This window comes from Echeneis naucrates, chromosome 13, assembly GCF_900963305.1.
Source record: "Echeneis naucrates chromosome 13, fEcheNa1.1, whole genome shotgun sequence".
NCBI lineage: Eukaryota > Metazoa > Chordata > Actinopteri > Carangiformes > Echeneidae > Echeneis > Echeneis naucrates.
In genome coordinates this window covers 22998920-23142017 of record NC_042523.1, presented here as the reverse complement: position 1 = coordinate 23142017, position 143098 = coordinate 22998920, and the positions used below count along the sequence as shown (strand labels likewise).

The following is a 143098-nucleotide window of genomic DNA, read 5'->3' as shown; positions in this document are numbered from 1 at the left end:
CTTTGACACTTTTATGCATTTACACTTAAATTGACGACACACTGAACCTGTTTTTTATCTAATGACCATCAGGGGGCAACCCCGCTGGTTGAGAGAAACCTCAAGCTGTATTGAAGTCTATGGGAAAATGACCCTACTTAGGACTGAGATTGTTTTAAATGTAAAGTGAGCTAATCAAACACCCATTATTATTATTATTATTATTATTACTGCTAAAATAGACCATGAATGAGGGGGTGGCTAACGTGTGATTAATAGACTTTTTAAAATTACTGGAGCTGATCACGAAGTGTCATGTTGAAAATGAAACAGGCCGAAGGTTTTAGCATCTTCCAGTTCATTGTTTGCAGAATATAAAGAGAAGCATTCAGCCTGGTTGAGCTAAATATATTCCTCAGTGGTTGGTGGAGACCAAAACAGAGTTTCGATCAAAGTAAATATCAGATTTATATCCTTTAGACTCTGATTTGTGTCTGTTGACTAAACAACAATTCAGCAGCAACAACAGCAGCTTCAGCTCGTTCTTTAAGGAAAAATAATGATGACTGTAGGAATATGAATAAAACTACACAGACATGTGATGACACTGGTTACACAGTTACACAGCGACACCCATCCTCCATTTTGTTAGTTTGTGACCAACTGCAAAGTTGTGTGACTTTATTTTGCAGCTGTGATTCAATGACAGACCCAAAATCTGTCCACAGACACAAACACCTGCCAATGTTTTATGAAAAACACATCTGTGGCTGTTCGCACAACAGGACCATATTTTGCTGTGATGATGTGCACACACACACACACACACACACACACACACACACAGAAACAAACACAAGCTGTTGCAGTTGGTAACAGAGAATTAGTTTTTTCTTTTGGTATTTTTCATGGCTCTACAAACAATCTGCTCAATAGCTTGTCATCCTCTTCATTAGCTCTCACTTAGCCACAGCAGAGAAACCAGATCTTTTTCTGTTTTTGGGAAAGTTTACTCATTATCATAAAACAAACTGCTTCAGTTCAAGAGGATGACTGATAACAGTCGAGGCAACAACCGGATTATTGACATGATATAATTCTCAACTAATGACTTAAAGAGAAACTAAACAATTGTTTTGTTTTGTTTTTTTGTAGGAAGCTCCGGCCTTGCTAGAACATTTATCTTCATTATACATGATTTTCACACCTGAGACTCAAAATTTACTAAAAAAAAAAACCAAACAACAAAAACAAACACCTGTTTGTGTCCGTTACAGCTGATGCATCCGGGTCACACATTAAGCAACACACACAAACACAGAAATGAGGGAGTAGAGGTCGTGTTGTGGGACTTCAGGTATCAGAATGTCCCACAGACTTGTCTGTATAATCATCGTTCAGTCGCAGTTCAAATAGCTCTGCATGGGAGGCAGGACACAGCAATCGGGGAAATATTCACTGTTTTTCTCTCTTTCAGAGCAGATACAAGCCTGTCAGCGCCGCACTAAGGGATGATGGAGTGAGCCGCAGCCAGAAATACGTTTTTTAAGCTTAGAGGTTTCCAAATATCACGTTGCTTAATGCTCCGCCATGTTTGAGCTGCCAGACAAGCTCAGGTTCAGTGGATAACGTTAGATTAGTTGGATTTGCATCAGTCTGACTCCTTCTGTGTGTTTATCCGTCCATTCTCTTCCTCCATCTTTGATGGTCTAGAGTCACATCTACATCGGACGCTCCTATTGGCCACAGTTGGTTTACTGTGGAAAAAGAAAAGTTTTTCTTGTTTTCTGTGAATGTAGTTTTTATAGTGCGACGTATATAATTAGCTGGGGTTTGAAAGGATTCCAAATATGTGGAGGACCTTTGAGAAAAGCCTTTATGAAAATCCAAGAGTTAAAACACACATCGCCAATCAAAGAGTCTCTCACAAATGGCTCTGATACTTACAGGAGCAACAACAAGAGAATGAGATGAGATGGATCCAGCTGGTGTCTCATTTTTTCCAACTGTGTGTGCATGTGATGACATTAACTTCCTGCCATTGTGTGCATCCTCTCAAATTCAACTGGGAATGTAAACTGAGTAATTGGCATTGAGGAATGTTTATATGGGTTTACCAATGTAAAAAAAAAAAAGCCTGCTTATCCGCGCTTAATTACTTACCTCAGAGCATAACTGATTTGGATTCGAAGGATGTTACTGAACAAAAATCGCTGCCCGTGTCTCCTATTTTGTCGAGGAAGTAAATAAAAATGGAGCAGAGGAAAATAAGCAACAGTGGGGAAGATCAGGATGGAAACTTTGCATTATTGTATCTCGGTTTGAGGATTTTTTCTCCTGGCATGGAGTATTCATGAGGGGGACACAGACACAATAACACAAAGCAGAGGAGAGAAAAACGCAGGAGAGAATGTGAGCGGGGAAACAATTTGGGGGGGGATGCGGTGTGAAAGTGAATCATCGCTCCCTCCTTTGACTGCGTGGATGGGTAAGAGGTGCTGGAGAGTGTAAATGGTTTATACCTGCATGCAGCCTCCAGTAACTGACTCCAGTCTGAAGAGAGAGAGGGACGAGGGGGGGGGCGGGCTTCAGCGTCCAAATCTCATTTGGTTTTAGGACCTGAGGCCTGACTGCCTGACGAGGAAAAAAAGTGAGTAACAGCAGATGAGACGCAGGAGGCAAAAACGAAACCGAAAACAAGGGTAAGAGAGTGTCAGGGATGTGCTGGAACTCAGCGAAACAAGGAGAGAGAGCGAGTGGCAGGAAATTGCGGGGAAAAAAAAAAAAAAAAGTAAAAAGAAGGATGAAGGTAGAAAGAGACAGAGCAGAGGGAGGAGGGAGAGGGCGATAACAAGAGGGGGCCTCAGCAGTGGGATATCTGCAGGTCAGGACGGATTCAAAGAGTAAATACAGGCTAAGGAGAGATAAAAAGGGAAGATGGCAGCACGAAGGAAAGAGACTGTCAGGTCCCAGGGAAGGAGGAGGGGAAGAGAATGATGTGGAAAAGATTGGTGTGAAGAAAGAGATGGGAACTGGAGAATGGGGGAAAAATGTTTGAGAAAAGAGAGGAAGACTGAGGAAAATCTGTGCGTGTGAAGCAGAGAGCGAGCGAAGCGACTGTGACTGATTCGGCCGAGGCAGCGGTAAAAGGGTCCCCTAATGCAGCGGGTGGTGAGTAGATCGGAGTGAAGAAGCCTGACACACTCTGTTAGAGGAAAGGAAGAAAGGATGAGAGGAAGGGAGGAGGGTGACAGAGAGAGGTGAAGAAGAGAATCAGCCTTCCCCGGGTTCTTCTTTGCATCTCCTCCTCCTCCTCTCTTGTTTGAAAGATGACAAACATTCCCCTTCTTTATTCCTCCTTTTGCATCCCCCCCTTCCTGCCCTCAGATCACCCTCCTCCTTGTCCTCCTCTCCCTCTTTTACCTTAATTTTGACGCTTTGGTTATTTTTTTTTATCCTGCTGCAGTCTGCGCAGTCATTGAAATGGGAAAAAAAGATGTGTCATTTCAATAAAACAGGGTGATCAAAGAAAAGGGACTCGGGTCCAGACGTTTTAACTGTACACCATGCTGCATCAATTCATAACCACAGGGACTGTGTGCCAATAGTGCACTTAAAGCTGCCTCCATTCCTCCTCGCACCACTTATCATATCACATCACTCCTTCCTCTGACTAGCAGCAGCTCCGACAGATATCATTTGCTAAGATAAGAGCGGTGGCTCCGTGCTACCTGTTGCAGCAACAAAACCTCCAGGTACAGCAGGATGGAGGCCCCACCGACTCGCCCCTCGCCAACTCCTCCGTCCCTCCATCTTCCCTCCCCCATCCTGTCCAGACTGGCCTTGGCCCGGTGCCCGGGAACAAGTGTTGGCCGGCTTCACAGGGCCAGACGGGAGTTGGAAGACAAACTACCCAATATAGTCTGGCAACAGATAGAGACGAAGAGGAGGAGGAGGGACATGGCAGGAGGGGAAGGGGTTTAAGGAGGAAAAAAAGATGGAGAGGTTTCAGAGATGGAGGGATAGTTCCAAAGGGAGTTGAGGTAAAGTGTGCCGGGGCATTGATTTGCAATTCCAATGAAGCCTGCTTACAGTGAATTACACACCGACACACTCAGGCTTAAGTGTGCATAAATAATCACAGCAGCTCTGTCCTGTAATGGATGGCCCCGCCATAACAAAGTTAGGGAGGCAGTCTGCAGAGGAACAACATAAACATTAAAACCATTATGAGAAGTGCCAGGGTGGATTAAGATCTCACCGGGGTCTCCTGACACACCAACACTCTGCGATCATGGCCACAAAAAGACGGCCAGACTTCAACCCCTCCTTCAATGTTTGTTTGTTTTGTTTTGGAGCAAAGTGCATGAGTTCATTAACTCCCATCAGTGACAAAATTTCTACATTTCACATAATCCAAGCAGATAAATCAGACAGAGTTCGGTAAAGATCCTTCTGAAGACCGATGGTGTTGCTGCAGCATGACCTGGGCAATGAGAGATGCATGGTCACGGTTTGCGGACGATCCCGAGATTCCTTCTTTTGCATGACCTTTGATCTCATTTCTCATACTTTGGTATCAGACCGGACAACAGCTCCCCTCTGTGTGGGATGATCTCGGCTACACATAACGGATGCACTGACCGATCTGTCACGTTTCAGAAAACATTCGTGATGGTCAAATTTCACAAACATCTTTGTGTACTCAAATAATGAAGAAACACGAACCAAAGACGGACATGTCAGACAGAAATAAAAAATACATATTTGAAAGCGGCAAAAATCCCAGCTGATGTAGACCTGCACCAGTCACTTCTGTCTGAGCTGATGTCGAAAGTAATTTTGGGAATGTATTGATTTTCACGAAAAAAGAAAAGATATGGGAGGAGCAAATCGTTTTTCATTTTCATGAAAAATTGCGTTTCCTGCAGCCAGAGGACACTGAACGCCTCATTACATTACAAGAGGTTCTCAAACTTTGTTTTTACAAAAAGAAACTGAAGGGAAAATGTAAATGAGACAGTTTTAAAAAGTGCTTATACAGGCAAAAAGACGAGAAAATGTTCTCAAATATGTTTAAAAAAAATCTTGCACTTTATTAGCAAAAGCAACAATATGTCAGTTATTATTTTTGTAATTATTATACATAATTTAAAGCAAATCTGTTTATTTTTAAGCTATATGGGTATTAACAGACCCCAGGAGAAGTGGCAGTCTTAGTTTTTTTACTTTTTCTTTGAAAAGGAAGAATATTCAACCCCCTCAGCTTGTGCATTAATGCATACAAGGCAGCGTTCAGCATTTTAAAAACTTGTCACTTCACATTCTCTCACCTTCAGTAAGCACTTTTTTGAGACAAAGCATTTATGAATACTGGAGGGACAGAAACTGGCTGTGTTTCCAAAGTGCTGAAAGCCAGCCAGCCATCCAGCCAGCGTCTTAGCTCGCCGTGTTAATGTGAGTGTAATCTCCTTCTATTCACAGCAGTGTTGCATGTGAGCAGGCATGTGTTGTTAACGGGCCCCTATGGAGCGCCAGCCAAAGATTAGTGTAGTGGAGGCTTGTCGTACACAAAGACGGCGGCTCAGCCAGACACCACAGCGGCTTCCTGCCCCTTCTACAATCTGCCCGGCCAACAGCAGGGACGAGCAAAAAGAAGGAAAGAGAGCAAATGATCTATTGTGGAAGCTGTGGAGGATAAAGAAATACTTGAGAATGAAGAGGGGAATAATAGTGGCAAAGGGAACGGAGGAGGCAGCAGGTGGGAGAAGGCAAGAACCAAAAAAAAAAAAAAAAAAAAAACCCCAAAACATTGGCTTTCGACACTGATGTGCCGGTGATGCTGCCTCTGCCCTGGAATGAACAGAGGGGAGGAGAGGATGGACAGATGGAGGGAGCGCTGACGGATGGCTGGCCGACGACGGACAGTGCTAAATGACGCCATCAGTCAACGAATTAACGGCCCATGATGGGCCATCGTGCGAGCCAGCGTGTTAACACCAGACTTTGTTCGCCACCGTTGCAGCAATCAACTCGGCCATGTCTGTTTGCGTCAGGGAGATGGACCGCAGGATGGTCAGCGGTTTCGTTGGGTGTGGTCAGTGATGGAGCGAGGAGCAAGGTTTTAACTGGATGATACTGTTACCATGCAACGCACAAAAAAGCATCACAACACATCAACAAACAGTGGTGACAACTGCTAGCTAGTTAAGAAGGGCGTAAATGACACAACTTATTTTCTCTACTTATTATGAAGTTAAAGTTGGTTTTGCAAATGCTTTAAAAGGAAGAAAATACATTCAACACACAACAGTGTGAGGGTGGAGACCAAAACAGAGTGTTGAACAATAAATAAATAGAAATGTATGTTGCCTTGGAGGTGTCACATTTGTTTTTCTTATTTGTGTCTACCCGCCAAACTCTGAATACAAACCATCAACAATCCCTCTGACATTAATCCTCAATAAAATGTAAAGAAGACGGCTGTATAAGAATCCACCCTCGTTGGCCATTGTGACGGAGGAAATAAGTTATCAAGCCCATAACTGTTCTTTGTACTGGGCTATAAACGTGGCAGATTATTATCGGGTGATTTGAAGAAATTTATTTAGTAATGGTATCATGTTATTGTGATTTACGCAGTTTTATTGTGTGTCAATTGATAACTTGATCCATTAATTGATCCAATTGTTTTGAACTCATGCTGATATTACTTCTTCACCGTGTTTCCAGCTTGTTTCACAGCCACATGAATCATCAAATTTAATGCTGGGAAGAGGAAATTTTTTTGTCAGAGGAATATTGCTATTCAAGACCAAACCATCGAGATCACCATATGTTGTCACTAAACTTGTTTTTGGATGTTTTGATTTAATTTTTCAGTTTCTTGGATGCCTACATCACTGAGATTGTTCCTGCAGCCTCAATATAATATCAAAACTGAACAAAATAAACTTAATGTGAAAGATTTATAAGAGAAAGAGGAAGAGAATCTATTTTTTTCAGTTTGGGTGGATGCTTTCTTTGAATAAATATTAATGCCAGCGCTGCCGTGGTGACACATCCTTACTGTCTCCGGCTCTCATTTCAGGCTGTAGTTGCTGATATGTGCGAGCCTCACAGGCTGCAGGTTACTTAAGGATAGTATTTTTTCATTGTGACCCTTCGTGAGTTGCTGTGATTCTCTCTCCTTCCTCTGCCTCACATTCAGCCATTAAGCCGGCCGAGCCAGCTGATTAATATACTGCGTATGTCAGGTTAAATTGATTCATTGAAGTAAATGATTTGATGAGAGGTCAGTCCACAAATCTCCCAGGAATAATGCGGAGCTAATGGCAAATGACAACAGGATTGAGCCGGAGACAGTCGAAGTCCTCAAGGTCACAGCAGTGAGTCAGGGAGCAGTTTGGTGGTGGTGGGGGGGTAAAGTCAAGGGGTTTGGAAAGAAAAAAAAAAGTGGGCACTGTCAAAAATGGACAACTGTTTGTAAAGATGTAAAAGAGTTTGTCGTGCTGAATGTAATGAAACTTGCGAGACTAAACGTTTCTCGTTCTGGATAATCCGTAAAAGGTCACGTCGGCAGTATTCATCTGCCAATTAGTTTGATGATTGACCGTCATGATGAAAACTGGAGGGAAAATGGCCGACACACGTTCAAAGAGCCCGCATTGATGTTGTTAAAATATCCACGTTTTTCTAAACAACGAGCCAACCGATAAATAACATGAAACAAACAACTGGTTCATTTTTGGTGCTTCAGTGATTATTAACTGATAACCAAAATTGTTGTGGTTAAATTGTTCTGAGTTGCGAGTTTTTGCCTCACATTGAACTTTGCATAAACACAAATATGTGTTAGTAAACTTGTTTAATTGTTTTTGGGAACTTCTTCAAAGTAGTTTGGAGAGTTTTCCTTCATGATTTACTAATCATAGATTAATATATGTCCAACTAAATTAGAGTTCCTCAATCAAAAAAAAAAAAAGGTCTTTTATTAAACTTCATGTTAAGGCTTTACTTTTAGGACACCAGGATTAGAAAGCTTTTAGTCAAAACTGGTCTCTGGCTAATGTGGGATTTTCAGATTTCCAATTCATAACAAATGTATGCTTGTATTCCAGCAACATGAACGCAGGGAGCCAGAAAATGAAGGAGACAAAAAATGAAAAATGCATGAAGAAGAGAAAATGTGACAACCTCTAAATTGGAGCGATTTGGGGACTAGTGTATAAAGACACATCTAAACCGGCTAAAGCCTCCAATTTTTCCAGCCTGCAGCCTCGTGCTGCTCGTTCTCTCTCCCACCGAGCTGCAACTTTCACGTTTTCAAGTGCGGCTCGGCCCCTCGGCCTGTGCGCTCCCAGCGTACGGCCTGAACCTTCATAGGGGGAAACAGCATCAACCAAATGACGGAATAATTGAATGGCCAAATGAAATAAATAGACTCCAACGCTGCCCATTAAGTATTCACTGCCACCCTCTCCCTCCAACTCTGTTTCCCTCGTTTCCCCCCCACACTCTGTTCTTCCTCTGTCTCCCTCCCATTTGATTATCCCTCCTCTCCCTCACTCCCACTCTTCTACCTCTCTCTTTATTCCATTTCAGTTTAATCTCTCCATGAATCCGTGGAAACTCCTGCACTCCTGGTCCTGTTTTCCTTTGCTCTCTCGCTCATATCTCTCGTTTTCATCATTACAGACGTGGAGGGGCAGTTTTCTGTCGTTTAGTCCATCAGGCGCGCAACTAACCAATACATCAAGTCAATATTAGACGCTTATTTTGTTTTAAATGTTGTCAACTCAGTTGTTTATGTCACGGTTGAGGAAACATCAGATAAATGGTGTGATATGTGGTGTATAAGTGTACAAATATATCGATATCAGCCTTCCTGGAACGAGCTTGTCCTAAAACTACCTCCAATATTTACTCACTGTCTGACTTTCCCCGCTCTCTCTCTCCCTTCCTTCCTTCCTTCCTTCCTTCCTTCCTTCCCGTCACAGTCCAGACCCGTAAATATGAGTCAGGCCCGCATCAGAGATCCCATCTCAGGAGACGGTGGCGTGACCGGCGAGGCGGAAAGACACTGTTGGATTTCACAAAATAGGTTAACAGGTGAGCACGGAGTAGGGAAGAGAAGAGGGAAATGGATGAGCGGCAGTGTTTTTCTGCGCCGCCACTCCTGGCGTGCAACCTCAGTCAAGCCTCATCAACACCTTCATGTATCTACTGGATCAGATGAATAGCAGTCAGCGAAGCAGAGTATCACTCTGCGTTTTACAGCCACGGTCTGTACGTGGAGAATACAGCAGCAGAACACAACTGGAACTTTGAAAGTGTAGACATTTTCTATGATTTTGTTCAACGCACACGTTGAGTTACAGCTTGTGATCAAGAATTACATGACACCTTCCACGTTGGAGAAAGAATCAAAGGTTTTCAAGTTATTGAAAATCAAATCCAAATTTCTCAACAAGTCGAAATCTGTTGCTGTTCATGCTTTGTGTGGGGAAAAAATAATAAATCCTTCACACAAGATGACGTGCATTTTGAATAAATAATAAAATAATAAAAGTCTAATTGTCACATTAGTGGCTCCGTGGAGCCATATTCACATGGGCCCCAACCATCATTAAGTCTTCAACTCAATGTGCAAGGATCTGAAACCAGATATATATCAAAACAGAAATAAAGACAGTTGCTTGGTGAAATCTCTCTGCACAACTACCAGCTACCAGATTTACTGCAAGAACACAGTATGAGTCCCTGAAACTGCAATTCAGCACGAGTTTAGCGAACCTCCGTCTCAACATAGACCTTGGGCTGACATCTGGGCAGATCTAAACTGCCATTTGGAGAGAGTCTGGTTTGAGCTGGATTTATTTTGCTGTCTGAGCAGCTCCAGTTCTGTTGCCACATCACACTGCAATTTGAATGTTTAGTGACTTTGAGCCAAATGATGACATCAAACTGCTGACACACCGCAAGTCTAACATGGAGGAGTTAGTAAGTTCACCGTCTCATGGTGCGTTCACGAGGGCAATATCTCAACTTTCCAATTTATTTTCTGACATTTGGCATAAAATCAAAAAAAAATTTACCCACCGGCAGTTTAACACTGTTGAGAAATTTAATGGAAAATATTTGAGATCTGCACAAAATTACCATTTAATCTTTTTTCCAGACATCTCACTCTGGACTTCCCGAGTGGCATATTGTTAACGTGGCTATGAAGTTGAAACTATGCAGCTCTAAGTGGATTCAAGTTTTGGATTAATGATATTAAGTCTTGTGTTTTGTAAATCAAGTGCAAAGTAAGACTGGTTACCTGTTTTGCTCCCAACAACTTAAAAATGCAATGTCATATCTGCCAATCTTCTCAGTGGTGGTTGTGTTTGTTTATGGTAATTATACAGTTGTTGAAAAATTAATGTAGTAATGGTTTATTACCTCTGCCAGCTAACGTTAGAGTGGGGTTACATTTTTATTCGACTGCCTCTGGTTTGCTTAGCAGGGCATCCCAACACTGATGAATTTGCATGAAGTGGTGTGCGATGGCCGGTCAGGGGAAATGAGAAACTGACTAACTTCAGTCTTTTAACAAAACGATATGTTCTATGAGTGCGTCTGAAGTTGGTTTTGCTATAAACTTTGGAAACATCCTCATTATCCTGAGTGATTTTTTTTTTTTTTTAAATGAGTTAGGAGGTGCTTAAACATTTGTCAGGTGATGATAATCTGATGGCTCATCCCGTTCACAGTACAGTTTTTATCCAGAAGTGTTGAGGAATACTGTCCTCATGCATGTCTGACCGTAGACACTTGGCTGGAAAGCATTACATCGTGGAGGAAAAATATGTGGCCCTAGCTGGACTCAATAGACCAGGTTCTGGTCTTGCTGTGATTTAACATGTGGACTGAACGTATTGTGTGTTGGGAGTTGTCATCCTGCTCTGCCCTGATGGACTCACAACATTAAAATGGATAATGTTCCTGCTGCACAGCGAGCCCAGTCCGGTCCTGGTCTCTATCTTCGGAGGTTCCCTCCGAGCTGTTTCCTGTGGCCTGATTTTATTTGTGCTCCAGTTTACAAACAACACAAGCTGTCTTATATGTGGGGAGATCGGACTCCGACGGTGAAATCCCTCCACTTTATGTTTGTGACTGAAATCCCCAGGATGTGAACGAAGATTTCACCTTTTTCTTGATGTGAAGATTGCAGTGAAGCGTGTGAGCACCTTTGGGAGGCATCTGAGTGTCTTCTGCCTCGGTTCAGTTCATTCAGCTTTTGTGAGTTTGTCAGTTTCAGATACATTAGTGTTCGCTTAAATAGTGAATAAATAGTGAAGCATTCTTAGCTAATATTTTAATAAAACACAAATTTTAAATTCTCCTTTTTAACTTTAACTAGTAATTTTCACTTGATTGATATGATTCCACCCAGCAGCTCTGGACCCTGCCTGTTTAATTAGTCTGATTATTTTATTCAAACATAACATTTTCATTCATTGTGAAAACTTTTTCTGTTGTCTGGCATCACATTTTTTTTTTTCTTTTTATTCTATTTTTATTGAAATATGACAGATCCATCCATGCATTCTGAAGCCAGGCCTTCTGTAAAATATAGCTAAAAACAAGACATTGTGAGTCGGAATTTAGAAACGCCAATACAGAAGAAATCACAGCTAATATGGTCCTGGAAAAAGAACAGCACCATTTTTGTGTGGGGAAATGTGTGGGGGGGAAAAAAAAACAACAACAAAACAACGACAACACACTCGATCACATGAGAAATGTGGAAAAATAAAAATAAAAAAAAGAAGAAGAAGAAATCCCTTTACACAAATGATGGGTGTTCAGGAGTAATATACACTAACTATCGTTTCCATCTTTACAACAAACGAAAAAGTGATTCTCTCCATTTTAAAGATTTTCATAAATAATTATCGGAGGTAAAATCAGAGGTAGAGACGTTTTGTGTGTTCACTTTTGCGAGCATGTTTTGGCTCTTAGGTTGCTTCTCACTCTCAGTGCTCTCACAATACGCCTCTCACAATAAGTGCACATGGTTAGGAAAGGAAATGGAAGGAGGAAGCTCTGACTGGTTGACTGCATATTCGGCCCAAAAGCGTTTTGAAGATCACTGAAAAGCCGAAGGGGAGCCCGAACCTCAGATCAGAACCTGCTGTCTGATCTGGACCTTTAGACCAGAGTCCAGCACCCTTAGTAGACCTGACGGTCAATCAAGGAGAATATTCAGCAGCTGACGGCATTGACGGTTCATTGATGTGACTGATAGGGTTGCTATGGAAACTGCAGGGGTTTTAGTTTGGTCTTTTTTTTTTTTGGCCCCCTTCTGCCCAAAACCAGGGAATTTAGAGAGTTGAGAACGAAGAAAGTGAAACCTAATTAGGAGAAGATGCAGCTCAGTGTGCAGCTGTCATTCAGAATGAGCGAACATTCACCAACAGGGTTTCTGTATGCGTCTCATCTGCCGTCTAACACACACACACACACACACACACTTCGTCACACACTTCGTCACTCTGTGTGCATGTTTGGTGACGAGGACGAAACCTGCCTGTTAAGTCTCATCAGGTTTGCCAGTGAACAGAAACTCCAACAACACAACATGAGCTTCGAAATATTCCCTCAACAAAAAACATCTATTTGGATTGTCATTTCCAAACTGTAGGTTTTTCTTTTTGGTATTTGTCGGCTTGGTGTGGGCCAGCAGTTAGCGATTGGAATGTTACAGAAAGTACTTCATGTCGTTCAGGCTCAGACTTCTTTCCTCACTCCATTACCTGGAAGGAGCTAAGGACGAAGGTGGATTAATCTGTCAAACATGACAGTAACGGTTCAAAAAAGTTTGAAGAGGCAAACCCCTCAGCACGAAAACTGCTGAAACTAAATAAATAAAAGCCAAAAAAAAAAAAAAAAAAAGCAGAGATCTTGACGAAAACTGCCATTTTTGATGTTTTGACTATTAGTTACGGTAACAAACAATTACTTTCATGCTTTTCTCTGTAGCATTTAAGATTCATCAAACAAAGAAAAAAGAAAATCAGCACCGTTGAATCAAATCTAATTTATTTCTAAAGGGCCAAGTTACATCAAGGCTTTTACACATACAGCAGGTCCAGACCAGACTGGAGTCGTTAAAGAGACCCAACTTGTCCTTCCAAGAGCAAAGACTTGGGAACAGTGGCAAGCAAAAAACCTCCTTTAAGAACCAGGTTCGGGGGGGGGGGCAGCTATCTGCCTCTGCTGGTTGGGTTGGGAGAGGGAGAGACGGTGGAGGGGGGGGCAGAGGGAGAAGAAGAGGCAGTTAGAGAGGACGGGGGGGTCTGTAGAGAGAGAGAGAGAGATGATGCTGTGAAAATACAAACAGAGAAAACAGAGAAAACTGACTGATGAAACCTGGTCGTTCTAAATGTGCTCCAGTGAATATTAGCAGGGGGAGAAGAAGAGCGTGATGATAACTAAAGGTAACTAAAAGGCAGCAGCAGCTCAGTGACTGATACTGGGAGTGGGCTCCATGGAAGAGGAGTCTGATAGCTGAAACCCAAAGTGCAAAGTGACTTCCTGGGACCATAAAGATGATGAGATCTCTGAGTCTTCTGATCTTTGCAATATTGTGTAGGTGATAGAAGTCTCTGGTATGAGGGACAAAGGACATGTCCTGGTCAGAAATGACTCTGAGGAACTGGAGGCCAAACTAATGCCATCCAGAGTGTAAACTGCAGCAACACCGCCCTGTTCACTAATGTTTCAGACTGTATTCAGTCTCTGGCTCTTTTCTCTGCATGTCCACGCCTTGGCTAAATCTGAGCCCGACTGCAGCTTCAGCAGACAGAGAAACAAGCAACCAGCCAGCCAGCCAGCCGGTCAGCAGGGGGAGCACCGCTTCTCTCAGACACTGATTTATTGGACAATTTCACAGCAGTGTCCGCAGTAATGGGACAGGATAAATGGCTGACCCCTCAGTGACTGAGCAGACTCCTGGAGAACTGGCTCACAGTGTGTGTGTGTGTTTGTTGTGTGTGGGTGCAGGATGTGTCAATGCTCCATCTTCAGTGTGGGTCTGTGCTTTATTTCTATTTCCTCTCTCTCTCTCTCTCTCTCAGTTTGGGTTTTTAGTGTGTTGTTTCCAGGTTGTGTGTACATTTTATATTCTATATGTCCCTTTTCCCTCAACATTTCTTCCTGCCCCACCTGCCAACACATTGATTGTGTATCTCTTATTCTTCTCCCCTCCACCATCCTGTTGTGACTAAATTACTCCCTTCCTGTGTCCTCTTGCCCTCCTGAGTTTTACTGGATGTGAGCTTGTTTCCTTCTTGTGCCTCATCCCTCTCCAGGCGTCATTACTTAATTCTTGCTCTCTTCTGGCTCTTCCTTATCGCTCCATCCCTTTTTCTTGTTTTCCTGTAGCTCTGTTTGAAGGGTACCTTCCCCGCATGTGTGTGTGTTTGTTTGTGTGTGACGTGTGTGTGTACATTTTTATCTACACAAAGTTCCCCCATATGGATGTGAGTGCACCACATTCATAACTGAGGCAATTAGAACTTTGGAAAGGCTGAAATTATTGTAATTATCATGATTATGATTTTTATTATTATTATTAGGAAGCTGTAGAAATAAGAGAGACTCGTTCTTCATATCAGCTCCAGCTCAAGTAGACAGTCAACTCTGAAACGCTGAAGCTTTATTTATAAATGATTTTCGAGGCTGCAGTCCATGTTTTTGGGTTAGACACTGACAGACAATATTTGCAACAGCAACACAAAAGCAACAACAACAACAACTACAACAAACAAAAAACAGGCATCACCAGGGGTTCAGACTACATTTAGACACAGCATAAATCTACTGCAGACACTGTGGGTTGGTGCTTTAGGCTAAGCAGCGCTCTCTCCATCGAGGGAGAGGAGGGAAAGAGAAGAGCACAATGCATGTGCCTCATAAGACCAACAACACAACCACTAACTACTCATAATAAGAGAAAGAAGAAGAGGAAGAGGAAGAGGAGGACGGTAATAACAGTAGCAGGCAGGAAGAAGAGAGGGCAAAGAGAATTAAAGGATAAATGAGGAAAAAAAAAAAAAAAAACACAATTCACTGCATGGTGTTCAGCCTGGAGGATGTTCCCACTGGAATAAATAAACTTAATCAACGTAGAAAACTCTTCTTGTCTGAATGCATATTTTATCCGTTAATTGAAAACTCCAGCGTGTGTCTCATTCATTGTCAACTCAGCTTCCACAGATTGCACAGAATGTCTATCACTGTTTTATCCGACTCTCCTCTGGTGTTCACTTTTCTGAACTGTTTAATAATTCTAACTTCTGATTTAGTTCCCCAGTTTTTCTTTTTTTTTTTTTTTTAGAATCCACATTTCGCTTTAACTCTAAATCTGTTTTACACTTTGTATGACCTCTAACTTGTGTTTGTCCCTTTTCCCTCTCTATCTCTGCTGGACTGGACCAACTCTGCTTTACTGAGGAGATAATAGAGCAAACACTTTTCAAACCCACACTGAGGCAGGTAAAAGTACACACACACACACACACACACACACACACACACACACACACACACACACTTGCAAAAATCATCACCCCTTCAGCTTTTGTCCTAGCAGCTAATCATTATAAAATCCCATTCCTGTGGCTAAGGACCAGCACTGTGTGTGTGTGCGTGCAGGTGTTGGTATGCTCGTAGTGTGTGTGTGTGTGTGTGTGTGTGTGTGTGTGTGTGTGTGTGTGTGTGTGTGTGTGTGTGTGTGTGCGTGCGAGCATCTTTGCATTTCAGCTCGCTGAATGCAGGGAACAGGCCTATTTCCTTTGGCACTGTGGGACCCCTTAGCAACAGACAAACTGTCACCACATCTCCCCAGCAACACATCTTGTTTGACCCCCAGGGAGTGACTGAGAAGCATCAGGACCTGAGGTTTTCGTCAACAATACTGGGTTACAAAAAAAAAAGGAAAAATAGGTCCCCGGTATGCAGTTGAGGGATGAAATGGCGAGTTCTGTTTCGTTAAAACAAACGCTGTACATTTACAAACGTCTGGGAGGGATTATCAGACGATATTTCTCCTGGTTTCCTTCCATGCAGCTGTTGTGTATTTTGTTTTCTTCTCAGTTGGTCTCATTGTGTCAGATGTGAGAAATCTTTTCATTTAAAATAAATAAACAAATAAAAATTATTTCATTTGGAGGAGCTTTCAGGTTTTGTTGAGCCTGACGTCTGGAGAAAAGCAGATTTGCGTCTGTGACGGAGCTCGGATCCTTCAAGACAAAGCAGATCAAACCAAATAAAGGCTACTCAGTGAAAAAGGCAGTTGTCATATTTTGAAGTATTTACTACCAACGAGCAGAGATGCAGCACTCTTGGACAAAGCACACAATTGATTTGTTTTGTCCCAAGAACACTCCTGATAGATTTGTGCAGGGCTATTCAAATTATTGATCACAACATTGTGTTATACTGTGTTTGATTGATAGTAAAGGTTCTGTTCTAATGATATCTTTCTGATACAGATAGACTGTTGTTGCCAATAGTTTCAAATGACATACCTCAGTGGTGTCCCACAGGGAGCAATGTTTGGACCCTCGTCATTACTCAATAGGCTACTGACACCATTTTTTGTATAACATTGGCGATATGTTCAAGTTACTAATGCTCCTTGGGAGACTTCTGGGTCCACGCCATCTACTTGAACTCAATCATTCAGCTCCACACTCCCTTTCTGACACTGGGTCCCTCTAAGGAATGAAGTTTGGCAACAACATCCCCACAAACAAGGCGATCTCAGCCCACACTGTTCTGGTCCTCGATTCCCAGATGGTGGAACAAGCTGATGGATGAACAGAACAGAGAGGTCCCTCATCTTTCTCAAGTTCACCTCCTCAACTCAATGACACGAAAGCACTTTTGTTGAACTTTCTTATCTGAAGGATGCTGACTTAATACCGACGGGCCCTTTTGCAAGGAAGCGTCTGAAGAATGACTAAATGTTACTGTGCATTCTCTCTGAACTGCCAGAGTGGGCCGAAGACTCTTCTTCAATACTTCTGGATGTTTTAGTCGGTCTGTCTTATCCATCTAATGGCTGCTTTTATACATATATAGTCTCTAGTCATAGTCTCTGCTGCCCAAGTTAGGTACATTTACATCAGTTAACCTAGGCAAGTTCAGGTGCCCACACTGGGAAGTGAACCATGCATACTCAAGTCACCATGTTCATTCATTCATGTATTTATTTATTTATTCATGGGTAGGGGGGTGTGCATTATTAGTGACCCCCCTTTTATTTTTGTTACTTAAGCAATATGTGATATTGCTTTTATGCCAAAATTCCATCTAAACATGGATAAATGTTTAAAACTTCATAAATCTCTGGAGTAGATCATGAGGATCCTCTGCACACCTACAGATTGGAGCAGAAATCATGATGAATCAAATCATTTTGAATCGAAAATCACCTTTGAATTGAATCGTAACCCCATAAATCTGAATCAAATCAAATCGTGAGATAGTAAAAGATCCTACGCTGAATGCATACACACAAATTCACGCACACAGACAGCTGATCTGTTGCCCCCCCCCCCAACAGTGAGCAGGAAGGATAAACACAGCACTGGATAAACCTCCCACTCATGGACTGTGTCTATTACTACACACACAGACACACACATCTCTGTCTCACTCTTCCCTCTATCAGACACAGTCAGTCTCAGTTGCACCCCCCCGGCCGCCTCCTGTTCCCCCCCTTCACATACACTCCTCGGCTTTTAACCCCATTTATTTCATTTATGTATCTCCATCCCTCCTTCATCCCCATAACTCTTCACCAGCTCCCCCTTCCCCTCCTTCCCTAATCCCTCCCATCCTCCTCTCCTCTCTCCTTGTTGCCTTCTTACTTATTCTCCCTCCTTCAGTGTGCGCCCCCCCCCCCCCCAAGTCATTCTCTCTCTGGCTCCCTAAATACTCTCCTTCCTCGCTTCACTTCCTCTTCCCTCTCCTCGTCCATCCTGATTTTTCCTCAGACTCAGACACCCTTAGGTGACGTCGGGGTCTCAGTTCCTCTTTTAGAAGGAGAATCCACATTTAGTTTGGAGGAGCTGCAGACTTAAAGCTGAGGAACACTTTGGTTTGTATATTCTCACTAAACCTGATGAAGTTCACGCTTCCAAAGATCACTTCCACATTTTCCTCAAAACATGAAAAAGAAAAACAAACTAAACAAGACGGCCAACTGGTGACGTCGCAGGATCGTGTTGTACGTACACACCAGAACATTTTGGTATTTTATTAATGTATCTTTATACACTTTGACCCTTTTTTTAATAAATCCGGTTGATTGCCATCAGTCATTTTTGAAGGCTTATTCACCCGTCGCAGTAACAGCCAGGTGTGCTTTCCTTCATTCCTCTTTGGGCTCCATTTATATTCAGACTTTTGCTCACCATTCACAGCTGCAGTGACCCAATTTCCTGTTTTATCTTTCACTTCATTTCAGCGTGAGTCAAAGAGTAACAGTAAACACGATGATCCTTCACACCAGCTGCCCCAGGGGGAGAAAAAAAAAAAAAAAATCAGCTCCTGTGGACAATTTTTGCCAGATTTCTGGAAAGGACTGATAAATAAAAGCTTGGTGTCTGATTCAAAGAAAAAGTTCAGTGTGGATTTAAGGCATCTAACCTGATCGGCCACGAACATCCCTGGGCTTCTCGGGCCGAGACATGCTGGTACCCCCAAAGGACCTCGGCACTAAATCACCGACTACAACTACAACTGCTCACATGAAGGAGCAGACAAACAGGAAGTATCTGCACAAAAACAGTCTTCTTCAAACAACTGCTTTGAATAAAGATGAATAAGGACACCCTCATGTTTTTATGGACTTTACCTTTGGTCCATATAGACCAGGAGTGTATGTGCGTGTGATGCCTTTTCCAGATGTTGTGTGGTTTCCTTTAGAATGAGCCTCAACAGGAGGCAGCAAGATACCTCAGATGTTAAACACACAATCTGCCTGCTCCTGATATTCACATTACACCGGTCATACATATTCACACCCACACACTTGAGTGCAATAACACATGTGACCTGTTTCACATGCTGCACGCACACAACAAACACACACCAAGTCTCTCCCTGAGGGAAGACAATTCAGACTGATGGACCCTCCTTTCACGTATAGCTACATACAGATCTGATTTCCCTCACAACAGACACACAACAAACACACACGCACGCATTCGTGGCTTTGCCGTTTGAGCTAAGCTTCACTGATGGGTCCAGAGGAGAGAGGGGGCTAGACCATAATACTCCCCATATGTCTCCTGGAAACCACAGAGAGCAAAACAAAGTCATCAGCAGGCGGCCAGCAGCGAGCCTGCCTGACGCTTTCCCTCCAACATGATCACAAATTCAGCCTCTCTGCCGCCGAGCTTCTTACGACGTTTTCAGCTCGGGACTGAAATGAGAGTTTTTATCCTGCGATGAGGTCCAAGCTCACAGAGACACATTATTTGAGGTCTTTAGGATGTATCGCTGGTATCACAGTTTCATTATCGAGGAGTCCGTTTGGACAGTGCGGTCTCAGGTCTGATGAATATGATGTCGCTCGCAGAATAAATATTCATCTAAGAATCGATCTGCACTTCACTGTGTCCCCTATTGATTTAAAACATCAATATTCTTATTCTGCATGTCAGTCAAGCTCAGATCCAGTGAGATTACACAACTGCACACAACCACATGCAGACAAATGTCCTGCTGTTTCTTGTAAAAAAACGGTCACTTTTATCAGCCAATCTGCAGTTTAACTCCTTGAAATGACAACTTTATAGGGAAAAACACCAACGTCTGCTAATTATACGCCTCTCAAAGACTCTTTTCACTGTAATGTGGGGGAAAAAAACCAAAAACAAAAACAGAACTTAAATTCTTCCTTATTTTCAAGATAAAAGCACTGGAAACCAGAATAACCAAAGAAAAGTCGTTCTACAGCTGATCTGAAGTTTCTATCTTTTTCTGATCAGGAGGTCTGCTCATTCTTTGGAGCAGTGATGATGAAGAATCAGCTCCAAAGCCTCTAATGCTCTAAATATCTGATTGTCTCAGATATTCAGACCAACTTCTCCTCACTGAGATCAGATAAATACAGAACTGATTCCAGAGATATTGGAGCTTCAAGCAGCTGCAGGCTGAAGTGTCATCACAGCATTTTTGGACATTAAACCTGTTTTGTGATTGGTGCTGCGCAGTCACTTTTTTTTATGTTGCTAATAATATAACTCTGAAATGTCCCAAATGTATAAAACAACAACGTTCACCCCATTTCAGAATTAAAACCTGCAAAAAATAAATAATTAAATCCTCCGTTCATGTTGTTGTAATATTAGTAGAGGCCCATTGTGGCATACAAGAAAATGTGGTCTGATATTCAGATCAAATCAACTCTGTTATTCCAGCTTTTCAGTACTTAGAGTCATTATGATTCATTTTTTATATAGACTGCTATTACCAATTTATAATATCATGAATCAAAAGGTCTTTGGCAGAAATGAGCCACAAACGAAAGGAGCTTTACAGTTTCAGGCCTTTGATTAGCTAACAAAGCAAACAATATTATCAATAAGCAGAAAGTTGCTCCTAGAAATTCGAAATAAAACAAACAAAAAAAACAAACAAAAAAAAAACAACATTATTTGTGACCAGCTGGCGAACAAAGAGCTACGTATGTTAGTCAGGAGGTGGTGAGACCAAAAACAGAGCTAGAACAGAGTGAGTATCGAATGTTGATTCATCAAGAGTCATACTTCACTCATTATACACAGTTTGTCGGGATCTGCTGAAGTGTTTATTCCTTTCTGTCTCAGAGCACTTGATGCGGGTGGGAATTGTTGGGCGCTTGTAAATCATTTTTATTGAGAAGGTCCAGACCTGCTCTGTTTGAAAAGTGCCTTTCTATTATGAACAGGTGCCATAAAAATATAATCTGACTTGAATACAGTATTTCTGTGGTGAAATAGTGGAGGTTTACTGTGTTGTTGGAGCAAATTAGTGTAAGAAAAGGCTGAAATAATGACCATATTAAAACTTTGTAGCACATGGATACTCTTTTCAGGTAATAGAACAAGGTCCTACTAAACGCTCAAACTTTATTATTTATATTCCCATAAATGACACATTCATAAAATTATATTGGTAGACAAAGTTCTGCTTTAGACTAAATTAAATCAAATCTTTTAATATAACTGCAAACCATTTGCCAGCAAAGAAATTACAGAGTCATGATAGATACTTCACAAATTATACGTCTCACAGTTCACACTCACTGAGTCAGAGGAGAAAACGTGAGACGACGTTGGAGGACTCAGTCCTGAATCTGAGATCAGATGGACCCGTTTACATCCAGAACCACTGTAACCCAAATGTTTCCCTACCAGGAGCCGACGCCTGAGTTAGCTGCTTCTGCCTGCAGTAACCCCCCCCCCCCCGATCTGCTGGATCCCCTGAGAACCAGCAACAAATGAGGCTGCATGACCTGATGTGTTCAAAAGAGGGCCATGAATTCAGCAGTGCAGTGAGCCAACAGGAAGCTCCAGGCACAACTGATCTCAGCTCCCCCCCAGAGTAGACTGCCACCTGACCAGGTTTTCACATGCCTTAGGGGCTGAACGCCAAAGGAGTGAAACTCTTAGATAAGGTATCGGTCTGTTAGTCTCATTAGGTGGTACATTTAAAACGGCTGGGAATCTGAATCGTTTTGTTGTTTTGACAAGGTCTCCGGCAGTCAGATCCATAGATAGCTTTTCTTTCATTATAAACTTGTGGAAGTGTAAAAGCTTTCAAAAATCTTCTTGATATTTCAGAGCGTTTTTTTTTTTATCCGAAATAGTTCGAGTTGAACAGCAGCTGCTTTTTTTTTCCTCATTAAATTAAAATAAAATAAAAACTTGAATGTTTTGTTTGTTTTATGAGCCACTAAATCCTGTTAGAGCAAACAGAGCTTTTATTGAGTGGCATTTACAATTAGCTGAGGTTGTGCTGATTCTGAATATGTAATGACTTTTTTAAAAATCCCAACTTTGTGAGAAAAACAGGGGTGCAAACTGTTAAAGGGGATTTCATGGACTGTCTGACAGAGTAAACTGGAAAGGTCCAGGACGTTGGGCCTACGTCTGGAAAGACAAAGTTAAATTGTACTTGTACAATTCAAAATGTCCTGGAAGCATATAAAAATGTTTTGCCCGACATGACAGGGGCTGGTCTGTAACAAGCCCGGCTCACTGACAGATTCAGACGAGCTTATTTAAGCGCCTGCGTTGCCTGGGAGGTTGAGTCTGGGGCATGAATCTGCCTTCAGTCTTGTGTTCTGTGGAGCGTTAGCTGGTGTTGGACGGTGAATCACAGTAGCATCCCTCCGAGGGAACGAGCTCTTTTGTATGTCTTTACCTCATGGTACCCGATTTATTTATGAGATTAATCATTTCAGTGAAAAACACCTGACGTATGTGTGTGAGCATGAAAAGATTAAATGGGGGGAAAAAAGGAAAATTACTTGTACTTGTTCAGCCATATAATTCATTTTTAGGCCCGACTTCAATTTTATTCTTGATTATGGATAATGACAGACAGCTGAAGATGGCCAGCATTACTGTTACACAACACTGGCTAACTTCTACACGTGATTTAGAGTTCATTTGATGCTTAGTGTCTTGTCCACCTCATCTGTCTCTCTGGTCTCCGCCAACTCTTAAGAAGAGATGTGTCTTTATCAGGTCGGTGTTGTGTGTTTGGAAACAGCATCTGGAGAACTCCCAGTTGAAAGTTGGCAGGCTCTAATGTCTAAAATCAGGGCACACATCCACTGGTTGTTAAAAAAAAAAAAAAAGTCTGATTATCTTAAAGTCTATGGGAAATGGCCCACACGCTACTTCTATTCAGGAATTGCAGAGAAGTTTGCGCAGTTAGTTAGAGTCATCCCGGATGTAGAAAGTAAATCTTTCAGGAAAAACTGAGAAAGTTAAAATGATCTTGTTCTATTGAGGCAAACGGCTAACAATTCATATCAGCACCGAAGTCAATTATCCCTTCACGGCTCAAATGATTGAAGTGCATTTGTTTCTTTTGTTAGGCCCTTAAACTGCTACAACTGCAAATATGTCACCTGCATGACGATGAGATAAATCAAACGCTCCTCAAGTATTCAAAATATATTCAACTGTTCTTCGGGCTCGATCTGCCAAAACCATTAAATCCTCGCTGAGTCACTCCGCTGCATCTTAATTAATGAGGCCACTTTGAAGATTTATTCTGGGGACCAATTACAGCATCTATGACTCTACGGCAAAATCAATCAGTGCTGCTAATATGACATCATAAGTGACTAAGCAACTCTCTTCAATGGCATAATGGCATCAGTCAGTGGAGATGGCTGACGGAGCCTCAGAGAGTGAAGCCAGGAGCCAGATGACGAGGCTCAGTAATTATCTTTAAGCCTGTAATGTGATCATACTTCTCATATTCTACAAAAATATTGTTCTAAATTAGTGAAATCTATATAACTGTATAATAAAATGGCTGAAAGTGTTACAATAAAGCATTATTCAAGTGATTTCAGCCTCAGATTAAGGGACTGCCATAGTGGTGTTGTGTATACGTTGTGTATAGTGCGCTTCTCAAACTTCTTCCACATCGATAACATCCAGCGACTCCAATCTGATACGACTTCTGCTTTTACGTTACGTGTTTTGAATCCAGCACCAAAATACTCACACCCTTGGTCATTGTGTTATGTATGGAAGCACAAAAATATGTCGATAGATTGTTGTGTCTCAGATATCAACTGAAACTCAGCTGTAGTCGAAGAGGATTAATTACACCAGCGTACCACCACTGAAGCAGCTGATCTCCACAAACTGAACACAATGCGACTGTGACATGATGAGCTGCAGGCTGATGAATGTAATTTCTGATTCAGATATAAATTCATCCTGCAGAGACATAATGAGAAAATGACAACCATGTAAAAACTCCAGCTTCTCCATGTGGATCAAATCTCTTATCACTTCAGCCACTTCGCTCCGCTGATATATTTCCGCTCCGCTCTCAAAGTTTAACAGTATTCAGTTAATGAGTCAATTTAAATTGAGCTTATATCAATTCACAAAGTCGGTGTGGATGCAGTTAAGAAGTAAATGTTTACTTCGTGCTCTTGCAGACTAAAATGAGGTAAAATGATTACCGACCTGCATTATGAGGGAGACAGTTCCCGTTTGAGACTGATGACTTTCCTGGCTGTCCTCTCCTCTGGGCTGTTTTCTCGGTGACTAAACTCAGATAAATTTTACACATTTTGGAGGTTTTAGAATAAATTTAGATTGGGGTGAAACTGGAAGTGTTGGAGCTCCAGGACAATTGACTGTGGCACCATTTAAGACACAAAGGCCACATACTGTGACGGCACTGAAGGCCAAACTGACTCATCAACATGCGTGCATTAACTTTGCGAGTGCTGCTTCAGTTCTGCTTCAAGCCTGATGACGCTGCATTTTTACAACATTCAACAACATTTTCAAAGAGCCCAAGGAAGCCAAAAAGCGGAGGAACATTCACAGACAGCTCAGTTTCAAGGCGGCAGTTCACAAAATATATTTAAACCAATCTGTTTTAAGATTATGACCACCTGGAGTCCTCCAGACCTCTGACGCTAAGCTGTGGTATCTGGACCAAACGGACCCTTGAGGTCTTGGAGGTCCTGATGTGGAGCCTCCGTGGATCAGCCTTTTTGGTCCAGCTCATCCCACAGATGCTGGACTGGATTGAGATCTGGGGGATTTCCATAAAGACCTGGACTTGGTCTGAACCAAACGGCCTAACAGAAAAAGGGACAAACAAAAAACCCCTTGCTGTGAGGTTTCAGTGCTAATCACTGCTGAACCGTGCCGCCCTCAGATGTGTTAGTAAATCAGTCATAGTTTTGTGTTACTGCTGTTGCTTCACAACAAAAACAGAACAGCTCCTTACAGTTTTCTTTTTTTTTTTTTGAGATATTACCTCTTGTTGCTTTTCCCTCATCTTTTATCCCCCTCTTCCTCTTAAATCACTGGCACTCAGCTCAGCCAAAACCAATCGCTTTTTATTCATGCTTTTAGCAGCCCCAAGTATTGGTTTCCTTTAAGACGGAGCAGGAGGCACCGTTTAAAAACAGCATTATCCTTCCAACAACCTTCAATCAATTAGATTCCCTGTTAAAAAAAAAAAAAAAAAAACACAACTAATGGGCTCTCTCTCTCTCTCACACAGACACACACAAAATTTGTCTCTTAATTTGTGTGTCCTCTCCAATGTTTTTTTTTTTGGTGATGGTTTGATAAGCTCCACTTGAACACACAAATGCTTGGGAATGAGGGAAGATGCAGGCATGTGAAGGGTAGGCTGCACTGCATTCTGGGAAACAGCCCATGTGCTACCCTTGATCTCTGATGCACAAATGCACACACACACACACACACCACAATAGAGCGGCAAACAGAAAATGGGAAGAGACGCTCTCTGAGAACGAGTCAAACTCTCCCACTGGTCGATCAACCAAAACGAACTTCCAATTAGAGCCGATATTTGGAGGCTGTGCAGAATAAACAGCTGCTGCCGTTATGGACAGTTAGCAAAATGTCGCCAACAGAGAGACTCGTATTGGTGAAACGCAGCAGCACAAAAGCTGCTGAGACACTTTGAGAGGTGGAAACAAGGAACTTGTGGCCGGTGACATCTAATCTTCAGCAGGAAAACATCAATTTCTTCAGTTTTTGACTCTCTGATTCCAAAGGGGATTAAACAAAAAGCTATTTTTATGTTTTATGGTGAAGTGTCAAGACAAAATGTCTCGGCTCGATGTGGAGGGACCACGTTCTGTTCATCTTCTGGGAAAAAACTGCTCTTCTTCTTCTTCCTCCCACTCCCTCACTCCTTTTTCCCCACAGATTAAATCTCCCTCTCTTTTGCCGTTCAGATGGATTGTGAAGTTTCCCGAGCTTTAAATCTATTAATATTCACTTCAGAGAGCGAAGACAATAAATCGAATCCATAAAACACCACACACATGAACAGAGCACCTGCTCTAACACACACACACACACACACACACACACACACACACACACACACACACACACACACACACACACACACACACACACACACACACACACACACACACACACACAAACCAGGCAGTTCATTAATTGCCTGTGAGCTTGGGTGACTGCATGATATGCAATATGCATTTATGTGTGTGTGTGTGTGTGTGTGTGTGTGTGTGTGGATGGTTTATACGATCTGTCTGTCATTAAAGCGATCAGGGTCACTAATGTAAATAACACTGATGAGCCTCTTCTTCCAACCAAAGATGCATTTTCACTGATTTGCCATTGATTTTTCTTGCATTAGTGATATTATACTACATTGTGCGCTTTCAGTTTTGTTTTTTCCAAATCCAATTTCGCTCTAGTGGAGCTGGACCATCAGCGTCACTGTTCTTGATCTTGATTCTTTTTTTCCCCCCTCCTCACTAATAGAAATCTCTCTTCTTCACTGAATAGGACAAGTCATTTTGCGCCTTTCATTTCTGATAAGAGTGTAGTGAATATGTCCTTCACATCACTGCGGCTGGTTATTAATGTGAAGAAGACCAGACCAACGCTTTCTTTCTTCATGCAGTGTTTGTTTCCTCGAAATAAAGTTGCTGCAAAGTAAAACAAAAAGGATTCACAACGTCATCTTTGATCAGGCATAAGTTGGCTCCTACAGACATTGCAGCGTGAAGGTACCACCACGCAGGAAAGACTCGGGAAACGAACTGGCTTCAGCCGCCACACAGTAAGCGGCCCTCACCACTACTGGGTCGCACCTGTTGTGGTGTAGCAGCAGGTCTGGGCGTCAGAAAAAGCAGCATCAAATCACCACGTAGAAGTTCAAATCTCCTGTCTGAGCCTTCATCAAGTACTAATGAGCAAGAGAGCTTTCTTCTTAACACAGAAAACAGAAACTTCATCATATTTGTATCTTGGACCAATCAAAGATTTGGGGGGGGGGGGTTCGATGACGATGATGGATTTGACAGATACTTTTTCTCCAACGCAGCTTTAAATAAGGTCGTGAGACTACTTTGGAAGAGAAGGCCACTGCTGTAAAGTTTCCCTCTCAGGGTCTCACTCTGGTCTGCTGATGCTGCTGTGAATGGATGAATTTCTTAACAAGCCCTATTTTATCGTAAACGTTGCACCTGAGCTTTCTGTGTTGTAAATTCTGACCCCAGATCCGACTTGATGTATTTGTTTAATTTCTCTGTGCCGTCTGGGATTTATTGTTTAACGTCTCGGGGGTTATCACAGTGGCCCCTACCCTACCCCACCCCACCCCATCAGGATCGTCACACATGACCTCCCGCTTGACACCACATCCACTGTCTGAGAACTGTACCTGTTGTCGAGGAGGTGGATAGTTTGCAGCGTTGTTGAAACAAATCAATAGTGCAATCAGAGCGGCTGTCGACGCAGCGTAAACATTTCTTTACGAGGCCGCAGCGAGAGAAAGGCCATTTAGTTCGAGGAGGAATACTAAAAAAAAAAAAAAAAAAACAACAACAACAAAAACAACCAAACAAACCAGAAAAAAAGCCACATTTCCACAACCACAAGCCAGAACACACCAACACAGTCTAATCTGATACAAATGCAGCACCTGTACCTGCACTACGACTGCTTCACTCCAGGGCTGTTTGAATTGCTCTTTACCATGTATCTGTGTCTGTGTGTGTTTGTGTGCCTTTGTGTGTGCCAGAGAGTGAGCGATTTGGGATGTTGTGTTCCTGAGAACTGTGTGCGCTTATCAGAAACACCACATGGCCTTTCCCTCCCCTTACTCACTGTCAAAGCTGCCATGGCTGGTGGGGGGGAGGGGGTGTTAGAAAGAGAGAGAGTGATGAACGCACACAAACAGAGACACACACACACACACACACACAGGTAGATACAGATACAAACAAAAGTCCATTCTTCTTCTGGTGTTTGGTGATGGTGGAGATCACTGTCAAACATGTTGGTCAGCTAACTGCAGACCAATCCTGCTCCAACACATGCTCAGAAACTTGCAGGATATTTTCTCTCAGGAGATGGAGGAGATCAAAATGGAGCCAAAAGGAGTGAATACTACAACCACATTCTTCATAAAACTATCAACACACCTCCAAACTTTAGCAACGTTCATCTGTACAAGCTGACTGAAAAATCTGTTGGCGATCCAAACCTTCAAGCAGCATCAACACGGAAGCACTGAAATTTTCATTATTGACTGAGAGGGATGTTAATCACATGCTGGCTGGGAAATGAAAAGGTCAAGAGTAAAAAAAATAAATAAACAAACAAACAAAAAGAAAACAAGAATGCAGCAGGTAGCCAATGAAATCCCAGAGGAGGAAGTAAATGTATGTGTTTCCTGCTTTAATGACACGATGGATCATTGGACTGAAGATGACCGATACCTACTTATTAAAGAAAGAGGGCGGACGGGGGGCGGGGGGGCAGAGAAACAGGAGGACAAAATACAGTTGGGGGGATAAGTGAAGGAAAAACAACGAAGGATGGTGAAGAAAGACAAAATGAAGTGTCACTGATTTTCACGCTTCTTTAATTTCAACTCTTCTGCTGAGCAAACAGCATCAAGTGTCTCAAAAAAAAAAAAAAAAAAAAAATTCAAATGTCCAGGCTGTCCAGGACACGAATGAAGGAAACATCCTGTCGTCATCTGACAAAAATCAACGGTGTAACTTCATCACTCAGTCAGACACAAACATTTAAGGCTGTAGATCTGACGTCCTTACTGAAAATCGTACAAAAGAAAAAGAAGAGTTAACTTCATCTAAAAAACAGCTGCTTCGGTGGTCAGAGCCTGATGAAGACATTCAGGACTTCAGCACCTTCATCCGTTTTTTTCACGCTATATTTGAATTCAACCGTGTGTGTGTTAAAGACCACAAATCCCTCAACAAATGTGTTTCCAACCAACAATTCAATTTTCCATTTGGTCATTGGGAAGTTTCCTTTTTTAAGCTGAATTCAAACACTGAATTGTTTCTTGTCTAATATAGTATGAAAAAAACAAAAAACAAACAAAACCTAAATGATGTGTGAAATATTGGCCACGAAGTGAGCAGCCGCCTTTGGATGCATTTTAGTGTATAATTTAGCAGAGCAGGAAGATGAAGATGGAAGACAGCAAGGGGGGAGGAGCTGCCTGGGATAAGAAGCAGGGTGGGGGGGTCAGCTATAAACTAAAGATCACTTTCATCAAAAAAACTGGATTTACAACCTCATAAAGACGAGCCACGTTAAATCAAGCCCATTCGTCTCTTCACCGCTCTGTCAAACAACTTCTCCATTCGATTTTTATTCCCTTTATCCTTCTTTGTTTTTTGCTTTAACATTTCCCCCAAAGTCCATCCGGTCTTTCATGAAAAATATTTTCAGCAACGGCTCATTTTTCCTATTGTTTCTTTCAACTCTCCAACCACCCCCCGCCTCCTCTCTTTTTCTCTCATCATTCAGCTCTGTGGTTTCCATCTCCCACATCCCGACTCTCTTACCCTCCTCTCTCCAGCGTTTTTTATGAGAGGAGAAGATACGAGTCGGTGGTGATTCCTTGATTGCTCCAGCACATGTGAGTGGTCCATAAATCTATCATCATGTGTCTCTCTATGTGTGCACATAAACCCCCCCACCACCCCCGAACACAGGGAGAGACCAAGATGGAGGTCGGTGGTCCAACAACAGGAGACAGACTGGCCTCGCTGGTCCTGAAGAGCTTTGATTTTCACAACAAAAGGTGAGGAGGATCACACCTGTCGATCACAGCACGCACACACACACACACACACACACACACACACCAGGCATTTAGAGGGTGGTAATTTCAACAAGAAGATGAGGTTCATACTCTCCAATGCTTTGCTATGATTTATCCGTTAGCCAGGCAGTCAGCAAGATGCACAGCTGTTCCCTCAGAAAATAAACTTGTTCCAAAATGACAAAGCAGCCACATTAGCGCACAGTATTTTTTAGAAAGTCACAAAAATGCTTAAATTTGTTTCAAATCCGTGAAGATGTTTAGTAATTGTTTTCACTGTGACTGATGTTGGTGTCAAAGAATCCAGCATAAAATGAAACATTTGGAGGAAGTACTTTGTAGGAAAATTGCTTGATTAAAGTTCTGCAGTAAACAAGACAGAGGATCGTTTTTTAAAAGCTTAACATGTTCACAACGTGTCGCCTACAACATTGCCCAGATTTAAATGTTGTGTACAAATACACAAATACAGTGACGTCATTCCCAAACTGGTTTCTGCTCAGGACAACCGTATCCAGCTTTCCGTAAGAAGGCTGTCTGTGATGCGTTTAGGGAAGTCTATGGTAAACTCACTTAACGCCTTCCTAATGAGTTTATGGTCTCAGTATGTAGTTTCAAGTCTTCTTCAATACAACCTGTTAATTTTTCAAATGATGGTCCCACTAAATAGAAACCAGACCATATAGCAACAGATGGATTAGGACTGGACCGAGCTCGAGAGAGAAAAGAAATAAACTACACCCAGATGATTTTTTTGTTCATAAATCCACGAATATTTCTTCGTATGGAAATCAACACATCAGATAAAACACTGGCAGAGTTAAAATATGGGAACTTTAAAGAGGCGTTTCTTTGTGAATCATATCAGGTCTAACACTCTCTTCAGTAATCAGTCAGCTTATAATGGCACAAATGGACTCTGTTCAAGCAGATATGAAAAGCTGCAGCTGTCTGATGAAGCTTTCCTCTCTACCTGTGTGTGCTGTTGTGATTGCCAGAGTCCAGAGACGCAGTCTAGTGTAAAAGCCAACGCTTCAAACTGCACTTAATCACACACTGCAGCTCCGAGTAAATATCTAATCACACGCACTGGGTTGCATGAATGCTGATGCACACACTAATGTGTTTATCATGCACGCACACGCTCACACAAAAGCACACGTTTTTCAGATATGGAGGAGAAATTCCATCTTTTTCCACTTTATGTAATGGTCAGACCAGGCACACACACACACACTGCTGTTTGTGATCTATCTCAATGCCACGCCTCAACAGATTCAATCATAAGGGAGCTTTTGTTTTTTGTTTTTTTTCCTATCTGTCGTTTTATTTTCCTTTCCCCTCTCGCTCTCTCACACACACACACACAGACACACACACACACACACACAGACACACACACACTCGGTTGGAGCCAAATAACTTGAGTCTGAACGTTCCCACCGTTCTCACTGTGGAGCTAAACGCAGACATAAACAGGGCCACACACACTGAAGGTGAAAGAGAGAAGAGTGAGTTACACATTCGGAGTTATTGTCAATATTGTGTGCATGTGTGTGTGAGTACATTACACAGCGTTTGCGTGTGGTGGGGTGGATGACAGCAGGGAGTGAGTTACAGCTGCTGTTCGATGTCGGACCGGCCCTCAAGATTTATTACACACTCGAGCTGCATATTAAAAACACACACGCTCAATTTATAAAACTGTGTTTGTGTGCAGCTTTCTTTGACTTACACTTGTTTTCTAAAACAATTCCCGACTCTCACTACAACTTCAGATGTGCTCCCACTGTGAGCCGAACCTCGTCCTCCGTTTACCTGTCAAGTAAAGCCTAAAATTGTTTGCTGGATCCTTTTTGTCATCACACCAATTTTCCCTCCGTTTATTCCACACAAACCAGCAGTGTTAGATGTGGTCGGGTACTGTGTGTTGAAAGATTATCCAAATTAAAGCCAGTGGGTGTGTGAAGACGAGTACAAGCTCTGCGTTTGTTTTTCTGAACCTGAAAAGTGCTCGGCCTCATCGGCACACACTCTCACAGCTGTCACAAAGCAAAACAAGACGAAAGAGAAGCCGAATGCAGTTATTGGATGTGTTGTTGTTTCCTTTATGTGGTGATGAGAGTGGATTTCTGAGAAAATGCCAAAGGAGCACTCATCATTTAATTAATTATGCTGTATAATGGTGAAAAAAAACTTCACACTGCAGAAATTGAACTTGAAAGTGACAAACCAAATTATCTTTTGGTTGTTTATGAGCAAGTTGCAAACATGTAAGCAAGAGTGGATGTACAAATCTTCTGAACAGTAGTTCACAACCGCTGACATTTAATTGCTACACTTTCATCATAGACTGAAACATTCATTAAAAGTCTTGTTTCTCCCCACCTAGTTAATTTAAGTTAAACATTTGCCTTGTTTTGGCCTCCTCCTCCTGACCAAATACACAGAAACAATCTGATGGTGCCATTCAATTTTACATTAAAAAAAAAACAAAAACAAACAAACACTTTATTTACACCACATTAATCTCAACATCCAAAACCCAACTTCTTCCAAATGCCTCATGTCCACAACATATTCACAAATAAAATATCATATTGGTCAAAAATGTATGCTGATTTCCAACCAAAATGCAGCACTGTGTCTTTTTGATGTTCACAGAACACACAGAAACTCCACTGTTAACAGAAATGTATGGATTAGTTTGGCTTTACGTGATTCTCATAAACATCTGTTTTCTGCAGGTTTCCTCTTCAGTTGATTAAATCCTGATTAAAAAGCCACCTGAATGGAGCAGGACTGGAATATGGGTCTCATCGTCTCGGGATTCTAATTGGAAAAGAAACGCTCCTCCAAAGTGTTACGGAATTACACACTAATCCGTTGGGCAACTTGACTGAAGTGTGTGCGGCAGCTGACTGGAGCCGAGTCAGCAGCCTGTTCTTCTGCACACATTAAATTGGTTTGTCATGAATTTCTATTCAGCTCTGTGGACATTCAGGAGAGAATCGTCGATATACGTATGGATAAAATTACTTTTAATGCATTAAAGGTCCCATATATTCAGGTTCTGGATTAGGACCGCGTTTTCATTTCTCGGAGGATTCAGTTACACAGGACTAACACAGAACCTCCAGTCTGTGCGAAACCGTCAACTCATCCATGAGATGTTCCTACATTCTCCTCACTGCAGCACAAGTATGAAACAACTCTTTATTATAACATCTTAGCCACATATGAACCTGCACAGCAGGAGACTTTAATCTTTCTGCATACCTTTAACTTTCTGTGGTCAGAATAGGCAAAAATGACCCTCTAGGCTTTTCGACGCAATTATGGATTTTTATCCTCTCGGAGTAACACAACCAAATCTCTGCTTCATTCAAACTTCCTACTAAATATGACCAAATCTGATGCGGTGAGTGGGTTTAAGCAGCCTGGCAGTATTTGTTGCTTCGGCTGCTGCTGTCACATTCCTCCCTCCCTGCTTTCCTTCTCCGCCTTTCCACTTCTTTTTCATGACAGTTAATTGAGGAATATACACAATTCACAGCCTCCAGGCACAAACCATACAGGTGGGGCAGTATATATAGCGGTGGACTGACTAATTAAAAAAGAAAATCCCATTTACGCATTGACTTTTCATATCCCAAGACCAGTTTGATACGCTTGACTCAATACCACATTCTAAAATCTCACCTGAGGCAGCGGATATTGCCAAACGTCTGAGACTAAGAGTCTAAATCCATCTGTTCGTGTGAGGAGCTGAGCTTGCTGCTGTCTGCTTGAGCAGAGCAGGTTTCACTGCAGAGTTAAGCAGATGTTAAAACTAAATGAAGATGTCCTATCTCATTTCCTCCTGCTCCTCAGCTCCTCTGCTCTCCTCCTCCGTTACATCCAATTCTTTTTCTTCCTCGTACTCAGTATAAACTCTGCTGTGCACGACTGACTTTTATAAGACAGCACCATTTTCAGCCGGGGCTAAAGAACATGCTAAGCAGTTAGTAAGTGTCACGGGACATCAGTCTACGCATACGGTGGCTCCTGCAAACATTCTGAGTTTGCATTCGTCATTCATGACACCAAACGCCATGCCATTTCCAGCAGATGTTTGATATACAGCTGGTGGGGGATTATTTCACTGTGACTACATTTTTGTGTTTATTTTTTTAGGGAGGAAAAAATAACCATGGAGACCTGACTGAATTACAGGCTCAAATATTTAAACATCACGCCCAAGTTTCTCCTGCGAAGTGAATCACGACTTCCTGTTTCTGGTTAAAAGGTGAGATTTAAGACTTGCTACACGTTGAGCATCTTTAAACCACCACACCTAAACATGAGTCAAATCCCAGCCTCAAGCCCTCAGACAGGATCTTATTGGCTGTTCCAGGGTCTAGATTAAAAACAATATTTTCTGTCGGCTCCTTCCAGAAATCAAGAGGTTTTTATGGGCTGTCTTGGTGAAAAACAGCAAGGCTAAGTGAAATAAAAAACAAGTCTAGATGAAAGAAAACAAGTAATCAGCATGTTGTCTACCATCGGGTCTCCTGGATCTTTTGCCAAATGTCGCTCAGTTTTGTTTATGTTCTGTTTTTGTCATCATACATGTGATTAAAACTAAAATAATGGCCTTCAGTGTGACTAAGCTGGAGTCCTCATCAGTTCACACTATGAACACCTATGCACACTTCTATTTTTACTAATTGTTTGTGTGTGTATGACAAGGTCAGTGTATCAGAGTCTGGACATCAATGGATGTTTTAATAAACCAAAACATTGATGAAATAGGTTTACTTTTTCATTAAAACTCAGCACTTTCAAGCTGACAGTCTTCACAGCTGCACCGGCGGCTGTAGAACTGAGCCGTGTGTTTTTATTTACCTTGAACAGAAAGCAATAGGCCACCAATTTCACCCAATACGGAGGCGACGCCAGCAACTTCAGAAGTCTCAAAGCAAAATTTAAATTTCAAAAAAGGTGAAATGAAGGTTATTGAGGCCTTTTGGACCAGCCACTCTAAAGAGCCATTAGTGCATCCATTTGCGGCTCGAGCAGTCTCATCGGGAGTCGGTTGCCTGCCCTCGTAGCGTCAGAGGAACCTTGTTGAACTTTTAACAGCGTCTGCACTAATTCCTCATGACTTTGAGCTTTCTTTCAACTTCGATATCTGATTAATCTCACACACCAATGACCATTTCAGTAAAACACTTGCAATTAGCCTGCGTGACATTTCGTTTCTGTGTTTGGCGGATGCCACCACAACCAACGCATGAGTGTATGTGAGCGTGCGTTTGTGTGTGTTGGGTGTTAAATGAACCCCGTGGGTGTGCTTTGGCGTAGGTAACACTCCATTACTTGTCCATTTCCTCTGCATGGCTAGTCTGAGCATTTTACTCACAGCATAATGCACTAATTACGGCTGTAAACACACACAAAGACAAACACACAGAAGCATTTACTTTGCTAATTTCACTGAGCTGCCGTCCTCCCGCCCTGCTCCTTGTGCTCCCCGTTTGATTACATTCAAGAGATCGCTCCTGTCTTGACCGTGTTAGGAGACATAATTTGTTTGTTCCCTCAACGATAAAAGGATGACCAGATTCAAACCGGGCTCACATGGGAGGAGGAGGACGATTTCATCTTCATCACTGAATAGATGTGATTACATCTGTGGGTGGAGCGGCGAGGCGAAGGAGGGGAGAAGGCAGGAGGTGAAATAAAAGGTGGACAGATAATGACAAACAGCACGATGGAGGTAGGCCAGAGCAGATGAGGTCTCTTGCCTCTTTTTGTTCTTCATTTGGGTCACTGCTCTGATTACTAAGGATGAAATGAGCCTGCTGCTTTTCCTCGATGTTATTTAGGCAGGCCAGCGAGGAACATTAGACACAATGGCACAGTTTTGGGGTCCGGTCTTGTTGAGCTCGATATGATTAAATTCTGTGTTCGGGTTCTTTGGATGAAAACATTTAGACTTGGTGTTCCAGGGAGAAAATTGGATGTTTCTGGGGCTCGTCGAGTTGCTGTGTCCTCATTCGGGGGGCGGGCATCCATGAAGGCAACCGTGAAGGTTGAGGCGGTCTGGTCTCGGGAGGGTTTTAGTTTTTTTTTGTCACCCAACGCGCCCAACATTAATGTTGTGTCACAACACCCTGCTCCTGTCACTTAGCAACCCTGATAACATGTGACTTCCTCTTTAGCATCCAGAGGTTTTAAAGGCCCTTGGTTTCTTTAAGCAGCCACTGTTAGCTGCTGAAACCAACACTTCCAAGGACTCTTGTCATTACCACTCAGCAATGAATCTTGGGAAAGGTTGGGCCATAAAGGATCCACAGATTTTGTTTATGGTTTTTTGTTGTATACATCCATAAACATAGACTGCATCTTAAGGAGGCTTCCAAACGCAGTTGTGCTGCTGGAATGTAAAATCATCCCTGGAGGATCAAACCCTGAACTGGCACACAGCTGTAGACTGGAGAGTCTGCTCTGCTGGCACTTTATCACAGACTGGCTACGTTTACCCCTGTAGGCCAGTTCACAGATTGTTTTTGAAGACTAGCTGTTGGAGCAGATGTGTCTAAATCAAGTGTCAATCCTCTGGGAGGTGCCGGTTCGATAACGATTTTTTTAGTTGTTCGTCACCATCTTGGTTTTTTTAACCCACATTTGGAGGAGAAGGGGAATCTGACCTGCTCTGTAGTCCATCCTGACTGTCACGCCCCCAGTACATCCCCTGATTTATGGTCGATTTTCATCTAAATGGGAACAGAGCTGATGGGGTCAGATTTTGAGCACGGTGGTCTCATTTGTTTAGTTATTTACTTAACGTCCCATAATCAATACGGCACTGATTCATTAATGTCGAAATGCTACATGGGACCTTTTATTAAAAAAATGACTGAAAGAATAAATTGTTTGAAAAGAAAGGGCAACAAGAGATAAGAGGAAATGTGGAGATTAATTTTGCTGAGTATCGACAGGTAGTAAATGAGGAAAAAGTAGCAGGCACCTCGTTGGATAAATGGAAAGTGGATGAGAGGTGGGGGAGCAAAAAAGAAATGGTGAAAACAGATGTGAGAATGAGAGCGGCAGAGAGGAGGACTCACACATACAGTATGTTTACTCAGCCTGTTTCACTTACATGGGATTAATGCTGAATCTGCCAAGGCAATAACCAATTCATTTCCACCTCTCAGGGACACACAGGACCTGAACACAATCAACAAAGACACACACAGACACACACCTCAGGAACTTTCTAAGACTTCAACCTTAGACAGCCTTCCCACTGCTGTCACTAAACCTGAACCAGGACTGAGACCAGTCTGTGTTATTACACCCAAACCAGTGCAGACACACACTTCCTAAAACTATCCTGGCCTCGCTTCTTGATGTTATTTGTTGTTCTCACACACACACACACACACACACACACACACACACACACATACACACAAAGCAAATGCTACTGAGACATATGTCAGCACGGCAAATCGAAAAATGTAATGACATTCAGCCAGCGGGCCGCCATCCTTGCACACCTTATCCTGCCCGACCTGTGTGTGGAAATATCACACTGCAGGTCAAACAGTGGAATAAGCAGGAAGGAATGCTCCTCCCCCCGCAGCGCTGTAAGCACAGTCACCATACATATTCAAAAGCTGGATGGAGAGACTCGATGTTGGCCACAGCGTGACTCAGCACACACACTGCTGAACCTTTAAACCTGCACTGATTTCAGCATGTCCACACACATGCAAGATTCATCGTGGTGCTTCATGGGGTTTGTCATTTGCAGAGTCGGGGTGGGTGCTCTGTGTCTCTGCTGTGTGTTGAAAATGAGGAGGGCTTCTATCACAAAGCTAAACAAGCTCAGATCTGGACTTCTGGTGTGAGCCAAACTAATTTCCTCTGGATTTTAAGAGGTCAGCGGTACCAGAGGAGCTACACACATCTGGAGAGGGTTAACACCTTCTTCATTAAAGTTCACACAAACTCTGAGATGTCTAACTCACATTTGTGACACCATGCTGAGGCTAACCAAACAATTCACTTAATTTAACCTGCTGAAATGAAGCGTCATAATTACAACCAAGAAAAAAATTAAGGCAGAAAGAAACACGAGAAGAGAAGCCGAAGACCCAACCCACAAAGGATTCCAGCTGACCACAGGACAGGAAGCCATTTTCCTAAAAGATAATACTCTGGTGATGAACTTCACCTCGTTCAGCTGATGAAGCATGAACAAAGCTTAACAATGACCAGCTGGACCAACAGGCCGCAGCCTGCACCACCAGAGCATCAAAAACTAAAGCTAGAAGAATTATGAAGGACCCAAACGGCTCCATTCAGGAAAACACCAGAGAGAAACTCAGATCTTGATGCTGGGGAACTTATAATGAGTCCAGCTTTGGATAAGTCCACTGAATTTCTCAGAATCCTGTTCAAGGTCACACTCATCCAGGAGATAGGTGGCTGATGATGCTCCTACAGGAAGTAATGTCTGGGTCTATTTATTTCACCTTAGCTTCACTTGGTGTGACCTCAACAGAACGATATGGAAACTGAGGTACAGATAATACAGGTGAATCTGCCCTTTTCTGTCTTTTCCAACTTTCTGAAGGGCAGTTAAACAGAGCGGCTTTGCTTTCTTTAAGCTCCACCCCAATTCAATTCTCTTATATAAACAAGTGCACAATCCACCTGGTGGGATGTTGGAGTTTCAACAGCTTATTAAGTTTCCTGCTTAGACACAACACAGCATGACAGAAGGGGGCCGGCAAGTGAAGAGGAGTGTGTTAGATTCACAAGTAGGTTTGTACCGCACCCACTTTGTAAAATAAAAAAAGATTTTCTATTTTAAAAAATGGGTTAGTTAGTTAGTTAGTCTGTTTCTCAGCTTAGCACTGCTGTGACACAAGTGTACTCTCATGCCATGTAGCGGGCACGTCGTTGCAGAAGATGAGGATGTTACCATGGAGACAGTAAACTACTCCTATCCCTCACCAACAGGATGCAAACCAACACATCATCCAGCAAAGCTTTCAGCCCAACAATTAACTCAAACACAAAGGTCACAGTGTGTCAGTGAGCTGAGAAATAAAAAGCCACACTTAAACAACATCAACACAGCTGTGATTCCAAGAAAAGAAACTCACCTGTTGACACAAGTAGCTGACTAACACCACGCCACCAACAGGCAGAGGAGAGGGAATCTGAAAAAATGATCAGAAGTCAGCATTTCAGCTTCAGAATGAGAATTATCTTATTTCCTTTCATTTGCTGGCCGAGCTGTCCTCCCTCCATCCATCATTACCTGGCTTTTCTCAGTGTTGTGTTTCAGGTCATGTCCTCTGCTACACATTCCGTGTCCAGTTTTCCTCTCTCTCTCTTGGCCATCATCATTTATCTTATCTAGAAGTTACTTTCAGAAAACGCTGTAAGATAGTTAGCAACAGTTAGCTGCTGTCGTGAAGGATAGCAGGAATACCTCCACTGCAGAGGGTTAGATTTTTTTTGTCTAAAGAGCACCAAACGATGACGGAAATGAATGTCAGCTTAAACAACAGCACAAACTCACAGAATTTAACTTTAACATCTGAAACACCTGAGCTAACGCGGCTAACGTTAGCATCCGGCGGCTAATCCAACGCTGCTGACGGCGGATAAACTCTGACCCGTAAAAAGTAAATAAAAACGGCTCTGTGAATATTCGTCAATTTTCTGAATGTTCTCAGCTCAACATTTTAACTTCGTGTTGTTTTATTTCACTGTCAAAAAATAAAAACGCTTCCTGTTGAAAAAAAGAACAACCGTTGACCTTTATTACGTAACCGGCCGCAGGAGGCATCTGATTGGTCAGATGAATATTTCCCGTCAGGCTTTATTTTGTTTTGTTTTTTTTTTTTTTTTTTTACTTTTTAAAATCTTTATTTAATCGGCTGTTTAGCAGCTGTTAGAACAATAAGAAAATAAACTCAAGGTCCAAATCGCACGACCACTTTAATACAACACTTGCGGTAAGCGTGTTACGTCATTTCCGGTCACTGGTGGTTGTGCTCTCTGTCATCTCGTGTGTTGTTTCCACTGTTCTTCTGCTATTATTTCCTAATTCACTCGATTAATCCGACAGCAAATTATTTTCACACCAACACCAGGTCTAAAAGTTAATGTCTCTCCTTTCTCCAAAGGTTATAACCGTTTCTGCTCCTCCGCTAATCAAGCTACCCGATTAGCAATGTCCTCTAGCTCTCTGTCTCCACTCTCTGTTCCTCCTTCTCTCCTGTTCTCTGTTCCTCCTCTCCTGTTCTCTGTTCCTCCTCTTCTGTTCTCTGTTCTTCCTTCTCCTCCTCCTGTTCTCTGTTCCTCCTCCTCTCCTGTTCTCTGTTCCTCCTTCTCCTCCTCCTGTTCTCTGTTCCTCCTTCTCTCCTGTTCTCTGTTCCTCCTCTCCTGTTCTCTGTTCCTCCTCCTCTCCTGTTCTCTGTTCCTCCTTCTCCTCCTCCTGTTCTCTGTTCCTCCTTCTCCTTCTCCTCCTCCTCTCCTCTCCTGTTCTCTGTGCCTTATGTGTAGTTATTCTTCTGCCTCCTTTTATGATAGCACCTCTTGTCATAGATGTAGGATGATGGTAGAAATGGAGGCGAAGATTAATGAGTTAGAATCACGGCTCCGCACTTTAGCTAGCCCAACTTATGCTAGTGTAGTTAGCCCCCCGTATCCGGTGCGGGCCGACCGAGACGAGCTCATACGGCAGCCGAGATAGTTTCCTCCCCCCCAGTGGCTCCCGAGCAGCCGGGATCTAGTCAGGGCGGCTGGGTGATACCGAGACAAGAGGCATAGTCGTAGGCAGCAGCCCCCGGCTCACCTCCAACAGGTTCTCCCCTCTCAGCGACACACCCGCTGAAGAGCCGACTCTAGTGAAGGTGATTCTATTCTGAGGGACGTGAAGTTAGTGACACCGGCGGCCATAGTGAAGTGTATCCGGGGGGCCATAGTGAAGTGTATCCGGGGGGCCATAGTGAAGTGTATCCGGGGGGCCATAGTGAAGTGTATCCCGGCGGCCATAGTGAAGTGTATCCCGGCGGCCATAGTGAAGTGTGTCCGGGGGGCCATAGTGAAGTGTATCCCGGCGGCCATAGTGAAGTGTGTCCGGGGGCCATAGTGAAGTGTGTCCGGGGCCCAGAGTGAAGTGTGTCCCGGGGGCCAGAGTGAAGTGTATCCGGGGGGCCAGAGCAGGCGACATCCAGTCTTATCTGAAACTGCTGGCTAAGGGTAAACAGAAATATGCTAATATTGTTATTCACGTCGGCAGTAATGACACCCGACTTCGCCAGTCTGAAGTCACAAAAATTAATGTGGAATCGGTGTGTACTTTTGCTAAAACGATGTCGGACACTGTATTTTTCTCCGGCCCCCCAGTCGGACCAGTGATGACGTGTACAGCCGCATGACGTCATTTAACCGCTGGCTGTCGAGGTGGTGTCCCGAAAACAACGTGGGCTACACTGTAAAATTTAATTGTATATCTTACTTATAATAAAAAGTGACCTTAACTCATTTCAGCTTACTCTGTTGACTCTCCTCACTTAAATTTAGTAAAGACAACTTTCTACTGAGGCAAGTAAACAAACTTGTCAGCTGCAAGTTACCTATACTTAGAAGTATGAGTGAGCAAGAAGCGTCTGCAAAACCCGGAGAAACTCGGCATCTCTCGGCAGCATTCGGCATCTCTCGTTGCGCAGGTGCTCACTGACGACAAGTTGAGGCAGTCAAACCTCATTAAGCGGGAAGAGACATGAGAGACGGTTGCTGCGTAGTGTTACGGTAAGTTTAACTGGTTTTATACGTAGCAAACATGTAGTCGGTATTTTTGTCATGTAATTTATTCGTTAGTCCAAATTTGGAGGTGAACTTTATGTTTAGCTGACGTGTAAAGATTAAAATTAGCATGTGAAAGCTAAAGTTAACGTTAGCATGTGAAAGCTAAAGTTAACGTTAGCATGTGAAAGCTAACGTTAACGTTAGCATGTGAAAGCTAACGTTAACGTTAGCATGTGAAAGCTAAAGTTAACGTTAGCATGTGAAAGCTAAAGTTAACGTTAGCATGTGAAAGCTAAAGTTAACGTTAGCATGTGAAAGCTAACGTTAACTTTAGCATGTGAAAGCTAAAGTTAACGTTAGCATGTGAAAGCTAAAGTTAACCAGCCCTTCACGTAACGATACGCGTGCAAAACTCTGTAAGGAAACTGTACATTTAGAGATAACTGGACTTTCAGTAAACACAGCGCGCTCATTAACGGTTGAAAAAGCAACTCTGCTGATTTTTCAGGGCCACTCTTCAACTCGACAGCATGTAGGCCTAATTCATTTCTCATCTTACTTAAACAAAAAATGACTTTGTCGTTGTCCATGGCTCCTTCTATATATTCTTTTTAAACACGGCGGAGATGCTTTTAGTTTAACTACAGTTGTTCCTTTCTATACCTACTGGTCACATATGTAGCACATATGTTAGTTACCAGTTTTCCTCTTTCCCTTCATAATAAAGAACACGAAAGTAAAATAATGGTAACTGAGAAGTTTGTACAATCCTAAGATTTTAAAAATCCCCTCCAAACATGTTTTAAGATGTATATAAAATATTAATATATGACGACGACATCTTGAATACTAATTTGTCATACTTTTCCCATAGATTTGGGCAGAGTTCTGTCGCTTGTCAAGCAAAAACTTGAGCACAGAATTCTTCAAAGAACTTGACAAATACACTCCTCGCTTCTTGGAGATTTTCAAGACCAAGGGGGGAAGTGTTGGCCAGAAACTTCAGAAGTATCTGCACCAAGTCACAACAGAGGTAAGTTTCTCAGATACAAAGTAATTCATTTTTTTTATCATGTGGGGAACAAAAAATACAACCCCATTGTGTATGCAGAGCTATTAATTGATTGTCCTTTACCACAGGAGTTATATGTGTTTGTGATTTTTCAGAGTACAGATGTTACTGCGAAGAGAACAGCAGTCCTCCGTGGCCTTCCAGTCATCCTTGGAGATGAAAACACAGACTTTTTCAAGACATGCTTTGTAAGTCGTCTTTATTACTGAGTTTTTATTCCACACCGCAGGATGTCCACTCTGGTACCCTCTCAAAAAAGTTAAAAATTTAAGGACATAAATGTCCCCTCAAAACAACTTCTCTAAAAATGTATCAGATTAATATTTTTTTCAGATTTTTTTTCACGGATCTTTCAGTCAACCACTGTTCTTTCCAAAAGTACTAAATATTTATCGGCAATTAAATAAAGTGTGCTCCAGATTTTTGGGAAAAAAAGACAGAAAAAGGCTAATTTTCCATATAAGAAGTGATCGGAGGCTAGAGATTTTTTACGTGGTATCAGACCCTTGGATATGTCAAAGATTAGTAACAAAACTGATTTTGATGCATTATTACTTTTTTTGTAGTTTAAAAAAAAAAACAAAAAAAAAAACCTCACACTTATACCCATAGCAGACATTTTTGTCCCTTAGACCCCCATTACAACTTTTGATTGCAGCGCTATAACAGAAAAAAACATGCATTCTGCACTAACAGTGCCTTGTCCTCTTCAGAAGGGGCCACTTTGGCAGTTCTTACTGTTCGTCACCAGTTTGCAAAATCTAGATTCTATCCGGGCCTGCTTTTCCTCAACTCATCCTGCATCTTCCTTCTTGATGCACTGATGACCTATCATCATGAATGAATGAAACAATCTGTTAATTATTTATGCATGTGCCATATTTACTTGAATATCTAATATCAGAATATAGCTTACTTTTAGTGGCTGTTTTGTGTTTTCTGCCATAGAAAATTAAGGTGAAATCTGATATGTAATTGGGGCTGTATTGCTGCTATTGGTTTTAGGACAGAGAGGACCCAGGCATGTCTCACATCCCCATTGGAATCATGACCATCGTTCCTGAGGACAAACCGATGTCCCTCGACTCACTGCACCTTCAGTCTTCAGGTACCGCAATCATTTTGGAAGGAAGAATTGTGATGGATGGCCTTGAAAATCTACCACATGCAATGTGCTTGCTCTTTGGACTTACTTACGCCCTGAATTTGGAGTACCCTCAACAACTGAAGAACACCTTTGACTTCATCCAAAGGGTGCTTCTCTCACTTGGACATAAAGCCCTAAAACCAAAAATACAATCACTCAAAAATCTTCTGATGCACTGAGTGAATGTAATCACAATGTGAATGTGATTCAGTTAAAATGGGATTTTATTTTTCAGAGTTGAGCTATATCTGCTGTTCATTATTGATGTTAAGATAAATGTAAAGCTTTTTTGACTTGTGGGGCTACAAGCCAAAAAAGGTTGTTTTAACTGTTAGTTAAAAACTGTATTGGAATTGTATTTCATGTCACCTTTACTCAGTGGGTCGCCAGAAACGTCTCTGAGGGCCACCATTGACCCACAGACTGTACTTTTAGGAACCACCTGGACCCTATTTTTCCATGTGTTCGGAACAAAAAAGGTTAAAGTATTAAACTTTGTTTTCCATTTAAACTAATGTCTGTCTTTGTTTCAATAGCTTATCACTTTAAGTTCAGCTTACTTGAACATATCAAGACAATCGGTTTCCTGATATTTTTCTAGTAATGTGAATGCTTAAACTTGTAAGGAAAACTTATTTTTACGAGTACAGCTTAATTAGCATAACTCACAAGTTTAAGTAGTCAAAACTGACATTTTATAGTCAACCTAACTAATAATTTTGAGTAATCGATACTCAAGTTTACTGCCATTATCTGAGTTGTCTGAATTTATATTTCATAGTAAACCTTATTAACGATTTTGAGTTAACTTCACTTATGTTTACTCCCATTATCTAAGTTGTCTAAACAGTTATTTTCAGCTTTAACAACTTAAAATGAGTTATCTACTTAACTTGGGAATTTTGAGGCAATCGGTTTCCTGACTTTTCTTAAGTAAAGTGAACTTATTACAATTTACAGTGTACATAGATAACTGGAAGTCTTTCTGGGGGAGACCTGGTCTAATTAGGAGAGATGGTGTCCATCCCACCGTGGACGGGGCCGCTCTCATTTCTAGAAATATGGCCGATTTTATTAGAAATCTAAAACCCTGACAATCCCGGGTGGAGACCAGGAGGCAGAGCCGCAGTTTAACACGCTCCTCTGCGCCTCAGTCAGAGCGGTCACCTGCCGAGAATAGAATAGAGTCTCTGTCTATGTTTAGGTCTATAGAAACTGTGTCTGTCCCCCGACGACCTAAATTTAGAAAAGTTAATAAACTCAAATTAAACAGAACAGGAGCTAAAAACAAAAACCTAACTGAAATGAAAACAGCCACAAACTTAGTCTAAAATAACACTGCGATCAAATGTGGACTGTTGAACATTCGATCATTATCATCAAAATCTCTACTAGTTAACGATCTCATAGCTGATCACCATATTGATTTATTTTGTATAACTGAAACGTGGCTGCAGCAGGATGAGTATGTTAGCATTAATGAAAGCTACACCCCCCCCATGTTAACTTTCATATCCCTGTACCACAGGTCGAGGAGGGGGGGTGGCTGCAATATTTCAGTTAAGCCTATTAATCAACCCCAGACCAAAATCTGGCTGCAGGTCTTTTGAAAGCCTCACTCTTAGTCTCTCCCACTCGGACTGGAAAGGTGAAAAACCAGTTCTGTTAGTTACAGTATACCGTCCACCTGGTCCGTACTCAGAATTCCTATCAGAGTTTTCTGAGTTTATATCAGAGTTAGTACTCAGTACAGATAAAATCATTATTCTGGGAGATTTCAATATACATGTTGATGTAGAAAGCGACAGCCTTAGTTCTGGGTTTCTTTCCCTACTAGACTCAATGAACCCACTCACTTTTACAATCATATCCTTGATCTTGTTCTAACTTATGGCATTGAAATTGACAAGCTAACAATTCTTCCCCAAAACTCTCTCCTGACTGACCATTACCTTATTACATTTGAGTTTACTTTAATGGGCTCCACAGCATTGAGGAATAAATTCAGCTATAGAAGATGTTTATCTGAAGCTGCTGTGGCTAAATTTAAAGAGAACATTTGGTCATCATTCCCAACAATGCCATATCTAAATTCAAATGAGGATTTCTCCCATACGCAGGTTGATGACCTTGTGATTAGCACTGTGGCCACACTGCGTTTGAATTATCCAGAGAGTCCTCTGGCCTGTTTCCTTGTGATAATTAGTGTGTAGTGTAGCCGTCTTTTTGTTTCTGTGTGACATCTTATTGTGACACCTGATTGTTTTGTAAATTGTTTGTAGATTGTTTGTTCGACTCCTTTTCTGTGTGGCGTCTCCAAAGACATCCTGTTTGGGTTCATTGGTGACTCTAAACTGTCCGTCCGTCTGTCTGTCTCTGTGATGGACCGCACACCTGTCCAGGGTGACCCCGCCCCTCGCTCAGAGCGAGCTGTGATTGGCTCCAGCACCCCCCACGACCTGGAAGGAAATGGTACACGCTGTGCACAGTGTTTTAAATTGATTTGCACGAGCCTTCGCTTCAGGCTCACGTGACTCCACGTTCTTGTGGGATTGATGTCGTTTAAGGACACAAACAGATGTGCGATCGCAGAGCAATCTCTGTGTCGAGCTCCTAAAAACACACAGAAGACCAACAATCAGAGCACAGAGAGGGCTCGAGACGCTCCTGCAATCAGCGTTTAATCTGTGGGTCAAACTCTTTAAGTCCCTCTGTGGTGTCATCTGAATGTGCACACACACATCGAAATGCAAACACAATCCGCAGGAAAGGCCGGAGGTGTGTTTGGCCTCTGAAAACCTGAACTGGTAATCGAATCTGAGCGTCAGTGTGACCAAATTCTACTTGACAACCCCCCCCCCCCCTCCCTCCTCCTCCCTCCTCCTCCCTCCGCCCCCCTCCTCCCCCCTCCTCCCCTCCTCCCCCCTCCTCCCCCCTTCTCCCCCTTCCTCCCCCCTCCTCCTCCCTCCTTCTCCCCCCTTCTCCCCCCTCCTCCCTCCTCCCTCCTCCTCCTCCCTCCTCCCCCCTTCTCCCCTCCTCCTCCCTCCTCCCTCCTCCCCCCTTCTCCCCCTTCCTCCCCCCTCCTCCTCCCTCCTCCCTCCGATCCAGCTGATGACTCAGGCAATCTGGGTGTCGTGTAAAATTAAGTGGATGTGAAGGCGCAGAGTGTGCGTTTGACATCATAAGTGTTGAAGCTGTGTGTGCCGGTGGCGTTGCCTGGTGGCTGCAGCTGCGACACACTGTAGAAATGACAAGGTGCGTCTGATCAGGACACGGCAGAACTGAGTGTTAGACCTGGAGGCGAACGACACACACTCCACCTGATGGTCTCCATCTTTGATTGTGTCACCAACGCACACACACTCCTCTGGGCTGAGCCGTTCCTCTGCTCCTTCATGTCACCATCTTATTTTCTGCAGTCTGCAGCTTTAAAAAATAAAAATATATTTTATGTTAATCAGCCAAACAGCGTGAATGAAGACAGAAGAATATGGAAGGAGATCGGTGTCAGATATTGATGGTTGTAGAACAGTTGGAGTTTTGATTTTTGAAGAACACAACAGTTAGTGGCAGTTAACATCCAACAAAAACAACATTAAGCATAAAACATGAATAAACAGACGATGATGACAGTGTGGACGTATGATGTTTACGCTTTTATTGTTCATTTGTGCAGCATCCTCTCTGTGTTATTGTTTGTATTTCATAAGAACAAACACAAAATGTCAAAACATTGTGTGAATGTCTTTCCTATTTTCTCTGACTGTGCTTCGCTTTGAACGGGTTTATTGATCTATTTTAATGATAAAATTCAAAACACAAAGTGCTGAAAAACCAAATGAGACAATAAAACTACAGAGTGTCAGTTCATGAGGCGAGTTTAACAGGAAGTAACTCACGCTGTCTGTCGATGAGGGAAAGGGATTTTCCAGAATGTATTCAGGTCTTGTTCTTTATTTGTGGTGAACTGATGCAGCTCCATTTGATTTCTGATGAAAGGACCTTTGAAATGTCGTCACCCTTCAGAATGCTGCTGGTTTAGAACAGCCTGTTTTCTAATTTGGGCTTTTGGAAAGTTCTGTGGCTCTGTGGCGCAACGGACAGCGCGTTGGACTTCTAGCTAATCAATCTCAGAGGAAGTGATTCAAAGGTTGTGGGTTCGAGTCCCACCAGAGTCGGGCTTTAATTCTGTCAGGCTGTCTTGTCATCACACCTGTTGGATGATGAGCTTCAACATCATTTAAATTTTACCTTTTTTTTTTTTTTTACCATATTTGAGTTTGGCTCTTCACGCTCACCTGATGAGGTTCAAGTCTGTCAATCACAGTCTGGCCCCACCTCTACATGAAGGCTCTGTGGCGCAATGGACAGCGCGTTGGACTTCTAGCTAAATGCTCTCAGAGGAAGTGATTCAAAGGTTGTGGGTTCGAGTCCCACCAGAGTCGAGCTTTAATAATGTCACTTTGTCAGGCTGTCTCATCATCATGGTGCTTCATCACCTGAACAGGTCACCTGTTGGATGATGAGCTTCAGCGTCTTCATTTAAATGTTACCTCTTTTTTTTTTTTTACCATATTTTGGTTTGGCCCTTCATGCTGACCTGATGAGGTTCATGTCTGTCAATCACAGTCTGGCTCCACCTCTACATGAAGGCTCTGTGGCGCAATGGACAGCGCGTTGGACTTCTAGCTAAATGCTCTCAGAGGAAGTGATTCAAAGGTTGTGGGTTCGAGTCCCACCAGAGTCGAGCTTTAGTAACTCCGGTTAGTAATTTAAAAGTCTCCATTTGTGTTTTAGACTCCATATCCAGCGAGGAGGAAGGAAACGACCTGTTCTGTCCTCAGTCTGTCAATCAGTCTAACTCCGCCTCTAGGGGAGAGCGTACTGAAGGCTCTGTGGCGCAACGGACAGCGCGTTGGCCTTCTAGCTCTTGGAAGAAGTGATTCAAAGGTTCAAGTCCCACCAGAGTTGAGCATTAATGCTGTCTCGTCATTGTGGTGCTTCATGACACCTGATGTATCAGACAGATGATGTCACCTGTCGGATGATGAGCTTCAGCGTCATCATTTAAATTTTACCTCTTTTTTTTTTTAACCATATTTGGGTTTGGCCCGTCACGCTGACCTGATGAGGTTCATGTCTGTCAATCACAGTCTGGCTCCACCTCTACATGAAGGCTCTGTGGCGCAATGGACAGCGCGTTGGACTTCTAGATAAGTGCTCTCAGAGGAAGTGATTCAAAGGTTGTGGGTTCGAGTCCCACCAGAGTCGAGCTTTAATAATGTCACTTTGTCAGGCTGTCTCATCATCATGGTGCTTCATCACCTGAACAGGTCACCTGTTGGATGATGAGCTTCAGCGTCTTCATTTAAATGTTACCTCTTTTTTTTTTTTTAACCATATTTTGGTTTGGCCCTTCATGCTGACCTGATGAGGTTCATGTCTGTCAATCACAGTCTGGCTCCACCTCTACATGAAGGCTCTGTGGCGCAATGGACAGCGCGTTGGACTTCTAGATAAGTGATCTCTGAGAAAGTGATTCAAAGGTTGTGGGTTCGAGTCCCACCAGAGTCGAGCTTTAGTAAAACCGGTAACTTCTGTCTCGTCATCACACTTGTTGGATGATGAGCTTCAGGGTCATCATTTAAATTTGATCTCTTTTCTGATCTGACCTTCAAGTCCATCAATCACACAGAAGACACGCCCCCAAATTCAATCTCAAACTTTATGGTCTTTCTTGCTGAGTTCACAAATCAAAGGAGGGGGGACATTTTCCCATAGACTTCAATGACTCTTTTTATAATTCTCATCGCTGCCTGGTGGCCATCAGACAGAATGCAAGTTTAAGACACTGAACTCAGGTCAACCTGAGTAGGCCGTAACTAAATTATTGTCATTATTAATTCGTCGATTGTTTGCTCGGCGCCTTCGATGACAGACAGAAGTGGCGGATACGGACTGGCTGCAGCTGACAGAGATATCCATTTAACCGTGAAATAAAACTGAAAAGAGCAGGAAATCTGAGACGTGAGAGAAACAAACTGAGGCCATTAACCGGCTGATCAATTAACGCAATAATCGCTGCAGCTCAAATTGATTCCACTCCCTCCATCTAGTAATTTCCAGAAAACACACATCAGGAAAACAAGTCTTGAGCACATTTCCTGGCACACACACACACACACACACACAGAGCTGGGGTCTTTCCCTCAGTGATAAATGTCAGCCTCCCTCCTCCCGAACATCGATGGTTATTTGGGCTTATTTCTCCGATCTGTTGTTCAGCTCGGAGTCGAGATGGAATCCATTTCTGCCTGGTTGGCAGTGAGGGCGACTGTAGGACAAGGTAATTTGGCCGGCTGGTACCCTCCAGTATCTCTCTGAGCTGCAGAGCTGCTGAGCTATCGCAGCCTCTATTTCCAAAGTTTACCTCAAACAAACAAGCAGGAACCCACATACATGTATATGTAAATACACACACACTCTCAGAGATGCACAAACTGGTGAAGCTGAAATGAAACAAAGCTCGGACGCACTGAGCGGTTGCTAACTTTGATCTGGCTCCTCCAAACAATCTCCCCAGGAAGTAAAAAAGAAGAAGAAGTGTAAGGAAACATAATAGAAACATTTTATTTTTTCAGTTTCCACCTGGTCCAGTGTACATTTCACATACACACACACACACAGTGGGGTTCAAACTGCTGATATATATATTCCAACACTGAATATTTCATTTCTTCCTTCATAGGTACCTTTTTCTGTGATAAAAAAAAAAAAAACAACCCCAAACTGAAATCCAGGACTTTAGATTTGAAGAAATGTAGTGTCAAAGGTCTGTTGAAGAGAGCGGTGTCCAAACAAGGATCGGTCTGCGGAGACGGCATGGATCCAATCGACCCACGAGTAAACAAGTATCTCATCCAACAGCAGGGTCCGAGACCCGGCCCCTCGGTCCTCAAACGTGCATGTGAGGAGGATTGTCAGGACAAATCTTCCAAACTAAAAGAATTTAATTACATCAAACTTCGGCCTTTAAATTATTACATTTTTTAAAAATTGGATAAATTTAGTTAGTGACTTTTTTTTTTTTTTTTTTTTTTTTTTTTTTTTACAAGAACCATCACCTTTGTTCAAATGGACTCAATCAGTCTGATCTGCCCTGCATCTTCGTCAGGCTAATGTTAGCATGCTACGTTTTTAGCCTCTCCCCATAAAGAGGATTTGTGTTTCTGGAGTTCAGGTGAAAGTCGAAGCTGCAGAGCTGAGCTTTTCTTAAAGTTCAGTTTGGCACTTCAGGATTCAAGCTGGTAAAGAAATGTTGTGACAACTGAGTAAAAGTTAGGGAGCACCTGAAACACAGTCACCGGTGCTGTAAACACATTTAAGGCCATTTTGGTAAAGGTGCATGACCTGCAGTTTGGCAGAGGAAGGAGAAAAGTGCATTTGGAAAAAAATAAAGGGGAATGTTTTCCTGAGTTTGCACATGAACTTGATCAGGTTTTTTCTTTTTTGGAATAAAACTTGTAAGACCTCCGTAACAGCACCGCCGGTTTTTGTTCTGAGTGCTACACTAAAGTGGAAAAGCAGATTTCCTGTAAATGGACGTTCCAAGGAATAAAATCGTCCAACTTCCTGTCTGTGGAGCAGTCCAAATGTTAGGCTCCCTACTTCACAAGGCACTTTTTCATCTGCAGACATATGGAATGATCACTTTTAGGAATGAGAGCAGCAGCAGAAGAGAATGAGGGCAGTCAGTGGATTTGAGCACGTCTCTATTCTAACATGGGTCTGATTGGTCACTTCCATCGATTCTACATTCGCTTCAAAAGTCAAAAAGGTTAAATTAAATTTAACATTATGATGCTTTCATGTGCTTGATGAGAAGATCAGAATTATGAGCTAAGAGGACAAATAAAATTAAAAGGTTAAAATTATTAGGACAGGATTTTCCTGTGACGCTGTACCGTATTATCTCTGGTCTTCATTCTGTCTGTAGATGGGGGGGGGGGGGGGCAGTACCAACGCTGAGCTAAACTCTGTGGGGGTATAGAGAGGGGAGGGAGATCCTCAGAGGTCAGTGGTGATGACAGGCGTGACGCCGTGGATGAGCAGCGTGGGCCCCAGGTCTCGAGTCAGCAGCTCCAGCTGATGCAAATAGGAGGTGTAACGCCGGGTGTCAGCTGGGGGGCGAGGCAAGTACAGGAAACGAACAGCGGGCGGCGGCCGGGCCTGGTCCAGGATCAGCTTGTTGACGGCGGACAGGTAGTCGTCAGACAGGTGCATGGTGTTGCTTGGGAAGCTGTTGACGTAATCGTCGTCGCTCTCTTCCTCCTCCACCGCTCTGGGCTTGGTCTCTTCTTTGATGGTGTCGTAGGGCTGCGACTGCTGCTTCTTGCCCCACTTGCCTTGACGCTGCCAGTGCAGCGCCACCTGCTGGTCCCAGGGCACAGGATAGATCCGAGCCTTGATCCTCAGCTCTTTCAGCAGCTGACCCAGTTTCTCCTCCGAGCCTCTGACGCTTCGTCCTTCCTCCACGCACAGGAAGAGACGGAGCGTCGCTTTCTTCCAGCCTCTCACCATGTTGAGGATGCAGGCGAGCTGCAGCAGGAACAGAGAGCAGGTATCGACGTAGCTGCAGCTGTCAGGACGCAGCAGGTTGACCGGCCAGACGTCGACGTACACGGCTCCCTTCCATGGCGAGGAGGAGGGAGGGGAGAGGACCTGGGTCCGGTCAAAGTTGTTGAAGTAACGAGCCAGCACCACATTCTTCAGCATCTTCATGGCGTCGGCGATGATGGCGACGTACTCCTGGGCCCCCAGAACCTTCCCGTCCCCAAGTTCACCAGAATCCTGTCTGACGCTGCCGTTCCGCAGGTACGCAAAGTGAAAGAGAGGTTGTTGCTCGAGCTCCTGAGAAGGCTCTGAGGGATCCGTGGACTGACTGAACGGCAGCGAGGGATCAACCAGTCTGTCCTTTGGCAGGCAGTCGTCATAGAAACCAAGGATGAGGGTGTTTGGACGCATCCCACCTGGAGAGAGAGCGAAGAAGAGAAAAGACAGACAAGTGAAAGAATGAGTCGAGCTTTTGGTGCAATCAAATGCAAATGATTTCTTTATAATGATCATTGATCTCTTGAGTCGGAAAGTAGCAGGCTGCCGAGGTTCAGTTACTGAAAATCAAATGTAGACGAGACAAGTTGTGGAGTGAGAAGTGGGTGAGGAGCCAACAGCAGATATGTTTATGAAGACAAGAGCAGACACATTGTTTTCTCTGAAAACCAGAACTTTGTGAGCAACTGAGGCCAGAGTGAAAAAACTGTCAGCGAAATCAAGAAGCTACTAGATGATGTAATAAACAAGAACTGCTGAATGAGCAGAAAAGATCGTAGTGAAATGATTGAAAAGCTGTTCTGATAAAGCACAATTATAATAACAAAAGATTTCCCAAATCTTTCATTTCTGGTATAAATGTTGGACTTTAAATATTCTCACTGATCAACGAGGATGTTGAATAAATAACAATGGCACTGACCCAGTCCGGAGATGAAGAGCAGGTGTTGGACTCCGTGACGAACAGAATCTGCCAGCGTTAGGTTGACGAAGGCTTTGATGTTCAAATGGTCCACCAGGGACAACCAGGAGTCATACTGGGACTGCAGGGGATCCGACGGCAGCGTGTCTGCCAGGGCAGGAGCAAAGAAAATGGTTTTAGGTGACAGCTCATCGGAGACAGGTTGGGATTCAGAGAGGATGAAAGCTGCTGAAGGCCAAAAACAAAAGGCACAAGAGTGACAGACAGAGAGAGTAGAGAAGTCAGGATGACAGACACTGAATTAGAGGCAGAGCGTGAGGGAGATACTGGAGGAGATGCTGAGATGGGGGGGGGTGAAAAAGGTGCAAGGACAAATCACATTATAAAGAGATTGTGAGACAGAGAAAGATATATGGAAGCAAAAACAGACGAGGAGGTGATGAATCATTTAAAAAGAAAACATCAATAAAGGATGTAATGCAGAAGAAAGATCCATCGTCGTGTTCAGCTTTAAGGCAAACAGCTGTGGCACAGCAAACACACTTAAAACACACAGGGAGGACGATGTGGAAGTCGCTGGGAGGCCTCGAAGTAAAAATCCTCTTCACTGTACTTATGTGTGAGAACGACTCCATGTTTCTGAAGACCGAGTGGCTCCTCGAACGAGAGGAGGACTCTTCAGTGGCCAATGAACATTTCAGTCCTTCCACTGTGAGGGCTGATTCCCACCTTTAAAGTGTGAGTGTGTGCAGAGATTCACAGCCACGCTGAGCTCATCCAGATCGACGTCACCCATCATGATTGAGTTGATCATTATTGATCATGTAGTATTGAAGACTTGTGACTGAGACCGTAAACTCATTAGGACTCCAGTCTGGCTCGTCAGCATTGGCTTCACTTTACTGGAACAAAGTTTATGTTCATTTCTATAAACTACTTTTTCATTCATCATGTTATAAATTCCTGTTAAAATTCAGCAACAATGTTGACGCTTTTAGTTTTGTCACTTTTGCCTCTAAATAGTAATGTTAAATTATCCGGTAACTATTTTCCATCACCACCCCTGGTTTGTTTTTCTTATAATTAATAGCCGCTCTCTCACACTGAGCTGGTTTGGATGAGACGTGGTGTAGAAGTAAGCTTGCCAACACCGGTGATGAGCTGATGTTGTCAGGCAACACACAACTCTGGGAGGCAGAGACCTTTCCATCATGGCCGCCGGGTGTGAGGTTAATGTAACGTGACAAAGAGCACAGCCGAATGCAATCAGAGACAGAACAGCGTGTTGGCGTCGGCGTCCTTACTCAGGTCTCCCAGCTGGACGTGGCCGAGCACGTACAGGCCGCTCTTCTTGATGTCGTTGATGAAGGTGATGAGGCCCACGCTGCTGCGAGGGTTGGACACCATCAGCAGGATCTGAGGCCGCCAGAACTTGACGTGGTCCTTCCTCACGTCGAGCATCAGTAGGTACTTTCGCACCTGTGGGTGAAACCAGTTTCATCAGTAGATCTGAACTGTCACACCTGCCTCTCACGCACGCACGCCATCTTCACCCGTGTTCAAGCTTCTCATCTAACTGACATCAAGCTGTGTGTGTGTGTGTGTGTGTGTGTGTGTGTGTGTGTGTGTGTACACCTCTATCTAATATACATGCATGTCCTGTAATCTTTTAATTGCAGGAACTTCTCTTAATGTAGAACCTAATTACATCTCTAATCAGAGTCCCATTAGGATATAAGTCTTTGGCATGTGTGCGTTTGTGCATGTGTCATTTTAGTGTGCGATAAGCAAACACTCACCCTGTAACAGCCTGTGTGTGTCAGTTTGTGGTACAATGAGCACTACAACACAGCCGTCATTAGGATTCTAACACAGTGCTGATGAGGCGGCATCAAGGTACCATTAAGGAAATGTAACCAAGTGGAACCAAACATTAGACTTGAACCTAAAGTCTGCTAAGAAATGATTACCACTCATTCGAGACTCTCATTGGAATTAACGACCATTAACTGTGACGACACGTCCGCAATGTCACAGCAGAGTGAGTAAAGGCGTCGTCACCTCCGGCTTCACTGGAGTCTGCGGCAGCAGAAGGATCTCCAATCAGCTAAATAAGTCATTATTTTGGTGGGAATTTAGATCCTTTAAATAGAAGAGAGTCGCTTGAGAACTGACTGAATATACTTGAAAACGCTGACAGGGTGAGTTTAATGGACTTCAGGCAATGATATGAAATTGTCAGACAAATGAAAGACGGAGTCTTCTTGTGTCCCGGCCCGGATTTAGCCGGAGAAGGCGGAGACAAATGGAGCTGATTGTGATCATTTCCGTGATATGACGTTTATCAAAGCACAACCAAAAATAAAGATGCATCCATTTCCAATATTATTATCATCAAAACGGTCAAAACTGTTTTCTATCCGGTTTAACAACAACAACAACAAAAAAAAAAACAATGTCCAACTGGCTGCACTCATCTAATCATCTGTCTCTCTTTATCTCTTCATTTCCCCGTTTCTCATCCATCAGGATATCATTATTTCTCTGTCTCCCCGCTCTCATCCATCACTTGGTTTCTGGATCACTCATTCCTTCTTGCTGCTCGTATTCTGTCTCTGTCTTCTACCTCCTGTGATATCGTCAAGTCTTGCCTCAGTTTGTCTTTTTCTTCGTTCTTCTTTCTCTCCTTAACACTGTTGACAAACGCCTGTTAATCTCCAGTTGTGTCTGTGTGTTTTTGTAAATTGTTGTTGTGTCTCCAGTTGCTGTTTCAATGTCACCCAGTTGGCGTCCGGCCACAGATGCGTACATGGACACATGTGGCCTCCGCTGAGTTTTAATCGAGCAAAAATGTGTGAACTCACATTTAAAGCTCTGGTTCTTTGAAATAATAAAAACTAATAATATACATTATTAATACCAACATTATTCATTTAGAGTATTTTAATATTAAATAACATCAATTAATAACTCCGTTCCAAACAGCCGGCAGTGACGGGCAGATTATGGGCCTCACACACACACACACAAGACATAAAAAACTACAAATGATGCAACACAACTGCATCTGCCTGGAGTTGCGAAGTGTCATGTTGGGGTCATTTTGCATTTCTTTTGGACACTGTACACATCTCTGTCTACTCATTTTGTGGCTCTTTGCCATTTTTTTTATTTCTTTGAAGTCTCTTTATGGTCATATTGTCTCTTTGTCTGTGTCTCTGAGTGGATATTTTGCATGTCTATGTGGGCTTGTTGTGTCTTTACAGCTGTTTTATGTCTCTTAGTAGTTGTTTTGTGTCTTTGCAGAACTGCTGCTATTCTCTGTGGTGTTTCTGCGTCCCTTTGTAGCCATTTAGTGTCTTCTGTGGCCATTTTGTGTCTCTAAGTGGATGTTTTGCACCTCTTCGTTTCTTCATCTCTTCTTTGTAGCTGTTTTACGACTTTCTGCAGCTTTCTCGTTTGGTGCCTCTTTGTGGTCATTTTGTGTCTTTATGCAGTGTTTTTGCATCTTTGTGCTTGTGTGCCATTATTAAGGAAACGGATGGGAAGGAAAAGTGTAATAAGTTAAGTGGTTGTAGTAACGCTCCGTCTCCTGACAAGCTGCTGGCAGACTGAGCCCTTGTTGTCGTTTCCCTCCCGCCCATAACCCCCGGTCCACAGCCTTGGCAACGGTTCCCCTCGGCAACAGGCCCTGCTGGCAACATCCCTCCCTCTCCTTGAGAGCAACAGGCTCGCAGGATAGAGGACGCAGAAAACGATGATGTAAAGCTGTGTGTGTGTGTCTCCTAAACAGAGAAGATGAGGATGTGTGTCTGATAGACCTGATATAAAAGTGACAGATCACTGCTGTAGAAATGACAAGGCGACGTTGTGTGTAGTCGTAGGAAAAGAGAGAAGGAAAATGTTTTTGTGTTTGTCTGCTAAATGCAAAGCGCTTGGATATGAGAGAGGCATCAGCGAACAGTCTGTGTGGGTGTTTGTGTGTGTTTATGTCTGCATGTCTCTATAAACCTGATAGAACGATTGCTTGGCAGCAGTACAGGCTCTTGTAAAGCTGAGGGGATGAGATTTTAGTTGCTGTAGTAATGACAAGCCTGTGTTATATATGTGTGTGTGTGTCAGACCTGGTGGAAAATGAGAGCCTGGCTGATGTATCCCCAGCTGGAGGTGGGACTGAGGTAGTGAATCAGCAGAAGCAGCAGCAGCATGAAGGCGATGCTGGCCGAGGCGTAGATGGCGTTGATCAGGAACATCATGATAGCACAACCCACAATGCCCAGCACACAGGTGTGCCAGGTGAAATAACGGAAGGTCGGCCTGAGGAAGGAAACAGGAAGTTAAAAAAAAAAAAAGATTGCTGTGGAGGCCAGTTAACGAAGACAGTTAAAACCGTTTCCTTAGTTATAGAAAGTCATTACAGCTTTTATAGCAGTAAAATTTAAGACCGTTTCCATGGCGACCGTTTTTTGGCATTGGCACTTGTGATACTGGTTGAGTGTGACCTGGACACCTTCATGGCAAATTTCTGAATTGTGTACTATCCTGCACGGTTGGAGGAAGCTGGTTATCTCATTATCCTCGTAATAGTCCAAAGTGATCAGCTGATACTCACTGAGTGACTTAGTGAGTTATTATGAGCTTTGAACTTTTATCTTTGTCAGTAAAATAACGATTAGAGAGCAGTTTTAGGTGACTGAATCAGCCTGTAAAGTTATTCAGACGTTTGTTGGTTTCTTTTCTTTGGCAGAAACATTGGTTAGATTTCAGGAAGAGCCTGGCAGTAAATACGAGGAATAAAACTACAATTCAAAGAATGTTCATTTTTGAAACTTTCTCATTAATATATATCTTACCAACATTAAAAAAAAGTCAGACTTTAAAAACAAAGTGTGAAGCTTAGCATCAGAAAAACCAAACACACACACGCACACACACACACACCAACTGAGTAATTTTCTAGTGTGTGAATGCACAACAGCATCAAAACAAATGTGGAGTTAATGTTGGGATGAAAATAATTAATACAAACCCCAGACACAGATAATAAGATGTTTCCACAGACTGTGGTGAAACTCTGCATGCTTGTGTGCTCAGGCTTCAATTCATATATAAATGAGTTTGTTATTTGTGTCAGATGCACATAGGAACCTGTCCGAAAATGGTGTAAAAAGGTGGAATGACGCAGCAGGCGCACACCATTTTAGAGGATCATGTAATGGACCGCAATTTTCCTGCAATAAGTGTGGCCTGTCTGTAAACAGCCATTAAAATAGTTCCAGCTGAAATACACAATACGGCTCAAATGACCGACCGACTTCTTCCTTGGATCAAACTCAGTGAGGAGAGGAGGTGGGGGGTGACCACTCAACATTACCCAGCAGGAAAGTGCTAATGTGTTGAGAGGACGACAGGGGGCGAGACCAGCAGGAAGGGAAATTAGAGAAGAAGAAAAACAGAAAGGGGTGGACAGAAACACGCAGGTTTTCTTTCCTGATGCGAGCGGGGCATAGCAGAGTGACCGTTCAGAAGGCGAAATTCAAAAGCTGCTAAAATCCAGAATTCAAGACTGACTGCGGATTTTACCAACATCTGAGTAACAACTGGACAGAGTGCTGTAAACGGTGATACATTCACATCCAACTGACTTTGGTGATCAGTTATTGTCCTGTGGCATCTTTCACACCCTTGTTAGACGGGACAGTGCAGACAGAGAGGGGGCTGTAGCTACAGAGCCCCGTTAACATCTGGCTTCTGTCAGCTCAGGAGAACTTGAAGTAGACACTGATTATTTATTAACTCCTGCTCCTGTTCCCACTGGTGCCGGTGAATGTGTTCAGTTTTGCCCCTTTCCCATTTTTCAGGGACACAAAGCAGTGGAAGCACAGAGTGATGCTGTTAGACTACAAACACAGCAGCTCCGCTGAGCTCAGGTATGGTATCTCACACAGATGAGAGTCTAAATGGCAACTGACAGCTAACTGTGTGGGCGCTCTGTAGCTGCATGTGATGACATCCCTTCAGTTCTGCCTGTGTGTGCGTCTTCAGTCCAAAGAGAGAGACACAAAATTCATCTGGCAGCATATAAAACGGTGCTAATCTTCCATGGCGGTAACCTGCTAATTTTGCTGTTCTTATTAAGTTAAAATTGATTTTTCCAGCCCATAATTTCTGTGTTGCGTTTGTTTATCGGCTGCGAACATTTAAGATTTTGAAAACACCTGCTAATATTGATTGAGTATCTGGGCATCCATTTGTGTTGGACTAACTCTGCTTTGACTGAATATTTTTGCAGACCTGCTGTGTTGAAGTGGAGACATTTGTGTTTTTACTTCGCACCGATAAGCGTGCTCAGAGCAGAAAGGTGTCCTTTCTGAGTGTGTAAAATCATACGGGCTGCTTGCTGAACACGCGCCTGCTAAAACTGCTTTAACTTTAAACTTTCCCTTGTTGGGGGGAGAAAGCTCAAACTGTGTTTTGACCACATGGGACACAACTAACTACTGCATGTCAAGGTTGGAGGCTGCAGCTTTGCTTCTCTGCCTTCCATCTTAAAACTTTTCTTTTATTTCTTTTTGACTGGATCACCAGTCCTCCCATCTTAACCCTCTCTGGCCCATTGGAGAGTGGGTGTAATTACGATAAAAGGCCGCCCTCCCTCCCCAGCTTTTGTCTCTGTCGTCCCGCCAACAGCAGCGGTGCCGCGCTCTCACCCCCTCTCCAGCGACTGATGTCATTTAGCTGACACAGCAAAAGAGCCCTGAAATAAACGCTGCCAATCAAGCCCTTCAAGACATTAAGAAAAAGAAACGGAGAGCGATGAAGATGGAGGGACGGGACCTGGCCTTTCGCCAAAACACACGTCATTACTGAGGGAAAGCGGGGACAGAAAGTTTATCCTCCCGCTGCCAGCAGCTGCTGGGCTCTGTGAGTGTGTGAGACGTTACGTCAGGGATAACTGCTCATCAGCCTGGTTAACCGGCACACGACGGCTCAACCTGATCCAGCCGGTCAGGCCTTGGTGGGTCCAGATCTCTGAAACCTCTGGCATTAAGAGCCATTGAAACTTAGCCATTGAGGACGCCGTGACATCACAAGTGGGCGTGGCCAGTGATTAAACTTAAAACCACTGCCTGGAGTGTTCACTGGATCTTATGTTGCCTCTTTGGGGCATTTTATCCCTCTATCAGACGGGACAGTGTAGAGAAAAGGGAAATGAGGTGACAGCATACAGGAAACAAACCGCTGATGCCGCCGCCATCTACGTTTGACCACCTGCGTCTTTCTGACTCCTCCGCACAGTTTTCGAAGCTCTGATGAACAATTTGAAGTCTAAAGCCCAAACTGGGTGATGACATGATCATTTTTCCTGGATTCACAGTCAGACTACAATTTTTGACAGTTTTCACTAAGTCTTTCCTCCCTTCACTACAACACAGGAAATCAAAGCTGGCTTGACAAAATAAAAGAAATAAAGGAAAAGCATGTGGGATAGATAATGATGGATCTTTATCCTTAATAGACTTGGGCTAATATTTGCGCTATAAAAATATCTTTTTTGAAATAATGGAATCTGTCTGTACTATTATATATGAAGTATAGTAATAAAAGTAATCTTTCCATGAACAACTGATAATAGCCAGCAAAAATGTCTGTAATCTCTAATATTTCTAAATTATTACATTTTGAATATCACTCTGCCTTCAGCCATCATCGTTAACAGATAATGATTCTCCAGCAACAAGCTGTCACTGATTCATCAGGACTTTTTTTTTTTTTCTTTTTGTACAAAAGACAAAGCTTTCTTGGTTTTTGGAGCTGGATGGTCTGGCTGCCGGATTTGAAAGATTATTACTAAGACAATCAAGGTGGGTGCAGAGAATCCTGCTGCTGTTTGGACGTTTGATAACAAAGAGTGAAAATGTGTGTTTCTTCTGAGCAGCCAGTTGTTGTTGGTATTGTTGCTCTCAGCCGCACTGAAGGTCATCGTCTGGATGCGCCTGAGTTTCACACTTTCCACAAACATCCTTTGGCATCACTGTGGAGCTCTGAGTCGTGTCCTGAATCCTGGCCAGTGACCCTGCGATACTGGGTGTGTGTGTGTGTGTGTGTGTTCATGCGTATTTAAGCCACAAGTTCAAGTGGCCAGGGCCCATGCAGAAACAGCAGCAGGATACACAGTACCCCCTGAGGAATGCTGCAGAGAGCCGGAGCTACAACTGATAAAGCTGCAGCCAACACAAGCCTCCTCACACAACACAAACACACACACACAAGATAAAAATACAAACAAGGAAAACTCCAAAGTACACACACAGTCTGAGAGGCAGATGAACTCACACATCAATAATCAAGAAAATAAAACATAATAAAAAAAGAATCACCCAGCACGACTTAGATCTCCGACACACACACACACACACACACACACACACACACACACACACTCACTCACTTTGTAAATTGCATTGCTTCTGTTGTATATACTCTTTGCAAACACACAGACACTCTTAACAAGCAGACATCTTTTCCGCTACATCATAATTTCAGTCCCTCCCCTCCCCTACACAACGGCAAATTTAAGGGAAAGGGAAATATTTCTGCTAAATTAGTTATGCTAATTACAGAGCAGTTCTCAGGGGGAGAGACGGCGCTAAATGGCTTTTAATTCTTTTCGCCTGGAAAGAGACGTGGGAGAGAGCCAGGCAGAGAGCGAAGGGAAAGAAGCAAAGAGCACAGGAAACAAAAAAATAACATCATAAATAAACCAATAAAATGACACAAACAACCGGCATTAAAATTTCGCCCAGTGACACAGCAACAATGAAATAAGAGAATTAACAACTCAGGGGAGAGGAGGCCCAAAACAGGCAGCTGGCCAGACAACAAGCCCGCCTTATCAGCTCTGGGGGGCCCCACGGTCCCCCAGCCAATGGGGGGGGGGGGGGTTGACGGAGGGAAACAAAAGTTTCAGCAGCTAACTTTGTGTCCTGCAGCCTTCGCCAGCGGTCACGAAGCGATAACGAGGCGTGAGCAGATAGCACGTATGGAGGACGCCAGAGGAAAGGAAATGCCGGCCACTCAAACTTATTTACTCTCCCGCTCTGTGAAGACGCTACACACTGCTGTTGACAGTGCACTCTGGTGGCAATTTTTGACTTGACAAACAGCTTCCCTATCACCATTTTTCCATGAAGGTCTTTGGTTTTAGGGACGTTTGGTTGCCAAAAGTCACTGAACGCACAATCCTGGAATAATTCAGTTAATTCATGCGGCTTAAGAATTTCCCCTAAGAGGAAACCTTCTGTGAGCTACAGTAACACCAGCGTTTGTATTATACATCTTTTTAAATGTGTGTAAGTGTACTAGGGCAATATGTTTTTCCACTTATTCAAAATATTTTACTATTTATATTGATTTTTTTTTTTTCAACTGCTAACTATGTTTCCTTGAAAAACCTACGAGGCAATAGACCACATTCTGATTGATATTAAATATGTGGCTCCAGCGCTCATAACAGAAAATACTTTCAGCTGCACTGCAGTCCTATGGGCACTAAAAGGGGCCTGGGTTGAGAGTCTCAGATGGAAAAACATCTTGAGACCACTTAGACTTTTTCCTTTTCATATATTTATTGCTGCATTAGTGACCTTCCCACGAAATGAGACAGCAGGAGTGGACTCAGTGTCCTGATGTCGCTTTAGTGTAGAAGCCCAGCTTCAATATGAAAAGAAGGAAGCTGCTCTTGCTGAAAAGCATCATCTTACAGGTGAGTCAGTTCCTGGCCTCCGCCTCTGCACCCAAACTGAAGCATTCAATTCCCATATTGCTTTGGCAGAGGTATACAACACTACAAGCGGAGTGTGCAATATTAAACTATCAGTTTAATCCACTCACATCACCCGAGCAAGTATTCAAAAGGTGAAATAAATAAACCGTTATGTGCCCGGAATCAGTACTACAATTAAAAAAAACGGAAAAAAAGAAGACAAAACTTCTCGATCTCTTTGATTTCCAGACAAACAGAGCGTTTACACTGTTAGTGGCCGACTTGACCGATGTGTCCTTGATGTGGGTCCTCTCATGCCTTACGAGTCATTTTCAGCTATCAGTGCAGAGGGATGCGTAACACACCCAAAGATGCTGTAGCTGGAGGCGATCTGTCACAACAATAAAGTGATGCAGGGTGTTTAAACTGTTTCTCCCCCCCCAGCAAATAAAAAGAGAAAGCAGTTATCATGTTTGAAATGTTTTTCACAGCCAGTGAGGAATTCAATCAATGGAGGGATGTCTTAAAAAAACCCACCAACAACAGTACAGGATTGGATTTGGAGATATAGTTTTATAAATTAAAGATTTGGATGACAAGATATTTTCTGTGTGACACCATCAACGTTTCACATGAAAAGCTCATAAAAACATTGCAGAGTGAATTGAACGTGCTACAGTTGTGAAAGATCAGCTTTGGGGAGCTTTTATAAATCAGGGTCATTGCAAGTGTCCTCAGAGAACAAACCGCACACTGACACAAACACACAAATGCTGTAAATTTAAATCTGTGAACCTGAAAATCCAGTTCACTCACTCACACATACACACACACACTTGTGGTTTTATTGTCAGTCCCAGTTCAATATGGGGCTATAAGGACTGGCCAGTTTTATGCCTTAATTAGTACACTGTCGCTGTAGCAGCATCCAGCTGGCAAACAACCACTTCCTCACAAGCACACATAAACAACAGCAGAGGAGGAAGATAAACAAGGGAGGGAGTCTGCTTGGTGAGAGTGTGTGTGTACCTGAAATTAGGTGCAGAGGCCCATTCCAGAGCGAGGCAGGCCAAGTCCACAGCGGCGTAAACCAGCAGGAAGAAAATGGTCACAATGCTGGCGATGGTGTTGAGCTTCCCCGAAAACAGCACCAGCTGGAGGGAAAAAGCAAAAACAAAGGAAAGGGGGGAAAAAGAAAAACAAACAAATTAGCTTTCCCAGCAAGACATCATCCTAAAGTGTGACGGAGTGGTGCATTTCAATGCTTTTTTATGACCTTTACAACAGGCAAAAAAAAGGGTGAACCCAACCAAATTATTTTAAGAGAGCCAACAAATCCCACTTTGAGCAATCACCTGGTAAGAGTGGCAGGACTTACGGTTCAATAAGGTGATCAAAAGCCTGATGTAAAAGCAGCTGCACCTTATCTGGTTTTCAACTTTTTTTTAGCTATGATTATCTGTCTGTGCTGCAGCACGCTAACCCTGGGAAACACCTTCAGAGGGAGGCGCTTTTAAAATGAAACTGTTCAGCACTTTACTGGGACCCTTTAAGGCCCACACGTTGGCCGAGTCGAACATTCAGTTTTAATTAAGGCTGCTGCTGCGAGCTACAGCACCCTTGTGACATCACAGCCCCGCCGAGCACCATTTTGAATTTCTGGCGCCTGATTAGGAGAGTCGTCCATCTTAAAATCCTGACAGCACTCTAACGTTCACACGTTAGAGCTCACACTTCCTACCTGACTGAGTAGGTGACTGACAATGGAGGAAAATGATGACCCTGTTATCACCACTGCTCTACAACACCTTCTCTGATGACAGAAAGAACGCAAACATGACTCACTGTGAGTGTGACAGACACACACACACCCAAGAAAGCTTTGGGCCCTTTAACTTTATCACATCCTGGTAAAATAATCGTGATCACATTTATAATGTAGGAAGCCACAAACATATGTGCCAACACAACAGAATTTTTAAAGCTTCATGCTTTTTTTTTGGGCCACTTGTGTGTAGTGCAATAAGATGTAATAACACACATGAACACATAGAATACAGAATTATCACTTCAAAGAGATGTTTTTGGCAAATTTTGCTACGGTTAGTTTTTTTTATAAGCTCCTGAGGAAAATATCTATATGAGCTGTTTAGAAGACAAATGCTCAACCAGCTAGCTTCGAAAGCTGATTATCAGACAGTTGTGTGGTAGCAGGCTGCATATAGCGGTTTATCAAGTCATTTTTCCTTTTACTCTAACTGGAAGAGCCCTGAGAATGAACAGAAACTGTAAAGTTGCAGACTGGAAAAATAAAAAAATGGGTTGAGCGCAGCTTTAGTTTTATTTATTTATGCTTGTTCAAAACTTAAAGTACAAAGAAAATAGTCAGAAAACAAATAACCAGTGAAGGGAGAAGCAAAGCCCCAGTGAGCTTGTTAAACATCTCCAACTATGTAATGTTGAAATATGACAAAATTAAAATAACTCGAGAGAAACAAATAGACGTAAAATATTTTTCATTAAGTTCACAGCAACAATAAGAAAATGCAATAAAATTGGGGGCACCTTTCCCATCACATTGCTTATTTCATCCACTGCAAAAAAAAATAGATGTATATTGGTTGGTGCAGCTTCAAAGCTTCAGCCAGCTACAGTAATTTCAAGCAAGTTATCACAAAATGCAACCAATAATAAGATGCTTATACAGATTTTCATCAAATTTAATAGAAGGTTCCAAAAATTTAAGTTACCTTATTTATCATTTTCTTACAAGTACAATTCATAGCTAAATTTAAGCTGTGATCTATGTGGCATTGAAGGATCTGAAAGGTGAACAAACAACAGTTCTAAGTAACTACACTGAAATATGTGCACTATTTTGTGTTGGTTGTGTTAAGGAGAAAGTGCTGTTTGACTATTCAGTCGGTGTATAAATTATGCCCTTCACTAACCACAGTCTTGAATTATGGAAAGATGTGAGGGCTTTGAATGGAAATCATCTCCTATCCACATGTAACACACCCTGCCTAATTCAGTGGAGGAACAAAAAGTGAGCATAAACACTCTTTCAAGCACGAGCCGTCATTACCGCCTCTTTTCTGGCTAAAACCTTTTTTTGTAGATTTTTCATCATCATCATCAGATTGTGCTCTTTATCTGGACGTGAGCCGTTGAGGCTGATTGTGCAGAACAAAGTGGTAACTGCAGTATTGTACCAAGGAATAAACAAAGCGGGACCAAATTCCTCTCCCATTATTATGTGTTGCATGATTGGCTGCTGAGAAACTCCATGTGAGTTGGAGCAACTTCAATTCCAGTCATTGACATATATGTTACTGAAAAAGCAGCGACTCGGTGATCTCTAAATTTGAAGTGAACCAAAGGGTAAAGGGAGAGAGGAGCGAAGGTAATGATGGGGAATTAGAAGGAATGATGCCACATTACTGAAATGGGTTTAGAACGAGAGAGAAAATGACATGAGGATGGAGAACAAGAGTGGAAAAGTGGAAACGGGGGAAGTGGGTGAGAGAGCATCTCTAACCTTTGGCAGACAAAGTCAGTGGGTGTCTCTCCAACGCTCCCCTGGGAGCCTCCTCTACCGGAGCATTAATTAGCTATTAACTTAGAAACAGGCCAGCATGGACGACTGCTGTCACCGCACAGTGTGTGTGTGTGTGCGCGTCCTCCATATGCTTTCGTGTTGTGCGTTGAAAGACTTTTTACTGAAAAGCAACGTGCATAAATTCCTCAGGAATAAGTGGAAGCTCACTGTGGCTTGCACAGAACTGAGCAGAAGCAGCTGGGTGACGCTTCGGACAACACAGTCAGTGCTTTTTCAGAAGTGTCTTAACCGTCTTAGTGCTTACTCCATAATTTATAACACATGGCTACTGAACTGGTTTTTTTGGATTACCCTGACCAAAGAGGACGCAGTTTGTGACTGAAGGGAATTTGATGTGGGGGAGCCAACGGGGGGCGATTCCTCCTGACAACACAAACTTGGATAAGGATTCCCTCTCTGGAGGCTTTCAAGTCCTGGCTAACAGGGAGTAGATCTGAAGGCAGACCTAGAACTCGCTGTCGGGATTACATCTGGAGAGAAGGATGTCCAGAATTCCCTGATGAGCCCCATGCCACCATGGCCTGACTCCGGATAAACAGAACGGGTGTCTGGATAAAAGTTGTTTTGTTTATTAACTCGGGACAAACTGCAGTACAGTTGAAATTTTTAAAGTCGGCTGTAAAAGTTAAGAGTGTTCAAAGGACCTTCTGCTAATTACAGCGAGTGATGAGTTCTGACAGCCTGTGAAGTTAGCTGGTTAGAAAGCCCGGCATGTTTGTGAGAACAGAAATGGTGCACAGGCACTTTCTCAACACAGCTTGTAAATCAACAAGCAACTATTTTGTAAAAAGCGAACCTTTGTGTCTTTGGGGCAAAAATACATAGTACGACAACAACACACTCCAGGGATACACACTTCCACTTTGTAAAGACTAAATTTCCTGGCTCAGTGTGACATCACAATGACAGAGCTTCATGTTGTTCTGATGAATTCATCAGACAGTTTCCAGTGGAGTGTGACAGAATGGAGAAAATCTGAAGGCCTGGCACACTGCCAAGGAAACTGATCCTGAGTGTGAGATCAATAGGCAGATTCTCGCTGCATCAGCAGTGATATGGATGATGTACCGGATTGTGATGAGCTCTACATTTGCCAGTGAATGTAAATTCCAGCTGCCACCTACGGTCATGACCTTCAGTTGTGGTCCAAAGCTTGAAAACACGGTCACAAACAACCAAACTACGATAAAGAATAACCAGACTGGACTGGGACTACCTCGGACTCTCCCAGTAGGAGCTGGAGGTGAATGGGTGGATGGACAGGTGAAAAAGCTTGGAGAGGTAATTCACTTTTCACTTGACGAACAGATAGCTTGTGGTTCAGAATTGGAATGTGACTGCAGCGATTACAACAGTCAGACCAATTTTTATAGAAAGTTTCCAGGGACATGAAAATATTTGCAAAGACGACAGGTATTGGCTGACTTTATTCTTGGAGTCACAGGATTGTAAATCCATGGATGGACTGAAGAAAACAAACTCTACGTAAAGCGCCTTGATGTAACTACTATAATCTGGTGCTTTATAAATTAATTTGATTTGATTCTAAAAGTGTCATGTTCATCTTTTCGATCACAATCATTTGTGGCGGGCTGCGGTTTACTCTCACCACACCTGCTGTATATCAAGATTTATCCACTTCAAGCATCTTTTTAATTTATTCTGTATTTCTTCTCTCATTGTTCATGGAGTCCTCTACCCAAAAGTCCAACAAAAGGAAGCCTTGGCTTGTTCCTTCCCCCTCCTCCACCCTCTTCCTTTTCATCCTGCAGTGTGAGCGTTCGAAGCGAGATTACAATCAGACTTTTGTCATCACTGAGTCATTTCAAATTGCAGAGGAAGAGACAGAGAGAAAGAGGATGAAAGTCAATAATCTCTGATGGCGGTGGCGGTGCAGCTAACGATTTCCATCTAATTGCTCCTCCTCCAGTCCTGAGAGTGGTGAGGGATGAGCAGAAGACGACGAGAGAGGGACAAAGAGTGAGAGAAAGGGAGAACGACTGCAAATAATGACAAGTCATTCAGCCTTTAACACTCACCTCTGATAATGACTGGACAGTCAGACCTATTTGCTCCTCAGATCCTATTCCACCTCTCCTCTGCCATTTTTTCTCCACAGAAAATATTGACTCCTTCTATCCCCCACTTAGTAGATACAATAGAAGTGAAAAGAACACCACTCAAGGCAGATTTTTTCCTTCTTCAAAGAATGGAAAACTAGAAATGCCACCTCAAGGTTGAATTCCTCCGACAAGCAGTCGAGTTGCAAGAATCGGGTGAAAATCTGGTCAGAAAAGCGGTGAAGCTGGCCTTTGACTGATCGGACCTAAAATTTCATCACTGCATCTTGTTGGCATTGAATTGTCTCATAATCAGACTATGACTTCTTGGCCAGTTTCCTGAGGTCACAGTGACCTTTGACCTTTACCCATAATTCTCGAGTCCAAGTGAATGTATATTATGTATATGTGTACATTTATATTTCCTCTGGGAGTTCCTGATGTATTGCCTTAACAGGAATGTGAGGTCCCCATGACTTTGATCTTTCGTCAATAAATTCAAAGTAGTTTCTTAAAGTCACAATCAAGTGTTTCATGAACTCACTGACCTTTGACCAACCAAATCTAATCTACCCTTGAAGAGTTGAATTGAAATTTGTTCATCCTTTAGTGCAAGAAAATGTCCCTCTCAAATTTAAAGAATTGCCCTGAAGGTGTGACTGAGGTCTTGGATTTGTGAGAATGGGATGTTTGTATGAACTGATAAAGTGAGGACACTCCGGGGCTTTGTTTTCCTCCACTGTCCCTCCACTGTCCCTCCACTGTCCCTCCACTGTCCCTCCACTGTCCCTCCACTGTCCCCAGAGACTATGGCCCAAACAGAGTGTATTTCTGAGTCATAATGACTTCGACCCGTCGGCTCTATCATGACCCCACTAACATCATTTTTTACCCTTTCCAGGTAATATTTTCACCATTTTAACAAATCCAAAGCATTTTTACTATCTAATTCATTACTGACTAATTTATCTTCAAGAGTACTGACTTTTAGGTGGAATTATGTGATTGGAACACATTATCTACAGTTTAACAACTTTTTACTGACCTCCCATTACATTCGGATTACTGTCCTTACGTGTAACTGTCCTTTATCTGACTAATTTTAAATCCTCCTAAAATACACAATATGTATTTTAAATTTGCTCCAAGCCATTTTTTAAAGTTAGTTTGAGTTTCTGACCCCAGTAAGGGGATTTTTGGCTACAATAAATGACAGTAGAGGATTATTGTAATGATTATTTTTCTGTACTACAGGCTGTGCATCCACCTGTACCTCTGGGTTAATAAAGACCAATTTGGACTTTGAACCATCTTTGTCGTGAAAAAAATGTTATACTAAATGAGAGAAGACAGCACCCATAAGTTCTCTAGGCCCTAAACTGTTCGATAAATGATTTCAAACTGGTAATCTCATTAAACAGAAGATTTTGAATCACTGTTTTTGGTACGTATTTATCAACAAAACTAATTACTTCAGGCATTGTTTGTCTGATGAAAATGGACAAAGCTAAAGAACAACGTGGAAGTTAAGGAAGTGGACACATTGAACTGGCCAGAATGGATTAGTTTCTCTGAATCACTTGGTTCTTTTTGGACAAAAAAGTCTCTCAGTTAAACAACAGGCCTTTTTTTTTCTGGCTGTGGGAAGTTTCTGTGACAAGACTTAACAATAGAAACAGGAGCTCGGCAGATTTTGACCCACTATCTTCCAAACCTTGCATTTATCATCCTGGAATAATAGCAGCTTGGCTGAGGGTTTTCTTCTTTGCTTTTACAAAAAAAGCTTCATTGCCTATTAGATCAGCAGGAATTTATACCTGAATTCTGTTTTACTCAAATATTTAAAATAAGTCTGAGGCCAGTGTCACAGCTGTACTCTTGAACCTTGATGCTTTACACTTTTAGAGCCACTGATTGCACAACAAATTTGTTGCCTTGTTTCAAAGGGAAAAAAGTATGAAATTTGGAAAATTTGAGGAAGCACGGTAAATCCCAGAAGGAAGGAAGCAGCGTTTAGTCATTTTAGTTCTATGTTTCTTCTACACATCAGATCAAAAAATCGGATCTGATGTGGTGTAAAAGAAAAGGGTGAACTTTTATGGAGTATCCCACAATTATTTTTCTGTTACATCCAAGCGACACTTTACTTCTTTAATTTCTGCATTTTGATTGCCTGCCTGAGTTTTTGAGCACCTAAAAACTTCATTTGAAAACTTGAGGTTGGAGTTTGGACGAGCAAAAAGACGCCTACGGTCGACCCCTGCCTGGGTCAAGTTGGCCTCACCAACAACCAGTAAAGAATGCAGCATGGATTAGGAATTCGGAGTGTTTCTGGCCTTGTTGTGTTTTCTAGGACCTTTTTAGCAGCAACATTTTGCCTTTGGATAAAAGTCACTTTTGTTTCTGATGAAGAGCTAAAGCCGTTGTCTGCAAGGAGAAAACCTTAACTGGGTGAGTCAAATGTTTTTCGTGGACATTATCACGCCTCTCCAGCTCTGCCATGGCCTTCAGGATTTTCTTGCAGTGCATCTTGCTGCTTCTTTTTCATTCAAGCCCTCATAGTAGGAGCGGGCATTAATGCAACAGGGTGCACCGTGCAGGTCCTTTGAGAGGGCACTACAGAGGTCTCCTAAACAACCTGGTTTCTTTTGTTTGGTTTCGTCGATTCTCAACAACATGAGTTTTTCATGCATCCACTATTTGGAGCTGGGACGTGACACCAACTTCGCCACCATTCTGTATTTTTCTGTCTCCACTAACCTGCACAAGGAACCAGGAGATAAGCACCGAGACCCAGGGGTTACCACTTTGGGACGTCCTCTTGGCCGGAGACAGTGCTTTACCTGCAGTGAAGAAAAATAGAGATGTTGGCGAAAACAACAAATTTTCCACTTTTTAGGGAACTATTCTTGAGTATTAGCATTTTAGGAAATGTACAGGTGAGGAGGAAGTAAACCCCTGAGCAGCAGCTTCTGCATGAAAACATCAGCAGTGACCGTCCAAAACCCACATGAGTGAGATTCTAGACGCAGAAGTGGAAAGAAAAGTTTAATCAAAGAAAGAAGGCGACAAATGACTAACCTCTGGTTAACTGGAATATTTCTAGATTAAATATCATCAAGCACTGATCACCCGCACTAACAAATACCACACTGTTTTGGACACAATGTAGGTGTGGAGTAAATGATATAGCAGTTGGAAATTCCTTGTTGAGCATCACTGAAAGAGATGCCTGTTATCAATAATTACGCAAGTTCTCACCTCCTCCTCACTGCTATTCCTGATGGTTTTTGACACTCTGCTTCCCACAAGCCTCCACAAAACATTAATGTGTTCACTTATCAAATGAAAAGCAGTTTTTCCTTTGCAAAGTTTGCTGCCAGAGGAGTTTTACTGATTGATTTCATGATGGTCTCAGCACGTGCTGGGAAAAGAAAAGGAAAAAAAAAACAAAAAAAAAAAAACAGCAAGAACCGTCTGTTATTTCAAGCTGGACAAACACTTTTTTACTCAGTGACATTTGATAATGTGTGTCTGTGCCTTGTGAAACAGCCTGTACTCCATATTTTTAATGGTAAGTGAGGACTGGGTTGTAGTTTTGAGTCGGTTTTCAGACCAGATTTATTTTACTTGGGGCTTCTGTGTCTAAAAGAGCCGGAGCAGGTGACAAAATGTCTTTGCAGCTTGATCATGAGTTTTAGATCAACTAGGTTTTCAACGGGGAATAGACCCTTAATAATTCAGGGGCGAGTCCCCAATGGGACGAGAGGAAGGAAATAATCACTGACAATAATCATTTGGTTTACTCCAATTTGGCTCTTTTGCATATGTTTAAAATCACAGGTATCCCGTTCCAATAAATAACTAGATAACTCTGGTATCTCTGTCTCTGCATCTGAAATGAGACTGAAGTCACTCCCACCAGAGCAGGCCTTTGTGTTTTGTCTCTTTTGTTGGTTTGAACACTAACTCACACAAAACTGTCAAAGTGCATCACTCCTGAAGTGCTGAACCAGCTTAAAGCTGTACAGACAATTTATCACATAGAAACTAAATGTAGATTGAATTTAACACACTCTCAAAGTGACCGGAGCTGTTCTACCAGCTGGACTCTCACATTTCCCATCTCTCTACACTTTTCCCATCAAATAATAAAGGCACAACAAAAACACAATATCACTCAGCCAACTCAAATGAAAAGCATTTCTACCACCTGCGTCTCCATGAAATTGTACAAAAATCAGCAACTACGGCAGGAAGAAAAAGTTGCGTGACAATCCTGTGTATGTAAAAAATGTTGGATGGATTCAAATAAACTTCAACTGCCAAGGTGCACTTTGGCAAGAAACTTCCAATAACCAAGGTGAACTAATATTGAGATCTGAAGCTTGGATTTATGTTTAATTCTGGATACATTTGGGATGAATTCAACAACTATGATGCTGTGATTTGCTTGCAAAATCAAGTCAATAGATGGTTAAGAATTTGCTCTTCACAGCATGGACAACAGAGTCTCGTGGGTTTTGTAGTACTTCAAGCTGTCTCAGTCCAAGATGACAAAATATACAAAAATCAAAAAATATTCAGGACTGTTATTCCTCCATTATTTGGGGAGCATTGTTACCTGTATGTTTTGTGTTTCTGGGTCTCTCTTAATTCCCATTGCTCCTTACGCCAGCAGATATAAACCAGATTCTGACAACAGACCTCAGAGCAACACTGATGTTGCCTTTTACATACCAGCGCAGATTTGGGTGAACAATGGCAACTTCTAATGTAACTGACATTTACACAAAATGTATGTAATTAACTGAGTGGCTAGTCTGAAAAGAAGGAGAGCTGGAGAAAAAGGCTGTGGATGTGTGGGTGACACACAACGCACAACAAATGGAGGTAACCCTTCATTTTATTTGATACCTTATAGCACTGCCTTTGTATCAAAAGAGAGTGCATTGACGTACTGCCTCTCATTTCTTACATGCATGGCATTTCATCTGATGAAGAAGATAATGTGATTGCAAGAGTGAAAATCAGAACCTTTTACAGAGACATAAAAAGACTAGAAGCTGAAAAGAGAAACTGACAAGTAGAGAGAGCAGAGGTGAAGAGGAGGAGTAGGAGGAAGATAAGGAGGAGTGAGCGGTGGTGGAGGCAGAATCAACACTTACGACTACATTTCAGATAAGGATTGGAATTAAATCTGGAAGACTTACCTTAAATCAATGCGGCTGAGAGGAGAAGACGGAGTGATGGAGAGGATGGAGGAGGGGGAGAAGGTAGGACAGAGGTGAAGGAGTTGGAGAAACAAAAGAAGTGAAAGACATGCGAGATGGCCAATAAATAAACAAAATCTGTGTGTGCTGCAAAAAACTGTGCAGCCATCACTCAGTTTGTCTAGGACAGTGGGAAGGTTGAGCAGAATGACAACAAGAACACATACAGACACACACACACACACCAAGTGGTCATATGTCACGTTTCCGCCCCTCTACAGGAGCATTACACATTTATGGTTCTGCAGTCACTGACTCTTAATTAAACAGATTAATCTAATTGAAGTTAACACCTTGGCTGCTGGTGGTGGCAGCTGAACTAGTGTCATCTGCTCCGTCTGATCACTCCGCAGAGGAACTCGCACTAATACGGCCATTTATCTCCCCTGACACACGCACGCACACAGCTATACGCACAGACAGAAACGGGCCAGATCAATTTGCAATAGACTTAACAAAGAGAGCAGAGCATGGGATAAGGAAGTTGCTCACAGTCATTAATAATGATGGAGCACTGGGGAGCAATGATCTGCACTGCGAGATGGAAATCACACGAACGCAGCATTCGGTTGGTGCTGGAAACTCCGTTTCTGTGTTTCAACTTTCAGGAAAAAGTGGCAGCGATCACCATTTCCGTTACTAAGTAGAGGAGTTCTCAAGAGCTCAGTGTATATTACATATTATTATATATATTATATATTATTTTATTATTACTTCATAATATATCATCAGGTAAGTGATGATATAATATAATATAAAATAAATAAAAATAAAAAACCACACCGTCACTTTTTGCAATTTTACTTTACTGGTTGTGGTGGTTTTTGCATTTCCTCTGAATGCACGACAAGTTTGCATTCAACAAAAATATTTTAACTCTTATTTTATATTTTATATTTTACCAAGTCACAGCCCTATTCTTATTTTCAGAAACTTCTGAATGCCAAATGCAGAAGTTGTAGATGTTATCCCCTCCAATGCCAGGTCAGCCCAGCCCTTTTCAGCTTCATCATTATTCTGCGTCTTCTGGTGAGATTCAGAAAGTGAGAAACATCTGGGTCACTCATCAAGCTTTCACTTCAACATGGAACTTTCTGTGAGCTTAAAGTTAAATACAATCTCAGACGATATGATTTCTTTCATAGCTGAAGTCTGTTAGTCTTTTTAGATCTAAAGCATTTCGAGGCTTTTTATTTCCCACGTAACTGCTATTTAATGGAAACTTCTGCTTTACTTCAACCTAGTTTCCCATGATTGCATTCACTGTGACTGTACATGCCAGCAGAGAGCCATAATGGCTATTCCATGCGTGGACTTGTAGGAACATGATATATGTTGTTTTTGTGTCGGTCCATGTCTTTTTAGACCTCAAAGAATGCTGTGAAACATCAGCACACCCTGAAAAAAAAACAAGAAAACAAAACCAGGCCCTTTCAGGTCATTTCCATGAGGCCCCTGAGTCAGCATTCGCCCAAACTGAGTTGACATCTATTACTGTTCAGAAGACAAACTGCATGTTGGATTAATGTTGCCTCCGAGTTTCTGCCTCTTTCTTCAGAGGCCACTTCTGTTGCATTACGTACCAAACAAGTCATCTCGGGCCAGGGCGTAGAGGATGCGCGAGGCTCCAATGAGGTTGCTCATGGCAGCGGAGAGCGTGGAGGAATAAACCCCGATGGTCACAAACGGGTGCCAGATGTTAATGTCCGTCAGAAAACTGTAGTCCTTCTGAAGCAGGACACTGTGAGAGAAAACAACACCACAAAATAAGTTAATAAACATGAACAGGTGTTTTGCTTTTGCCTTTAAAAGAGAGTAAGTAAAGAGAAAGCTTTTTTATCCCGTCCCCTCCTGCAGAAGGCACAGGGCTGTGGTTCCACATGATTTACCTGATATTTTCAATTGATTGTTATATTACATTATATTTTAGGTTTTCCAAACCTATAACACCTCATCAATATTTGTGTTTTTCAAATAAACAGCGTCAAAATCATCAAGACTGTGGAAATGGATTTCTGCGGTTAAAAGCCCACTCAGCCTTTAAGCAGCCACCTTCTTTCAACAGACAGCCGTAGCTTCAGGCACATAAGAATGAAACCTGCACCAGTCGATGATTTTTTCCACCATCCATGTCTGATAGTTAACAGGCTGCTTATAACTGCTGAGATGGAGCACAATCCCAGAGCAGCTAACTGTAAGCTTCATCCACAGTGTTGACGAATATCGCAAAATATGACTGCAGATTCATGAAGAGTGTAGAAGTGACGAGTTACACTGAAATCTGACAACACTATAGACCAGACAAATTGTCCCTCTTGAATTTACATAAGAGCTGAAATAGCTGAAAAATACTGAAAAAAGGTTATGTTTTTGTTAGCAGGCTCCTCGGTCATACTCAGGGTAAGGAAAACATTTCAAACACCATGTTTTGGCAAATTTCCTGCATTTAAACATATTGGATTGTTTTGGTGGCCAAGTGTTTAAAGCCCATTTTTCCTGCTGTGCTCATTCACGGCAGCACGTGTGCTTGTTTTGCTTCCTCTCTTTCTAAATCTACTGCAGGTAACACACTGACTGTGCATGACTACCTCACAGAAGTCCACATCATTTTCATGTAAAAAAAAAAAAAAAAAAAAAAAACGACTCATAATTTAATATCAAACTTGCAGATACTCAGAATTATGGAGTGTTAACATCAGTTTTAGCCCTGAGAAAGGAAAACAGGTTATTAAAACAACATGACAAAGACTGGACCACTCCTCTGCTGCATCAATGTTTATCACTTTAACATTCACAGCAGATGATGAAAATCCAGAGGTTCATATGGTTCCATGTGCCATCTCAAACTCATTTGTTCGGTGGGACCAGAAAATGTCTGTGTTCACTGGAATAGGAAGTGATGATCACTAAGCTGGTTCCTAATCAGAAGACCTGGAATGAGAGGCTCACACCACTGAGAGTGTGTGTGCGTGTGTTGCAGTGTGAGATCAGAGAGCACAAATACCCCAGCAGGGTGTGCCTGATTACGATCTGCCTCCTACCCGCTCCTTCTCAATACAACACAGCCAGAGAGAGGAAAATTAGAGTGTACGGTATTTCTATCTTTCCCTCACCTGATCCAACTCAATCTATTTGTTTCAATGCACGCAAACACACAAGGCACACATGCATCCAATCCACCTATTCCCTTCCCACAGCACCTTCAAACTGTCATCATGATATTTTTAAAACCAATTTGGTTTTTTACTTCCTCCCAGTTTGTGCCTCAGTCCTCACACTCTTCATTTTATTTCTACTTTTACAGACAACCTCTCTCTCTCTCTCTCTCTCTCTCCATCTACCTCCCTCCTTCTTTTGTAATTAAGAGTCTCATCACGTTTTCTTTCAGGTCCAGTGATTTTAATACTTATTATCATGGCCCTATTAAGTATTGTTCACTCCATCCAAAGATCTAAGCACACTATTATTTCACAGGGAGCTCGAGCACACACACACACACACATGCTCTCTCTCTCTCACACACAACCACACAAGCCTTCGCACTGCCACAAATCAACTAAACAAAGGCTCTGTGGGGAAGTTAACATCACCCTAGAAATTAGGAAATGCCAACTACTTTGTTTATTTGACGTGTGTGTGTGTGTGTGTGAGATATGGGCGCTGCAGTGAAGTTTATTAACAGCACTTTTAATCAGCATCTCAAACATTCAAGACAATGGTCTGATACACAACATGCATGAAGCAGCGTCAAAAAAAAAAAAAAGCAGAATCACACAAAAATGTGTGAAGCAGGCGTTGAAATGTGTGTGTGTGTGTGTGTGTGTGTGATTGTGAGTAATGATGTGGGTCAGAACTTATAGGCTGATTATTAATTTTTCTGACGTGAAGCAGGAACAAAATAAATCTGGAAAAGCTTGACATTTCAAAACTGGCTCTCAAAAACAAAGCCAATGCAAACTGGGTGACAGCTTTGACAAATGGTGTGTGTGTGTGTGTGTGTGTGTGTGTGTGTGTGTGTGTGTGTGTGTGTGTGTGTGTGTGTGTGTGTAAAAGAGAGCGAGATTGTCCACGTGTCGGTTCTAACAGAAAGAACAATATGTATTCTGTGCTTCATAATTCTGCGTAGTCATTACCAAGGGAGTGTTGCTTATAAGTGACTCGGAGTGTGTGTTTGTGTGTGTGTGTGTGTGGCCTAGAAAGTAATTATTGATCAGATCATCCAGCTGAAATGAGCTCTGCCATCCAAATAAAGAGGAGAACAAAGTGTGGGGGAGCGAGTGACAGATTAAAAGAGCTCGTTTAGAGAAGAGGAGGAAACAAAGCTAAACGACTAAAAGGAGCCCACAGAGATTGTTTAGCTGATTGTTCTCGCTCCGCCCGGCCCCGCTCCATCCTCCGGCTCATTTGTTTACCATTTTTATTCATGCCCTCATTTGTGTATTCATGCGTATTCATCTTTTAATCCATCATTTCATGTGATTGTGCTTCTCATAATTCACTCGCACTTTGGTCGAACATTATAGATTAATTATCTGCGATATTCCAAATGAGATGAAAAATAAAGTGCTGACACCAGGAGTGTGTGTGTGTGTGTGTGTGTAAATGTACTTGTGTGGTCAGGTGGATTACATCATCAATGGAAACACCACCATCATAGACAGAGTTTATGCCGCTAATCATTGGTCATCTTGCAGAGGATGAGGGCACCCACCGTCGGGACAAACATAACGATCCAGGATCATCTGCTTTTATGATCCTGAAGAAAAAAAGGCTTAAATACTCAGGAGGGATCAGAGCCAGTCACTGAGGTTGTTCTGGTTTATGGCTTACATCAATGTTTCCCTCATCGTGACCATTTGTGTCTCTGCTGTATGGACATCCTGGATGTCAATACTCTGACTCGCAGTAGGATAGTGAGGATAACTGCTCCTATGAATCTCTGCATCGATATTACAAGGACAGCATTTATAGTTAGTGCTCTTGTTTTTGGTGGCTCTCCTCTATGTGTTTGCTCAACAGGGATGTAGCGGATACAGCTACGATGTGCGCAAATACTTCCCCAGTAAAGCTGCACTCTCTCGGTGAAATAGTTTGTTGTGACAACCAGAATGAGAGGCAGGAGGAGGGGGTAAAGAGAGGACTTCATGAGAGGAAGGCTCGTGGTTCAGATCTGGACCACGGGACACCGCAGCCTTTACTGTGGGCCCTCTACCAGCCGAGCTAATGGGGTGCACCAATATTTAGTTTATGAACAGCGACATGTAAGAGTAACGTGAGAGACTTCTGAAGGTGAGCTGACTATATCAGCAGAAGCTTGTTGGTCCAGCTCATCCCACAGATGCTGGACTGGACTGAGATCTGGGTAATGTGGAGCCAATTGAACACCTTGTTAGTCCTCAAACCATCCCACATTGTTGCAGTTTCTCCGGATTGATGGTTTTGCCTCCTCAGACCACTTTGGGTCGGTCCTGACCGCTCCACGGTGCTCTGGCCCTTTTAACAGTGGCTCACATCCTAAGAGTCAAGCATTTTTCCTGCCTCAACAAATGTTCGGTTGCCACCTCATCCATCCCCACCCACTGACTGCTGGCATGGTAATAACATAATTATTCACCTCACCTGTCAGTGGTCATAATGTTATGGCTGATTGCTGTATTGGACCTTGTTGTAATACATGAAATTACAACAAATCAGCCCAATCTGCTGAAATGTGACAATTTTCTGGCCCAATGTTGCACCGTTCAGGAGGACAAAAACAAAGGCACCCTGAATATGTGACCCTAATTCAACCAAGGACCTGGATTGCCCTGATATCTAGTCCAATATGCTCTCAATGAGCTGTGGTCTGTTAGAGGCGGCGCTATCGACTATAGCAACAAATACATCAGAGCACAACTATGCAGTTAGCGTTGGCCTTTGGCCTCACACCACTTTGACCTTGTAGGTACTTCAGCCACAGTCCACAGTGTGAGAAGGAGAAACAGACACAGGAAGGAGGAGGAGACGAAGCGGGCCGAGGAGTCAGAGAGACAGAGGGAGAAGGATAGTTAAGTGCTCTCATGGGAGGAGACTGTGGTTAAGGATTATTAAATGGGATCAATAGTTAACAAGGCTTCAGTGGCGCACATTCCAACCTTCTCTATCCTCCCTCTCTCCGTCTGTAACCCTCCCAAACACTTCACTTGTTTATGAAAATTTTACTGATACTCATCTCATTAACCGCTGCTCTCCATTTCCAATTTTCAGCCACTCCAGACTTCCTCTACACCAACGTGCAATTTCTAGCCACTTGTTTAGATTACTCTATAAATTGCTTTCAGTGCTTGTAACTCAGACAGTGTTAAGAGGGAAGGCACATAATGTAACATCATCAACCTTGTCACCTATAAATTACCTTCCAGTATTACAAAATTGTTGAGGTGGTGTTGGCAGATAAGCAAAATACACAACAAAAAAGATGAATGTTCAGATTTTAAGAACCAGTATTAGATCATTCAAATAAAAATCCCAGAAGACTGTGAAATCCATTTGTTTTAATCAAGCCTTAGTTTCTAATGTCCAAAATGAGTAAAATCTTCAGTCACATTGAAGAACTGACTTCAGACCTAACGCTTCCTGTTCAGCAATGATATTTCATCAAAAGGTTCAGTTAGAATTCAAGTTCAGTGCTTCCCACGCACAACAAGTTACAGAGAATCCATTCTAATAAAATAACTATCACAAACAACAGCATTTTTATATAATACATCCGATATTTAAGCTCCTCTGTGACCTAAATCCCTCCTGTCTCTTTCGCTCTGTCTGTTGCTCTTCATCTCAGTGTCTCTTCCTCCTCCAACCCCTGCAGCTTCTCATTCACACAAGACATGTTGGTGAAGATCTGGCCTGTGTTGCCGCCATTGTCAAATGTGGGGTACAAAAAAAAATAAATAAAAAACAACAACAAGAAAACCAGAAAGGCAGCAACAGAGAGAGAAAAGACAGGAATGACTGGAATCTCTGCACTGAGAGATAAGGGAGGAATAACAAAAGGAGGGAGCACAACCATGTGGATGGATAGTTGAACGATGAACAGGGAGGAGGAGGAGACAGAAGGAGGAAGGGATTCTGGACTCACTACGAAAGGACACAGAGCAGCTCACGTTTAATTTTCCTTCACATCACCACATTATGTTGATTTGCAGTTTCTCCTGGATCAAAGAAGCAAGTGAACTTGAAGTTCATGAAAGTCCAGTGCTTTCCTTCTTCCTTTTATTTATTTATTTATTTTTAAACACAAGATTCCTTTGAGAAAGTTAGAGGAGAAGATGGATATCACTGTGCAGGCTAAAAATAAATCTTCTAACAAACCTACCTAAAAAAAAAAACACTTACAAACACCTCTAAAAACCACTAACCATCTCCTTTCTTTAGCTTCATATTTAGTGTACAGAAGGCTTTAAATCTTCTCACGTAACTCTGTGCAACTTTCCTCCAAGCACAGATTTCTTTCACAGTGCTTCACCAGACATTATATATGGGAGGGGGTCATGGTTATCCATTATTGTCTGCCAAAGTGTCTTTTATGATTATTCCAGTCGGTCTTGAATACCAAGGGCAGCAGAAAATAATTTGCACAGTGATTTAAAAAAAAAAGGGAAAAAAATTGAAACATCTCCACTTGAAGAAAATAAAGCAGTAATTGTGTGTCTTTGTATTGTTTTGGGTCCTCTTTCTGTGACTAAGGTGTTTTTTCCTAATCAGTATAAAAGATGGCAGATAACTGACCACTCATATGAGTCACTGGGAGTTTCTGCACAGAAACACAACTGGAACTGGGACTCTAAGGTGCTAATTGTTTGTGATTTACTGAAAAAAGCTTTTAGGTTCTAAGAAAGGCTCCTGTAGGCATAATGGAGTTAAACTGAGGAGAAGCTGAGTAAAACCCATCCACCCCCTTCCCTCTGTTCATCTGGAGTCAGGTGAAGCTTTCCAGTTCATCCTGGGCCAGATGGGGTATGTACACTCTACACTGAGTTCCGGGTCTACCCAAAGGTCTCCTTGGAGTTGGAAATGACTGTAAAGCATCCAAAAAATGCCGCCCAGGAGGAATCATTCTTATCAGACACTGATGAAATGAGACACAGAGGGATTTTGGAGGGTGTGCTGACTGCACACACATTTGTGAGGCTGCGTGTCAGAGATAGCTCAATACAAGGAGCCCCAGCAGATTCAAATGAATATAATCATCAGCTGTTATTAATACAAGAGCTTCTATGGCGTGAGGTGGATCAGCTCTCGGGTCACTGACACACAGCACTGCACAGAGCGGTTGTAAGCCTACGTGTGCACAGTGTGCAGACTCACAAACGCACACACAATAAAGTCAATCATGCAAGCACATGACTGACAGACACAAAAGACCAGTCAGTGTTCCAGAATGAAACCAGCGCACAAAAATATAATAAACAAAAGCTACAGGCTGAGCTCGCTTGCTCACTCTGTTATTGTGTGTGTTTAAGTTTCTAATCCACACACGCACAGACACACTACCAAAAGAGCTTGATAAAGCACCGACAGGGCAATCTGTCATGGCTGGCTAGCTGGTCACATGAGGTTAATAGATTCCCCTCTATCTCATATCCCCTCTGCCTTCATCGCCATCATCATCGGCCCTCTTACCATACTGGCATATCACAGACGCTAATCTCCAAAAGAGACTAAATATGTTGCATCTCTATTAACAGTGACCTGAAAACCAGTCGTGCAGCTTTTACATGTAAAATGAGCTTCGTCTTCTTTGCGGTGTGCAGCGCTAATAGCTGTAAAGCAGAAAATGGGCTCATGCAGCTGTAGAAAAAAAATAAATTAATTAAAGAAAAATGCTACTGTCAGTACGGTGCAGTTCTACTGTACAGGGCAACAGCCAAGCAGTAAGGGGCATGTGACCATGTGGGTGCAAATCCACTGGGCTGGTGTCTCGGGTTCCTTTCCCAGCCTGCCGAATTTTTCCTGTGAATAATGACCTGGACGAAGAGAGTGACCAATGATTTTCAAGGACTCTCCTGACCACAGGGAGCTCTACATATATCGGTCTAATGATGGCCTGTGTCTGCCGAGGTACGTGATGTTGTGGCTCATGTTAAAACCGGCCCTGAACTGGCTGAAGCTGTCAAGCTCTGCGTTAAATTACCTCATCTCTCCTTCTAATGAGCACACACTGACAATCCCCCGTCTCACACCTGAACGAGTGAGCTGATGCTGTGACATTAGTGCACACGCTGACACAGGTAGGCAGCAGGGGAGAGTTCCCCTCAGCAGGCAGTATAATCACTTTTAACGGCTGCTCCCACCTCCCTCACATTCACCTTTAAATACATCTTAACTACTTTGCCTTTTAGAATTATGCAGAACTACAATTAGCTGAGGGTAGCAATTTAGCCTCGTGCCTTATGAGCCTTATGTAAAAGTCAGTTCGTGGCTTTAAGTCTTCCTTTTTATAAAGGGAAGGCAGCGGGCTGGGAAGAGAGCGGGACTGCCACCCTTTGGACAACCTGGACAACTACAGCTGAATTTTACTTTCGCTTTTTGTTTGTGGTGAAGAAACTTATCAGTGGAAACTTTGCTTTTGAAGACAGGTAGTCTCTGACTACCTCTGAATTCACTCAGATAGAAGACCACAACCTCTAATCACACCGTCTCCGTGTGTTTTAACGCCTCCATTCAGCAGCTGAAAGCACTGCAAAAAATGTTCAGTTTGAGTTCCTTGATGTTGAATTGATAAGTGTAGTATTTAGTATCTTTTGCACTTTGTAAATACATGTCACTTTAAATCTTCTGCCAACCTAAAGAATCCTCTTCTTTCTCCACACAACTTCAAATCTCTGCTTAAAATGACGCAATTACTGTTTTATGTGTCCTGTTGTATTGTGTGATGTCTAAGTTCTTTGATTTGTGTTCATACTGATCCAGCATGTTTTTATAAGAGAACCAACACCCTCTCCCTCTTGCCTTCATAACAGGTAACCAGTTTCCTCATCACTTCTAAACCCATTTGCACTTGGAAAATAGATGTTAGTTGGATTTTTGCACTGTAATAAATGTTGGTCTTTTTCTTCTAATCTTATCCTACAAGAAATCAATAAAGTTTTATGATGCACTCCAGGTATTGTTGGTAATATTTTCTCTCGAAGTGAGCCGAGCTAATGTAGCAGAAACAGCAGTGAATGTAAATGTTTTCCTGTGAGCAGAAGATGAAGTAGGCTGCAGCACATGGCTTACAAACTAGTAACAGTCGGCCCACTTCTCATCTCCTGATAGTGCCTCAGTGTGGTGCGTTCTTTTGAGTTTGTCAAATACTGTCTGACTTCCACGGTGTACAATCAGGCCATTGTGTTACTCTGAGGAAGTAAAAGTAGTGAATTCCAGTCATTACAAAGCAAAAGAGAAATCATCACATGGCAAAAATCATTGTGCAACTGTTCTAATTTGCAAAAACCAAAAGGAGGAATATGGAGAAAACCATTCAAGTAAAATACAAGGTTCTCAGATTAAAAAGACAACGTTCCTTTTTCTCACATGAAGCAGAATTTTGAAGAGCATGAAACATACACAAGTCAAAAATTCTGTCGGACATTTGACCTGAATGTGGATTAACAGAAAGCAGTCGTCAATAAGGAAATACCCTCTAGGTGACAGTTTTCCTTGTGCTTCTGAGAAATGATGATATTCCATTACTTCTCATCTGTAACGCTGACATCAGCTCCATTCAGGTCAGCCTCAGTATACCAAACAACCCCAAGCTAACTGAAGATAAGACAAGGAGCAATGCTCTGGCCATGACAGCTGTAAAGAAGGATTTTACACCCATCTGTGCCGGTTTCTCATTTGTGTTTCATAATCAAATAGTCTGACCAGTTCTGAGGAACTAAGTGTTTCACTTTCAGCCTCGCCCTTTTCCTTCTCGTGCTCTAATCATGCACAATGCAACACACAAGCAAGGTGTCACTTTGGTGAACAATGGTGAAGAACGTTGTATAAAAGAAAATACATCCAATTTAACGACATGCAACAGCAGGTCTGGGGATGCAGTTAACACACAGACACACACGTGCATGCTTCTTGGGCCCAGATCATGTCTGGAGCTATCTGACATGAGAATGTGTGTCAAATCTGTCTCAAGTTCCCAGAGATCCTCATCCCACTTGATTTTATCTGTGGGTAAACAGACACCATTGTCCAACATAAGCATCACACTTGTACACACACAATTCCCCTCTGACAGCTTGCTAACTGCAGCAGTATCTACTCGGTGAGCTACTCAATGTTTCCACGCGGCCTCTGGCAACGGAGCTACTTCCTGTGGTACGAGTTGGTCCCCACATGTGTCCTGATGAGGGTTCTGGGTGACCAGATCTCACTGTGTTCAATAATGTCTTGAACTGGGGCTTTGTTATTACCCAGCTGTGAGCAAGGCCTCGCACATACCCACACAAGTCATGTGAGAGACCCCTTTAGGCTTCCCTGTTGTGGTCATGTGAGTGGGGGCTGGCTTCCACTGTCTTTTTTTGCTGCATCCCAAGCTCCAATTTTATTTTCTTTTTCTTTAGATAACATATTTTTTGTGCATCTACAAGACACTATGGTACAATGCACGAATAATGTGTGTGCTTCCAGGGAGAAAGATAAAGCACTGCAGAGGTGAAGAAAGTGCGTTATAGTCCGTCTCTTATCATTGAGAGTGAGTGTGGTAGGCGGACACAGGGAGGACAGTGTGGCAGGGTAAATGATGGCAGTATTGATCTCCAATGCTCTTTTATAGCCCTGTCATGTCAGTTTAGCACCTTGGCAACACTCGCTTTAGAGTTACATCAATACCAAACTCTGGCACTCAGCAAAAGACAAGATAGAAAGAGGCAGACAGAGAGAGGGAGAGGGAGTACAAATAAATAGAAAAAAGTAAATACCTATTGCAACATCAAGGACTCATGCTTTACAGCTCAAGTGAGGACAGTGACATGATTGACTGTTAGCTGCATGCTAACACTTGATTAGAGGAATATGATATGATGGTTCTTTTCTTCAGCATACATTGGCTTGATGAAAGATTTGATAATATTAACTCTAGCTCTCCTGTGTTTCATAAGAAACTATTTTTCCAACTTCAGATTTTTATTTCAGGTATTTTACATTTTTGCAGTTTGTGGACATTGCGTGTTTTGGACACAAAGCATAAATGTATTCATCGTAAAACAAAGCTTTGGTATGGATGTTAATTTTGTCCAAGCATTATCAAATTTAGCAATTACCTGCTGCAGCAACAGGAGCCAATTGACTTTTATTAGCAGATTTACCCGCACTCTTTCTTTTCTGTTTTAACTCTCTAATTTTGGGTAGAGGTTTAGCTTCTATGATGGATCCTGAAGCCGTGTTAACCAGAAATAACACAGCGTGCAAACATAAAGAGCAGTAACTAAACTAAAATCTGATTTCTCCTCAGTTTCTTCAATGATCAAACATCAAAATTGAGCCGGTGAGGAAACCCAAGGGGCAGATGTGTACACAGTTGTGTGTTTCCAATGTTTTGCCTACTTGCATTTCAGCTGTTATTTGATTGATTAACTGACACTTGGCGTTGGATAACACTCACTTGAAATAAATGGTTTTGTAATGGGCTGTATTGATGCTCCAATTGTGTTTGGTGAAGCAGAAAATGAACCCTGGTTGCATTATCTTATAGACACTAACGACTGGATTTCATCTGCTGAAAAGAAAAACATGCTAATACGCGTTTCTGCTGCTCTTTACTTCTACTCTTAGCAACGTCAAGCTTCAATGAACTTCATCTGTGAAGATTTATGATCAATTATGTGCCATTTATGTTTTGTGTTTGTTCATAGATGTGTTTTGTGTGTGTGTGTGTGTGACACTGACCGGTCACAGGAGCACGCTATCAGCACACTGAGCAAGTTGTAGATGATGAAGGTGAAGATGACGGCTGTGATGGTGCCCCGGGGAATGGAAGAGCTCGGACTTTTCAGGTCACCTGGAGGACAGGCAGGTTTGGTCTATGTTCATAGAAACATAATCAGGCTGCCCACGAATACACAGAAACAAAAACTGCTTCCCATACCTGACATGTTGGAGCCAGCCATGATGCCCGTGCAGCCATTAAACATTACAGCGAAAACTGTGGCAAAAGACATCATAGTTCCTGTTGTGTAATCCACAGTGTAGTCAGCTGCAGGGAGAGAGAACTACAGATAAGTCCCTGCAATTGTGCGTCTATCAACATCATTCTCTGTTGGATGACACTTCAGTGTGCTTGACAGCATTTAAACACCGAATTACAAACAAATCTTTTGTATTGTTCTCAGAGCGTCATCTACTCAATCTCAAGATGCTGCATCTATTGGTAAAAAAATTCAATTTCATAGCTGTGAGGTGTGACAGGTCCTCTGTTCCTCTCCGCTTGTGATATCTTATTTAGAAAAAAACACCCATTCTTTGGTGAGGATGATTTTGTACAATTACAAATACATACATCGATCATCACTCACATTTTAGTTCAAACTAAAACAATTTTCTGAGATGCAATAGCATTTTACCTGGTGGGCATCTCGTAACAACAAAACTCATTAAAAGTACAGTGCTTTATTGATTAAGCCATTAATGTAAACAAAGACGATGACTGAATAGCTAATATTATTATATTGTTATATTGGTTTGATGGAATGAGACCAACTTGTGAAACTAAGCAGACCTGCACTGCCTTCGCTTATTTCCAATATGGAAAGTAATTATTTAATGTGCCTTTGTGTGTTTGTATCCTATTTCATTCAATTGTGGGATAATCCAAAGCTTGTTGTGTGTAATGATTCTCATGTGAGCCTGGATGCATACCCAAGTTACAGCAATTAGCTTAGTAATCACGTGTTTAGATCTAATTCCCTGCAAACAGAATGAGGAGCCTGGTTAGTTTTTCTATGGACATTAAGAACCAGAGAAAATGGACATCTGATTACAGATCATTTCAAATTTTGTCCATTGCCACTAATCTGTTATGTGATTATGTATTTTTAGGGAAGAAACAGGTAGCAACAGGACAAAGCATTCGTGCCACCAGAGAGCATTGTACATTCACCTTTAATGGGAATGATACGATCTGACCTTTGTCTTGTAAACACGGACACCGACTCACCTATCATTTCTCACTCACTCACTCATATCAGTGGCGTTACGTTAGAGCTTAGCTGACACTTCTTTGGAGCAAAATCTGACCATGACCAAAGCTTTTACTGTTTTATAAACACATAAATTTCACTGAAAGTATTCCCAATGTGATGAAAAGAGAACTGAGAGAGGTTAATCCCTGTGAGGTTGAAGGACCAAATAAAAAGAGAACAAGCTTAAAATACAACATTGTAATTAATTATGAAGCTGGATTTAAATTACTAAATGGCTGGTAGTCATTAAAAAACAATTTTCCATAACAACACTATTTCAAACCACTAGTGTGACCTACAGTTGCCACAAATTCCGAGCAAAGTAGCTTTTTAAGCAGTGAATTAAATTATAAAAGCATAATAACACTGGCCAGACATGTTTAATATTAAAAGCAAAATATACTGAACTGATGCAATCATACCACTTTTTACTCATCTTCTATTCTCCAGACTGCAATACTTTTAACCTATTAAATTCTTTAAAGTGGTATGCCTAATTTAAGTACAAGTTTTATTTGTATTGTTGTCGTCAGGCAAAACGAACGAATGCACCATGGATGAAATAAACCCTTCCAAACATACTTGGTATGAGTGAACCCTGCGGACTTATCTGTGGCTTACCCTGCAGGTTCCCCAGTAACGTGTCCAGCTTGAATCCTGTAAAGTTTGCTGTGGTGGGAGCTACAGGACCCGTTGCGTTCATTGTAGGGTTCCGTGTGGCTGAAGTGGGCAGGGTGATGGTTTGAGGCCGTACGGCGAAGAAACTGACGAAGATGGTACCAAGGACAAACATGACCACCAGAAAGATGATGAAGGTGGCCTTGGCGTAAATGTGGGCTCCCACCAAGCACACCAGCAGGCAAAGCAGGGTAATGGCTGTGCCATAAAGCAGAGACCACCAGTATCCTGATGGCAGGACCTGGAAGGGAGTAGCGGCCACGGACACATCTAAGACGGTGAGATGTTTGAGGTGTCCAGTGGAGGTCATGAAAGAAAAGATAAAGAGAAGGATTTGTTCATTTGTTTGTACATGACAGTCAATATGAATAAAATAATGTCATACAGCAGAATATTAACATAAATCAGTGCATTTTAATTTAGCCTCTCAGGCTTCTTTCTGGAGGTAACAGATCAGTGAGCCAATCAGAGGGGAGGAGATCCTCTCCGATCCAGGGTCTGGGTGGGCGGAGCTTAGGGCCTGGCTAAGAGTGGTGACAGTACATTTGTGACATCACAAAGTGTCCGAAGTTCTTATGGCTGTTTTTAAGGTTCAGTCTCTAAATGTCTCTGGACATTTATCTGTGGACTGAGACCTTTGATACTTTTACTGTGTTAATATGGAACCTAGACCTGAATTATAATCAAAAAGACATGGACCCTTTTGACTACAGAGAACCTGTAAAGGTTTTGACGAGGTTAACTGGGCCTCTCCAACCCTCCTGATGTTCCAGCAAATACTATGACAAGAAGGAACCAGACTTTCCAATCAAAAGGCAAAAGCAAGTTGACCCGCATTTTTCAAGCTATTACACCAAACTGACCTTCTGGCATGCCGAAGGAGCCCACGATGGCCTCAACCAGACCCAGCACATACAGAGCGCTGCCACACACATTGGCCAGGAAGAACATGAGGCCGATGCTGCCACCGAACTCCGGACCCAGTGCACGGCTGATCATGTCTGAGTGGTGTTAAGGCAAAGTACACTTCATGAAAACAAGTCTGTGTGTTAGTTAGTGTGTGTGTGTGTGTGTGTGTGTGTGTGAGGGAGAGAGAGAAGCTGTAAGAGGATACAATAAGCTCCTCCAGCATCCAGAGCTCCATTGGTGGAGATGGCACAGACAGACAGCACAGTCATGCTGATGATTAAGTAGGCCACCAAGAACATGGCAATAGCTTGGTACAGTCCGGACTGGCCCACCACAAATCCTGGACAGACAACACAAAGAGTCACACAACACAACAATGATTATACATTGATTGATACTGGAAAAGTAACTCAGATGTTTACATATGTAGATTAAAATAATCACAAACTCAAAACTTCATCAGCAGAGTCACATGAATCTAATCTAAGTGTGGGCTGTGGTGCCAGAGTCAATAGACACCATGTCAGACACATATTTAACACATCACCACCTCGTCTTCCTTCAGCTACGGTGACCTTTGATTGTATGTTTCTATACTAAATCAATGACTGAGATTAAGAGTATGTTTCCATTATCTGCCCTTATCCACAGTGCTGCTATGTATGTCCCATGATCACGCAACACTGGACCTACACTCTGATAGTATGATGGGATGCCGGGATGTCTCAGATCATGAAAAGTGTGAAATTCCAATTTAGTCTACTTAACCTCAAATGTGTTTGTTTTTTTTTCCAAGTCTGGTAAATTTAACAGTTTTAGTTTCACATCCACAATGACAGGACTGTTACTTCCTGAACAGACTTCTATGTTGTCGAGTAAGAACAGTGTTCGACATCAACACAGACAGCTACTATGTGTGTGTGTGTGTGTGTGTGTGTCCAATGCACAGCAGCTGACTCTCTCTCACGAGACTCAGAGGGAGCAAAGGGGGGCAAGAGGGAGAGTTAGAAAACGACTTTGAGGTACAAAATGGACAGAAACACAAACACAAATCCACAACACACAAATACCTGGAAGTGAAACACCAGACAAAAGAGGGTGACATCAAGACTTTCTGCTGAGATTGCATGACATGATTGTTAATTTCATCAAATTAGCATTTTTCTCTAGAAAACAGAGCTTTTGCCCCCGGGGGTGTGAAATTAGTTGTTTCAGCTATTTTCATGTTATAATTTGCAAAACATTAACCAACAAGTTAAACTTGTATGTTCTTGGTGTCTGCAGAAAAAGCTCTGCTGCTGAATGGAAGACTTTGTCCTTCCTTGCAGGTTTCATGCACAACTGTAGGAGATTTTTTTTTTTGGGGGGGGGGGGGGGGGGTGTAGAAAGTTGTTGATAGAAGTTGTGATATAATACAGATCAATGCATTCTTTGCATTCAGCTGATAGATTTAATCTAATCAAGTCTAGCTCAGCTCTCTCATCGGTTCCACAGGTTATCATGACAGAGGCCGAGAACAGAAACTGGCACCTGGTTTAAATTCAGTCACTGCAGGTGACTGAAACCGGAACGACCTTCATTTAAAAAAACACATAAATAAATAAATCACCTTTATAAGTTAAACTTAGACTTTATTCTCATGGCCAGAAACAGTGAAAAACACAAGACTGTCAGCATTTACATTAAATTACCTTTTGGTGTTTTCATTCAGTTAGATCAGTTTATATTAAAAACATCTGATGAATTTGTGGATGGACTTGCATGTCTCCTAAAAGGCCTCAGAAACGTTACGGATCTCTCCTGAAAGCCTTTCCGATGGACTCACCTATCCTGAGGAAGACCACCACGCTGAACATGGACAGCAGGGTGGGGATGACCACCCCGAAGAAGGTGGACAGCTTCTGGCGCTGCCGCTGAGCGGGGGTCCTCCTCTGCCGGGGGCCGCCCGGCTGCCGCTCCGGGACCGGCCCGGCCGGAGGCGACCGCAGCTCGGATTCATTGACGCTGGCGGAGAGGCGGTAGTGGAGGAGTGGAGTCCGCTCTGTCATAGCGGAGGCAAATAAAAAAAAAATAAAAAATAAAAAATAAAAAACTCTGGAGGAAGCGTCACAACTTCATAAAGTGCTCTCAGAGTTTTAACGGAAAAATTTAAAAATGTCGCCTAACAGATTTTTTTTAATTAAAAAAAAAAAATAAATCTCATCCAGCTACATCGCGAGCCAGAAAAGTGATTTCCCGCTCAACAAAAACAACTTAAAATAAAAAGCCGAGGGTGAAAACTCACATGTTTAAAGTCTGAAGCGTTTCGTTTTTATTCTTAAAATAACGCTTTTTTCTTGTTTTGTTGTTTTTTATAGTGCCAACGCAATCGGCCCCGCATCGATCGTTTCCGCCTTCAAATGTCATGTGACGCGACAACGTCAAGCTGACGTATTGCGACGCATGACTTCCGCTGTAGGCCTTCAGTATAAAATCCTGCTCAGTGCTTTTTCAAAAACTCCGGTGGGAAAAAAATAAAATGAAATACAATATTTGATGTTAAATTCACAACATATGCGATGCACAACGATATGCAAATGTAATCTAGATGAATATGTCAAACAAAATTGCTAAGGAGTGGCGCAAAATTTAAAATCAGGCATCATAAATGAACTGTGCTTGTGCAAAAAATAGCGCTGTCTATGTTTATCATAATTACATTCACTGATGAAATGCATTGATATGGGCCATTAAGCCGTCTTGCCTTGGAGGTAAACTGTGCAGTTTCCGGTTGTGTGTTGTGTGTCTAAGTGTAACTTGATGCCTTTGCTCCCCATTGCTTCCTGGTTGCTTGCGGTCATGTGATGAACTGGGCTCGGCCAATCACATCATCATTCATCCGGCCACCTGGGCCGGTAAACTCACATCATTTATCTGAGCATGAGTTTTTAATAATAAAAAAAAATATAATTAATAAGTTAATTTAAATGGGTGAAGCTTTAATGTGTAATATGTGTAATATCTCAGCTCCAGTGTTGCCCGTTTTATTCCAGCTGACTGACTGATTTGTAGATCTAATTAGGCTGATTCTTATTGGAAACTGGTCCATCATATTTAAACCAACAAACCAATAATAACATTAAACATGCCACTTCTCCTTTACTTTATTCTTAAAAAAAATTGTTAACCAATGAGTTTTTTTTTTACTTGGAACATTATGACTGGTTTAAGTAGTGCAACAGTATAATCATCCCCCAAAGTGCTCCCCAGAGGATAAATTATAATTATTATCATTGTTATTTAAAAAAGCTGCTTCAATAACTGTACATTCTACACCAACGCACACATGCATACATACAAAATCTATGAAAGTGATACAGAAAAAAGAAACTTTGTGTGTGTACATAAATACCTGCATTCATTCATCTTTGCAATTTCAACACTGAATGACCTCAAATAAACGTGACAAGTCCAAACATGGATTCACCCTGACATCGTTGTAGCATACAATGGTTTATGGTTAACTTCCACTTTATCAACAGTGAACTGTAAAATTGACAAGTATCATTTTGTGTGATTAGCTGTAGCTTTTTTTTTATTTCCAGATGTTATTTACATCTAAATATTTTTACCTCCTTCTCTATATTTTCCAGCTTTCTGTGGTTTAAGAGAAAAAAAGAGAACATATCCCAAGTTCCCTTGTTTCCATGTGATCAGGCTGTTGCCAAAACACAGAGCACCTCTCCCGCAGCACCTGCAGATGATGCTACAGTTTTGATTATACATTACAGCTAGGACTGGTAAACTGCCCGTCCACAGTATGGAAATTAAAACACTAGTGTAAGCAGCTGGTGAAAAACCAGTAGGATTTATATGAGAAAAAAAGAATTGCATGGGGTCTAATGGGAACAAAGGATGAGAAGTCAGCATTCCAACTGTGTTACTCTAATGCTCATCCTCAGCCTTCAAGGTAATTTACTCAGCACAAATGATTTGTTATTCAATACATCTTGTCCTGGCTTGTCTGAAAGTAACTCCATTTCTTTTTTCAAATTGTCAATATTTTACCTCCGTTTACCTCTGTCTGCTGGCACCAAGGCTGTGAATTGGTGGAATCGGTTTTGAATGCAGCTTGGGCGGTCTGCTGCGAAGTCATTTATTTATTTACTCTGGTTGCCCCTAACTTTTTCTCTGCTGCTCTCAAACAGTCGATTTTTCTTTGACCACCTCCTACTTGCAATGCTACTGACAGTATGTTAAGCGCACATGATAAAACTTGTCAGTGCTTCTCTTCAAAAAAACTATCACTCCTGATTTTATAAGATTTATCTCACAGCTTACTGCTGCATTCTTCTGCTTACAGACCTACTCACTGGTTCATGCCTTTGTCCACCTTTATGTCCCGTGCAAAATGCCGAAAAACAACAAAAAATGACGACCCCATTCAACTGTCCAATCCAGTTCTGGTCCTTTCTTCTTAAGTCTTCATCAACACATCAGACAGTCTCAGTCCATGATGTGTTGTTTCACTCCCCACTGTGTTGAGAACCCTTATTGTTATGTAATAATACAGTGCAGTGGTGCAAATATGCTGATCTCCATACGTTAAATTGTCCTCAGCGCTCTGTGACATTGGTTGTCCTGTCTTCTCTGCAGATAATGTCATGCACATCAATAGCAAAGTGATTCAGTTTTCCCTTCAGTAGCAGTTCATACTGCTTCAGCACTTCGCTCAGTTTGTTGGTTTGAGAGGAAAAGTCTGCTCTTGCTGGAGGAGACGTCACTGTGTCAGTCTGTAAAGAAGAAACCACAGAATCAGCTACATGGACACCAGACCGGTTGTATTCAGTCCTTTTCACATCAGCTGAAACATATTAGACCACAGACTGAGTTCTTCTTTGGTTTAACACTGTTGCTGATTACACATGACATTATTCTCACGTGCAGGTGTCTCACCTGTATGTGACTACTGTTGAGAATTAAAAGATCATTTCGAATGCGGTGCTCCAGTTTTTCCAACACTGAGGTCTGGCATTGTGATGTGACATTCACCCTCGCCTCTTGCACTCCGTCTTGAAAAGCCCGGATGGTCCCCACCAACTCTGCACGCTTGTGCTGTGTCTGGTCAAACACACACACACACACACACACACACACAAACTGTCACAATATAGCTGTAAAATGGCATCAGCTGGTTTAAAAGGTGAGGACGCTACCTTTCTAAAAATATGATGCTGACATGCTGAATTTCAGTGGGTGCTACAAGATTTAAATGTCAGAAATAAAATAAGATTTATAGCTGCAAAATACCAGCATGTTAGCACTGTACCTGACAGAACACAGACGTTCTGACATCAGCTTTTCCCTCACGCTTTCAAAACTTTCAAAAACAAACCCACAGCTTAACCAACATGCTGCTCACATCGCACCTTCAGCGTGCACCGTGACAGTTCAGCTTCTCCTTGGCTGCAGACGTCTGCGGTGATTTAAAGCTTCCTGTGGTTAAAACCATACACTTTTCTCTGGAGTCTTTAATGTTCATGTGTGACTGTATCTGTTGGTCTTGTGGTAATCTGAGGCCTGTAAAGTGTTTAAGGATGTTTACAAAAGGATTGTACCTCAGAGTTTGTGGTATTACAGCATAAATTCTGCAGCGCTGCAGTAAGACGCATGCTGTGGTCATATTTCACACATTCTGGAGTTTTAATATGTTGGACCTTACATTCTCTGGATAGCATATCCTGGATATACCACTGACATGATGACGCTTTCATTCAAGCCACATGGAGCTACATGTCTTGCAACAGTCATCCAGTTGATAGATGTGTTGTTGTCATGTGTTTGACACAAGCACAGTTGTCAAACAAGCTGAACGGTAACTTTTGGCACAAGTTGTCAAGTTCACAATCAAACAGTCACACCACAAAAGGTGTCATTAAATCAAGGCACAGTTTACTTTACTTATCTCACATAGGTTCGCCATGAAGGAAAAAAATGAATTAGTGTTTTTTGTTTTGTTTTTTCAGTCCATGTCAGGTATTACTTACAGTTTTCCTTCCCCACAATGCCACATTCATTTTAACAGATGGCAGCTGGACCGGAGATGGCAGCGAGTCACAGCGAGCCTGAAACATGAACACACAAAATACAAATGAGGCATGTAATATTGTTTCAATCTCTGCGTCTCAGAGGAGAGAACTTCTCTTTGAATATCTCTGTCAGCTGGTTTTCATACCGACACTACTCCACAATTAGCTTTTTTTATTTATTTATTTATTTATTTTTTTTTTTTTTTAAGTAACTCACTCACCGCAGCCTTTCTCAGATCCTCGATCATCTGCTGCATGTTTCCCCTGGCTTGAGTTCTACACCAAAAGTCAACAGGTCTGCTGTGCACCTCAGGCAGATGGGAAGAAATCACACCTATCAGCAGCAGCATGAGCCCTGGGGGAGCACACAGATGAGATGACTGACAAGCTGCCATTAGACACCTTTCAGCTGAGACGCTACTACCGCCTGGCATTAGTTTCCTCATACTGTATCCCATTTTCGGAACCACCTGCTGTTGCATGGCATTAATTGCACAGAGGGTAGTCAACTTTCCAGCCATATACCAGCCATGCCGAAATCCCACCCACAGGTTTTGCCCTGACAAGTTCTAAAGATATCTCTAAACCCATTCATGCCCCACGTTTACACATTCCTCTGGCCTTTTTTTGTAATCGATCATTATCTGTGAACAGTGGAAATTAATGAATGGAGTTCTTCTGGTTCTTCTTCAATAACACACCTTTTATTAAGCTATTTGTAGAGTGATAGATCTACTAACCAAATCAAAGCAGCAATACGAACACCATCCTGTACAATATGCAGCATTGTGGAAGAAATAATTTAAAAAAGCCATGCGTATACCACGAAAATTCTGTGTAACTGCAGTGACGTCACACTTCCTCTCTGTAAATAACAGCTGTAATACAGGCCATGCATCCAAAATACCAACTTACTGCTACAAGCCATAACCCGCTCCTGGGCACATGGTGTCCCTCAGCTGAGTCCCAAACTCCTGAATCAAAGCACTCAGTCGTCTTAGTGAGTGAAGACGCTCTGTGTGGTTGGGCAAAACTCTGAGAACGAATGGGCTTTATATTTGATCTCGGCCCAAAGTTAATGTTTGACTCTGGGTCCTCAGTACAAATAAGACAAGTGAGGCACCTCCCTTAAAAAGGGCTGAATACAAACATGGACAACTTCCTGTGTCAGCATTTTGGTCCTTTTTCCAAATGGGAATCTTTTGGTTCATATGTTGCCAGACAAGAAAGAGGTTGTGTTAATCACTAAAGAATTATTAGTTAATCCAGTTTGAGTCGTATAAGTAAAGAATAATGTAAAAATGAAACATTACTTTCAGAGGAATTGGCAGTTCGAACTAAAATCTTAACGCACGTTCAACTCTTAAACCTTAGAGGGACAATTTCTTTCACATTACACAACAGCTGAGCAGCCTGAAAACATCCATTCATTAACTAATAAGTTAACCTGTTGAGTGTCTGTGAAAAACTCCATACAGCAACGCCCAGGGCTCAGGATTCAAACCCAGAACCTCTTTCTAACCACTGTCCGACCATGCCACCTCAGCGCTCCCTTCACACATTCAACATGGTAAGCATCACACACATTTATTTGTAGTCTCATTTTTGCTCAGTTCAGTCTCCACCAACTGAAGGGTATGCTAAGTGACGATGAGGTGATGCGTATAATAAAAGGATGGCATAGTAAAAAGTGAAAACAGTAAAAAACTGAAAAGATGACATCACATAAAAGTAAATCTATAAAAATAGTTTTAGAAACTGATTTAAAAGACGACTCAGGCAGGTTGTTCAGATGTTGTTCCAGAGTCCTGACGGCCAAAATGTGATCATCTCTGGATTTAATTCTCAGCTGTGAATGGGCCAGAAGGATCTGAGGCTGTGACCAGTAAAATATTAAGATAAATTCTGAGGCAGGGAAGAAGCCAGCGAAGGGAAGTGAGGTCGGGAGTGATGTGAACAAATCACAGCTGTCTGAATTAAAATCAGTCATAGATGTATTTCAGTTCACTCTGTCTCATTAGTCCAGTTGCTGCCTTTAGATTCTCTCCAGTATTTCAGTAAACGAAACCTTTTGCTTCTTCGGCAGTTAACGCATGACTTCGCTCCCTCTTTTTTTGTCTTACCTTTTGTTTGTCACGTTAATCTATTAGTAATGTGTCAATTATTTGGAGCAATAAATTTGGCTAAAAGTGTCTTAGGGAAACCAGAACACCCAGAGCCGGAGGCGTAGCCCCAAACCCCATTAGTCGGTTCCCACGTTCTGTCCAACCATGATTCAGATTCGCACACGAAGCTGACTGGTTCTGATATGAACATCCAGCAGATGAACCTGATCCTGGCAGAATCTCAAGATCAGAAAATAGGCACTCGGCTAAGTGGCTTTGGAAATATGATCGCTGAGTCATCAGCCAAACAGCCGGTAAGGGACATTCCAGATTAGGTCTGACAGCTATCTTGTGGTTTAGCCAAAAAAACAACACCTCTGTTAAAGGAAAGTCTGACTGACTTCTGTGGAATTATTGCACAACATATCCAACAAGGATAATGAATGATCGTACTGAAATAAAAAAAAAAAAAAAAAATTAAAGCAACTCTAACCAGGAAGGAGTCTCTGCACGTCCTTCTGATTCTGTACAGCCATCAAAGCTCCTTTTTCCATCTCACCGTGAAGATGCTGTGCTTTGTTTTTTTTGATACCATTCATGGACCTTCCTCGCTGACTTCATATCCTGGAGGAAATATGTGTGTGTTCATTTGTTCATGTCATTGGTTTGGTTAGGCCGTGCTCGTGACATTAATGAGGTCTTTGTTAACATTCAGATGTGTGTGCACACGGAGTCTTTGCAGCACATTATCTTGCAGTTGTGCGTCTCTAAGGGAAGAGCAGTTACCATGGCAACCCCAAGCAATGAGTACCCAATGAAAGGCTCGGCTCCCCTCTCTTTCTCTCTCTCTCTCTCTGTCCTTTATCTGCTCTGAGGCCGTGCCTCCTCCTCCTCCTCCACACACAATGGTCAGGGGGACAGAGAGGATGGCACAACATCCTGCAGTCTGCTGCACAACTCTTGAGTTTTGTCATTTTTGTCTTGCCACCCTGGGGTGACTCCACCTCCTCCTCTGTGTTTTTCCAGTGAAAGATTATATTCATAATAGGATCAACTGGAAGTGGATTGTTGATGCCACCTTTGAGCTGACTGGAGCTTCGCCTGTGAAGGTCTTCATCTCCACGTTGGGAATGGACAGAAATGTGGACTTCTATTGGGACTTAATTCATTTCAAAGCAAAGGCAATCAAAGAGGGACCAAAGTTATTACTCAGAAAAGGCAACAGAGTTCTTTTCCAGGCAAATAGGCCACAGTTTGGATATGGGAGAGACTGAAAGGGCGGACGATGAGAAAAGAGACATATTTTGCTGTCCAGCTTGTGGCAGAAAGTATGATGTGGCCCTGATGCTGCCTTGTTCTCACCCCATGTGTGGTCAGTGCATCACAGCTGGAGAGGGAACGAGCTCGGGTCAGGCTCTCCTCCACGGGCTCTCCGTCTGTTCGGTGCTGTGTCCCTGCTGTCGACTTCCCGTGGAGCTGCCCTGCTGGACCTGGTCAGCTGCAGCTTCCTGTCTGCCAGAGCATCCTACGCTGAGTCCTCCGCGCATGAGCAGTGAAAGTGGAGCTCTCCCCCTGGATGTGCAGGCGAAAAACAAGGTAGAGATTAGATTTCACATGTGTGGTGGGAATGCAAAGTGCTTCATGCAGGCGTGGAATTCCTTAGAAATAAAAGATTTAGCTGTGCTAAAAAATCCTGGACAATTCAAAAAAGACAAATATAAAAAGCTAAGTGAGAAAGAAATATGAAGCATAAAATATATTATTTTCTTTTATGTCCTTTATCAGTGGATAAACTTGGAAAATTAGACCCAAGTTGTAATATAATATTTTAAACTTGGTTGAAATTGTAAAAAACAACATACATTACAGCAGCTTAGCCAATATTAACACAGGTGACTCTGGTTGTGGAAAAAATATCCCACCTCGAGCTCATCCAGGGTTTGTTGATTGAGTTCAATAAATGGGAAAAAGAAACTTGTTCTAACATTTCCAGTTTCATTAGAAAGGTGCAGCGGATGTGAATTTTGCATCACACTAAATTGTACTGTACTGTGAAGTACTTTCTGTTCCTACTTCAAGGATGAATGCATGGCAACAATGGAGGCGCATTTATTTTTATTCAGTGAGAGGCACTGTCATGCTATGTGGCTTTGGAGTAAACAAAGTTTTCATGTTTAACTGAGATGTTTTACAGGGACGTAGACGCTGCAGGGACGCGACGGAAGAAAGAGCACAGATCTGTTCATGTGGTGAGTGCGGTGATGCTCCGATAGCTCCAGCCGGTTTCTACGTTGTTTATGGGGGAAACTACATTATTGTGCACACACTCCCTGTTTGACCCAGACTCCACTGCTGCCGGTTCTCCAACAACACCAGAGGATGGCGTCGTAGACCTGCGAGAGGATGAGATGGCGCAGTCCGTCTTTGGTAGGCGCTCAATCCCCAAACATTAGATAATACGGGATAATGTGAACAGACGATGAGTGATAATAGCTGTTCCATAAAAAAAAATCTCATTTTTGCCTCTTAGGATTGTGTTTCACTCTGGATCCTTCCAGTGTCCCTCCATCCCTCCATCTTTCCAACACCTCCCTCACCGTCACCTACAGAGGCCCCTCTCCAGACAACGAGGTCAGGCAGACAAAGATGACCTCTGACCCCGCGGCCCTCCCACAGGTCTGCGCTGATGTCATCATTGCACGGGGACAGTATTACTGGGAGGTTGACGTGTACAACAGCTCCGTGTACAGGATTGGTAAAAACTCCCTCGTGTTTGTGTTGGTTGGCTCCATGCCAGCGTACTTATTGCTTCCAGAAACCATCACCATAAGTCAGCAGGACTGTGCTTGTTCAAGCCCACATGCACACATGAAAACACACTCGTGCGCACACACAAACACAAACACACACATGCACACGTCATCAGACTCTACCACAGCTCACAGTGCCACCAAGTGGCTGACAGACCACTGACAGCACTAAGTAGCTCAAACATCTGCAACTTATGTTTGACTTTATATCTAAACCATGACATAATTACAGACGTGTTTTCAATTGCACCAAATGCGAAGAGGAATTCTAACTTTACATGTCTGAATAGAAAACTCGAACCACAAATGAAATATATTTCCTTAATCCTTAAATAACATCTGTATCTTATTTGGAGAAAATCAAAGTGAAATCGTATTTGAGGATGATTGACAACAACGTATTGAAATAATAAAAGAATATATGTTTATATAACAGAAACTGAGCTGATTAGCCATTGGATTTTTACTTTTCACCCTTAGAGACATGATGCTGATTATGTGGCACAAGATTGAGCTGTAAATAATTAAGAAAATGAAAAACCATGCATGGTTTAGTTAAAGTTTTCTTCAGAGTATCAGATGCAAAAATATGTTTATTTATTCTGAGCTTATTTCTATGTAGCCTGTGCATTTTATTTTATGTGTTACTATATGTGGTGCTTGAGTCACTTACTAATTCAATCATTAACTAAACACAGATGAGTCAGCAGGAACCACAAAGCGAGGTCACATTGTGCTCTGGACAGGTTGCCTACGTGCTCCAGCTCATAGCATCATATTTCTGTTCTGAAGTTCTGAATGATTTCATGAACTCCAAATCATCGTCGTCATAAGCTGCCTCAGATGTGTCACAAGAAAAGACCAGAAACTGCTACTGACAGCTCAGAATCTCATTGTGCTAAAACTGAGAATTGTATGCAGATACTCTCAGGTTGTACAGCAGAGGCCGATGCAGGTTTAGAGCGACATGTAGACCTGATGGGTTTAAAGGAGCTGGAGCCTGCTCAGGGATCAGTCCGATCCATTCGTTATAATCACAAAAGTAAAGTATTCTGCTGTTAAACAGGGAGACAGAAGTTCGGGGGTCAAATGAGGAAAAAATGTCTGGAAAACATCACAGAAATCCGTTCAAGAGATTCTGAATCTTCTCAGTCTTTCTGCGGCATCTCAGATTTTCAGTGTGACATTGTGACTTTTCTGTCTCTCAGGTGTGATCTCATTGGACGGTCGTGGTGCGTGGTGGCTGGAAAGGCAGGGTGCGTCTTTTTGCGTGGTGTATGATGGGAGCTGGGAGCCGCTCTGCACAGTCCCACCGCAGATCAAGAGCCTTGGGGTCTTCCTCAACATGGGAGGGGGCACCCTGAGCTTCCACAACCCCCTGACCCAGGAGCACTTAGCCACGCTGCCGACCCGCTTCGGCACCGCTGGAGTGCTCCCTGCTCTGGGCCTGGGCCAAGGCCAGCTGAGGCTGCGCTGCCGCCTTCCTCCTCCTCCCCACGTCTTCCTCAGTAAGGATTCGGCCTACAGGGGGCCTCGCGGGGCCGCTGGGGGCCGGTGGCGCAGGGAGGTCCCCTTCCAGTCCGTCAGGAAAGTGATCCAGAAGTTTGAGGAGCTGGCTGTTTCGGACTCAGACTCCGGCTTGGTGTCCAGTTTTGGATCATCCTGCTCCACCTTACTTTCCCTTCCAGATCTGGGGATCCCTGGGACGTTTCCCTCGGGGCACGCGGGACAGGAAACCAAAAAAGACTTCTGAAGGGATCATCAAAAAAACAAAACAAAAAACAACAAAAAAACACACCCACAGCTTCGTCCTCTGGGTGTCATTTGAAAGGCTAATTTTTCATCTTCAAGGACTGACCCTTTTCCACTCTCTGTGTGACCCCGGACCTGCAATTGACTCTCTCCCCGGGACGCCGGCCTTTCTCTGCACCAAACAACCCCCGCTGGTTTGGGGCTTGGACCGGTGAGAGTCCTCTATAATGTGAAGTGTGAGGAAACAGTGGGCTTTTAGCAGCGGGGCTCCTTGTTTGTCTCTGTGTGACGGTTGTCAGACAGTAGGGGTCCTACGGTAGCAGTGTGTACGTTCCTGTGTGTGTGTGTGAGTGTGTGTGCATTTGCTCGGTCACTCATACATTTCGGCGTGTTGTGAGTGCGTAAGCAGAAGGCAACAATGTCCGAGCGGCGGGGGGGCGAGATGGCGAGGTGCGAGTACAGTGACACCAGCGGTGTTGACACAGAGCAGCGAGGACAGGTGGTGCCACGCATTGATCCCGTGGCCTGCCTTCGATGGGACAGTAGGGCTGGCCTCCTCCGACCCTTTGAAAACCGCAGGACTCCTGGAGACTTCAAAAGAACAACAGAGAGCGAGAGAACAGAGAGGCAGAAAGAGAAAACAGTACGCATGAATTAAAGACAGCAGGTGAGCAACTGGGGTAAAAAAAAAAAAAAAAAGGAGGAGAGGAAAAAGAAAAGAAATGAGCTGATTCCCAACAGCTTTCATCCTAAGAAGCCCTGAATAAATCAACTGGCTCGGGGTATCTGAGGATTTGTTTTAAAGTAGCACTGAGCTGCAGAAGTCTCCACCTCACACTGGGAGCGGTGACGTTATAGCGCAGTGATAAAGAAGCATTAGCTGTCTTGGCAAAGCGGCTTTATTTTCAGTCAAACACATGTCATTCCTTTGGTTGGATGTTGAATTAAAATGGTGATTTAATATCTGGGTTTGCTAAAGTTGTTCTTGGCAACTTGAGTCTCTCTCTTCCTCGTTGGCTTTTAGCTCGGCTCACCCCTGCGTTTGGATGTCGGGCACAGATTCAATTTGAGCAATATTTGGCAAAGAAAACTGGAAGTATAAACTTTTCCTCATTTTCTCCTCAATCCTCGGGCCTCCAAGACCCATTTGTAGAACCACTGGTGCCGGGGACTATTTATACTTGGCACGGCCGACCTTGGTGTTCACTCTGAATGTGACTGGTTCACGCTTGATAAAGTGACGTATGGCCCATTGATGAAATCCCTCCTGACTCATCTTCTCATTTCCTGTCTTGTTTTTCGCTGCCTCGTGTTTGTTTTTCTGGAAGGTGCAATCTCTAAGTATTTAGTCAGACCACCCAAACTGTAACTCTCACTGCCATTAAAACAAGCATCAGTCAGGAGGAGCGGTAACCTACTGCGGGCTAATTTAACATTTTCATGTCTGCACAGAATCAGTTAATCGGACACGGTGATAAGCGCTGAGTCAAAGAGAAGCTTGGTAGACTGTCGCCTCTCAGACCACTCGTCAGGATGACTATGTGTGGATGTTTAACAGTGGAGGTATTTACCGTGCCAGGGGAAAAAAAAAAGTGGATGCTGTGACCACTTTTGGTGTGCAGCTCTTTCCCGCCCCATCCGCTGATCGGTCGGCTTTTTTACACACAAAGTGTGTGGAAGCAATTAGACTCTTGTAAAGAGAAATGATGCAGATTTCAAAGGGGCGAGGAGAAAGAAGGGGCAGACTCACAGGAAGGATGGCTACGACCTGAAACACTGTGTGTGTTTGTCTATAGTAAGGTGCAATGGTTGAGCTCCTTTAGTGTTTCCCCTTCATTTATTCTATTTCAGCCTATTTTGATTTCAGCCTCTTCTTATCTTTTTATATTGTCTTTCATCTAGCTGCCTTTTTAATGAGAAAACTTTCTGAATTGTTGTTAAAACGTGCCGTAGGCCTCAAATAAACTCGCTCTTCCTTTCTGCTTCTACGCTTCTATTAATTTTATCATTTAAAGTCATCTTGCAAACACATTTACACAAAAAAATATGGTCCATTCACTCAAGCACAATTTTATTTGACCATTTTCGCTTTGAAATTACTCACCACGTTTCAGATCAAAGACTTTAGCTAACCTACTAAACCAGTTTGTAGTTCATGCAAAGTTGTTAAACAACAACTGTAAAATGGAACTCATTCCATCAGCAGTGATAAAATATGCTACAATCACCGACATGAGTGTTTTAAAGTGTGACTCAGTTATTTCTTCTCCTGTCTTACAGTGTTATATCACCACTTTAAATAATTAATCATTCCTCAATGTTAGAAAGCATTTTGGATCTTAATATTTCACGTGACTGAAACTGTGATGTCAAAGTCAGTCAGTCACATGTTGCCGCTCTACTTTTTCATTGGTGGCAGTTGAAGCCTGAGTGATGGAGACGCAGAAACTCCTCACCTGGAGGTGTCAAAACAAACACGGCAGATGCAGGGTCGCGCCCAGTCGGTACATTTGGAGGCAAAATTCCCATCGTGAGCGATGGGAAACAGAGAGGGACGGAGGCCAGCTCCTCTTTGCCTCCAAAGGTTTCGACTGCGTCTGCAAGTGGATCCTGTTTGTATGAATAAACATCGACTCTGCAAGACTCCTTCCTCTCATTTGCACAGTGAGTGAGGAAAAGCCCATTCACAACATTAGCTTTACAACTGAGCGTGCCACCTCTTATTACCATCATTATCAACATCAGCATAACAGAGGCTGCATCATGGCCTCCTCCTCCTCCTCTTCTTCTGTCACTCACCTCCTTCTAAAGGCCAATTTTTTCCCTCTCAGCTCTTTCCCGTCGTCTCTAATGAGTTTCCTCTTCTAGATGTCTCACTATGATAGAAAAGGCTCTCATACAGGCCTCCAGTCTGCAGCTGGAAATGTACAATTACAGCCGCCTGAGTCAGAAAAAACTGAGTCTTTAAGGTGCATTTCTAGGAGTTTAATACAGATTAATAAACTTGAGGTCACGTAAACCCCAAACTGATTGTTCCACTAGCCTTTTTGTTTTTTGTACCATAAATCCCTTTAGCTTCCTAAAGCTTCTCTGTGGAGGACTGTGTGCAGACAGCTTTTCTAAATAAAGAGCTTGTTATCCTTTTTTTAATTTTCAACTAATCACATCGTAATTTAAGCGTGATTGTAAAAGCAAAGAGTAAAACATGTCACGATCGTTAGTGCAACTTCCATATGATGAGGAACAGGTGGTGTGTGTGTGTGTGTGTGTGTCAGGCACATCTGCCAGGCCATCATAGCTTCTACAGGCTGAATATTCACACCTCCGCAGTCCGACCGGCAAACAGGATGCGGAGCCCCTCAGAGAGAGGGAGAGTGTGCTGGGGAGTCAGACAGACAGATTTGTGGGTGTGGGTGGGGGTGGGGGGGTGGAGGGGGTGATACCGTTTAAATATCCCGCATTTATGACCCGCAAACCGCCGAGTCTGACAGACAGGCGCAAATACACAGCGATGGAAGGTGGAGCCTGCGTGTTGGTGTGTATCCAACCACATGCGTAATTATTCCATTATGGGTGATTTACAGCCCGATACACTCCCCTGTATGCACACACACACACACACACACAGTGAAAGGAAATTGATAATGTCCCTTTAATGATGTCACATTTTGGGTCTGTGAGAGTCTGCTGCTGCAGCGCCAGAGTCTTTTTCGGCCGGAGTTATTCTCCCCTCGGAGAGATTCCTGGACCGTGCAGCAAATTTATAAATAATAATAATAATAAAGATAAATAAAAAAAATAAATGAAAACAGGGACACTGTGTCTGCCTCTAATTAAGAGGCCTGATCGGAATCATAAGTCTGCACAAAGTCATAAACCGCCGTCCGCAGTTAATCGGGTTTATTGGTCCATAATGCTTCGTTGTGAGGCTCACAAGCTTTAAAAAAGATTTACACAGTTAACTTCACTCCAGTTGATCTCAGCCTTCACCGGAATATATTCAATACTGTAATCAATAAAAAAGAATGTGCATAAAAAAACAGCCCGGGGCTGCAGGATGAAAACCTGAGATTTGATGATGTTTGTTCCTCATCAGGGAACAACAACTGCACAACAACACAACAACGTGAAAAGTTTTCACAGCTGAATATTAATACTGCCTCACCTGACCGACTATTTCATTTTTCATACGTCCTCTAACGAAATCAGAGTCTGTTTCCAAACAGGTCTGTGAGCTGGACGCCTCCAATACACAAAACCAACCGTCATTATCTCAGTGGGGATATAAGCTCCAATAGACAATCCAGCACCCAGTCTGGCTAATGAATGGCCGTGTACAGGCGCACAAGAAAAGCGTCACTTATCGCCCCATGATGAAGTGCAAACAGGCCATGATCGACTCCCATCGCTGGAGGATGAAGGAGAGGGAGGGGGGAGGGGGGGTGGACGCGTGAAGGCCGACACCCGGATGGAAGTGGCCCCTACAGGCCACCATAATGTGACACATGCATAAAAATGACACCTTGCCCTCGCACCTTGGCCCGCACTTTTGGTGCAAAGGCCTCTGAGGTTTGGCACAAGTTTTTAGTGCAAAAACACAACAACAGCAACAACAACAGCAACAACAGCAGCAGCAGCAGCAGCAGCAGCAACACAGTTTATCAGTAGCTCTTCCTGTGCACTGAGTGGGCCGCAGAGAAATCTAAAGAAAAGAAAGTGGGAAGTTTACACAACTGCTGCTGACAGAGAATCCTTCCCATTGTTTGGAGCCTTTTTTTTTTTTTTAGATTAGGACAACATGTACAGTGAAACCTGACGGCCTCATCGTCATCATCTTCATCATCTTCATCACAGATTATTACGATCAAAATCCCAAACCAATCACTCCTTTATTCTAAACATTTCAGACACATAATAGGCCTGACCTTTCCTGAACCTCCCGAAATAAATCACCCGTGAGCACCACTACAGTAAAGTAAACTTGAACCTCTCTGCGTTTGCCCCCCCCCCCCCCAACCACAACCCCAAGGGACCTTTGTGAGGAACTGGACTGTTGCACAACTCGCTCTGTTTTGTTTGATGGGAACATTTCCCAGATCTAAATAGGCCCTAATACATTTCAAATTGTTGTTAGAGTTGTGAAGCACCACAACGACCAGAGTGAGCCTCGGAAGATTCGAGGTTAAATAGAGTTTGGCACCTGCGTCGGTGGAGAAGGGGCCTAAAAAACTCAACTAAGTCATAATAAATGGGATTTTAAGTAGACCTGTCTAGGTATAGGCTTTAAGGCGAGCCAAGAGAAACATTTTGAGGTCTCAAAAAGGGACAGAGGTCTGCTGAAGGCCAGGATGAAGTGAGACGTGTTGCTTTGAGGTATTCCAACTATTTTCATTTGTTTCTGTTAAGTCACTTAAGTCTCAGCTCCAAACACACTTGAAAAAATAGACAGCACACACTCACACATTCCTTACTGTACATGATGGGGAGGCTCATTCTCTCTGTGGTGGAGCTCTGAAGTGTGCCATCCTGCAGGTTTCAGATCAGAAACCAGATCCCTGAGAGCCAGAAAACAACGCAGGTTTTAGGTTTTCATGCAATGAAGATTGTGTAACTCTGAATGCAACAAGCCTCCCAAAACTGCAACTTAGAGGCACTCATGTATGATGAGAAACACGAAGGCCTCTGTCTGACTGTGTGCTTTATTTTCTGTTTCTGCAGATTGTTTGGGGGTCATTATGAGACGCAGTTTCAGACGCGGACTCGTTTCCATATCTGAAGCGTTAGTGAATTGATCGGGGGCGTCGATTTCCCTTCCCATCATCACCCACCCCCACCGCCATCCCTCCCATCACCCCCCCCCCCCCTCCCTCCCCCCGGCCGGTGGCCGCTCCGAGCTGTCAGGGCAGCGGGATTATAAAGCAGAAAGGGCCGGGACTGCGTGGAGGCTGCTGGTGCGGACGGAGAGCTTCTGGAACCCGGATGAGTCAGAGCCGCCGACTCCGGACGCCCTGAGTGCTTCTCTTCATTCCTGCCCGAATCGGGGGCTTTTGGGTCGAAGGCTCCGGGGGAAATCTTTACTGGGGGAGACGGAAAGGTTTGGGATGCTGCTTCCTCGCGCGCTCCGCTCCTTGTTGTGCGTCCTGAGCTGCGCGTGGCTGCGCGCCGGGGCGGCCTCGCGGCTGAAGTCTCCCGCCCTGCCCATCCAGTCGGAGAGAGAACCGCTTCCCTTCAAAGGCCTGTCAGGTAAGAAATACCCCGATCTGCCTCCGAAAAAACGGCCTGAGGATGGCTGGTGGGGCGCAGGACCGGAGAGAGAGCCCCCCCCCCCCCCCCCCCTCCCTTCCTTTCCTTTCTGATAGAACCAGTCCAGGTTCCGGTCCCGATCAGCACGTTTCTAACCAAACGATTCAAAAATAAGCAGCAATTATTTTTCACCAACTATTTCCAACTTTAAAAACGATCGTTCCCCCGTTTTGACCCTCAAACGCCAAACGGGGGCAGCAGCGAGCATCGCCATCAAAGTCCAGATTTTTTTACATTTCCAAATGAATGCCTCTTAAGATGTCACACTCGAAGCCTGTTACCTCTACCACAGCTCACATAGCGTGCTGTTTCTGGTTTATTTTGCTTCACAGAGCAGGAAAACTGTTGCTGCTGTTGTTTTGGGCATTCGGTCCTTCGTGCGCAAAGCTCCGCTTAAATGTGAGATTTTCAAATCGCTGTAATTTCACGCTGCGCCCTCAAATTTCTCACACAAGACATTTTCCTGAATTTCCATCATGCATCCTCCAAATGTTCCCCGGTTGCTCATGTGTTAACTCGGGGCAAACATCTGAGTCATAACCGCAGTGGATGCCATTTGATTCATGTGTGAGAAGAAGAAAAAAAAAAGCCCCTTCGTACAAAAGCTCACTGCGGTTTTTTATTTTATTTTATTTTATTTTAATTTTATATGTTTTTTTTTTTTATCTTTTGACAAAGTTAACTACACTTGGAGTCACAAAAAACGCGCGCTGCGCCGCTGGAAACTGTAATCAATCGACTTTCCATTACAAGCATTGGCTCCTCCGGGATGATTTATTTCTGCAGAGACAGAGGTGGCAGCTCGCAGTTTGGCTCCCTGTAAGCGGACTGGACTGTTTAAAGCTGAGCAGTCGCTGTAATGAAGGAATAATGTGAACCAGCTTGGTAGCAGCGAGCCTTTCAGCTCCAGTGCAGTTGGCGAGGGGGCAACATCACGTTTAGTGTGTGTGTGTGTGTGTGTGTGTGTGTGCTTCTCACTCAGACCACACACACTCCTTACAGGCACTTATCCTAACCAGAAAAAAACACTATAATATTCCTGTAGTAACTCAGCGTGACTAACACTCAATTATGATTGCAGTATAGTAATAATAACACTAAAAACTATTTTTATGTGCTGTAACATCAATATACCATGCACTCCCTACATATTAGAACAGTGATGTGTTTTTTATAGCCATGACTATAACCCTAACTCCTGCAGCCTGGACCTGAACTGAAACAATGACTATAATTAAGTAGGAAGCCAAAAACAACAGAGTGGGGCATCCACTGCGTTTAGGGCAGTCCTTTATTTAAAAAAAAAAAAAAATAATCAAATCTGAAACATCTCTTCCGCGTGCTTTTGTCCCATGTTCTGCGTGTTTTCTGGGAATCTCTTGATAATCTTTCAGTGGAAATTTGAAAACGACTCCTGGTGCTCGCTCATGGATCATTAAGATGAGACAGGATGCAAAGTTGAGTCCCAGAACTCATGAGGCATCCAGGGAGTTTCGCTCGCCCCCAACATGCCCGGACCGTGAGCTGTGTGGGATTGGGTTGCTGAAAATATGAAAATTGGTACAGTTGTCTGGTCCGTGTAGATGTCTGACCCTTAAATAAAAACCAGGAAGTGGCACTTCTTCTAAAGTCTCCTTAGAAAAGGAAGCACATATTGAACCAATAGACAACAGTCATAGTTTATTTGTCCTTTAAAGTAAAGTGGGATTTTCCCCTTTTGGTACTTTGTAAATAAATACTGTTCGAGCTTTAAAGGTTTCAGTCCACAGAGGGATGCTCACAGCCGGTATTCAGGGTAACTTTGTGATGTCACAAAGAAGCAGCCATGTCCCAAACCCCAAAACTGGGCCTCAAAGCTCTGTAACTTTGTGAGGTCAGAACAAAGCAGCTGTGTCCGGAGCCCAGACCAGACCGCTTGGATCCACCACCCAAAGTCGCATGAGCTGGTTTTGATGTTTCAGCCAATCAAAGCTCAGGATCTCTCACTGACATCACGTTGCCGTAGTTTCACAGAGAAGTCTCAGAGAGGAGATGTAAAACTTGTTAAAACCACAAGCACGTCTCTCTCTTTTTTTTTTTTTTAAGGTATGAGCACAAAACAAAACAAAAAAATTTCCAATATCTAGAACTCAAAAACGTTCTCAGTTGAAATCCTTTTAATTAATTCAAACAATCTAAAAAGTCAAACCTTATAATCAGGCGGTCACACTTGGTTTCTAATCAGGACCACGTGTTTGTGTTTCAGGATGCCCGTTTGGAGGTCGATTTTATTCCCTGGAGGACACATGGCACCCCGACCTGGGGGAGCCCTTTGGTGTCATGCACTGTGTCCAGTGTCACTGCGAGCCGGTAAGTTTTACCTCACACTTTCTCCCTCTCTTTATCTACACATGAGTTTGTTGTCTGACATTTTTTTTTCCCCCTCCTCATCTCTCGCAGCAAAAGAGTCGTCGTGGGAAAGTGTTCGGGAAGGTCAACTGTAAAAACATCAAGCAGGACTGCCCCAACCCGAACTGCGACAACCCCATCCTGCTGCCGGGTCACTGCTGCAAAACCTGCCCCAAAGGTATCCGCCCCTCCGCTCTGAGGTTTTTCACATTAAAACTGTCTAAATGTTAGCCGTCCACTTGAAATGAGAAAACAGGCCAGCACGGTTTACATCACCGTGAAAATCCTTCAGGGGAAAAAGCGAAAATGAGCACTCTCCTCCTGTGCCACGCCGATGGCCTCTTTCCCACAGTTTTGTTTATCCTCTCTTTGAATCATACCTCTCTCTCTCTCCCCTTCATTTTCCTTTCTGAACTCCTCCCCTCCCTCCCTCCCCCTCCTCCCCCTCCCCCCCGGGTCAACCAGTTAGTCTTCAGAACAGCTGCTGAACACAATGAGCAGGCCAATTGATTTTCCTTTCAGCCGCATCAAATGGACGTTTTCTCTAACCAGCTGTGCCACCCGTCTATTTGGCCTCATTCACACAATTCCACCTTATTAGAGAATTAGAGCTCCCCTGCACATGTTCACACACTGACACACACACTCACACATGTCGCTCACACACATGACGCTGTGTGTGTGCATCTGGTAATGGAATGGAAAGTGAAGGTAAAGCACTGTGCGAACAACACTGCGCTGTGTGTTGTGGTCAGGTTTTAAGGAAAAGGTTGAGTGTGTTTGTCTTACCTTTGGCTCCGAGGCAGCAGCCGGCGTGTTTGTGTAAGCGATGGAAAGTGATGTTTGTGTTGTTTATATACGTGTGTGTGTGTGTTAGTGAGCGTAATGACTGCTGGTGCACCTGAGGATACAAGTGGGGGAGAAGTGAGAGTGACGCTGCCCAGAAGCCCTCCGTGCCCAGTGGGTGAACGATGGGATCTGACCTGTGTGTGGGTGGCAGAGAGAGCGAGAGAGCACACAGTCCAACAGCTCAGGAGGAATAAAGTTGGAGCTACGACGAAGAAATGTGCGGTTTTCTTTCTCGTGATCGTGTGTGTGTGTGTTTTTGGCTGTTTTTGGCTCCTCTGCATGCGTTACTGTGTTTGTGCAAAGCAGCGAGGTGAACACATTACATCAGGACTGGGAAAGAAAGTCATCCCCGGACTTGATCGCTGGGGGTGGTGTGTGTGTGAGTGTGTGTGAGTGTGCTGGGGTGTTTGAAACATCTTGGTTGTGATTGCAGTTCGCTCTTGAACACACCTTGAATGACAGGTAGACGGACAGGAGGGAGGAGGGCTTGCAAAAACTTTACAGATCCTCTGATGGGCCACCGATGCCACCAGGATTCGTCCATGACATCAGGACACACGGCGGCTGGTGTGGAACAGCGGCTCATTGTTGGGCATCGCACGCCGCTGTCACTCCCAATCCTCCCAACGCTCGTCAGCTGGAGGAGACCAGTTAGTTACCCCTGGCCGAGAAAGAGAGCGAGAGGGAGAGAAATAAGTGAAGAGGACAGTGGGAGTGGGCTTTAACCCTCACTGCTGGCTTCAAATTGGTGTATGACAGCCTCTAAATCACCCCCCCCTCCACCTCCACCACCATCCGTACTCAAAACACAGTCAAGGAAATTTGTGCAGCCGTGCTGGAACAGAATGTGCTTTGAAATGTTTTGGTTCACGTGGTTTATCTTGCCAGAAATGAGAATAGCATTCGTGGTAACTGCGTTCCTTCCAGAAAATTGAAAAACTAGTAAAACATGTTCACATTTGTACAGAATCAGATGAAACTGACCTGGATTTACTGGAGCACTCAGGGGCCAACGACAGCTACACATGTTGGCAGCTTCATTCAGTACTGAACCGTTTTCCTTTCTGCCCCCTTTACAGGTGATGATGACAAGAGGCAGACCGACTCCGTGCTGGAGAGCTTCGAGTATTTCCACGACAAGGTCAAAGAGAAGGAGGGCGACCTGCACAAATCCTACAACGACAGATCTTACCTGAGCTCCGAGGACTTGGGCCCCGGGGAGAGTCGAACCGGTGAGAAGAAGCACTCAAACACAGTCAGACAGGCCGCAGACACTGAAGGCCAACGCGCCTTGTGAAGGAGTAATGGCTCCACACAGCTGGGGGAAAGCAGCTGTAATTCATCGGGCCCAGCGATATCAAAGTTGTTACGAGACACAATGCCAATAAAGCGCAGCGGATGGCAGTAATAATTATGGCATATGTTTAAATAAATACTTTAAATGCCTCCTGCAGATTTTGTGGCCGTGTTGACAGGAGGGCCAGACTCCAGTGGCGTCGCCAGAGCTCGCTTCTCTCTGACCAGAACCAGCCTGGCCTTCTCCATCACATACCAGAGGTAACACACACACAGAGCATCATTTCCTCCACCGTCTACCTCAAAGACACGCTGCTGCTTTCTGGAAGAAAAACCTGAGCTGTGTATATGAATCTCATGCATTCATTTGCAGAATGGGCCGTCCTGGTAAGATAGCCTTCCTTGATTTGGATGGGACCACTGCGTTTGAATACAGGATCCCCAGGGAACAGTCAGATATGGTAAGACATCACACAGATAAAAGAAACCCGTTCTTCTGTTTGTGTTGTTGTTGCCACATGCTCAAAACAATAGTTAATGATAAACTTCGTCTTTGTGCCTTTTTCCAAACATCCCAAACAGCAACATCAACATTCACCGGTCGGGTTTGAGATGTACCAGACCGGGTTTAATAAGACGCTTTATCCAGATAAATCAAAAACTAATATGTTGCTGTGTGAGTCGTACCCATTCATGCCGGTCCACAAACTCCCCCGAGGTCCATCACTACACATCCTTTTCCTGCCAAAACACACACATCTCTTCTTTCCCCTTTCGGACCCCGATGCTCCCTAAATACAGCTCCCAGAAACGGGCCTTTTATTATTTTTAGATAAATGTCAGCGTCAAACTGTAGAAGACCTGAGAGAAAACACTCTGGTGCAAAAAAAAAAAAAAAAAAAAGGAAGGGAGAGAGAGGGACGGGGGCCGAGGGAGTTAGCTGGAGCCCAACTTTTCTTTTTTTGGCCAGGGAGAATTTTTCACACGTTACATCACTGCTGAGCTCGGGGACGGTTGAATATCGCTAATTAAAATGGGAGATTATGGAGATTGAGTTATGAGGAGCCGGCACGCTGCCACATTTCTTCCCTCCTCACTCAAGAAGAAGTCGTGGTTTCATGGTGGACGTTTGGAGTCTTGGCTTGAGAGGGCGATCACATGATCTGATGCTTTTAGCAGATGTCTGTTTAGATGCGTTTCAAGAGAAATATGATGTCCATGTGCGTGCACAGTTGTGTCTATGCTTCACCTGCTCACATTTGTGGGTCTGCAGATCTGTGGCGTGTGGAAGAACCTGGCCAAGCCGCTAATGCGACAGCTGCAGTCTGAGCAGATGCGCATCCGCATGACCGCATCTATGAGCCGGCGTGAGGAGGTGGAGGGGAAGATCATCAAACACAGAGCTCTGTTCGCTGGTGCGTGTGCATGTGGCATATTATTGCATTTGTGTTGCCGTACACAATAAACTCAGTATTTACAAATGAGAGGAACTGTATACATTCCTGTGTAATGTTAAAAAGCCTCGTGTGGATGAATGGAGCGAAGAAGTGAGGCTTTTGTTTAGAGAGGGGTATTTGTATAGAGGAACTGTAAGAGAATACAGATACTCAGTACGATAATGTTAATGCTTCTGACTCTGCAGAGACGTTCAGCTCGACTCTGACGTCCGAGGAGGACAATACAGGCACGGGAGGCATCGCCATGTTGACCCTGAGTGACACAGAGAACAACCTTCACTTCATCCTCATCCTGCAAGGCCTCATCAGACACGACGACAAAGGTGAGACGGAGGAAACGAGTCTGAAGGGATGAGACTCTCCTCCGATGAAACAATCAGATCAATCTTTTATTTTAAAGGTAACCGATTCGTCTCTCTCCTTCCTCAGAGCCTCTTACGGTGCCCATCCGAGTCCAGCTGGTCTACCGACAACACATCCTGAGGGAGATCCGAGCCAACGTCACCTCTCATGTGAGTAACAACACACACAGGCTTGAAAAATGTGAGAGGGAAGAAGACGTGTTATCAGGAACGAGGAGCTGTGTTGCTGTTGGTGAGGAACATATAAAAAACCAACACACCCCTGGCCCCCTCCTCCCTCTGTCTCCTCTCTGAGACGGATGTGGTTTGGTCACCACATCCCCAGTTCTGTTGTCGCCACCGCCGCTGTCGCCGTCGCCCTGCTGCCCTCACAGCTAACTACTCTGAGAAGTGACAAGAGAAAAGGACAGAGCGGAGAGGAGCAAGGGTGAGGAGGAGAAGGAGGAGGAAAGGGAGGAGAGAAAGTGTGAGAGGGGAGACAGATGTGATTGAGGGATGGGGGGGCAGAGGAAAGAGGGAAGGGAAGGAATGGAGGTAGAGAGGATGGACGTGCGTACACACTCCTCACACATGTCAGTGGTTAGTGGTCTGTGGGCTGAGATGGATGGAGGGAGGAAGGAGGGAGGAAGGAGGGAGGAGGAGGAGGAGTGATGAAAAGCGGGTCTGTTTTTAATTCTGCCAGGAATTGCATGAAGGGGCTGATGCGCTTCTTTCAAGAGAGAGACTGTCCGTGAAAAATATGTGGAAGGTCTGAGCCCGGCGGAGAAGCTCCGAGTCACACCTCGCTGTTACAATGTGACTCCAGCGCTCACATGAAGGCGACCGTTGGATTTTCTTAAATGTGTAAAGTCTGATTTCATTTTTTTTTTTTTTTTCCACGAGCCCAATAACCCTGACGGTGTTACTGCTCGGCCTGATTTACGCAGGACTCCAATATATCCTTCCTCACCTTACTTCTCTCTCATTATTCCCTCCATTCATTTTCCCAAATACGAGTCACTCTCTCTGGGCCCGGCCTCCTTCTCTGCTTTGGCTGCTCACCGTGTGGATTTATGGTACATGTATATTTATACTGAACTCGGGCCCTGAGGTCATAAAAGTAACATTTCTTCAACACGCTCGTACATCTGTCCTATTAATCCAACATTTCTCAACGTCCTGACCGGCCCCTCCATCACCATCCCCACCCCAACCCCACCCCCTCTCCTGGTCCCTGCTGAAGTCCAGTCTGCCTGCTTGAAGGCAAACTTTCCTCAGTATGAAACGTGTTAAGGCAATGCAGGCCATATTTTTTGCCCAGGCTTCAGGCGTTGCACTGATGAACGCAGTGATTTAAAATCAGTGTTTGTTTGTTTTTTTTTTTTTTGATGTAACATTTCTGGATTCTGGCTGCTGCGATTGTTCAATTGATCTCACGGAGACAAGACTTAATTGGCCTGGGATCTGTTTGTTCTCTGTGCTCAGCTTGTCTTTGTTTAGTGAAAACTGAAGTGACAAGTTCATTTTAGTTGGAGACAAAGCTGGCCTAACTTGTTGGTATTTGGCAATAATACTGTGTGTTTTTGTGTGTGTGTGTGTGTGTGTGTCAGCAAAATCTGTCTGTTATAATGTGACATTTTCTGATGGTTTACACTGGAATATGGTTTTTATATTTACCCCCCTGCCCCCCCAACTGCCCCCAAAATCCAACTTCTAACTGTTTCAATCTGTGCAGGATCCAGACTTTGCTGAGGTGCTGACAGACCTGAACAGCCGCGAACTGTTCTGGCTCTCCCGCGGTCAGCTGGAGATCACCGTAGCGACCGAGGATCAAGATCCCCGACAGATCTCAGGCTTTATCACCGGCAGGAAGTCCTGTGACAGTAAGCTCATTTCCTTTCCTCAACACGCAACAGGAATGTGTTTTTGCGCCGCAGTCGGTTTGCCCTCGTCCATCTGCGGCTGTTTTTGTCGTTCTCCTCCATAAATACTTTTTTTTTTCCTCCCCTCTCTGTCTCCATCCTTTCAAGTCTTATCGCTGGGGGGAAACCATGTTTATAGACCTTCTGTTTGACTTGGTGGCCCACCAGGACTGTGCATGCACGTCCGTTTGTGTGTGCGAGACAGACAGAAAGAGAGAGAGATTTCAGGAATGCTGTCGACAGCCCAATCACCTGAAACCGTAAAAAGGCACGCACACATGGTCTCTTTTCATGGCATGCATACTTCTGATGTGAGCATCGAACATCAAGGCATGCCCAGCGCGAGAAAACGCTTTTCATTGCTCAACGTGCACAAGGACGCGCACACGCACACAAACAGATGCAAACAAGCATTCAGAAGCCTTTATTTTCTGTGAAGCGCTCAGTGGCGCTGCCAAGCTCACAGTCTGCTGGACCCCGCTCTCCACGCCGATGTTCCATTGCTCTGATTAACAGCTTGACGTTATGTGTGAAGAATTCAAACCCAACACACTCTTTGCTTCCTTCCTTCCTTCCTTTATTCCTTCTTTCCTTTCCTCTTCTTCTCTGGCTTTTCTTTCTTTCCTTTTTTTTTTGTTCCCTCCTGTCCTTCCTGCTCAATCTTTTTAAGCCTACTGCATTCATCAAGGGTTACCTCATTCTAAGGCTTAACCTTGGGTGGGTTTGTGTGTGTGCGTGTGTGTGTGTACCAGACACTGCTTCAACATGTATGCTTTTGGCTCAAGGTCTCATATGTTAGCCTACACAAGCAGAAACGCATATTAAACGCTGATTAGTGGTTGAATTGAGTCCGTCCCCTCTATGACTCTTTGTTGGTGAAGGGATGATATTAGGTGTGTGTTTGCCAAACGTGAGGGAATGCAAATGTCCCGCCGTCTTTCTCCATCTGTCAGCCAACCTGCACATTTTAACATGACGTGAAGTCGGTGCTTCAGCTCAGCTGCTGGCAGGAGGAAACTGCAGCAATGTGTGTTTCCTTTATCTTAACCTCTCTTTTTCTGGCTCAGCTATCCAGAGTGTGATGTCCAGTGGTGATGCACTGACCCCGGGGAAGACTGGAGGCGTGGGATCTGCCGTCTTCAACCTCCACGATAACGGCACACTGGACTACCAGGTCAGACTTTATCTTCAGATTCACTAAATGAACAAACGGCCTTTGGGAGTTTTTTATTCTTATATTCCATCTAGACTGAAAAGACTACAGCGAGGTCAGCTCACCTGTTACTGTTTATTTCTGTTTCCATTGGAGTGTTTTTTGGGCCAATATAAGTGATTTTTATAGAAAAGTTTCCACCAAGCGATTCGATGCAAGCAAAGCTGGACTCTCCCAGACTTTACCCGTCAGCCGAACCGGCTCCCCGGGGATCGGATACAAGGACAGTATTTCCATTTCAAAGACCAAAACAGCTCCTGCGATCATCTACATTTCTCTTTGTTTTTCAAATGGTAGTTTTTTAAGTTTGCACATTAAGCTGGTTTATGGAAACAAACCAAGAGTCGATCTATTCTTGAAGTGAAGGAAGGAAAATTCCACCAGTGCTACTAAACAAGACAGAAAACATAGAATTCATTTTATAAATTAAACAACCCGGCTCCTTTGTCCAGGTGTTTCCAGTTCAGTGTATAAGCGAAATATTGAACCATGATGCCTGCACTCCTTATGCCATGTCTTAAACTGTGATTTAAGGTCAGCGTAAAACAAACAAATTCAAGTAACAATTGATGAAACAACCTTTTTGTACCTCACTTCCCTCCTCCAGGTTCAGGTTGCAGGTCTCACCAGCGACGTGGTCGGCCTCACCATTGAGCTGAAGCCGAGGAGGCGTAACAAGCGCTCGGTGCTGTACGACCTGACACCAGAGTACAACAAGGCAACGGGCCGGGCGGCGGGCAGCTGGAGCCGCCTGGAGGCGCGACACATCCACATGCTGCTGCAGAGCGAGCTGTTCATCAACGTGGCCACGGCGCACAGCCAGGAGGGGGAACTGAGGGGGCAGATCAAGGCGCTGCTCTACAGCGGCCTGGAGGCGCCCAGACACGGTGCGAACCGATGGGAGCTGGGTTGAGGAGGGAGGGAAGGAGGTCGGCATGTTCGAGAAATCTGTGAAAACGTGCCAGATTCACTAACTTCGGTGACTTTTTTCCTCCTTTAGAGCTTCCCACCCCTCTCGCAGGACACTTTGTGTCACCGCCTGTCAGGACTGGTGCTTCCGGCCACGCCTGGGTGTCGGTGGACAAGCAGTGTCACCTGCACTACGAGATCGTCGTCGCCGGCCTCAGCAGGACGGACGACCTCACGGTGAACGCCCACCTCCATGGCCTGGCTGAGATCGGCGAGATCGACGACAGCACCGCCACGCACAAGAGGCTGCTGACCGGCTTCTATGGATCGCAGGTACAACAACAACGAAAAAGAAATACGAGCACAAACGTAGACAAAATCCATCATATGGAAACACGTCCTCACCTCTCTGTGCCTCCCCCTCCAGGCTCAGGGAGTCTTAAAGGACATCAGTGTTGAATTACTGCGACACCTGGACCAGGGAACGGCCTTCATTCAAGTCAGCACCAAGCTCAACCCCCGAGGAGAAATACGAGGACGGGTATGTGAAGAAAAGCCAAACAACCACGATGCCACATTCATTTTACACGTTTAAATGTAAAATAGAATAGGGAGTAAAGACTGACTCTTTGAGCTTCGAGAGTCCGGAAGATTTTAGTCCCAACGTGTGTATAATTTGGTACCAAATAGATTTAAAGAGTAGCAGCTCTGTGTTATTCCAGACTGAACTGTTCCAAGTTCAGTATCCAAAGACAAACATTATTAATCCAAGATAACATGACTTGTAAATACACATTTCTAAACTTTGAATTTAACGTTAAATCAGATGTTCTTGAATGTCAAATCTTTCGCAATATCGGTTGAGAAAAACAAACACAAGATTAGATTGAAGAAAGAAGAAGTCACACACTTTCACTGGCAGGTGTCATCTGTCTGCGGAGACTTTGTTGAAAAGCTCAAGTTTTATGGCGGTTTCAGAAACACAAATGGAGACCACAGTCGCCCACAAACCTATTTGCAGCTTCGCAGGTGCAGCGGTCCAGCTGTTTTAATAGCAAACCGGTCCGACACGTAAACGGCCATCTGCTCGAGAACACTCAAACGCTTCATTTAGGGGCAATTAACAAGTCAGCGTGATACCTGCCTGCGGTCTGATGTCTCCTCTTCCCGCTCCCTCTGTTCTCTTCCTACAAAACGCCATCTCTCCAGGTCCACGTGCCAAACAGCTGTGAGTCCGGGACCAGAGGGGACGTAGACGAGGCCGAGTTTGATGACCTTTTTGTGAAAGACCCGGAGGAGCTGAAGAACGACCCTCATACCTGCTTCTTCGAGAACCACCACCACGCTCACGGCTCCCGCTGGACGCCCAGTTACGACAAGTGCTTCTCCTGCAGCTGCCAGGTAAAGACAACAAACATAACATGGTGCGGAGCGTTTTTTTTTTTTTTTTGTCTCGTTTCAACACTCACCTCTCCGCCATCTTTCTCGTAGAAGCGGACGGTGATCTGCGATCCGGTCATCTGCCCGGTGTTGACCTGCTCCAGGACCATCCAGCCTGAGGGCAAGTGCTGCCCCATCTGTGAAGGTGAGACACTCCAGGGGGGGTTTAGATGTCTCAGTTCAAGTCCTCAGGTTTCTGTGGATGTTTTGGGTGAAATCCCAGCAGAGATTTTGTGCAGAAATCCGATTCCATAATTCCATTTCCTTTTTCTTGCACAGAGAGGAAGGAGCCCAAAGACATGAAAGCTCCAGAGAGAGTGGATGAACATCCTGAAGGTACAAAACCACCCCGCCTGTCTCTGACTTCTCTCCCTTTTTATTTAGTTTTCCCTCAGGAGAGTTTTTCCTCTTTTCTTGTGTCTGTCTAGTTTAAAGTTGACTCTGAATCATTCCAGCATTTTCTCATCGTGTGTCCTCAGTAACCTTTTTTTCCTCTCCTCCTCTTTTCTTTGTCTCTCTCAGGTTGTTACTTTGAAGGAGACCAGAGGATGCATGCCCCGGGAACCACATGGCATCCGTTTGTACCTCCCTTTGGCTACATTAAATGTGCTGTCTGCACTTGCAAGGTAAATATACACCAATAAACCCACTCACATCTGGCTGGATTTACTTTCCAAAAGCCCTTAATGGATCATTTATCTTGTATTAGACTCCAAAAGAAACTGAGGTAAAAATAGGTTTCTCATCAGTATGTTCAACTGTTTTGTTTGAGGAAAAAAATAAATATTGGCTAATCTTCTGCTAATGCTGCACTAATCTTCTCAGGGATCTACGGGGGAGGTGCACTGCGAGAAGGTAACGTGTCCAGCGTTGACCTGCAGCCATCCGGTGAGACGCAACCCCTCCGACTGCTGTAAAGAGTGTCCGGAGGAGGAGAGGACGCCGCCTGGCCTGGAGCACGGCGACATGATGCAGGCCGACGGCCCCAGGCACTGCAAGTTCGGGAAGAACTACTACCAGAACAGCGACAACTGGCACCCCTGGGTGCCGCTGGTGGGGGAGATGAAGTGCATCAACTGCTGGTGTGACGTGAGTATCAGACTAATACTTCAGCTGAAAGAAAAGCAAAGCTGCTCATCATCAGGTTCACTCGAGGGCAGCCTTTAGAACTAAACCGGTAAATGCGCAATGTTTTGTTTCCAAAAGGATCTTTTGACAGGTCACAATTCATGGACTCCATCCTCCAAAATAAAAGTCTCTTTTAATAAAGACACCACCGTAACAAACATGTGCATGGACACTTTAATCTAAATGGGATTTTAAAGCTGCTCTACTCAATATCATTCATATTCTTATATTTTAAAAAGTATTTATATAAACAAAATTTTTTTTAAATAAATAGAAAGGGACCAAGTGCAGCTCCCCATTTGTTGCACTGCACCAGGTTAGAGCTTAAAGCTGATTTTCATCTGCAGTACAGCTGCACAATTACACCAAAACTGCAATATGGCCAAGTTCAATAACCAAAGAGCTGCAGCTGTAATTAAAAAAGACAAAAAACAATACTACATAGAAAAACCTACACAGATGTCTCAGCCTACAACTCATATTCTCTAGACTATAGTAATGTTTTTGTTTGGCACCAGATCCCAACAGATATCACATCATCATTTTTAGTTTCAATTTCATTCCACTTTTTTCCAGAAAAAAATAAATGTAAAAATTCCAACAATATCTGCCGACAAAAATCACAAAATGATATTGCACATATTGTGCAGTTGGATAGACAACGCCAACACAACAGTCAGCTAAGGCAATCATTTGGTGAAGAATCCTTGTCCTCCCTCCAAAGAGCCTGTTTTTAACCCACACTTTGTCTGATCCTCCACAGCACGGCGTGACCAAATGTCAGAGGAAGCAATGTGCCATACTGACCTGCTCCAACATCACCCGCAGGGAGGGCTCCTGCTGCCCTGAGTGTGTTGGTGAGCAACAAACACACAATTGTTTAAAAAGATGCTAACCAGGTTAAAAACGAGAGTAAAAACGAGAGTGACTTTGTCCCCGTCCTTCTCATTTGAAGACCAAAACTCTAAAATCTTCCTGCTCGGTTCTGAATTCCATATTTCTGTTTCCCATAGACTCCAAAGAGGAAGACGACCTGGCGATGAAGGTTCCAGACAAAAAACGGACCTGGAGACACTGATGCCGACACCGAGCCCGAATCGTCTACCCTCCAAGACGGACCCAAACCAGAGTCGGCCTGGGTCTTCCCGCCCGCCCACCCCCAGTATCAGCTTCAGGATTGTATTGAACAGAGAAGAGCAGAGACGGAGGAATTTTAAATAAGACAGACTCTTTGAGTGAAAAGGGATGAAAAAGGACCAACCGGACTTTATAAACCTGCTGCCTTCTGCTTTCTGCTGGAATTTCCTTTTTATTTTTTTTTTGCTCAGTTTGTTTTTATTATTATTATTTTTTTTTACCAAAGCAGCTCAACAGGACAAAATGTGTAGACGTAGATAAACAAATAGCACACACACAGACACACACACACAGGTGGTAAATGGGGCTGTTGTACTGGTGATGTTGGTGATGTTTTAAAATGGTGAATGTTGGAAATTTCATTGACAGAGCTTCTTCTTGAAGCGCAGCCGTAGCTACTGTAGCTCTCACAGCTCTCACTGGACATTACAAGGAAAGTGTTGCTTTAAAGCAATATGGATGTGTGTGTGTGTGTGCGTGCTTGCGTGCGTGTGTGTGCATGTGTGCGTGCGTGTGTGCGAGTTGTAAAGGATATGACTAATCAGCGACACAGAAACACAATAAACAGTGAAAAATGCTGATTCTCATCTCCTCAGTCAGTTCTTTTAGTTGTAAAAATACAGTTCCACTCAATCTCGTAAAGGATCACGCCCAACTTGTTGGAAATTGACGCCTAACAAATGCGACGAGCCTCACCTCGCCTTCACGTCCTGTCCATCTCATCTGCTTCTCTGCTTGGATTGTTCCTATTTCTGTTTCGAATTAAGTAATATTTTTATGAATTTTCTATCATTGTCGTTTATGAAAATTGAAGCTGGTTTGTATTTTGTATTTATTGAATGGTGTGGAGACTAAATAAAAAAAGAGATAGATGATATTGTTGGTAAAAGAGGAAAAAGAGAACTGTGGCTTTGTTTTGGACACTGTCACTAACCAGCTTCCACTAATAATCCCTCCCTTGTTTCTCTTCCTGCATTTATATCTTTGTTTTTCATCTGGATTTCAGTTTTCCACTCCTCCACACTTTCCCTCCCTTTCTGCCTCTCTTCTCTCTCAGTTTTTCACATATGGAGCTGTGATTACAGAGAGATGACAAGCCAGGCTGACCCGACTTAATCCTTTGTTTCTGTTCCTCCATTGTTCCAGATTGTCCTCTTTATCGATTTCTTTCATCGTCCTCTACTCTTTTTTTATCCTCTTATCTGTACTTTCTCCTTCTTTCTTTCGCTGTCACATCGTTCCTCCTCTGATCGCCTCACTGTCATTTAATTTCCTGTCGTCCTTGATCCATTTCTTCTTTGCACACAATGTTTTTCTTTCCTTCCCTCCTTCTCGTTGTTCGCATCCTTCTTTCCTTTCCTTGCTGCCCTTTCCTCCTCAGACAGTTACCACATGTGCCCTGCAATGTTTTGCCCCTAACACTGAAGCATAAACACACATGTGCAGATGTACACATGTATAAACTGATGAATCAGGAACACACACATTGCCAAAGGGCAGAACTTTTTCCCATACACACAAACCCCACAATATTTGCGAGGACCCTTGGCTGAAATGGGAAATCCCCTCACCCTCTACCCTAACTGGACCAACTGAATCACCAACCCTTAAACCGGGATTTAATCCTCAATCAACCATCTGAACTCGTGGGCTCCAGGTTTTTGGATCCCAGGAAAACTTAAAAACAAACACGTTCATATAAATAAATACCTGCAGGTCTGCTGCTGCACTCTGGTGGCCAAAACACAGCATCACACCGAAGGCCAGGCTGGATGACAGCGTCTCTGATGGCAGCAGTTGACCTTTCTCAGGCACAGAGCAGGATCTGTGAGTGAAGGAGTATATGTGCAATCAGTTAAAACATGTTGGAAAGTCATTATCGGTGCAGCAGCTGTGTGTGTGTAGGATCTGGGAGGTTGTCAAGACTGATCGGTGGAGGTCAAAGGTTAAATATCCCTAGCTGCGGTCTGTGGCAAGAAGCATTAAAAACATAGATCGGCATGTGCAAACAAAATTTATTCAAACATCCCAGAGCGATTTCACAGCTTCGCTCTGGACATCTGACATATGTGAACACTTTCTGGGTTGTTTATGGGATTCTCCTGAGTCTAACATGAAAAGAAAATTGTGAAATGTGTGTCTCTTTTAACAGAATGGGGATCAATGGGAAAGAACAGACAGCTAACTAAGTAGCAACTCCTCAGATATTTCTTCAGTTTTTGTTTCTGATATAAAACATTTGACGGGCACTGCTGACTGACTTATTTATTACTGCAGTTAAATTTAAAAGAGCTGCGTGTGGTGGACCGGACAGCGGCTCCTTTTCTTCTTTGTGGTTGAAGGAAAACAGGACACAAAGACTCTTCACAAACACTCAAAGTCACTCACAAACATCATGAAACTTATTTATTCCCTCACGCACCAGAGCTGATGTCTACAGACGATTAAAAGTTTAATGGTCCTGCTGAGAAAACAAAGCAGTGGGAAACTTCTGTCCTTCTCTGATTTCTACAAACCATCACTGAGACCCTGTGGGGATTTTCCAAAATTAAAATGATTTAAAATCATAATTTCATGTGAATTAATGAGCACTGTCATCTCTCTTGCAACAAGTTTTTCAGATTGATAACATGTGTTTTGGTTGTTTGGTTGTCTCAGTGTGAGACAACTGGCCAAATATGAAATTCTTACAAATAGGGGGCAGCATGTTACCAGAAAGAAAACATGAAAATGAAAGCTGTGTCCCAATGCAGGTACTTCACAGCCACTGTAAACTGAAAAGGCTATTTGAAAATAAGATTGTCAGGCATGATAATAGAGAATTGTGCTTTCTTTGCATTGGGCCTGAAAAAAAAAAAAGACATTTAAAATGGTCAAACAAACCAATTTCTGTCAGAATGGGATGATATTTTCAGTCCTTTATCTTCCATCTGAAACAGCAGTTTGCCTTTTTTACATAACACTAAACAACCATATAAAAAATAACAACACATCCCTATAAATGTCCTGCAGCCACATGTCAGCTGAGTGAATCAGCAAGAGCTAATGGGAAGTTGAAACTCTGAAGTTATTCTAAGTGATAAAAAATGCCAGGAGAGAGCCCGAGGATTAGACTTTTCAGCTGTTCAACAGCTAAAACCAAGAGCCTTAGGAATCAGATAAGGAAAGCAAAATGTAAATGTATTTGAACAAGGCGATGGTTGGGATCCCTGAGATATTCCACTATTTCACAGAAGACGGAGAGTCGGGAAAATATTAATGGGCCATCAATATTTTATCATTGCTGCCCTCTGCTGTGAAAGGCTGAACCAACATTTTAAATCAGAGTATTAAACTCAGGATTTACAGCGTTTAAACGGCCATATATACACATGAGCCCCATATAGGATCATAAAATGGTTCTTTAGGCTTGTACCGCCGCTGCAGCAGCAGCTTTTATGGCTCCATAAAGAACCGGTCTGAGATGGATCAAACTGCCCCTGAAATCTTAACTTCTGAAATTTCACACTGGTTACAAATTCCACTTCTGAATCTGCAAGGTAAACTGAAGGGCAGCATTTTGCCTGATCCAGTTGTCCAATCATCAGGCTGCTCAGGCGCAAACTGTTCCCGGTCCATCAGTGAGCGGAGCAAGAAGAAGCTGCATGAAACCCCTTTTTATTTTTTCCATGAGAAGGATTTTTGACTGCAGGTTTCTTAGAAATGTAAGTTTTAGTGCCTGAAGCAACAAAAAGCTCTCTGGGGTTGAGGAAGAAAGTAAACCACTGGACACACACAGGCAAACAGCAGAGGGAAAGTTTGCTTTGAACAGGTCACTTCCTCCTCAGCACCTTCTCTCCTCAGGGTCAAATCATCTTCACTGACATTTGGGACTTTACAGTGTTTGTTTCTGATTAAAGAGTCTCAGCACCTAAACGTTGTTTCAAAGATTCACTCGGCAAAGAAGAAAACAGTGGTCTCAGGTGGAGGGCCGGTCTGTCTGATTGGAAGCCAAAACAGTGAATCCATCTATACATTTAAGAACAGAAGATTAAATTCCACTTTTCAAAGCACAGAATAATCTCACTGGCCCTTTAAAAGCCACTTAATGGTTTTCCTTGACTCCATATTTTACACCAGCGGACCTGGACTCTGGTCTGGCTCTTTTGTGTAATGACCTGAGGGAAATCTGAAGGTTCAATATACTGAAGGACACTTCAGCTGGGCAGCAGACATTTGGAGTGCTGGGGGGAGGTCAACCCGCAGAGTTTCATCTCTCTGGTAATTGGCTGCTTGATTCTGTCCTCAGGTGGCCACTGGGTGGGATGCATGCACGCCATGTCCTGTTTCTATGGTACATAAGCAAGCCCTTCAGAGTTCCACACTTTCAGGCTTTTCTTCATCTAGACCATCAAAGACAAGCATTTCAGGGACCTTTGTTCTTCCTGGGAGTCGTTTCCAACTGACTTTAAAGATCATCTCCTGCCATGGCGGTCAAGTTGAAACGTGCTGGGTTTTCCTTGATCCCAGGAGCTGTTCTCAGTACAACACCAGCAAAAACACCGTTAATTGCTCCAATTTACTCCGCCAACTTTCAATTCTTTTCAGTTAATCCAACCTCCTTCACCTTCTCTGCACCGGCTCCTGCTTTCTCCTACATCTTAATGCAAAACTGTAGGAATGCTCGCCTGAAGTTTCTCAATGTGTTCTAATGTATTCTTTTGTGTTTGAAATAATAAAATCAGACTCACTGAAACACAGAAAAGTCCACCCAACATCTGTTTCTCCTTTCCTTAGAGTGTCGTCTTTATGTCACATAATAATACGTTGGAGTATTTCACATCATATCTTGTAATGCCGTGCTACATAACTTCATGTCATCCTTCTTAATTTCTCTGACACAATTTTACATTGCTGTGTCCTTGTGTGCACTTGACAGAATAGTGTTTTCCTGGAAGAAATAATCTCCTGACTTTTATTTCCCCCCATTAAATTCAGTTCTGTTTCATTCTCACATAGATCAACTGCACAGGGAGCAAGAAAAAAAAAAAAACAACAAAAATCTGTTGGTTGCTCAACTTCCGTCTTTCCAAGAAGCCTCCAGCTCGTTAACAGCACTTTTTGACAGGTGCAGAGAAATACTGGCAGCCAGAGGACTGGTTTTACAGATTGGTAGATCAGCTCTCTCCATTTACTCTGTGCAGAGAGTTTGAACTGCTCACAGAAGACTGAGCCACAAGTGGCATTCACTTCCCTCCAAACCGGCGCTGCACTGAGCTCGCACTGAGCTCGCACTGAAAAAAATTATTTTGTGGTGTAGTAATATTTATTAGGTCGACTGTCACAATATTTACTTTCTAATTGTATAGTGAGAACTGGAATTATTCAAGTAAAACTATATACTTTTTGGGAAGAGTAAGTCTTACTGTGGATTTTCATAATATTCAAAGGTTTCATAGTCATTGCACATGAGCGTAGAAATACCAAGTATGTTTTAGTAGTTGCGTGTTTTCAATCCGCGCATGTGCTTCATTGTCTGTCAAAACCCAAGAAGATGACGACGGTGGTCAGGTGTAATGAAGAGACTGGACCCCCCAGAGACGGGACCTCCCCACAGACTACAGACGAGACCAGAGAGTGGACCTCTCCACAGAGACCGGACCAAAGCAAGAACTTTCTACAGTGAGCCGCAAGCTGTATCACAAGCAAAGCCTTCTGGCTATACAGGTTAAAAGGAATCATAACTTCATGCACTTCATAAGTTGTAAGAGGTTTACCTTCATCACAGAACATACAATTCCAAATTAAAATGAAGCATGAAATTTTAATTGAAATGAAATGAAGCATATTTTGAACTGTGAACTTATGTGTTGCGCCGCATAAAAAGTAATGTATAGAAAAGTTGAAAGGACCTGATGTTATATCTATTCTAGTGAACGGATGTTTTGTCACTTATGAAAAAAAAAGGTGTTGTTAAATTAAAAAGTAGCCTCCTTTTTTAAAAGTCATTGTTTCAATAAACAAAAACATTAAGAACAAATTTAGGCAATTTAAAGTGCAGAAAAATTATGTAAAATGTGTAAATGTTACTTAAATATAGTCCATAAATAAAAGGAGAGAGCCAAATTCAATAACCATGTTAATAATCATCAGTAGATTACTGAGGTTTGCTAGTAAAAGAAACTTCTATCCGCAAGTGACGTGTACTTGATGATCGCCTTTGTAGAATTTACTTACAATTTCTAAATGCAAAACCTTTCCTTGGTTTCCCCAAGTAAATAACACAGTGCACTTACAATAATTAGGACGAAGAGCAAAACATTTTCTTTCCAAATTGTTGGTGTAATCTGAAGCTGAACTACCGGAGTAACTGCAGGGCCCTAATGGTCTGGTAGTAAGAGCCGTCTCAGGCGATCCTGCTTTTAACGCAGCAAAGACACACTGAAGATGCACAATCTCCATTTACATTAACATCAATTCCATTAAGATCAAATGTTGGATTTCGAGACTTTGGCTAGGTTCTGCCTGAAGCAGAACATTTTTTCTACCATCACCACAAAAGATTTGGCGAATCAGTTTTTTTTACTTCGGGATGGAAGAAGGATGTTTGTTCGTGACAAGTGCAGTTATTGAAAGTGATGGCCTGTGCGGCAGAGGTGTGTTTTCTTGGATGGATGAATCTTTGTTTTAAAGTTAAACCTTTCAGTCCCAAACTCCTTTTTTGTTTTTCATTTCAAAGGTGAGAATTGAACTCGAGGGGAAAAGGGCTCAAGCTTGCTGCTCACTTTGAGAGCTGCTCTTGTTAGTTGCTTGACTAGTTGCAGATACTCGGTTGGACTTTTTCCTTCACATTAATGAAACTTGTGTTTGTTTGTCTGTTGGTAACTTTGTTGTCTGCCTGTTTATTTCAGGACACTCCTGGAAAAGAAAGTTTTAATCTCAATCAGGTCTCCTTGTTAAATAATGGGAAAATACAATAAAATAAAAGTAGATTGAGTTCTGCCACTTTTTTTTATTCATTGCATCCTAAATGTTGTCCCTGTAAAGCTTTTTATTAAAATGTAATGATTTTAATGTTATCGCTGAAGAACGTCAGGAAATGTGTGACCTGATGATCACGAGGACCAACAGCTCAGACTTTTATATGTCTTATTAAAACCTTAAGTGCCTCTTTGTGAATTTAGAACATCTTAAAAGGACTTGCCATAAGTTACAATTATCGTTGTAAGTAGATAATTTCCATTATACCCCATAAAACTTGAGGATGTGTGGAAGCGACTTAGAAACAGATTGTAATACTTGTTTTATATACATTACTCTGTAACTAAAGAAGAAGGAACTATTGACCCCAAGCTATTAAACAACTAAAGCCTCTGGTCTTTAATGTCTTTAATTTGACACTTTGATTCTGAGGTTTCTCCTTTTGGAAACAGTTTATCTCACTCAGTGGCTGATTTAGCTGGTTAAATCAAGGTTGAGTTGAAGATATTCTCTGTGAGCAAAGTTACGTTGCAGCAGAAGAAGCAGGAAGCATCACTTCCGTTTCCACTTCCCTCAGAGACTCCATCCAAATGTCATTAAACCTGATTCAGCAAACCGCTCGATTACGTTCATTATGTCTTATATTAGATATGATTGTTTTTTTCTTTTTTATCAGACATCTAGCTTTAGGTTTGTTTACCTGACACTGATAGGAAAATTACAAGTCAGCCATAACAGACCACTGCAAGAGAAAAATCACATTATGGACTGGGGGAATGCCAGAGTCATCCGCACAGAAGATAACAAACATCAGAGCTGGATCAGGGAGGCCATTGAGATCCGAAAGCAAAGCCCGAGGACCATCAACCGGGATGAGGGAGCATACATGCTCTCCCGTACCTGGGGCGAACGGACAGCAGAAGGTGTGACCAACCTGTCAACCCAGAGAGGAAGGTCACGCCTTTGGAAACATCAGCTGATAAGATGCGTCACCAATAACATCTGGTGACACTCTGAGGAAGACGGCAGTTACGTACATCGAAACATGTCAGGTAAACAAACCTAAAACTCTAAAAAAGAAAAAACTAATCATATCTGATTCAGCAAAATTCGGAAAACCATAACAGGCTTCTTGCAAACAAATAAACGGCCCCTATAGTGTAATGAGGGCAGTAACATGTTTGCAGCTGAACACACAGCCAGCTTCATTAAATTAAATATTTTATTGCCTCGGCACTAATCTGACTGTAATGCTGCGTGACCCAGAGTGGCGTTTTGCACGTATGTGAGGTGGTGCAGCGTTCGAGAGCCGCACAGTGACCCTTCCTAAGCCGCTGTAATACTCTATAGGGGACCATTTAGAATTCAATCTGTTCAATTCCAAATGTCCAAAAGTGTTTCGCTCTATTATTGTGTGTGGGCATGTTTGTGTGTTTGTGTGTTGTGGGGCAGGATGGAGGGGTTCTGCCACTTCCACAGAGCTTATCGAACCATGCAGACAGAGAAAATTATGCCATATCTCCCTCTGGCAGGGGAAAAAGAAGCAAAGAGCTTAAATATATTTCGATTTTTCCGTTCCTGCTATCAATGCAGAGTTGTACAGTTAAGGTTAACAGTTTAAACGTCAGAGGTGGAGAGCTAATGCCAGTGTGGGGGAAAGGCAAACCAAAAACCAGTCATCGTGGAATGAACCCGTATCAGAGAATCAGCAACACCCTTAGAAACCAGGGGAATTTCGAAAATCTTCTCAAATATCGCGGGAAAAAAAACTTTTTTTTTTTTTTTTGTGAGGTGGTTTTTCAGGCGTCAATATAAAAGTGTACCAAATGTGTCATGGAAACACGTGTTATATGCATGTACACTTTGCTAGACTGGTCTCATGACCAGTTCACTGCAAACAATATGGTGCGCAGTGTGGAGAGAGGAGAATGAATATTTTTTCCAATTCTAATTCGAGATTTAAAAATATTTATAATAAATATTAGAATAAATGAATAAATATTAATTCATTAAAATATATATGTAAATGTAAACAAAAGATTATAAATAAATTACAGTTCTTACACAAAACGCCCTTCAGTGGAAACATCTGCAAATTGCAACTGTAATTTGTCAAATTTATGGAAATATTGCTTAAATGTGATGGAAACACAACCAGAGAAGGTGAATTGGTTTTAGCAGTTTTAGTTTGATATTTTGCTGCTTATTTTTCTTCAGCTGTACTACCTGGGGGCAACAGCTCCAACACCCAGAGTCTTTTTGTTTGTGCATCAAAGCCCAAAGAGGGATGCAAATGAGCCTGGAGACGATAATGCACACAGTTAGCTGAATGAAGGCAAGTGAGCTGAGCACAAAGAGATTCTCAAGCAGGCTCAGGTGTCGGAAAAGGCACGGTGGCGAAGCTTCCTCTTGGTTTCCTCAACCTTGACACCCCAGTCTGGGATATTCAGAGTCCAATTAGTGCTTAATGATTCCAGATTCCTGCACCTCAGCGTCCTGATTCTACAACGAGGCATTTTGCACAGATGAATCTGCTTCACGGTTGCAGCAGCAGGTTTGCCGATCCATGTGCTAATTGAGTGAGACCGCAAAGGGGCAATACATGGGGGGTGTGAGGGGTGGGGGGTGGGGGGCGGGGCTGTAATTACTTTATTGACTTCTGCACGCGTTCGGCTTTTTGTTGCAGGAATGGCTGCAGAAGAAGACAGGAGCTTACCAACGTGAAAGGCCCACAAACACTTGGGTGGCCCAGCTTCAGGTATTTATTGGAAATTCAGTAGCTCTGTTAATGAAAGAGTGAGATCAACAGGCTGAGCGACACATGCCAGATGTTCACACTGCTCGATGCTTTGGTTACTTCCATTCAGGAACGCGGTTTGCTGTGAACGAGTTACCTCCAGAAACTCATGGGAAGCCTCTGTGTCCAGGATTCACTTATTTTTCAGCTGAAATGAACCGCCACTGGAGGACTTAATCAGTGATATCCAGTTAATTATGCTCTGCTGATTAAAAAAATAATAATTGGAATGAAGTAATGAAAGAAAACTTTTATTCCGCAACCGGTTTTGAGAATTTTTGCTTGGACAAATTCTCTCTGGCCTGGAAAACATTAGGGACGGTTAATTGGAGAGTAACCTGAGCATTGTGAATTCCATGAATTTTCTGCAACCTGCTTCATTTTCAGCTTTCTCTCTGTGTTGGAACGAAGAAGGCCCAAATCTGCAGAATCATTGGGTTATTATAATGTCCCCTTTAGGCTACGGTCCCATTCATCTTTTTTTTCTGTTTCAAAATGCTTTGCTGAGGTGTTACTTTTGACCACGTCGCCTGAGGCAGTGTGACATTAAGGAATATAAAACCAGTCGTGTGCTGATTTTAAAATAAGCATCCATCAGCTTTTTGATGTTCCCACACGCTGAAGATAATGTCTCCAAAACCAAAAATCCATTAAATATGGACTCTGAGTGGAAAAGCAGACTTTATTCTGCAGTTGAGGAATAAAGCAACTTCAGAAAAAGGTTTATTGATCTGCAATTGAGCTCTTCGGTAATCGAATGTGACACAATCCCTTTAATGGCCCACGAGGCTTGGTTTAACCCCATTGGTCAGTTATAAGTCATTAAGACCAACTTTTCAGCTACCAAGTTGTGAAAAATCCATATAACAGTTCTTGCTATCCTTTTGGTAATTGGGTGTCCAAGCTCAGGACATTATCTCTTCCATTTCTTGTTAATTTTTTTGTTCTGTCAATGCTCAATTAAATTAATTAAAGGCATATAAGACAAAAGAACTTGTAATGTGACTTTTAACCATCAAATGTCAATCAGTTGCCAATATAGAAAGTGGTTTAAAACCAATAAAGCACACCTGTGTCAGTGTAAACTGTAATTGTGCTGTGTGGACTCTCTTCTGCAGCCTTTGGAGGAGCTCACTCGGATAAATGTCCAAAAAAAATACACGGAAATGTGCCTGCTGGGACAATGACCCACTATTCCAAGACTGAGGCGACGCAGGAAATTACTTCCCAACAACAGTGAGTGAGTGAGTGAGTCAGACACCGAGTCATCAAAAATGATTATTTTTTGTTTTACTCACGGTCCCCACGCAGCCTGACAGCTTAGAGCAGTTTCACTCAGAAGAATGAGGACAAGCTGGAAAGCTGATAGAAGCTCAATCATCTCATGGTGGTATCACACTGATGGGCCACACAGACTGAAGGCTGGAACTGCTGTCATCTGCACAATGCTGCAATATGGGATAGGTTAAAAAAGAAGTAGGAAAAAAAACACAAAAAACTGTTTAACAGTGCAAAGAAGGATCTGCTGAGTCTTCTGGGAAATCATCCTCCACATCCTCACACTGTCCTCAGCATGAAGTGTAAATCTGTGGATGCTTTTCCGAATGGCTCATGCAGGGTGGTGGATTAACTGAAGGCAGAAATCCTGGAGGAATATCTGCCACCTGAGACAAACACCCACCAAATCAAATCCAAACCTGCAGGAAATGGAGTAAATGGCTTGCAACCAACAACAACAACAACAACAACTGGAGCAACTCTGCCAAGAAGAATGGCAAAGAAGCTGATCTGGGCGATATCTCTCAGGATTGGTGAAATATACGTTTTTCAGGATGTTTTTATGTTTGTGTGAGTGATGGTTGAGGAAATTAGTGAGTGATACATGTGTGCAATTTCGTTGTTTCTGGGACACAAAGACAATAAAGGCATCTAAATCTAAATCTATCAAGTGGATGGCATTAATGTAACGTCATTCACGCTGTCCTGTCCTCATTTCTGATTTTGAGTTGGTGATAGTGAACAATAACAAAGAAAAATAACTGGCTTTGAATAAGCGGAAACCATAGTCTTAGAATAAAAATGATCGAATCATGTTAAAAATAAGTGATTATTCAGTTTGTATCTAAACAAAGTGATGTTCCCAAAAGATGAATTATTTCTGTTGATCTAATACAAAAATATCACTTTCTGCCAAAGCAAACAAGTTGTGTGCAACTGATTTCCACAAATGAATTGTGTTATACACCGGTGCATTTTTTGTCAATATGAGCATAATGAATGTGAAAAAATTAAAAAAAAAGAAAAGAGCACCCTTTTCTTTCCTTCCCCAGGCTGGAATGGTGATCGCGGACAGCCTGAACTGTCTGCAGAATGAACTTGTAGATAGGATGGTATCAAATCTGAGCTTTGGAGATTTCGTTCCGTTTTCATTTAGAAAAATGTGATGAAGCGTCAGCTGCGCGCTTGAAGCGCATTCGAGACGATTCTGAAAAAAAAAAAAAAAAAAGAACCTCCCACAGGTGAAGCCCCCCCACCCCCTACCTCCACCCCCACCCACCAACATCATCACCCATCTACCGCATCCCAGCCCGTCCAGTTCGGTCACAGACCCAGGCTCATCCCGTTCCGGTTCGGCTCTGCACATCTGGAGCAGGAGATGGAGGTGGGGGGTGGAGGTGGAGGTGGAGGGGGTGTTGGGGCGGCCGGTGAGACTGGACCGAACCGAGCTGCGTTCACGGCGGCAGCTCCCGCATTGCAACAGAGGATGCTGTTGAATGTCTGAGGTGGATCTGTACCTCGTCCCTTCTGCTGGTTTTAAAGGATTTCTCTGGTCCGGTCCAGCAGGGAGAGCCCAGACCTCCGTCCACCGGAGTCCGGAACACACAGCCTATTTGATTTTTATTCTTTATTGTATCTCATTTTTGAACGCGCCTTTGGAAGTTGTGCTGTTGTTGGGCAGCAGGATTTGGATCCAGCTTGGATCCAGGATCCGGACTGGAGGTGTTAAAGGAGGATAAACTGTTGCCTCCAATCAAACTTTATCTTCCAACTTGCGGGATCGGGATCTTCCCGTCCTGAGCCGCCGCCCCCTCCGACGCACCCCGGAGGGATGGAGAGCCGCAGCTGACCGACCGCCGCCTCAGGATATCTACCGGGGACACCCGGGGACACCCAGGGCCGACCCCCCCTCCACCCCTCCGGGCAGGATGGTGAGTATGATGGTCCGCAGGAGCGTGTTTGGTAAACGGCGGCTCCAGCGGAACCTTCGGGGCTTCACGTCGCCTCTAAGCCAACTTCCTCCATCCTCATTCTCTCCTCCACGCACGGCGGTCACGAATCTCATCCTGAACATCACACGATCCGGCTCAGTGCACACCAAAAGCTGAACTGGTTTCCTCTGATCTGTCCAAAGACCAGGACCGCTCTACAGGTCTTTGATAAGTCGTCTGTATTGTGAGTCTGCATGAGGACCAGGACTGAGGACCGGACTGGTCCACTAGGGGGCCCAGAGGAAGCATGTTGGACCGGCTCAGTGTCACTTTCCGCCCGTAGTTTTTCTTTTAGTTCTCCATCATTTCGCCTCATCTCCATGTTCGTTCCCAACATTTCCTGTCTGCACTCGGTGAGCTCCTTGTTGGCTTCACACTGTTCGACAACAAAGAGTTGTGTGTCTTTTTTTAGCGCCATAAAAGGCAGCTGACATCCAGAGATGCGTTTTTGTTGTTCTGATGTGTTGAAACTTGGAAGAGAAGTCTGAGGGATGTGACGGTTAACTTAACTGAGATGTTTTTTGCTTTTTTAAACCAAAAATATATCTTTTATGAATATCAACACTTATAACACAGGAAAAGTACAATATATGGGACCTTTAACTTCTTCATCAGGAAAACTTTATCATAAAATAATGCTAAATTGAGAACGTTATGAGTGATGAGAAGTTTTGATTGTTGATCATAAAAGTTTTTGGAATGAATTTGTTCATGCGCCTACTGAGTGCATGTGCTACACAATTGAAATGAATATGTGAATTCATACAGAACTTACAGACTTCTCTTACGCAGCTGGCGGATGGAGGGGTTGTTTTTGGTTTTGTTTATTTATCTTATCTGAATGCGAGTCAAACTTGTATTGTAAAAACATTGCTCGTTTGTGGATGCTCCATTTCAGAGCAAAACTACCACATTTACTCATCTCCATTCTCCGGCCCTGTAAACACATTCCCATTACGCTTTAGTTGACATTTAAGTGTGAAACATTTAGTCGAGGCAGCAACTGATCTGGCAAAGAGCGGCTGGGTTGTTGTTGTTGTTTTTCCCTGAGCATGAATCAGTCCATGAGACTATGAGACTAATGGAGTTGACTATTAACAAATAAACATCAAGTGCATCAGATGAGGAGCTACCCAAGGCGAGCAATGGATTTTTCTTCAGAGTTCACCTCTCGAGGGGACGGCGTGCAGACTAGTTGAAACAGGAGGGGAGGAAAGTGCGAGGCGGATGGGAGTGGCGGGTCAGGAAGCATCCGAATTGCTCCCAGAATTTCATATTGATCTTTGCCTCCACCTTTGATGGCCTCAGAGAGTGAGCCAGAGGCGGGACAAGCTGCCAGACATGAAAATGTTCTCACATCTCGCCCAAGCAATGAAAATTGCTTTTGCAGGCGGAAACGCGTTTTTAATTAACTTAATCTATTTCATGTCTTTGGGTGGCACTTTAGAAATTTGAGTTTAACTGAGATTGCTCTCTAAAAAGCTCCCCCCAAAAATATTGTGTATGTGTGCTTGTGTCGGCATTAGTCGAGAATCTGTCTGCGCATTTGTGCATCTGTGTTGTGACATTCTTGTTCAATTTGGGCGGGAGAATCATTTCCTTTGATTGTCTGTACGCTCACTGGAGCGCAACTTGGATGTGCTGTAATACTGAGCAGTTTTTCTTTTCTATTCTCTGATGGTCCGGTAACGACATGCAGCTGAGACAATGGTAGACAAAGGATGGCTATAATTTTGAAATGAAAAAAAAAAATTTTCCATACAGATTTCTCAACATTGCATGAGATATTCCTCTATAAAGCATTTTTTTAAGCAGTAGTTGCTTTGGGAACACATTCATGCCAAATCCAGGGTACATGTCATGCTTTTGTTATTTGATAGGAGGGTGTAAAGAGACAGGAAATGGAACTCTGCATTTTTTTGTGCCCTCATAGTTCGCACCTTAACCACTTGACTATCAATCTACGCCAATTACTTTTTTTCATCCCATATAATCTGGAAGTACATTAAACGACCTGTTCACCACGTTTGAAAATCACAAAAGTATTTTATTCCACAGTCCCGCTCTGTTATTCCTCAATACAAGCAAAATCTTGTTGCATGGTTGCAACACAACAAAACTGAAACTTGCTTTGTGAGTTTTGGGTAATCCCTGCATTTGTTTGTCACTGCTCAGTCATGCATGTTCGGTTTTCAGGTTTTCAGTCTTTGAATAATCTCCACAGCTTTTAGTTTTACAATGCTGTGTAAAATTTATGTAAGTTATGTAACTGATCATGTTGTACTTCTGTTTAAAACCGGTTTGTCTGAGTAATTGTCCCTTCAGGAAATAATAAAGCTCAGGGACCCCTCAGTGTTAAACGTCCAGGTATAAAAACACTAAAACTACCTGCAGTCAGTCTTAGGATTGGCCGGACTTTTGAGAACACTGGAGCTCCTGTAGAAGGAGGCATTTATTGTAAGTCTTTATTGAGACCATGAGCATCCTTGGAAGGCTGCATTTGAAAATGTGTTGTCTCACTGCGGTGTTCCCCAATTTGTAGGCTCTTTCAAAATGTGGCAGAGAAATGTCATAGTTAAAAATAAGACAAGGTATTTGAAATGATGCCTAAGAAAATCTGAAGTAGTGAGTCACTTTAAACCAAATAAAACACAAGACTGAGGGAAATTGCAGGGGATACAATTGCAACATGAGCCCTAAATTATGGACTTCCAACTCCAGACTGTCTGTTCGGCATCACATTGGCAAGACAAATAAACTGAGTATCTCCTCAGTGTAAGAGATTCAGACACCACATCCAGACTGAGTGTCCACCGTCTGGGCAGACAGGAAGGGCACCGCAAGAAGTCCTTGCAGGTAAACAGAGGAAAGAGATGATGTCATAGTCCCCCCCCCCCAAAAAAAAAGAGGGCAATTGAAATGGTAAATGACAAATCTCTAAATAGCAGATTAGTTTAAAATATCCCAGAGCCAAGGTGAACAATTGTAATAAAAGAAAAGAACAATCAGAACAGTTGGCGGAAAACTGAAGGACAACACAATTGGCTCAGGGTGATACTATTGATATTACAATTAACTATGATATCACTGCTGTGTTGTGTTGTGAGTTTGGCTCCAGATATTTACTGTGCTGAATTTGGACAAATGGATATAAGCTGGTCATTGAAATTGGATACAACAGCTATGAGGTAATGTTGTAATTCATTTAGGCCAAATTTTAAGCTGCAGGGATCAATATTCAATATTCAATAATACAAAGGCTCAAATCAATCTGTGTAATGTCAAAGAATTCACCAAGAATCCACAGTTTTCTTTAGCTATGATGGGTTCCAACATCTTTTGTAATTTTTAGCTTGTTTTTATTTTTTCATTTTTAAGCAAACAGGTTTATTGTTTGGTAATGTTTTCCATTAACTGTTTCATATGGTGCTATTTTTATTTTTATCTATTTAGTTCTATTTGCCCAGCACCGCATGACAGCCCAAGTTTAACCAAAAATTGCTAGCAAACACAATAAAATATCCCTCAGGTGTTGGTGGAGGACAGAACAGACACTAACACAACTCCAAATGAATCCACATTTTGCTGGATTTCTGCTGGAACTGGTTCTGAGGCCTGTCAGTCCTATCAAAAAGTGACGGGAAGATTGGCAGGGCTGGTGGGTTAGCATGCGAACTTTAACCAAATATTGAGAGTAGAGGAAACATTAATGTTGCTTTCCACTCTTGTTCAGTTAAAAGAATAAAGTTTAATATGGACCTGGCAGTGTTTTGTTTTGTTTTTTTTTTTTTTTCTTTCTTTCATTGACTTGTGTGATATGTGAGCTGAGGTGAGCAGCACGGTGGTCAGAAATCAAACGTTATCATGATGAAATAAATAACAATAAGGGACAATTATACGCTGACGTATTTTGACTCATCGCTCTCTTCCATTTCTTATTCTACAGCAGAGCAGAATAAAAAAATAATATCATTGTCACTTCCTGGCTATAAAACATAAACATCGTCGTCATGATCGACAGCGGCAGTTAGCATTGTTAGCATCTCGGTTTCAGTTCAAATAGAAGAGACAACCTTTAATCCCTCACCTCCTCCGACACACAGCCAAGCGTACTGCCAGCTTACAAAATAAATAAGTTCATACACAACTTACCAAACGGCGTCGGCCGGCGTCGACCGGCGTCTTCTGCCGTCTTGCCTCCATCTTGTCCGTCGGTAGCGTAGCAACCGACAGTAAACAAATCTGCCGCCCATTCGGCTTTCGGTTGCCGCGCAGGCGCATTCTGCTAGTGACGTCAGCACGTTAGTTTAGCCGGCTACCGTAATAGCTGAAGTTCGAATCTGTGTGCAACCCGACTTTTCCTTCAAATCGGTTTAAATCAGTTTAAATTACTGACTTTAAAGAGCCTTATTTGTGTGAAATAAACTCTCAAATGAAAAGTCGTGTTGCTAACTTTGGCAGAAGAAAAAAAAATGTGGAAATGTCTTAGCAATGCTTTCTGTCCTTATTTCGTGAAGGTATAAAGTTCAATTTTGATAGTTTAAGTTTTTTTATGTGTAGCAATCGCAAAACTCCACCTCTTTCAAAAACGTTAATGGCTTTTATCAGCCCTGAAAATTTAAGAAATCTTAGTTGAAATTCTGCTGCAAAATCGTTAAGAAAGCTCTTTCTGCCACCTGAGGCCGATGGAGCTCATTGATCTTTTCTCAGTATCTATACTGTACATTCAGTATAGAAGGTTATTTTTGCATTAAGTACAGTTGTGCCACCAAATGAAAGCCACTCTGGAAAGCAGACGAGCTAAAGGCCAGACAAAGAAACAGCCTCAAGGACTCTGTTCTCCTCGGGCCTGTCTATTCATTTTAAAAAGTTCTCTCTTTGCCTCCATACAAACATGAAAAAAGGGGAACAGTGGGTGGAAATAAAACGAGCAGGAGGAAAAGGAAAAGTGGGACATGAGTCAAAAATGGTCTGAGATGCCACATTTTACGGAGCTGCTTAAATTTTTAAACACATCTGACACCTGAGGCAGTTTTGATGACGGTGAAACCTGCTCGCTGCAGCTGCTTTAATTCAGGATATTTTAGCTCAGAGTGTGTACAGGTTAAGTGATGCCGACAGGTTGTTTTTGTGTGCGATCCATCAGCATGTAAGTCAGTCAGAGAGTTCTCTGGTGCAACAGCCATAACTCGGACGGGGTCAAGCGTTTTCACAGAATATGAATGACTTTCACACACGTTGCAGAAAAAAATGAAACCTTTAAATCGAGCATTTGCAGGCAAAACGTGCACACAATGTAGATCACAAACACACAAGGCCATCTTGGCTGAACAAATGCACACACACAGAAGCACATCCACACAAACAGTCTTTTGATAGATCAGAGAATCTTTATTTTTTCTAACTAAATCGTCTCAAGGCTTTTAATCCAAGCAGAGACCAGTCAGCACGTAAACCCAAGGTCACTGTCTGATGCAGACACACACACACACACATGCATACACAGTCTGCTTGCCGCACACTTGCCATGCAAGCGCCGCACAAGCTGAAACAGGTGCTGAGAATGACAAGACATTCTGTCGGTGGATAGTGGAAGCAGATTGAAGCCTTTGATCCAGTTCTTTGTCTCTGCAAATGACTCAGACCCGGATTCTGCTGACACACTTTTTCGACTGTTTAACAGATTAAATGGCTTATATAGATATACTCTAAAAGCAAACAGGGAGAGAGGACATCCTGCTGCAGACAAGGAAACCACTGGGCTTTGGGGGGATTTTAGTGTCTCTCAGTCTTTGATGCTTCAGAGAGAAGCAATAAGAAGTGAAGGTGCAGTTTTTCAACGTGTTTCTTGAGTTTGTTGATAGGAAATTGGCCCGTTTGCCCTAAAAAACTAAAACGAGTGAGAAGAAGACTCCGAGACATTTTAAGCTGTTAGTCAAAGGTTGAAACGCCTGGAATTCATGATCATTTGTATAAAGTGTAAACACACTCGCCATTACATAAGTACTGTGTTTTACAAAGGGCATTTTTTTAACTAACAATCTTCATAAATCTGCTGAAAAAAAGGAAGGTTGCACTGACTATAGGTTCTAATACAATTAAAATAAGGGAGTAGTAGTTTGAGAAAAGGTCATGGTCCTAAATTGATGGGAATATTATGGATGTGTGATATTAGTCCTGACACAGAAAAGGATGAAGGTGAAGTGATTTATTGTCTTCTGATGGTTGATGGCTTTTCTTTCGACCTCTTTAGTCGGCGTCCACTTTCATTGACCGTCTATGACTGGACCTCAAGGTTAAATATATCTTTTTGATAATAAAAACTAAAATGTAATGAAAATGTGACAAGCGGGAGAGATTGTTTTTGCTGTCATACATCTGCTTGAGTGATGTTGATCTAAACCCTCCAGGACAGGCAGCCGATCTTTCTCTGTACTGCCAAATGTAATTTAACGTAAACATGGTCGAACCCGCTGACCACTTGGGACGACTCATTGAAGTGAATGGGTTGAAGTCATGCAGATCATACAGAGGAACACCTTGAAAGCTACACACCCACCACAACAAAGCCTATCATGTAACAAATGTTGTGAGGAGGAATTGTGTGTACAGGAAACACAAAGGTCTCAGCCAGCACTCCCTGAACTTATAACTGCTGGAAGAGATTGAAATAAATTACAATGCTAATTGTGGAAAATGACTGCTAGGAGCTAACAGCTTTTCTATGAGGCGATACCAAAAATGGTAGGAGGGCTCTGTGAGTCCTTCATCTCAAACCTTTTGAAAAATTTACACAATGAATTTAAAATGCCTACCTCCACTGTAAATGTGCGATTGTGCATTTCCTGCAAGGCCTGTGGCTGGAGGTGGCGGAGCACCTGGTGAACCTTGATGGCGTTCCCACCTGGCCTCGGGGGATTTGCACGATGATTTATTCAGTGATGGAAACACAACTCAAAAATCTTTA

General features: G+C 43.0%; 5 protein-coding genes and 5 non-coding genes across 16 annotated transcripts; 8 read left to right on the top strand and 2 right to left on the bottom strand.

Annotated features, from left to right (window-relative positions):
• Positions 1-29803: 29803 nt before the first annotated feature.
• On the top strand, positions 29804-44380 carry LOC115052529 (uncharacterized). The gene is made up of 5 exons (XM_029516682.1): positions 29804-29880; positions 41688-41727; positions 42599-42757; positions 42892-42984; positions 43802-44380. The coding sequence occupies exons 1-5, from the start codon at positions 29804-29806 to the stop codon at positions 44120-44122; spliced, it is 690 nt and encodes a 229-aa protein (XP_029372542.1). The 3' UTR covers positions 44123-44380.
• Positions 44381-48025: 3645 nt separating this feature from the next.
• Positions 48026-48121, top strand: trnar-ucu (transfer RNA arginine (anticodon UCU)). Its single transcript has 2 exons — positions 48026-48062; positions 48086-48121. It is a non-coding gene; the product is annotated as a tRNA-Arg (tRNA).
• Positions 48122-48292: 171 nt separating this feature from the next.
• Positions 48293-48388, top strand: trnar-ucu (transfer RNA arginine (anticodon UCU)). The gene is made up of 2 exons: positions 48293-48329; positions 48353-48388. It is a non-coding gene; the product is annotated as a tRNA-Arg (tRNA).
• A 206-nt stretch (positions 48389-48594) lies between these two features.
• trnar-ucu (transfer RNA arginine (anticodon UCU)) lies at positions 48595-48690 on the top strand. Its single transcript has 2 exons — positions 48595-48631; positions 48655-48690. It is a non-coding gene; the product is annotated as a tRNA-Arg (tRNA).
• A 428-nt stretch (positions 48691-49118) lies between these two features.
• trnar-ucu (transfer RNA arginine (anticodon UCU)) lies at positions 49119-49214 on the top strand. Its single transcript has 2 exons — positions 49119-49155; positions 49179-49214. It is a non-coding gene; the product is annotated as a tRNA-Arg (tRNA).
• A 207-nt stretch (positions 49215-49421) lies between these two features.
• Positions 49422-49517, top strand: trnar-ucu (transfer RNA arginine (anticodon UCU)). Its single transcript has 2 exons — positions 49422-49458; positions 49482-49517. It is a non-coding gene; the product is annotated as a tRNA-Arg (tRNA).
• Positions 49518-51021: 1504 nt separating this feature from the next.
• On the bottom strand, positions 51022-92370 carry LOC115053367 (solute carrier family 12 member 9). Of its 5 annotated transcripts, none has more exons than XM_029518011.1 (14): positions 91813-92370; positions 90193-90327; positions 89942-90079; positions 89022-89348; positions 87308-87415; positions 87109-87220; positions 75780-75937; positions 71684-71766; positions 64271-64395; positions 57600-57792; positions 54780-54954; positions 53476-53622; positions 52345-52972; positions 51022-52263 (listed from the first exon to the last, which is right to left on the bottom strand). In XM_029518011.1, the coding sequence occupies exons 1-14, from the start codon at positions 92033-92035 to the stop codon at positions 52011-52013; spliced, it is 2805 nt and encodes a 934-aa protein (XP_029373871.1). In that variant the 5' UTR covers positions 92036-92370; the 3' UTR covers positions 51022-52010. The 5 variants fall into 5 exon arrangements, with proteins under 5 accessions (XP_029373871.1, XP_029373870.1, XP_029373872.1 ...); XM_029518010.1 differs by having other exon boundaries at positions 51022-52282; positions 52355-52972; XM_029518012.1 differs by having other exon boundaries at positions 51022-52242; positions 52366-52972.
• Positions 92371-93125: 755 nt separating this feature from the next.
• thpo (thrombopoietin) lies at positions 93126-99568 on the bottom strand. 3 transcript variants are annotated; one of them, XM_029517384.1, is made up of 5 exons: positions 99523-99568; positions 96277-96410; positions 96014-96091; positions 94923-95087; positions 93126-94759 (listed from the first exon to the last, which is right to left on the bottom strand). In XM_029517384.1, the coding sequence occupies exons 2-5, from the start codon at positions 96403-96405 to the stop codon at positions 94583-94585; spliced, it is 549 nt and encodes a 182-aa protein (XP_029373244.1). In that variant the 5' UTR covers positions 96406-96410; positions 99523-99568; the 3' UTR covers positions 93126-94582. The 3 variants fall into 3 exon arrangements, with proteins under 3 accessions (XP_029373244.1, XP_029373243.1, XP_029373242.1); XM_029517383.1 differs by lacking the exon at positions 99523-99568 and adding an exon at positions 96971-97110; XM_029517382.1 differs by lacking the exon at positions 99523-99568 and having other exon boundaries at positions 96277-96523.
• On the top strand, positions 99081-102748 carry LOC115052912 (uncharacterized). Its single transcript, XM_029517381.1, has 5 exons — positions 99081-99756; positions 100355-100409; positions 100504-100587; positions 100691-100915; positions 102179-102748. The coding sequence occupies exons 1-5, from the start codon at positions 99421-99423 to the stop codon at positions 102721-102723; spliced, it is 1245 nt and encodes a 414-aa protein (XP_029373241.1). The 5' UTR covers positions 99081-99420; the 3' UTR covers positions 102724-102748.
• A 141-nt stretch (positions 102749-102889) lies between these two features.
• chrd (chordin) lies at positions 102890-123964 on the top strand. Its single transcript, XM_029517378.1, has 22 exons — positions 102890-102933; positions 108441-108965; positions 111271-111374; positions 111465-111591; positions 113342-113494; positions 113717-113819; positions 113932-114019; positions 114832-114973; positions 115201-115338; positions 115445-115527; positions 117092-117239; positions 118346-118452; positions 119099-119378; positions 119492-119733; positions 119828-119941; positions 120610-120801; positions 120892-120985; positions 121120-121176; positions 121363-121466; positions 121666-121929; positions 122732-122825; positions 122982-123964. Exons 2-22 carry the CDS (start codon positions 108824-108826, stop codon positions 123044-123046), a joined length of 2841 nt encoding a protein of 946 aa, XP_029373238.1. The 5' UTR covers positions 102890-102933; positions 108441-108823; the 3' UTR covers positions 123047-123964.
• Positions 123965-143098: the final 19134 nt, after the last annotated feature.

Excerpts from the sequence above, each read along its gene's own strand:
- LOC115052912 (XM_029517381.1), top strand. The coding sequence starts at position 99,421 with ATGGGAGAGACTGAAAGGGCGGACGATGAGAAAAGAGACATATTTTGC. Across the intron at positions 100,410-100,503 it reads AGCACAGATCTGTTCATGTG|ACTCCACTGCTGCCGGTTCT; the intron begins GTGAGTGCGGTG and ends TGTTTGACCCAG. Across the intron at positions 100,588-100,690 it reads GATGGCGCAGTCCGTCTTTG|GATTGTGTTTCACTCTGGAT; the intron begins GTAGGCGCTCAA and ends TTTGCCTCTTAG.
- chrd (XM_029517378.1), top strand. The coding sequence starts at position 108,824 with ATGCTGCTTCCTCGCGCGCTCCGCTCCTTGTTGTGCGTCCTGAGCTGC. Across the intron at positions 111,592-113,341 it reads CTGCAAAACCTGCCCCAAAG|GTGATGATGACAAGAGGCAG; the intron begins GTATCCGCCCCT and ends CCCCCTTTACAG. Across the intron at positions 120,986-121,119 it reads GTGCTGCCCCATCTGTGAAG|AGAGGAAGGAGCCCAAAGAC; the intron begins GTGAGACACTCC and ends TTTCTTGCACAG.
- LOC115052529 (XM_029516682.1), top strand. The coding sequence starts at position 29,804 with ATGGAGGTCGGTGGTCCAACAACAGGAGACAGACTGGCCTCGCTGGTC. Across the intron at positions 29,881-41,687 it reads TTTGATTTTCACAACAAAAG|CGGGAAGAGACATGAGAGAC; the intron begins GTGAGGAGGATC and ends AACCTCATTAAG. Across the intron at positions 42,985-43,801 it reads ACTTTTTCAAGACATGCTTT|GACAGAGAGGACCCAGGCAT; the intron begins GTAAGTCGTCTT and ends TATTGGTTTTAG.
- LOC115053367 (XM_029518008.1), bottom strand. The coding sequence starts at position 92,035 with ATGACAGAGCGGACTCCACTCCTCCACTACCGCCTCTCCGCCAGCGTC. Across the intron at positions 90,328-91,812 it reads GGTGGTCTTCCTCAGGATAG|GATTTGTGGTGGGCCAGTCC; the intron begins GTGAGTCCATCG and ends TTGTCTGTCCAG. Across the intron at positions 57,793-64,270 it reads GCCTCTGCACCTAATTTCAG|GCCGACCTTCCGTTATTTCA; the intron begins GTACACACACAC and ends TTCCTTCCTCAG.
- thpo (XM_029517382.1), bottom strand. The coding sequence starts at position 96,513 with ATGGGATACAGTATGAGGAAACTAATGCCAGGCGGTAGTAGCGTCTCA. Across the intron at positions 95,088-96,013 it reads CATTGTGGGGAAGGAAAACT|ACACAGCACAAGCGTGCAGA; the intron begins GTAAGTAATACC and ends GTGTTTGACCAG. Across the intron at positions 94,760-94,922 it reads TCAACAGTAGTCACATACAG|ACTGACACAGTGACGTCTCC; the intron begins GTGAGACACCTG and ends TCTTCTTTACAG.